This window comes from Acipenser ruthenus, chromosome 16 (assembly GCF_902713425.1).
Source record: "Acipenser ruthenus chromosome 16, fAciRut3.2 maternal haplotype, whole genome shotgun sequence".
In the NCBI taxonomy this organism is placed as follows: Eukaryota; Metazoa; Chordata; class Actinopteri; order Acipenseriformes; family Acipenseridae; genus Acipenser; species Acipenser ruthenus.
In genome coordinates this window covers 31288493-31424795 of record NC_081204.1, presented here as the reverse complement: position 1 = coordinate 31424795, position 136303 = coordinate 31288493, and the positions used below count along the sequence as shown (strand labels likewise).

The 136303-nt window shown below is 41.9% G+C and overlaps 9 protein-coding genes and 3 non-coding genes across 15 annotated transcripts in view; 6 read left to right on the top strand and 6 right to left on the bottom strand.

The window, feature by feature from the left end:
- Nucleotides 1–4105, top strand: part of LOC131697841 (adhesion G-protein coupled receptor G2-like) — a 15507-nt gene extending 11402 nt beyond the window's left edge. Inside the window, exons 22-29 of the mRNA XM_058989429.1 lie at nt 1–86; nt 317–438; nt 730–998; nt 1334–1442; nt 1648–1928; nt 2146–2247; nt 2545–2706; nt 3215–4105. The exon at nt 1–86 is cut by the window's left edge and continues 18 nt beyond it. Coding sequence (XP_058845412.1) covers nt 1–86; nt 317–438; nt 730–998; nt 1334–1442; nt 1648–1928; nt 2146–2247; nt 2545–2706; nt 3215–3339 — 1256 coding nt within the window. The 3' untranslated portion in view covers nt 3340–4105. The remainder of the gene's footprint in view (nt 87–316; nt 439–729; nt 999–1333; nt 1443–1647; nt 1929–2145; nt 2248–2544; nt 2707–3214) is intronic.
- Nucleotides 4106–6460: 2355 nt separating this feature from the next.
- LOC117963354 (phe13-bombesin receptor-like) lies at nt 6461–9769 on the top strand. The gene is made up of 3 exons (XM_034903220.2): nt 6461–7030; nt 8511–8862; nt 9390–9769. The coding sequence occupies exons 1-3, from the start codon at nt 6609–6611 to the stop codon at nt 9762–9764; spliced, it is 1149 nt and encodes a 382-aa protein (XP_034759111.2). The 5' UTR covers nt 6461–6608; the 3' UTR covers nt 9765–9769.
- Nucleotides 9770–14997: 5228 nt separating this feature from the next.
- LOC117411817 (HIV Tat-specific factor 1 homolog) lies at nt 14998–24054 on the top strand. 2 transcript variants are annotated; one of them, XM_034019590.3, is made up of 10 exons: nt 14998–15080; nt 15798–15968; nt 16501–16699; nt 16918–16965; nt 17412–17566; nt 18124–18287; nt 18629–18728; nt 21632–21721; nt 22117–22254; nt 22664–24054. In XM_034019590.3, exons 2-10 carry the CDS (start codon nt 15798–15800, stop codon nt 22973–22975), a joined length of 1377 nt encoding a protein of 458 aa, XP_033875481.1. In that variant the 5' UTR covers nt 14998–15080; the 3' UTR covers nt 22976–24054. The 2 variants fall into 2 exon arrangements, with proteins under 2 accessions (XP_033875481.1, XP_033875482.1); XM_034019591.3 differs by having other exon boundaries at nt 15067–15111.
- Nucleotides 24055–25480: 1426 nt separating this feature from the next.
- Nucleotides 25481–29259, top strand: LOC117963313 (transcription cofactor vestigial-like protein 1). The gene is made up of 4 exons (XM_058989428.1): nt 25481–25666; nt 26731–26975; nt 27799–28179; nt 28413–29259. The coding sequence occupies exons 2-4, from the start codon at nt 26750–26752 to the stop codon at nt 28454–28456; spliced, it is 651 nt and encodes a 216-aa protein (XP_058845411.1). The 5' UTR covers nt 25481–25666; nt 26731–26749; the 3' UTR covers nt 28457–29259.
- An 8697-nt stretch (nt 29260–37956) lies between these two features.
- LOC117430543 (CD40 ligand-like) lies at nt 37957–44289 on the top strand. Its single transcript, XM_034902826.2, has 5 exons — nt 37957–38178; nt 40894–41034; nt 41127–41172; nt 41445–41540; nt 42083–44289. The coding sequence occupies exons 1-5, from the start codon at nt 38011–38013 to the stop codon at nt 42469–42471; spliced, it is 840 nt and encodes a 279-aa protein (XP_034758717.2). The 5' UTR covers nt 37957–38010; the 3' UTR covers nt 42472–44289.
- Nucleotides 44290–51778: 7489 nt separating this feature from the next.
- Nucleotides 51779–77094, bottom strand: LOC117963543 (rho guanine nucleotide exchange factor 6-like). Of its 2 annotated transcripts, XM_058989426.1 has the most exons (22): nt 76779–77094; nt 74131–74214; nt 72537–72621; nt 69232–69353; nt 68620–68824; nt 68117–68187; nt 66862–66956; nt 66209–66304; nt 65626–65748; nt 62411–62549; nt 60727–60786; nt 59393–59539; nt 58287–58373; nt 57510–57591; nt 57259–57374; nt 56709–56888; nt 55845–55865; nt 54437–54533; nt 53820–53909; nt 53009–53108; nt 52496–52550; nt 51779–52256 (listed from the first exon to the last, which is right to left on the bottom strand). In XM_058989426.1, the coding sequence occupies exons 1-22, from the start codon at nt 76941–76943 to the stop codon at nt 52134–52136; spliced, it is 2343 nt and encodes a 780-aa protein (XP_058845409.1). In that variant the 5' UTR covers nt 76944–77094; the 3' UTR covers nt 51779–52133. The 2 variants fall into 2 exon arrangements, with proteins under 2 accessions (XP_058845409.1, XP_058845410.1); XM_058989427.1 differs by lacking the exon at nt 55845–55865 and having other exon boundaries at nt 76779–77093.
- Nucleotides 77095–78017: 923 nt separating this feature from the next.
- On the bottom strand, nt 78018–85265 carry LOC117412463 (RNA-binding motif protein, X chromosome-like). 2 transcript variants are annotated; one of them, XM_034020915.3, is made up of 10 exons: nt 85177–85265; nt 84187–84322; nt 82971–83077; nt 82732–82879; nt 82342–82443; nt 81813–81930; nt 81542–81676; nt 81335–81426; nt 78508–80561; nt 78018–78179 (listed from the first exon to the last, which is right to left on the bottom strand). In XM_034020915.3, the coding sequence occupies exons 2-9, from the start codon at nt 84293–84295 to the stop codon at nt 80245–80247; spliced, it is 1128 nt and encodes a 375-aa protein (XP_033876806.1). In that variant the 5' UTR covers nt 84296–84322; nt 85177–85265; the 3' UTR covers nt 78018–78179; nt 78508–80244. The 2 variants fall into 2 exon arrangements, with proteins under 2 accessions (XP_033876806.1, XP_033876808.1); XM_034020917.3 differs by having other exon boundaries at nt 78508–78610.
- On the bottom strand, nt 82028–82104 carry LOC117430962 (small nucleolar RNA SNORD61). The gene has a single exon (XR_004548612.2). It is a non-coding gene; the product is annotated as a small nucleolar RNA SNORD61 (small nucleolar RNA).
- On the bottom strand, nt 82543–82621 carry LOC117430963 (small nucleolar RNA SNORD61). The gene has a single exon (XR_004548613.2). It is a non-coding gene; the product is annotated as a small nucleolar RNA SNORD61 (small nucleolar RNA).
- Nucleotides 83152–83228, bottom strand: LOC117430961 (small nucleolar RNA SNORD61). The gene has a single exon (XR_004548611.2). It is a non-coding gene; the product is annotated as a small nucleolar RNA SNORD61 (small nucleolar RNA).
- A 1899-nt stretch (nt 85266–87164) lies between the features above and the next one.
- LOC117411833 (transmembrane 9 superfamily member 2-like) lies at nt 87165–104480 on the top strand. The gene is made up of 17 exons (XM_034019625.3): nt 87165–87546; nt 90322–90389; nt 90586–90679; nt 91024–91151; nt 91482–91611; nt 91970–92097; nt 92717–92831; nt 92933–93012; nt 93557–93662; nt 94259–94391; nt 94804–94923; nt 95097–95154; nt 95611–95770; nt 96112–96263; nt 96388–96499; nt 96957–97128; nt 103616–104480. Exons 1-17 carry the CDS (start codon nt 87406–87408, stop codon nt 103681–103683), a joined length of 1965 nt encoding a protein of 654 aa, XP_033875516.1. The 5' UTR covers nt 87165–87405; the 3' UTR covers nt 103684–104480.
- An 804-nt stretch (nt 104481–105284) lies between these two features.
- On the bottom strand, nt 105285–109376 carry LOC117412154 (probable G-protein coupled receptor 101). Its single transcript, XM_034020166.3, has 2 exons — nt 108766–109376; nt 105285–108067 (listed from the first exon to the last, which is right to left on the bottom strand). Exon 2 carries the CDS (start codon nt 107918–107920, stop codon nt 106625–106627), a length of 1296 nt encoding a protein of 431 aa, XP_033876057.3. The 5' UTR covers nt 107921–108067; nt 108766–109376; the 3' UTR covers nt 105285–106624.
- Nucleotides 109377–136303: the final 26927 nt, after the last annotated feature.

Below are 136303 nucleotides of genomic sequence, written 5' to 3'. Positions count from 1 at the left end.
GCTCCGAGGGCTGTCGAATGAACAGCACCAGTCTGAACCACACCACCTGTCTGTGTGACCATCTCACCCACTTCGGAGTGCTGATGGTAAGTCACCCTCACCACCCCTCCACCCCTCTCTCTTCTTGTCCTCTCTTTACAAATAATATTTGTATTTAACAATACAAAGCGTACTTTTCAAACGAAGTTGAATGTTGGGCAATGCATTACGTACGGCATTGAATAAGGGAAAGCTTTGTAGAGTGCAAAAAAAACCAAAAACCTTCTAAACGTTACTTAGAAATAAGACCCTCCCCTCCTCTGTCCTGTCTGTGCAGGACCCGTCCAGGACCCCAGTCAGTGCCCTGGATGATCGTATCATGACCATGATCACGTACATTGGCTGTGGTCTGTCCTCCATCTTCCTGACCGTCACCTTGCTGTCCTACATAGCCTTCGAGTGAGTATCTCCACTCAGTGTGGCACACATAGAGCTCTCCTTTTGTCTTACCCATCTCTGTCCCTGCACTTATCCTTATACTTATACTTATCTCTCTCTCCCTGCACTTATCCACATTCCCTCCCTCTCCTCACTCCATCCTCTAGAACGGTCAGACATCAAGTAATGTAGTCCCAAGGTTAGTGGCAATCAGACCGTCAGACCGTCTCATTCACAGACCTCAGTCCAAGATTAGTGGCAATCGGGGGAACTAGCTGCCCATGTCCCTGCCCTCTCATTGTCTCGTGCCAGTAAGCTGCGTCGGGACTACCCCTCGAAGATCCTGATGAACCTGTCCGCCGCCCTGCTACTGCTGAACCTGCTGTTCCTGATCAACACCTGGCTGGCCTCCTTCGGTAACCACGGCCTGTGCATCTGCCTGGCTGTCACCCTGCACTACTCCCTGCTGGCCTCCTTCACCTGGATGCTGCTGGCAGCTGTGCACATGTACTTCGCACTTGTCAAGGTCTTCAACATCTACGTGCACTCCTACATCCTCAAGCTCTGCTCCATTGGCTGGGGTGAGTGCTGTGTACCTGGCCTCAGCTTGTCTGAGGGGCTATGGTTAGGGTTAGTCTTGGTTAGGGTTACCATATGACTGTTCACTGGGACAGTTCAGGCTTTTTAAGTCACACCCCAATGCATTCTGGTAAGTGTAGTCCTGCTTGTCTTAAAGAAAAGAAACAACAGACAGGTTAAATGTACCAGAATGCATTGCGATCTAAGTTGAAAAGCCTGAAGTGTCTGATTAATAAAGAGGCTGATGTGTCATGTGTTGGAGGATGTACCTCCTCCCAAACTACATTCAAATTCAAAAGGTTACTCTCTCTCTCTCTCGCTCTCTTTCTCTGTACAGGGGTTCCACTGGTAGTTGTCAGCATTGTACTGGCGATCAACAAAAACTTTTATGGAAGTGGAGTGTCTGCTGAATCTGTCAGCCCAGCCAAGACTCCAGAGGATGTGTTGTGAGTAGCGCCTCTTGTTTCTGTTTTTATATGAAGTGACAAACAAATGCAATTAAGGGAGAGAATGTGGAACAATGTATTTCTGAACTCCATTGTCAGTGAAAGCAAACTTGCTGTGGCTGATTTAATGATGTTGCACCACCCCTGGAGTGTGTGGATTGAACCCGGGTGATTGATTGCTCTTCTCTGCATGGGTCTCCTGCAGCTGCTGGGTCCAGGACAACGTGGCCTTCTACGTGTCGGTGGTGGCCTACTTCCTGCTGATCCTGGTGTGCAACCTGGCTGTGTTCATTGTGGTGCTGGTCCAGATCCACAGCGTGAAGGCCAGGAATCCGGCGGGCAGCCAGAGCAGGCATCTGTCCAACCTGAAGAGCGTGGTCAGCCTGACCTTCCTGCTGGGGCTCACCTGGAGCTTTGGCTGCTTTGCCTGGGGCCCTGCCAAGGTGCCATTCCTCTACCTTTTCTCCATCTGCAACTCCCTGCAAGGTAAGAGCAAATGCAAACTCTGAAGACAGTTCCCCTGTCTGAATTCAGATGAGGGCAATGAAGCGCTGTACATTACCTCGTCAAATTTGGCCATTTCTGCCAATGCATTAGCATGCTTTCACTAGGCTTTACCGCACTGTGCTGTGCTGTCACCTTGGGGTATCTGGCTATGCTGTTAATGCAATATAGGGCTGCATTGTCGTCACCCCTCTCCCAGGGTTCTTCATCTTCGTGTTTCACTGCCTGCTGAAAGAGAACGTCCGTAAGCAGTGGAGGATCCACCTGTGCTGTGGCAGATTCAGGCTTAACGAATACTCAGGTATGTTACTATTTAAAAGAATCCCTCTGGCTCTACAGGGGTGGAGGCTCAGGAACTCGCTTCTCTTTCCCTGTGTATTCTTATATTTTATAGATATAACTAGTGGTGGCATGGCAAGCAATGTGCACTGTGTTGATGTTACTAAATTGCTTTGCCCTTCTAATGATAGTCTAAGGTCTTAAAAGTTGTGCATAGTGTTAGGAGTTGAAAAAGCATCTAACATAAACACGGTCTCAAAGTCTGATGCAGCTGCTGCTAATACAAATATTAAGAAGAAAGACGACTTTTCTTTTCCAGACTGGAGCAGGTCTGGTACAAACGGCCGGTCCAGAGCGAATCAAGCGGCGCGCAGCCCCTCAGTGAAATCGGTCAAGTCTCACAAGTCCAACTCCACCAGCAGCACCTCCAATGGGTCTGACTCCGGGAGGAAGCTCATCTCTACCGTGGGATCCCACCTGGGTAAGAAACACAGCCAGACCTCGCTGGGAGGAGGCTACCGCGTGAAGAGTCAGCAAATAGCACAACAGCCAGCTTCAAAACACCATCCAGGCAGTATCCAAGCAGCTCTGGCCCTGCTGGGGTTTCTTATCAGGTTGGGGTGGGGTTAGAGCATGGATTTTATAATGTGTTAAAAGACGAACAATTAAATAAATAAATATATTTCCTATTGCAGTTAGTTTACATGTTGGTTTTATATCATACTGTCTTGTATCCTGTATTTTGATGGACTGAACCTACCAAAGGGGAATAAGAAAACTGCAGTGGCATTTTCCGGGGGGGAAAAACAACAGAAATGTAGAGGAAGATTGAAATTCTTTATATTGAAAAAATAATACATTGAAACAAAGGGGGATTGGTGCAGACAGACGGGCCACACTGTATACCTGGTGCAGACAGACGGGCCACACACACAAACAGACAGACACACACACACAGATCTCTCTGTCTGATCTTTATTTCCCTTCAGATCTGGTCTATGAAAACCCTTTGGCAGCCTCTTCCACGAGCAGCAGCCCCTCATTCCCCAGCGTGTTCAGAGTTCAGACGAATGGGTTGGAAGTGCACTACCAGCAGCCCTCCTGGAAGAAGTGACCCCTCTCTCACCCTCTCCCTGTCAGGAACACTGGACCCAGGACCGCAGCGCCAGCCTTAAACTGTCCTTCAGTCTTAACATTTCCACCACTGTACCACAAGAGGGTGCTGTCTGGACGTACAGCAGTGAGAAGAACCATAGTTAGAATATATATAATTACTGTATGTATTGGTAGATATACACCATTCAGTCTCTTGGGGGTACACTCGCCCTGTTTAAGTGAATGGCTCATATTCAGGTTGCCTAATCTTCACAAAGCCAGCCTTGCAGAACCTGCCCTTTGTGGGTGCCAGTTTTATTTTTTTATTGGCACTAATTATTATTATTCCTGTTATTGTTTAGTTAAATTGTTTTTTATCATTTGCTCTTAATTTCTGTTACCGTTTTAAAAGAAAACGATTGTTGATTGTGTACATATGCACAATCAACTATGTAATGTTCTAATGTCATTCTTGAAATCATGAAAGATTGTACACATAAATCCACATATAAACCCAGGCAGAGTAATAGACACATCCTTGTCATATTTGTATACATTGTATTTTGCTGTAATAGAAACATTATTATATATTTTATTGCTACATTAGATGCACACACTGTGTATGATAATCACAGGGTAAAGTGCAGTGCATGCTTGTTTTGTGAAGCTGCTGTATCAGATAAACTTATACTGCAATTACAGCATTTGCACACCTGTTGGCACTGTGTGTTCGTTGAAAAAAAACCATAAACCACTTAATAAAAAGAGGTATAGCAATACTAAAAGTAGATTTTTTGACTGATGTTTTGACTAGTAGTCTGCATCGACATATTCTAAAATCTTAAGAATGAATATTAAACTAAAATAAACGGGTCGGTATTGCATAAGCAGCCTGGGCTTCCAGGATACACCTTTGGGAGGGGGTCGCTATGCAGTTAGATCTTTCCAGCTACTTCAAAGGTGTTTTAGTAATCTCAAACAGGGGGCTGAAATGATGCATCCCGGGTGATCAAAATTGCGGCAGGTATGTTAAAGGAAATTCGTGATTGTTGCTTTCTTTAGTCAGTAATGGAGTTTGAGGAGAGATCAGAGTACCGCAGCAGCCGCCCTTGGCCCTGTTTTGATCTCTCCTTTACGCTCGGTGAGACACACACACACACGGTGTCGGATGTGTCTGCTACCTGAAGTTGTTTTCGTTGTACACCGAGGAAACCCAGAGGAAGATTGCAGAGATATCTGACCTTTCCAGTTCCCCACACCACCGGCGTTGCTTATTCAGTCCGCGTATCAGCCTTCAGATACCGTTTATCATACACAGTCTTGAAAGGAACAAAGCGTCTGAGAGGTCCACAAAGAAACACGCTTGGGGCATCTAGGTCAAGAGGAAAACAAACGATGTGACAACAAGGACTGCGCTTCCTAAAAGCTTCCACGTCAGCTCAGCCGCGTGTTGTGTGGTCCCTGCTTGCGATAACACAGCAGACCTTTCTGTTGTTGTTGACAGCTGAACATAACAGCAGGCTTTAAAGAAAATCAGATAAAAAAAATAGATAACAAAGGAAAAATATTCAATGCAAGTGTGTGACAAGGAGAGTTTTTGTTTGAATCCGACTTTTGAGGTCTCCAGGTAAAAGCCATTCAGAAGGAAGGCCGGTGCTCGGAATGCACAACGTGCTTGATACAGAAAGACTGACAAAAAAATAAGCATTTCATGCGTAACGATAAAACATTCAGTAAATGCCTTCAAATTGAGCAGGCCCACCGAGGGAGCAGGGAAATTCCCCTGGGGCCCACAGCCACAAAATGGGCCCCGGAAAAAAATTCTAGTCACAATACCCGATGTGCTTCTGTGGTAGTCTAATGCATGAGGCAGTGTAGGCGCTCTCAGAATACTATTCATTGAAGTGAAATGCAATATTTGAAATATACAGTCCAGTGTGAACAGCCGGACGTGTGTCTACCACTTGCAACTGCCAGTACGCGCCTCGAGCTTGCTCTATGAAAGCATTTTACAGTAGTCTTTATTTACAAGTGTTGATTTTTTGAATAAGTTGCTCTGTCAGTTTAAATGACAGTTCTGTACTGTAGTGAAGCTTGGACCCTGGAAAGGACGGTGAGTGGTGTGTATTATTTTGACTTATTTGGGTTGAATTGAACCAACTAATTTAGTCACCGAAGGGCATATTTTTACTTAAAGGGTATTCCAGCTACAGCAGCGCCGCTTACAAAGTCTTGAAGGAAGTACATTAAAGTGACTGTAACTGACTTCCACAGACCCGTCTTTGACTGGAATGCCTACTGTGTTTGCATTTTGCTAAACGCATCCTTGCGCGCGTTTATTTTATGTATGTGTTGCTGAGCTCACCTGGGCAACGGTACTGAAAAAAACATGCAGATCAATTTAACGGTTAAAACAAAGTCTTAATACATGTATAAAAGCCTGACTTGTTTACAACACTGTGTGTCTTGGACTGGGGATGGTTGTTTGTGTATAAAATATTCATGAATAGGGTTAAATGCATCTGGTGCTTATTATAGTAAATTTGATTCGCGTCGTTCTCTTACCAGATATAATAACATTATTACCTCTGCAGCTGGAATTGCGCTGCTAGATCATTGGCATTTAGCTCCAGACTGTAGCACCGGCCAATTATCTTCCAGATAATGGCTGCGTCACGTGTTACTGACCGCTCATCTGTTAAATCGGAGAGGTAAAAGCAGCAATTAACCCACACCAGTTAAAAGCGCTGCTGTGCGTCTGAGCGCGAAGAACACCTTTATTGATTTGGCAATGGAAAGGTTTCGTGTTACACAAATATGGTTCTGCACATTGACTTTTGATGTATACTTATAACACAAAACAGCACAGAGCAAATAGTTATAGAATAGTAGGCTATACAATTCAATTATGTTTTGTGAATTCAAGGATGAAGTTTTGTTTTGCAAAAAAACTACAGTACAGAAACGCCCCATGCTTGATGGGAAATGCAACGTGCACTGCAACTAAACCAGTACAATGTGCCCCACTGACCACTGCATGTGCGTCTGTCACCAATCAGCAGATGCTCCTCCCACTTTGTACCCGTTCTTACTTTAGACCACGAGACAAGAAGTCTGCTTAACTACACGCTGGGATGGCTTGCAGATCTGAAGTAAGCATTAACCCACACAGAACCTTTTTTTAAAGTATGTGTAGCAGTTCAATTGTGTTAAAAAACAGTCTGTGGTAAAAGACATTTTTAATTGAGATTCACGATATTATTTTGAAGATTGTGACTAACTTTCACCATGGGCTCTTCCAACGAGACTTCGACAACATTCAGCAGCGCCGAGCTCGGTGATTCAAGCAGCGCTCAGAATTTCAGTACCTTGGACAGCGAGCCAGCTCAAGAAGCGCCCGTTGCACAGGCCGTTCTCTGCACGGTCCTGTCTGTCTACGGCACCATCATCGCTGTGGGTCTCCTAGGAAACGTCATCCTGATTAAAGTGTTTTTCACGGTCAAGTCCATGCAGACAGCCCCTAACATCTTTATTGCCAGCCTGGCTGTGGGAGACCTGCTGCTTTTGCTGACCTGCGTGCCGGTGGACGCCAGTCGCTACTTCGCGGATACTTGGCTCTTTGGCAGAGCTGGCTGCAAGATCATCTCTTTCATCCAGCTGGCCTCAGTCGGCGTGTCCGTGTTTACCTTGACCGTCCTCAGTGCTGACAGGTAATGGGTATGTTGCGGTGAGCGGTCCCAGTGACGGATTCACTTTCTCTGTTTAGCTTCTGTTGTCATCACCCTAGTCCTCGGAACTCATAACAACACAGGTACCGCTATGGTCTGTTTTTTTTCAAACAGTAACTTATTTGTTTTTGATCTGCATTTAACGAGATTTATCATTTTTAAAGCTGGGATTGTGATCAGGATGGATGATTAGTAAATTATTATTTTTCTTTAATTAGCTTTTCTTCTCCGCGTCAATGAACGGTTCATTCAATCCATAAAAACACAGAAGAGCAGTAATTACTGTCTTTTTTTCTAGGAAATGTCTCTTTCCAACAGGGGCACACCCCCGAACCGCGGGAAAAGCGTGGGGACATTGCAAAATGACTTTTGCAAGCGTAGTGCCTCTATAAATTTTGAATGAATTCTGACACAGAAAGGGCAAACGAAGCTGAAGAATGCTTCATTTGTATTCAAGCTCCTCTAGTTTTTGCTCGGGTTGACCTCTTCGGAATGTATCATTCAGTCAATGTTAAAGAAGAAATGAACATGCAGTTATATTAGCTGAAAACATCCAGTTTGGGAGTGTAGGTACAATTTCATCATAATGTCATGCGTCACCCTTTTGTTTTGTAAAATAAAAATGGTCATCAGTCGCTGGGGGTTGGGGGCACTGTTTCCTTAGCAATAATATACCGAGCATCAAAAGAGACTTAGCACTATTATAACACATTTATTTTCGAAATAAGGTATATAAAGGATGGTCATTGACGAAATGTTTTTTGGTTTCTTTTTCATCACCTTTTTAATCATTCATCCTTGACCATGACACGTTTGAGTGACTATGACTGAAGCATATGCACTTAATCACCTAATTAGTGAGACAGTTGATTGGAACTGGATATGGAGTGAATTCAGCTGTTGAATTGCAAGCAATAAAGAAAATCACAGAAAAAAAACAATATGTCATGTCTGTCAAGAAAGCAGCGCCTTCGTGCAATCGGCATGTTGGAGGCTGGACTAGGGCAGCATACTTTGGCTCGCTATCTTGGGTGCTCACAGCCAGCAATTTCAAACCCGGCGAGACAGCATAACCAGACACACTCTGTCAATGACAGGCCATGAACTGGGAGACCAAGAGTCACAACACCTGCCCAAGATCGTCACATCATTTTGCAGCATCTTCATGAGGTCAATTGTTAATCAGCACAATAAAAAGCCACTGCACCTGCTCTAAAACAGAGTTTGTCATTTTTCAATCACATCTAGTGAATTTTATCCAAATATAAGTGATAAGTTTCTTTTGATGCTCAGTATACACAGGAAAATAAAACCCTGCAAGTACAACATTTGGTCGTGAGTGTCGCTGTGTGCTATGCAAAATATGAACAAAACAGATCCCATCCAAGACTGTGAGGTGTGTTTCCTTGCTAGTCTGCGATTCCAGCTGCCTGCAGTGAGCCGGATGGCTGTCTCATTTCAGGTACAGAGCGATCGTCAGGCCGATGGACCTGCAGGGCTCGGACGCAGTGCTGTGGACCATCTGCAAGGTGGGGTGTATCTGGATGCTGTCCATGCTGTTCGCGGTCCCGGAGGCTGTCTTCTCAGACCTGTATTCGTTCAACGTCATGGGAATCAACAGCACCTTCGAGACGTGTGCGCCCTACCCGGTCTCAGAGAGAGCCCTGCAGGAGATGCACTCGCTGCTCTGCTTCCTCACCTTCTACCTCGTCCCTCTTGCCATCATCTCTGTCTACTACATCCTGATCGCCAGGACGCTGGTCAGGAGTGCCTGCAACATGCCCGGGGAGGAACACCCGCACATCCGGAAACAGGTGCTTCCGGGAAACCCACTTTACACTGGCCCCTGGTCTCTGTGCAATCACTGGCCTCCCTCAACATGCAAGAGGGTTCATTCAGGTCTCAGTGTGTTCTTAACATTATTAATGCAGGCTGATGGGGGTCAGCGAGTCTTAATTAACAGCCTGGCCTAGTCATAACTTATTAAATATTGATGTTTCTATTTGAAATGTTTTGCCAAGAGTTTATATTTTGATATTGAGTGTTGATTACTACCTGTCTGGTATTGGATTAGGAAATAGGTTTCTGATTGCATCTGCTATGAATAGATATCTGTGCAGACAGGGAGAATTTCCCAAACACATCTCTAAACAGAGCAGATGGTGACTGAACAATTCACATTCTCACAAGTTAGGAAACATCCATCAAGATTGAATCGAAAGATTTGTCTTGAAGTTGAAGGTACTTTGCTTGTTATAGAACGTGTTAAAAAAAGAAAGAAAGAAAGCCAGCCTCGATGAAGTGAATGTATAAGCGCATGTTTCTGTTGGTCCTTTTGCAGATGGAGTCTCGTAAGCGTCTTGCGAAGACGGTGCTGGTGTTTGTCTTCCTGTTCGCTCTGTGCTGGCTGCCCAATCACGCGCTGTACCTGTACCGCTCCTTCACCTACAGCTCCTCCGTCGACTCCTCCACCAGCCACCTGCTGGCCTCCTTCCTGTCTCGCGCCCTGGCCTTCAGCAGCTCCGTGGTGAACCCCTTCGCCCTCTACTGGCTCAGCAAGACCTTCCGCCAGCACTTCAAAGCCCAGCTCTGCTTCGCGTGCCACCGCCGGCACCTGGACACCCGCCGAAACAGCCTGGCACACAGCCAGACCGGCATCACCATGGCTACGGTGAGACTCTCTGAGGGCAGCAGCAGCCTGATGAACAAGAAATAGGAGCCGGGGAGTAGGGGGGGAGGGGTGTGGGGAGGGGTGTGGGGGGGGGGGGGGGGGGGGGGAGTAGCTCTCTCTTCCACTCTGGTGGCTGGTTGATACAAAGCAAGACAGACAGCCCCTAGTGGTGACATGCAACATAGCTCTTCACGGTGATTTGGTCTCTTCCATTAACATTGTTCGGCTTCAGATGCTGCTTGGAAGTCACCCACAAAGACTACTAGTTAAGGCTACGAGTAAGCACTGGGCAGAGTCCGGATGATTATGGGATCCCTGTGAGCCAGGAGTCTGAAGAGCTGTGTGTTCTGTCTGTCTGTCTATTCGGTTTGTCTGCAGGTATCTATCTATCCATTTAGCCTAGGCATGGCCGTGCATCTGTCTGCTTGTTAATACAAATTTACCAACAATGGCCACCAAGGGCTCTATTAAAAAATAAAATATATATATATGTTTTTCAAATTCTGTTGAATGAAATAAAGTCTGATACCCGTGACACTTCCATAGGCTGCTGTGAAAGAAGCTGGGAGCAATCTGGAGCAGTTCCTCAGATATCAAACTGTATTAAAAACAGTTAAAGACTATCTCGTTCACAAAAAATGATAATGTATATTAAAAAAAATAGGGGACACAATGGTAACAAATGAGGGACCAACTAATGCTGAGCATCCTGCACCCTGGATGAAGCTGTGGGTTTGAGCGCTTACAGTGATTGAGCAAAAAGGCAGTAATTATCGAGTGCTTGCTGTGCGGATGACATTACTTACAGTGCAGTATTGATTACCTGCAGTTTGTCACAGTCACCCTCAACACTTTCAACGTTAATAATTAACTGCAGACAAATCTTCCTGGTTTAGTTGCTGTCTGTCTGTCTCTGTTTCTGTTCTGTATATGTTCTGTATAGATAGATATGTATGCCTGTAATGTGCGTTACATTCACTGAAATACTTTCTATCTTCAGATGTATGGACTGATGCACAGAAGGAGCTGTGCAACTGAAATCAAATGTTGCTAAACAGGCCCTGATGTATACACATGTATTGCCTTGCATATGACATGATTTCCATTCGCATCTGCAGCACTAGTGTTTGTGCCCGCTCTCCGTTTCCCTTCTGCGAGGCTTGTAACTGTTTGTCATGGTAGATCATACACAGACTCACTGGGATATTTAACTTGTTATCTATTTGAACACTGTAAGTGACGGGGCTGGGGTGCTGATGTTGCTGTTTAATGCTCTATCCTGGGTGTTGTGTGTGATTCCCTCGTGCTGTTTAATGCTGTATCCTGGGTGTTGTGTGTGATTCCCTCGTGCTGTTTAATGCTGTATCCTGGGTGTTGTGTGTGATTCCCTCGTGCTGTTTAATGCTCTATCCTGGGTGTTGTGTGTGATTCCCTCGTGCTGTTTAATGCTCTATCCTGGGTGTTGTGTGTGATTCCCTCGTGCTGTTTAATGCTCTATCCTGGGTGTTGTGTGTGATTCCCTCGTGCTGTTTAATGCTCTATCCTGGGTGTTGTGTGTGATTCCCTCGTGCTGTTTAATGCTGTATCCTGGGTGTTGTGTGTGATTCCCTTGTGCTGTTTAATTCTCTATCCTGGGTGTTGTGTGTGATTCCCTCGTGCTGTTTAATGCTGTATCCTGGGTGTTGTGTGTGATTCCCTTGTGCTGTTTAATTCTCTATCCTGGCTGTTGTGTGTGATTCCCTCGTGCTGTTTAATGCTGTATCCTGGGTGTTGTGTGTGATTCCCTTGTGCTGTTTAATTCTCTATCCTGGGTGTTGTGTGTGATTCCCTTGTGCTGTTTAATGCTGTATCCTGGGTGTTGTGTGTGATTCCCTCGTGCTGTTTAATTCTCTATCCTGGCTGTTGTGTATGATTCCCTCGTGCTGTTTAATGCTGTATCCTGGGTGTTGTGTGTGATTCCCTTGTGCTGTTTAATTCTCTATCCTGGGTGTTGTGTGTGATTCCCTCGTGCTGTTTAATGCTCTATCCTGGGTGTTGTGTGTGATTCCCTCGTGCTGTTTTTGCTTGAATCTTTCTTGCTATGCTTCCCCACCTTCCACTGAGCTGACACACAGCACTGGATTTGCCTTGTGAATAAAGAGAGCAGTATTTGTACAGAATTAACCCTTTGTGCAGGCTTGTTTCTGTGGACTGCTGGCCCGTCACTTGTGCATGCACACTGGGCTTCAGTTCAACAAACACACCCAATAGAAAAAGCTGGGGCAAATCATGACAGTATTGTGAGTACTGTAGTACCATATAATAATCTTCAATGGCACAGCTGAGGCAACACAATGATTCTGTACCAGGGCTTCTGGCATCCCTTTAAATTATCCTGCCACTAGAAGGTGCTGTAAGAGCTTTGCAGTTCAAAATAGAAGTGAGCAGTGAAAGTGGTGACCTGAAGAGCAATGCTGGTATTATTTTCTGAGAGGTCTGCTTTACCCTGTCTATCACGAACCCCTGGTGTTTGCTGGCTCTGGTCTGATTGGAGAGCAGAGCAGGGGGGTGGAGCGGAGTCTCCCCTGTGCAGTGCAGGGAGCAGCATCACCCTGAGCAGTGCTGAGCGACTGGGCCAGAGAGTCACAGCACCCCACCTCATGCCCAGAGTCAGTGCCTGCTTCTTCTGGGGAAAAAAGATTATCAAGTTAGGCTGTCAATCTTACTGTGTAGTGCAGTCTTAGTACTTTCCTCTCCCAGTTAGATCTTGAAGGACTTCAGTACAAGTAATGGACAAGCCTTCACACACACACACACACACACACACAATTAAACCCAATGGGTCAATTGACTGAAAATGGATTATCTCTTGCGACCACACAAAGCACAGTGATTATTCCTCCTAATTGAAGGCAGTTCCCCATGATAAAGTGCATTCAGTCCTGGATTAGACTGCTTCTGCTGCAGTGGCACGATGTTTAACTGAGTGGTACAGAGCGAGATACAGAGATGAAGGAGTGAAATCACCGCAGTGCGAAATCCGAGAAACAAGAAATGTCTTGTTAGGGTTTGATGTGCTTGTAAACCCCCCCCCCCCCCCCCCCCCCCAGCAGTATTCCAGCTCTGAAAGATGCCCTGCTTAAATTATGGAGCAACCAAACCCAAGGAGAGAACTGGCTCTCTTTCATTCTCAAACCTGCTTTATACTATGTTGTGCTTTACATTTTTTAACTAGAATAAGTGATTTTTTTTCATACAAAATGCTGTTCTTTTCCCATTCTAAGTTGCTGGTATTTTTGCAGTTGTTTTTTTTTGTCTGCATTGGAAATACATTAATACAGGTACTGTAATAAAAGCAAATCAGAAAATAAGAGAGCGTTTATTTTTTTCTGTTTAACACTGCCGATAGTGTACATATCTATACAATATAATATATTGCTGTAGGATAGAATTCTCATCACAGTTTAATTAAGTATGCAGAGACATTTCTAAGTTTAGGCTAAGACTTGCCTTTTTGACGAGGCTTTTGGTTAGTTTTGTAGAATCGATTTTGTAAAGCGTCCTGGGATGCATGAACGACGCTGTATGAAATTAGTACGGTGTGACAGAAAATGCGCACTTTTTTTTTCTTTTAGCGTTTTCTTTTTTTTATGAATTAGGTCAACAGCAGCTGCAGTGGGATCCCAATGAGATAACTAGAGTCCGACACATACATATTCATGAATGGATAGGACATCCATGGCTACACCCCACTGCATCGTACACAGAGAAAAGCCATACAGTAAAATATACCTGTCTCTGTCATAGCTCTGTCCAGATGGATTAGACTGGATTGAACAGTCAATACTGTTTGCGCACGGCTGAGTTTAATGAAGCAATGTGCAGTTGTGTACTCTTCTCCTCACGAGTGCTTGCCTTCCTTCTCTGACTTAACCCATTCAAAGCACACCCGTTAAAATATAACCAACTGTTTGACCACGTTCGTATACCTCTAAATAACAGCAGAAATGACTCCCCATCTAGCCTTAACTAACAACACAAAACAAAAAAGTTAAATCACAAGTCTGCATTGCAATAGGCTGTGTCGCAGGCAGCTTTCTTGGCCCTTCCAATTCATTCCATCGCAGGACTTTATTGCAACCAGACCCTTCACTATTGAATTGACCTCCGTCGCTACCCCTGGTTTAAGAGATGCAGGCTGGTAGCGATGCCGTCCTTCTTAATTGGATCCACTCCTTGTAACTCAATCCAATAATCGGATGAGCATCTGTAAGCATGCAGCTTGTTGCTATGCTGCTGGGTTTCATCGACAGGCTCGTTTATATGGAACATTTATCTTTCAATTTATCTCAATCGCTTTTGGGGGAACATTTTTTTAAAATAAATTACAAATAAAAAAAGACTTGATTGCCCCGAGGCAAATGGAACCCGGTAATGTTCTGCTCGTGCAAATTCATATTAAAGGTCGCATTAACTTTGATTGGAGAATTCCGGCTTGCAGAATTGCTGAAGCTCACGAGCCAGTGTACTGCGGCACTGGCTCGTGAGCTTCAGTTATAGTCCCTTCATATCGATAACTCAAAGGCAGTGAGTCATTGAAAATCAATCCAGTCATTTACTGGACAGAAAGTGCTATCCTATTTCACAACAATGCATGAGCATCCACTCTGAAAAGCATGTGCATTTATTATAAACAGAGTGCGTAAATAATATAACAATTCCGCAATGCTCTTTCAACCCCTCCAGAGTTTACTGCTACATTTATCAGTGATTTATACACATAGCAGGCGTGCAGTTTTGCGTTGGTTGAGTTGAGTTTCAATTAACAGCACAGACACATAAACACCTAAATTAGTTTTCAGTGTCAATGTGAAAACAAGATTGGGTATTTGGTTATGTATTCTCCTTGTACTGATGCATTTATTACGGGCTCACAGAGAATGGCCTGATCCATATGTAGCACACACTTCTGTTAGTTCAATCCGCACGTAGGGAACGTTATTTTAGGTGTACAATAGAGTCACTTTGAGTGCCTATTTACCAAAAGGACTGTGCTGCCACCGTGTGGAGCATCTGATCTACTACAGACCCTTGAAGATATGCTAATCACATGAGTTCTTTCATTTTTATGAAACTAATTTAGGGTTTCTCAAAAGTGCCTCCTCCCAATGTAAAACTGTCTTGGATAAACAAGAAAATTAAATAAAAAACAGCTTCTAGCAATTGCCACTCTGACCCGTTTCCGTTATTTACCACATAATCCTTGTCATTCAGCTAGCTAGCCAGCCTCTGTAACCATGTGGTGTCTACAGACTACAGTACAGGAAGTTCCTCCCTACGACCTCGGAAGTATTTCCGCGTGTTCCTTGCTCGTCAGTGAATGTAAGTCCAAGTTTTTCTTTCAAACTCTGAGGTAATTAAGACACTAATAGTAGTAAATAGTTGACTGTGCAAGATGGGAACATTGTCAGTATAATCCGTTTGCGACAGTGTGTTGTAAATCACAATGTTGTGTGTATTTGTACGGTGTTATTTACTTTGTATACAACGGTTTTGTGCATTTTACTGTCAGGTTTTGACACTAGTTTTCCCCTCATATTAATCGAGTTGTGTTTATTGCAAATGTTTTGTATTGTCTGTTGGTTAATATTAACGAGTATATCGAGGTAGTTAAACAAATAGCTGTCATATATTCATTAAGTAAGTTACAGTTTACGGTACGTGTATCTTCGCTGCCCATTTCGGATCATCGTATTTTCAATGTTGAATATATGGTTGTCAGTAAAGACTGTGCAAGGTGTTAGGTAGTTATACGTGCATTTAAAGTTGTTGTACCCCGCAACAATTTAAAACGCATCCCCCAAATACTGCAGATATAACTAGCGATTAAAAAAGGCGTACATGCGAGGTGTGATCGTCCTCTTCGTCAGGAGAACCAGGTGTTAATAATAATGCAAAACAAAGACGATTTCAAGACCCCTTAAGCTTTTTGGACAGTGTAGACGAGCAGCTAGCAAGGGGAACGGCCGTCCCTGTTGCATCAGTTAAATAAACACGCCTCCTCCCCCCCCCCATGTGTGTTGTTTGGTCCACGGATAGATGAGCGGCAAATCTGATGGAAACAACGAATTCCACGAGCAGCTGCGATTGCAGCAGCTGTACGGGGGGAGCCGGGAGGAGGGGGGCGGAGAGGACCCCAACACCTACGTGGATCCTGAAGACGGGACGGTGTATGACTGGGACCACGAAAAGAGGGCATGGTTCCCGAAGGTGTGTATATGACCAGAGCTCTTGGACATGTCTCAGTATCCAGCGCATGCATCCAGTTCATATAAACCACCATAGAGAATGCGGGAAAAAAACAATCATGGAAGATAATGCGGGATTGAAAGGGGTGCTCTGAGTGATTTTTATAATAGTTGAAAGGTGTTTCTGCAGCTATCTGGCCCCTAATGTCAGTAGCTTTACTGTGTCTCATTTTATTGGTCCTGTTTAAGGGATCATACTGAACTATCCACCATAGGGCTTCACAGTCGTCCCTTGCACATTTTTACTTGACTCAGGGATGGCAATAAGACTCCTATTGCGTAGCAGTTTCACCAATTCCAGGTTTTAATATGTGCTTGATTACCCACAGTGCATCAGTAGCAAGCTGGGGGTCTTATTAAACACATAGTAAAACCAGGAATGGATCAAACTGCTGTGCAGTGGGAGTCTTATTTCCATCCCTGTTGACTATAACGTGAGTGAACATTATGGTGCTTCAGGCTTTTGCAGTCTTGCTTCAAATCTCACCCTGCAGTTAACAGAAGACTTTCTGGCAGCTTATCATGCCAACTATGGCTTCAATACGGAGGAGTCTGAGAGCACGCCTGCCTCGGCTGATCAGCCGGGCCCTGCTACCCAGGGTGGGGATGCCAAGAAACCACCAGCAGATGGCGCTGAGGCTTCACAGGCTAAAGAGGGCAAACAGAAAGGAGAGAAGCGGAAATGCGATCCTGGTGAGGAGCTCTGCTTTCCTTTTAATCTTTACAGTAAAGTCAGGCACCTCTCGTCACTCGCCACAGTCCAGTGCTGGATATGCAGCAAAGAGTATGGAGCTGCAGTTATCCTGAGTGTGGATACTCGGCTGAAATCTTTAGTGACAACAAGAATGCTGCTTTTTAATTACTTATTATTTTTACTGTGTATGATTATTAAAAGCTGCTTTGTTTTGCAGGTTGGTTTGATGTGGACGAAGGGAAAAACACAAATGTCTACGTGTCGGGTAAGCGAGATCACTGGCCTCGCTGCCAGTAATACCAAGTCAGATCTGTGATGAGCCTAGACAGCTAGACACATACAACTGGGCACCACAGGGAGTCACGGGCCTAGACAGCAGAGAAATTCAAAGTCTGGCTGGTAAAATCAGATGACCGCTTAATTCAGGTAGCTTTAATAACAGCTATTACTGTATATAGTGCCACATAAAGTCTTATCTGTATTGCAGTATGTGACTGTTACACAATACAGTAGACTCGCTAAGACTAGTGATTTATTTTTTTTTTTTCTGTAGAAACAACCTTATGAATGTATCTGAATGGCAGGTTTGACACCTCTGTCTTTGTGTTTTGGTCTGCTGTTCTTTCTAAGTGATTCTGTTTGCCTGCCTGTCTCTCTGTCCTTCATCTCTCTCTCTCTCTTTCTCGTTCTGACTGGCTGTTTCTCTGTCAGGCTTACCGCTGGATATCACCCCTGATGAGTTTGTGGAGGTCATGTCCAAGTGTGGGATTATCATGCGAGACCCCATCACAGAGGAGTATAAAGTGAAGCTCTACAGGGATAACCAAGGGAACCAGAAGGGAGACGGGCTGTGTTGTTATCTCAAGGTCAGTAACCGGCTTGATCTTGTGTGCTGGCACAGTCAGTTACACAGTTATTGAAAGACTGAAGTTCCAGATCCCATCAGAGCTAAAGCCCATGCTGTCTTTAGCTCCCCAGCTGTCATAGAAGGGAGCCCTGGGATGTTGAATTTCAGTGGATCCAGAGTTTTGGTGTCCTGACGTGTGGCAACGATTGAAGTCACTGTTAGTCAGATACACTGGCTTCAAATGAAACGGTTGAACAATCACAACAATTATACTAAAATATCAATTCCTGCAAAGGAATTGGAATTGGGAAATCATTTTAAAAAAGGAATTGAAAAGAGGAAAAAATGGCATTGCTTATTCAGGGATGGGAAATAAGACTCCCATTACATAGCAGTGTCACCCATTCCAGGTTTTAATATGAGCTTGATTACCCACCCAAGCTGGGGGGTCTTATTAAACACACAGCAAAACCAGGAATGGATCATAGTGCTGTGCAATGGGAGTCTTATTTCCAGCCCCGCTGTTACCCCTGCAAACCCTCTGATTGCTGGCTCCGTGCCCTGGTTGTTCTGTAGAAGGAGTCGGTGGAGCTGGCGGAGAAGCTGATCGATGAGTCTGAGATCCGGGGGTACAGGCTGCACGTGGAGGCAGCGCATTTCGAGCTCAAGGGCCAGTACGACTCCAGCAAGAAGAAGAAGAAGAACAAAGACTACCGCAAGAGGCTCCTGAGGCAACAGAAGTATGCTTTTAAAACTGCAGCTGTTGAGTTTGAGTAGGTGGGGTGGGTGGACGTCCTTCACTCTCTGGGTTGGGTTTTCTCAGCCCAGTTCTTGGTGGTCCACATCACAACTGGTATTGAAATATAATGCGGTGCAGGGATGGCCTTTCATACAGTTCCACCATTACAAAGCAGTTTTACTGGGAGAGACTGGAAGCAACCGCAAAGGGCAAGTGGGTCTTGAAAAAACGAGAGCGGGTGCCGCACAAGGGGAGGCCAGTTTCATCTCCTCTCCTGTCTCAGTAACGCGGCAGGCTTGTGTTGCGTATGTCAGTATATTTAACATTTCTCCCCACTCCCAGGCAGCTGGACTGGAAGCCAGAGAAGAAGCCAGGCGAGGCTCGACTGAGGCACGAGCGGGTTCTTATCATCAGGAACATGTTCCATCCCAAGGACTTTGAGGTAGGCTCAGTATCGCCACCGTTCCAGACAGGACTACCGGGCGCAGCTGTGCGCTTATTAAATACGTCATGATCTTTGGCGATGGGATCCTATGTGACGTGTAGGGTACAGTCATGCAAACAGAAATCACAGGTTCAAATCGTGGTTGTGCGAGGCAGCCGGTCTTCTCTGGGGACTGCAGGGGGGCGCCGCATTGGCGTTGGCGAGGTGGGATTCTGTTTAGACTCTTTCTCCTCACTGCTCTGCGGCGACCCCTACAGGCCAGGCACAGAGTGAGCATGGGGGCGGAGATTTGCTGGGCTGGTCCTTGGCCTCCAGAGGCCGGTAGCCTGCGGACGTCCGCTCTCGAGTTCCTGGCTGTAAAAAGACTCTGATTGGCTCGTGGGATCGGAGGACACCCACTGAGCCTCGGGTCCCTGAGCTGTGTGGGGAGTCGCCGCGGTGAAGGAGGAAAATAATAACAATTGGGCATTCCAAAGTGGGAGAAAAATGAAAAAAAAGAGAAATAATTGTCTTAAAATATGTTTGCTCATAATTATTTATTTACAAAACTAGTATTTAAAAGTTTTATCAAACAGATTAAAAGTTATGTAGATATCTTAAACCACCTCACGTTGTTTATTTATCAGTTTTGTACATTTCTTGTGAATTTTTTTATCTTTCAAAAAAAATAAGGAGTTAATAAATGACTGAAGTACAGATACCACCCTGTATATTAAAACACGCAGTGCCTAAACTAGAATCCTTAACTGTGTAAAATAAATGTCTGCTTTATACAAAGTAACGATTGCCTGGTTGTGTAACGCATGGTGTGAATGAGTGAAGTCTGCTGCTTCTCTGTCACCCACATTGCTTGGAAGATCTGCTGTCTCAAGGCACTTGCTCTGTTTCACTTTCTACATTTAGTACTCATGCCCTTGAAAACAGGGCTCTGTGCATCCCCACTCCCTCCTCCACTTCATGGTGCTGTCATTTATTAACTGTCTGCCTGAAACCACATTCGTACCGCACTTATGAGTCACTTAAATCAACACCTTTGCTTTCTTTTTTTTTTTTTTTAATCACTTGAGTAAAATCCAGCAGAACTGGCTGGCCTCGTGTGCGGTATGACTGTGGAATTTGAGGTGTGTCAGAATTTATACAGACACTGCGTTTCGTTCTTTAGTTCAGGGGAACTTTACCCAGCAGACGAGTTCAATTACAGCATTTTAATTTGAATTACAGTTTCGAGGCCTGCAGTTGTGTGTTTTTAATGAAGTATAAAATCACTTTGTAGTTGTACCGGTGTTTTAAGCTCTTAATGATTGTTGATCAACGAGACCAGTTTTGAGGAGTTTATACTGACAGTTAAATGAAGGTGTATTTAATTTCAAACTGGAAGGGAGATCGTGTCAGTTTCAAGGACTCTGGTACATGCAGTGCGTTCTACTAAAATAGCTGGACTGAAATTTGAGCTGCATTCCTATGTTAAATTGAAATTGCTATGAATAGTTTGTATTGGAAAAAATTATAACAGCAGAATGAATCTTCCCTGCTCGATTTGACCATAATCAAAAATATTTGTGTTCGCCTGAGTGTCTCGTTTATACAGCAGTGTATCGTTCTAATCGAATGGTGTATAATAGAAATCATTTTAATATAAATCCAATCGTTTTTATTGTATAGTTGTTCAACTATGATGTTGCTGTCATTCATAAACTACAGGTTGTGTTGAAATGAATCGCTTCTTGTGATGGGTTTGCATGTTTTAGAAATGAATCAGAATTCATCGTCCCCCAGTTTGTAATACTGCATTGCTTTTCAAGCCCATCTTACAGTATCTCATGTTGATGCATTATGTTATTAGTAGCTGGCCCCTGCATGAACTGTGTGCGGATGCTGTATGTTATTCTTTCTCTGTTCCCATCATGTTTGTCCGTTTCAAGCAGGTTCTCTTAGAACAAACACTTGATCAAGCCCGCTTGTATTTTGAGGTCCGCTCTGCAGATAATGGAACTAAAGCACCTGTGTGCAATTAGTTTATCTAAGAGCAGTGCTCAGTAACATCAAGGACTTTAAAATATGGTACTTGAATACAAGGGCTTTCAGATGTTTAGATCTGCACCTGAGTCAGATGCCTGCCAGTCCAAACAAGTTACAGCTAGGTCTAAGACCCCAGTGTTGCACAATTTCTACCTTCCTTGTTTGAGCTCTTCTAACCACGCAATCTAAATATTGCACAATCAACGCAACTTGAACCCATGTGATTGCTATTCGCTTCATTGACAGTTTCAATACGTGATGGTGATACATTCTATACGGTAGGAAATGTCACTAGAGTATTAACTGCATCAGCCTGGGACGGGCCCCAGGTGGTCTTCAGTGGACACAGGATCAGTTTCTGAGTGATCTCCTGCAGTCCTGTTCTGCAGGGAATGTGTTAGTGTCTCGTGACTTGCTCTCTCATGTAAAGAAGTATCCAGTTTTACGATGCAGTAGCACGTTTTTTCTATGGCAGTTACAGTAAAAACCCAACCATTTATTATGTGTTCTATATGTTATGGAGGAAGAACAAAATGTGGGCAATACATACCAATAAAATAAAATCCCCGACTTTGTGGGTGGTGTTGGAGGGTGTTTACTACATTTATTGTTTCCTGCTGAAATGCCAGCAGCTCATTTGTAAAACTCCTCCTCAATAGACTGTGTTGCTGTTTTCACACATGGCACTGCTCTCTTAAACCCTTTATCCCACGGATTCCAGACCAGTGGAAATGGTCCTGTTAGGTTTAGTTGAACTCGGGGTCCACTTGTCTGTCACTGTCAGTGTTTTTTTGGGTCGTGCTCCCAGCGGGGCAGGCTTGGTTCATTGAGGGGGTGAGGCAGACGGATGATCAGAGTCCGAATGCTTGTGTGTTTCACAGGAGGATCCGCTGGTGCTGAATGAGATCGGAGAGGACCTGAGGACAGAGTGCGAGAAGTTTGGCCAAGTCAAGAAAGTCCTCATTTTCGATGTGAGTATGGAGGCTGATTGGGTCTGATTTTCCATTGTGGGCAGTATTATATTACAGGGATGGTAATAAGACTCCTATTGCATAGCAGCTTCCCCTATTCCAGGTTTTAAAACTGATTAGCCACAGTGCACAGGTAACAAGCTCAGGTGTGTCTTATTAAATTCTCAGTAACTCCAGGAATAAATAAAAATGCTGTGCAACAAGAGTCTTATTTCTATCCCTGTCCTATATTTTATTTTCTATTCTGTACCTGCATCCCCAGAGCCACATTCATATGTATATCTGTCTGACCCATTTCCCAGCCCAATAACAGTGGTTTTAGTTTTGTGTAGCCCCTTAACTCCCGCCCCTGACCCCTGCGCTACTTTAACACCCCCCCTGGTTTGTGGTCTCAGAGGCACCCGGACGGAGTGGCTTCAGTAGCTTTCAAAGAGCCTGAGGAGGCGGATGTCTGCCAGCTGGCTCTAAATGGTCGCTGGTTCGGGGGACGAAAGCTGTCTGCAGAATTGTGGGATGGGAAGACGGATTACCAGGTAAAGTAGGAGTCGTGTTCCTCTCCTGTTAATGTTTTCATGCACTTTTAAAGTTCCCTGTCTCTTACGTCACTCTCCTTCATGTGCTGTAAGCTTGCATTCACACAGAGCAAACATTTCGGCTTTCCAATACAGAACAGAACCGCTCAACAAAAACACTTCCAGTGATGAGCTATAAACCTGTTTGAAATATTGTGAAATGTACAGATCCGTGTAAAATAATACTCGAATACATTTAAAAATGTTTTTTCAGTTGCTGTTTTTTATGTTTTAACTGTAAGCTGAGGGTCTGAGTGTGCCCAGACATGTACAGCTTTGTACCTGTTGAGACACGCCTACATGCAGAGAGAGAGGAAATGCAGGACTCTCATAGTAGTTTGGCATGATCTCTTATGTCCTCTCTGCGCAGATTGAGGAGACGTCGAGGGAGCGGGACGAGAGACTGAAAGGATGGTCCTCGTTCCTGGGGGACAACTCGGCTGTGTCTGTGGAGAAAGAGGCCCCCAAAGGGGAGGGGCCCCCCAAGGAAGATGGGCCCCAGCCCCCAACAGAGAACACGGAAGAGTCCCCAGCAAGGAGCCCTGAGCCTGGGGGGCCTGTGGAGGAAGAGGAGGTGGCCCAGGGGAACGGGAGCAGCGTTTCGGAGGATCCTGGAGTCGAGTCGACAGACAGCAGCCTGGCAGACAGCGAGGATGAGAAGGAGGATGTGGATGAAGCTTAAACAGACGAGAGGACGTATAAGCCACTGGAACAGCTGGGTGGTCCGTGCTGAGTGGGGTAATGCAACCATCAGCGATTCCTGATCCGAGACCCTGTTTGTACAAGGAAGGGACTGAAAACAAAGTGCTGTACCAGTAGCCCCTGATGTAAAAGGAAAAAAAATGCTGTTGTTTTGCAGTCCCTGGTCTTTCTTCTTGTTGCTTTTCATTTTAATCCGAGATTTTCTGCATTTTATTTTTATTTTTTTTACCAATACATAATAAACAGATGTTGATTGTCAGTTGTAATACGCTTTTCTGTGTGCAGCAGGGGGGGGGGGGGCGGATCAATTGATCTGGTAGATACTGTTGGTGTTTAAGTCATTAGGTCGAGCCCTCTGTGGCATTTTGCATACTTTTAAAAACGCAAATTCCCATTCACATCCACTGTTATAGACGCAGTTTATTGTAACCTTGGTACACAAAGGGGAAGATTTTAGTAAATGCACAGGCAGTGGCACTGAGATCTGCCGCTGTGTCCATGCAATAGACATTGTGTCGTGTGCCTGGGCCTGTGAGCGTTGGGGTCTTGCTGCTTGGTTTGGTAACTTCGCCAGAGCTGACTAGCCAGCACATAACCATACAGTCTGTGCAGTAGACTTTTTACAGTCTTTTTACAGTTTCTGGAATGCATTTGCAAAGTAATTGACTAAAAGATAACCCATTATACCTGCTGTACCATGCCTAAAACAGGACACTTTCGAAGCTTGTGTATGAAGTATGTGACTGTCTTTTTTACATTTTTTTTTCACGATTGTAAGATAAAGTAAGTATGTCCTGAAGATGAATTTTTCACTGAGTCGCTGGCCTTTTGATCTCTAATTGTTGTGTAACACACACACACACAAACACACACACACGCACAGACAGAGCGGTGTAGACGTTGCGATGGATTTGACATTCAGAGATCGCTGGCTTTCCTGTAGACTCGGTTGAGGAGGCGCTGCAGCTTGGGGTCTGCTTTCCATTGATTTTTGTATTTCTGTTTTTGTTGCAATGTGTACAGCAGCAGCTGTTTTAATAAAATCAGATCTAAACAGAGTACCCGACCTGGTTGTCTGGTGATTTGCATTGCATGTAATTGTTACTTTCATTCCATACAGATAATGTGCTTGGTTTGTCTCCAGGACAGAGCCCCATCCATCTTCCTTGTAGAGAAGCCCCAGGCATAGCGTAGAGGTTGCTTTACCGTACATGTGTACCGACGAGCATTTTAACATCTAACAACCTTCAGGCAAAATATATGAAAATTGTGTATAGATTTGTACCTTTTCACATCTCTGAACCAATGCAGCTATTTTAAAAAAAAAACATTCATTACAGAAATTACTCTGAAAAGGCAGAGCTGCAGTACCCAGTTACCCAATTTATGGTTGGCTGACAAAAAAAAAAAAAAGAAGCTTTATAACGAGTGAATTTAAGAATCTCTAATGAGGCATCGATTGACATGCTCTCTGGGGTGCGATGGTTCCATGTAAGTAATTGGTCTCTTGTGAGCTCGAACCTTTTACGTTCATTTATTAGACGCTGGGGTTATTTTCCCATTAATTTCAACGTTGTTTGAATATGCCACTTCGCATACTGTAAGCAACAGACCATTTTCTTCAATTACTGGTGTCCCTGCAATTTCTATTAATGCACTTAAAATTGCTTGTCCTGCAGTACAGTTGGTTTTATCTGTAAGGAAGTTATAAAAAAATTACCACAGGCTTCTTAAGTAAAATAACGACCCTTCACATTCTCCTATCTATCTATCGATCGATCTATCTCTCTCTCTATCTATCTGTGTCTATCTCTATATATCTATATCTATCTATAAAATACACATATTAAATAAATGAAGCACGTTACGAAAACGTACGCTTATCATGCGCGTATTAAACACATCGATATGGATATACTGTAACCCTATCTAGTACCTCGGGGTACAGGCAGGTATAGTATATTTAGTATGGGGGCGCCTTTCTCTACACTCCAGTTTGAGCACATTTCTGCGGAGCACGAGCAGGAGTTATAGTTGCGTATTGTAAATATGAAAGTTATATAAAAACTAAATTGGAAAGAGCGTCGTTAAGATGAGGTAAACAATGCACAACCCTTCAGGTGTAAGTGGAGATTTCTTTTAAAAAAGAACACTATTTACTGTTTTTTCTTTTATAACAGCTTTAGTAGTGAATTGTAGAAGTGGTTGGCTTTACATGCACATTCTGACTGCTGAAGCAATAATAACAGCAGGATATGTGTGTGTGTGCGTGGCTCTGGATGAAGCTTTATTCATGTTATTAACAATGACCCCCTGCAGCCAGACAACCAGGCTAACCTGACGGGGCGCATTCTGTTCATACCTGACGGAAGCAACACCTGTATCTCCACGCGAACCTCAGCGGGGAAGCCTATTGGCTGCAAGAGCAAGGGGACGCAGCCTCAGTGCTCTTATCAAATTAGCAATCGCTCTTCTCAGTGACGTCACAGCACCTGAAGAACTCGAAATTCTACAGGTGAGGAGGCGCGCACGAGAAGGAGCTGCTCACGTCTATACCCTTGTTTTTCCACTGCTGAAGAAACGGGGATCGGGGGATTAGTATGCGTTACAATATTGCCGAAGATCACACAGTTTAAGAATACTGTCACAGCAAAGAAGAAAACTCACACAGGCAAGTAATTAAAAACAGCATGTCATTTGTTAATAGCCTTCTATATGTACGAGTGCACCTGTTTTTCATGGCTGGCTTATCTTGAAATGATCTTGCATTCAGGAATGTATACTTGCTAGCTGTATTTTAGGGGAGTCATTTACACAAGGAGAATACAGAATCGATAAGATGTGTATAGGGTGTATAGGGTTAGCTTTACCATAGCACTCATACTCCTAAAGCAACTCAATCTTATCTATAATGTATAATGTGTATTATCTATAATGTATAATGTGATATCTTGTAACAATTGTAAGTCGCCCTGGATAAGGGCGTCTGCTAAGAAATAAATAATAATAATAATAATTATAAAAGATATTGCAGTACGTTTCCCTCAGTCGCATTATATATATTTTTCTTCTAAATGAATAGTATCTAATGTTTAGTCTCTCCATATTGATGGAAGGTCGTTGTGATTTGCCATTATTGACTGTTTGTTTTTAAAGTGGTCCAGACCTGGTTTAAGTAGATGAAGTGTGAAACGGGTTAAGGAAATAGAAGCAAAGTAACCCTCCGGTCAATGCAGCGCGGGAGCAGCTGGGCTCTGTCTATCTGCACAGACAACGTGCACAGCGATAGGAATGAACGTGCTTTAACTGCTGGGATAGAGTAACTGCCGTGGGAATACACGAGACCGGGGAAACACTGACTCCTTCTATATCTGTCTTCAGAATGCATACAAAAAACAGAATTATTCATACTTTTATACCTGTACTAATACAATATTTAATACAAAAAAGAACACATCTAAACTGTCATTTGTGAGTTCATATTTCGAGAATCCCTGCTCTCCATCAATGTATTTCCTTAATCTAGGAGCCACCTGAGAGCAGGATCTGTAACTATTTAAACCAGAGGTGAGAAAAGCTGCCCCTTATAGTCTTTCCTAATGCTTTAGATTAGTGTTGAAGCGATGGAGGGAGTTTTTAATTCTTCCTGTTAACCCTAGTGGAGTGACTCTCCAGCAGGACCCTTGCTACACAGTTGGTTTCCTCCAGGGTTAATGATGGTTTGATGGTTGGCAGGAGTGAAGAAGCCGCTGTGATGGAGGGGAAGCGTGGAAGCCCCCCGATGAGGATAGAGCAGCCTGCAGACAGCGAGGGCCAGTCCAACTGTGTCCTCTTCACCTACTTTCAGGGGGACATCAACAGTGTGGTGGACGAGCACTTCTCCAGAGCCCTCAACAAAACCAAAAAACCCAGGGACCTGAGCACCAGGAACAAGGGATGGAGAGCCGTCTCCTCCACTGCCAGCGCTGCCAACACACATGGTAACTGTGTGCTGCATTGACATCACAATAAAAGCAATTAGCAACAAATCTCAATAATGAACAAGAGGCTGAAATGAGGGTCACCACTCAGCTGGTGTTGGATAGTGTAGATCCACAGGTGTAGATCTTCAAGCTCAACATATATATATATATATATATAAAGGGTAGTCCTTCACTAACTTCTCATCAAATCCATTCAGCCATTCGTTTTGAAGCAGGAAACCCATGGCCCGCCTGGGTGTCTGTTTCATCTGCACTCGCTATTTCTCTCCTCTGTGTTGTTGTGTGTCTCATCTGCACTCGCTCTCTCTCTCCTCTGTGTTGTTGTGTGTCTCATCTGCACTCGCTCTCTCCTTCCTTCACTGTGTTGTTATGTGTCTCATCTGCACTCGCTCTCTCTCTCTCCTCTGTGTTGTTGTGTGTCTCATCTGCACTCGCTCTCTCTCTCTCCTCTGTGTTGTTGTGTGTCTCATCTGCACTCGCTCTCTCTCCTCTGTGTTGTTGTGTGTCTCATCTGCACTCGCTCTCTCTCTCCTCTGTGTTGTTGTGTGTCTCATCTGCACTCGCTCTCTCTCTCTCCTCTGTGTTGTTGTGTGTCTCATCTGCACTCGCTCTCTCTCTCCTCTGTGTTGTTGTGTGTCTCATCTGCACTCGCTCTCTCTCTCCTCTGTGTTGTTGTGTGTCTCATCTGCACTCGCTCTCTCCTTCCTTCACTGTGTTGTTGTGTGTCTCATCTGCACTCGCTCTCTCTCTCCTCTGTGTTGTTGTGTGTCTCATCTGCACTCGCTCTCTCTTTCCTTCACTGTGTTGTTGTGTGTTTCAGGTGAGCCCTCGCCACCTGTGCTGTGGGATTTGCCAGGTGCCTCCTGGGCTGGCAGTCAGTACCCTGCACCCACCTCCTCCCGAATTCACTTCAGCACCTCCTCGGGGGTGTTACACAGCTCCCCCAGCCAGCCTCCTGGCCCCTGGCCTTTCCCTGTGCGGGACAGCGGCAGCTTCGGGCCCCCACTGGGTGTGTACCCCCACCCCGTGGGCCAGGAGCTCCCTGGAACGAGCTCCTTCCTCAACCTGCTGCACAGCGAGAGGGGAACCGCCAGCACTAGCCTGGGCACGGCCTCCGAACCAGAGCAGCCCCCCTCCTGGGCAGGGCACCCCCCAGCACGCTTCAGGGAGGCAGCAGGGACAGGACTGAGCCTAAACTCAGGTATTGGAACCCTTTTAAATGGAATTTAAGGAAGTGGGCCCAGGGAACACTTTCAAGGAGACTATACAGTACTAGACTGCACAGGCGGTTTCTTTTTGGCGAGGTTCCATTGCCATTGCTGGTGATGCTGTGATGTAAAAGCTTTGGTTGCTATTTCTTTAGGGTAATAATACTGCTTGTCGATGAATTCAGCTCAGGTAGATGGCATATTCATATTCATATTTCTTTTTCAGTGATCCAAGCACCAGAAAAGAAGAAGGATCTCTACTGGTATTAGAACATGCATAAACCAGTCTGGCATCTGAGCTTTATACAGGTGTGTGAAAATCACAAAGTATTTTAAAGCACAACTCCATGGAGCACAATCGAAGAACAATTGCTTTTCACAAGCTGGCACTGTGAGCCAGGATAGAACTGAGAGACAGCGTCACAAAAGCTGGAATACTCAATGCTGCAGCCAGCTATTCTTGCCAAAATACTGATAGAAAAAACAAACGAAAAAAACAAACCAAAATAACAGCTCAAATTCTCCGGAGCGTTTATCCCGGTTTCAGAGATTTATCAGTGATACTCTACCCAGAAGAACACAAAATCACAGTATTGCAAACTCATTTTGAAGTGCCATTCAAAAGAAAACCATTGTTTTCAATGGAGAAATGAAGAAATCATAAATACAAATAAAAATCAGGTGGAGAACGAATATCCACAGATATATGGACACGTTGCAAGGAAGGAATGTTGCTTTAAATGAACAAATAGCTAACGTTGGTGTAACAACAGGAACTGAATGACTATTGAATGACGACTGTACTTTCTAAGGTGTATTTAATCCTTGTTTTCTTAAGCTAATAACATCTCTGGTTATATTTTCCTGCACACCAGTGGAAATACAGTAGTTTTAATTGTCTTTGGGAAAGAGGGCTTCTGTTCTTAACAGGTGTGCTCGATTTGTCTGTATATGGAAGCAGTTCTTTTGTATTCACAAATGACCAGCTGGTTCTGGGTCAGTTTAATAACTGGGGCTATTTTCAAATTATTTTGTCTTTATTCATCACCAAAAAAAAAAAAAAAAAGGTTTTATACATACATCTATAACTCACTAAATCTATAAATCGAATTTATGAAGCGTGTTTTTACCAGACTACTAATCTACTAATCTGCACACTCATAGATCAAGCCAGTACTGCACATTCAATTGCGTGTGACTCAGTAAAGTAACTATATTATTGTCATATAAAGAGGTATTGCTCAAATGTATATAACAGTGTATGGGTTATAAAGGGGTGGTATCACACTGTTCCTGAGGGTATAGGGGAGATCAATATCATTATTTACATTTTAATAAGATGAGCACCGCCTCTTGCAGCAGCAGGAGGTTATGCATGTATTATTCAAGTTCAGCTATAGCCCAGTAAGACAAAACAAAACTTGCAGGTCTACTATTGTTTGTCTGGGCACATAAGGGAACAGCATTCTGAATAATGAAAATAAATATAAAAATGATTGGCTGCTTCACATTTGACCCTTTGTGGTATGCTATGTCATTGCCAGGCAACTAGCAGTACAATTGTGTCTTACTTGCTGTACCCCACATGTACTGTATGTTTAAACATTCGATATGCCACAGAGGGAGAATGTACTGGTTCACTCTCTGGATAATAGTGACTTGCATCTGGACATGAAGAGCTGCTTACTGTCCTTAGTATTGTGTGGCTGCTGATGTGAACACGTGAAGGAAACGATGCATATGGCTGTGGCATTCTGAAGTAATATATTTGTTATTTGTGTGTTTAAATATGTGTCTCATTGGCTTACAATAATTAAAATATATCTCTTAAGCTGAATAGTGTGTAGCCTTTAAATGTGGACTTCAAAGGTGTTGTCTTTTAAGGATATTTACTGCTATTAACAATTCAGAGATGTAAGCATGTGTATATGATGTCCATGAGGATCCTTCACTATGTTGACATATGGAGGGAGGGTGGGCAATGGAACTTTGTTATTTCCTTTTCCTAACGACCGTTTTGCTATAACATGAATTGCTTTGAGCATATATAATTGTAGACTGAAGCCACACTGCTGTACAGTCTCTGCCACTCAGAGATGTACAGACATGATTGCTGTACCTGATTTTCAGGTTACCAGCAGCATAATAAACTCAGCTGAAGATCAGATGACAAGCTACAGGTGAGTTTCAGTGAAACGCACGGCACTCCTTATTTATTATGGTATGGTATGGGGTGTGATTTCAGAACCACATTCAAATCATTCACTGGAGATGTGACTGCCGGTTTCACAGACCCCCATTTGCACTAATCTTGAACTACATCAGGGATGGAAATAAGACTCCTATTGCATAGCAGTTTCATCCATTCCAGGTTTTAATATGTGCTTGATTAGCCAAAGTGTGCAGGTTAGCAAGCTCAGGTGTGTCTTACTAAACTAGTAAAACCAGGAATGGATCAAACTGCTGTGCAATGGGAGTCTTACCTAAAGTAACAGTGGATAGTCCAGGATTAGTGCTAAATGGGGTCTGTGAACCCAGCTATTTGTGTTGAATAATTAAACATTCACCTCATGGAACAGATTGTAAACACGCTGTAGTATTTCTATACTTTACAGCAGGGGTCTCCAGCCCTGGTCCTGGAGAGTCCTGCAGCTTTTCTAGGTGTCTTTACATCATCAATGGCTACAGATCTGGAACACCTTTTAATCTGGACTAATTAAACCAATGATTGGTTCAGTTCAGTAACTGAGAGCTCGGCTGAATGAGCACCAGAAGACCCTGCAGCTCTCCAGGACCTGGGTTCGAGACCCCTGCCTTACACTAACATGCTTACAATCGGCTTGGTTTCACAGTGTCGCGTTTCCTTTAGCATCTTGTGTTTATTGACTCAATCCAAGGTAAGGCTAGCCCTAATGAGGGCTTGCTCAGGGCTTGGATTGAACTGTATAATGAAGGTACTGGGATTGAAATCTGATTTCTGGCAAGTCAGACGTTTCATGTGCTTTCTTGAGCAATGCTAGCAGCTAAGCAGAATGGCTCCTATAATAAAGACCCCTGGGGGCCAGTTCCATCACAGCCAAAATAAAGTGAAGCAATTACAGTCTGGCAAAGCACAGCAGCATCGGTGGCTTCCAATTCAAATGCTTTTGTAATTATAAGGACTATAGCCAACAACCTGCACATCCAGCACAGCAGAAGGTGTCGAGTGTATGCACAGCTTCTCCAGCAGACCCTACATCTGCTTTGTGAGAGCTTGTCCATCTCATTTTCAAGAGGATTAGAGTTTTTCCACCTCAGTCCTTCATGTTTTGTGAATATAAGCCTGTGTGAATGTTTCAGGTAGTTTTATTCTCTTATATTGCTAGGGTATCTCGGAGCAGTCTCTCAGGTGCCTCACAGTAAACAGACGGCTGGCACTTTGTAATTTACCTTCTGCTGTATATTTACATGGATCCAGCTTCATCTGCTGTGGCTCTTTGGCATCTGCTGACACCTTGTGGTCTGTTTTTGTAATTGCCACCAGCTCCCTGTGTGAAAAGGAAAAATAAATGGAGCTTTGGAACACAGTGTTGCACATAAGCAAGATTTCCAATAAGTGAACAATGAGCTTCGAATGTCATTGAATTTATTTGATTTGATTATTCCGTCACTACTGTATGGTGTTTCTAATCATTCTGGTTATGTTATTAAATCATATGTTTTCTCAAAATGTGCCTTTACCTGCTTTTGAGCTACTTTGAGCTCATCTCGAGAATCCTGAACACTGAACAGCCTGCCTTGTTCAATTCAAATCATGTGACAGTGTGACCTTTCAACTTTGCCTATGTGCTGTAAATGTAAAATAGGTGGGGCTGGCAGAGTTGAAAGGTCACATTTTCACATGATTCATTGGAACGAGGAAGGTTGTTCACTTACTGTAGGATCTCTAGCTAAGCTCAAAGTCAGGAAAAGGATGATTTAGATAATAATGAAAACTCCCCGTTGGAGCACAGCGCACTGCATGGTCCCATGCCACTGTCCCCCCACCCCCCCTCCCCTGGAACCTCAGGATAAAGCCTGCTATCAGCTTTCCACCCAGAACACGGAGATGAGTTGGATCCTTTGACCTGTTGCATGCAATTGGCTCAGTCCAGCTCCAAATCCTGGGGACATATATTTGCTTCCTCTGTTTGTGGTTCATGATAATGAAACAATAATGAATTGAATGACCCCTGGAGGGAGATCAGATCATGTGTAGACCGGATACTGAATTTGATTAAATTACCAGGTATCAGTTTTAAAAATGGAACCACATGTTTCTTATATTATGTGCTTCTTTCAAAACTGCCCACTTCACAAGATCCACATCGAATGGCAGTGCACCCCAGCTCGATGAGGGTAGACTGAACCAATAAATGTCTTCTATTGCATACTGGGGTCTATTGATCTAAATAGAGGAAAACTGTAATATTCATTCATTAATATGTTGATTTCAAAACAAGAAAAGCTGTCCTTCCCTCACCTTTACAACTGAGTACCAATCAATTGCAATTCACTTCTGCAGTGAGTGTTTTAAAAGCCGATTGGAAGTGAATTTTCCTTCTCATCCGGGGCGCTGACGCTTGACTGGCATTCTGTAAATGCTTCTTAAAGGCAAGTATCCACAGATGAATCACAGGAACATTTCAAGAGAGCACAGTGATGAGAAATGAGTTCCCGTTGAGGGAAGCTCTTCTTTCCGTGTAAAGTGATTCAGCTGCAAGGCTACTTTAAAGTGTGAAAACAAGAAACGAGTGTGACCAGCAAACTGGACACCTGCTGCAGACGCATACGCTGAGCCAGCGTCTGAACACAGTGCACTGGGGAAGCCCCAAGCCTGGGAGAAACAGCTCAGAAAAATCACAGGAAACAAACGCTGTGAAGTGCAGATGACACCTCTTTTCTCTCTCTCTCACGATTTATTTAGTAATGCCTACATTTTTTTTTTAATGAATCTCCATTAATGCTCTACCTTGACCCTGTTTTCTTTGAAAATGGAAAACAAAACAAAAAAAACTAAAAGCAACTCATATACAATGTTATGAAAGGCCCTGATTTGAATCTGCAGTAAGATGGATCTTAATAGTCTTGTTATGAGAATAGCAGTGTATTGTTAAGCGTAGGCTGATTTTGCTGTCTGCAATGCAAAAGATAAGAAAAGCTGCAAGGTTCAGCATGCCTTGTTACTGTAATAGCATTGTGTTACTGTATTAGCATTGTGTTACTGTATTAGCACTCTAACCACTGAGAATCAGAAGCCCTCCAACACCTTTAACTGTAGCCCCCCCCCCACCCCCACCCCTCAAACCCACAAGCCTCTGAGCAGCAATCCTCTTTATCTCGAAGGGTGAAGAAGAAATGACTGCAACTGTCAACATGCGCTGGGCTGCTGCCTGCACAGCTGTGGAGGTGTTTGAATACTCAGAGCAGCGCAATCATTTGTTTCACGCTGCCATTTCTATAATGTGAGCAAGCATTCTCTAAGATCTCAATTCTTCACTGGCTGTCTTCTTGTCTGCAGGCCGTGAGGGTTACCTGCAGTCGCCTGGAAGGTGACCTTTCAACTCTGAAGCAGTCTCAGAGCTGAGTTGCCCTGAATAAAATGTTCTATAGTAAGAGCATTGCAATATGTGTGATAGTACAATGGGTTTCAATGAACTATTGCCAGTGATACTGCTGCTTTTCATAGTCTGCAGCCCACAACTTCACATGGCAGTTTTTTTGTGAATGGGATCCTGTATTTCTCCGAAGAGAAAACAAAGCAGTTAGAATAAATCTGTTTTTACCGAAGAACGAAAAAAAAAGAAGCGATAGAGAAAACTATTTTCATCTTGAAGTGAATTAATATTGAAACTACCTGTAAGGAAATGCCAAGTGAATCATGGCTTGCCTTTAGTCCTGTTGTGTCATACTGTGGTACAGTTACACACCAGTCTTTCAGCATCTGAGGTTTCAATCCCTTGCTATAAGAAACCTCTGGCTCTTTATATTTTCCACTTGCCTGATGTCTAGTGTGAGCTCAGTTTTCCCCCATGCCCAGCTTGGTTTGGTGGCATTGACGGTTATACTCTGCCTGCTCAGTGCAATGAGATGATGAGTTCGACCTTGCAGTGAAGGAAGGGAGTAGACGTCAACTGCTTTCCTATCAGATGTCGGGCAGTTTAAACTCTAGAGAGATTGCAAGATAAGGTGGGGTGCTGTCAGCATGCAACAAGGAAAATATGCTAAATTAAAACATTAAGATTTGACAAAATACAAGCACATATCGTGTATAGATGTCTTATCATGCATAGAACACAAGTCTAAAGTTCAATGGAAATGTTTAATAGTTGTTCACGAGTATAATCTTTGTTGCATGAACGGCCCAAACTGCACATTATTAAACCCTGAAGGCTCTTCTGTAGGGTGTAAAGTTCATGCACAGATTGGTCACATTTCTTCCTCAGAGTTTGTCAGACTGGACCTGACATCATTGTCTCTCATGATCAGTACCGTGCTGCTGTAGCAGTATTTGAAAAGTGGGTCTGTGTCGTTGTCGATGAGTCGATTATAGAGACAGATATGACTTGCACACCCTGGGAATTGAGGTTGCAATACTTTCTGCTGTCTTGGCGGATATCAAACTGATGTGAGATCTGAGAGGAGATAGCACCCCCCCCAATAAAAAGAAAACCACAGGTAACAGGAGACCCTGAGAGAGACACAGTCATTCAGAACCGCACGTTACAGCAAGTTTTGTGGGTAATTGGAGTGTAATAACTTGAATTGATTTGTTTAATGAAAAAACAGTCCCATTATTCATCACTGACTGTGTGTAAAACTTCGAAATGTTTCACGACCCCATTAACTGGGCAGCACTAACAATCCCGATATTCATCTGGTTTCCATGTGTATGGCCAAAAGTGTTTTGGAACTAAACTATATATTTTGTAGATGCAATGCACCTGATTTAATTTTTGTTTAAAGTTTTCTGTACAAACTAGGTATATGAGGAAAGGCATGCATATTTCAAATGAATATTGAGAATTACAGTGAAACTATCAAAGGTCACCCAAGGGACTTGGGACATCTGCGGCAGCTTAAAGCTAAATAAAACCCAGATCATATAGAACCCTATTTCATATCAGAAGAAACAAAATAAAACTGTCTGCTGCGGAATCCACCCTCGTAAATGAAAAGTCAGCAATGTGTCGGTCTCTGCCTTTTGATCATCTCAGTTTTGTTCGTGTCACGTGGTATACTTTGAAATAGTTTCAGAAGATTCCAGCTTTAACCAGTTTTATTAATAATAATAATAATAATAATAATAATAATAATAATAATAATAATAATAATAAAAAAAAAATATACTTGCCTTGGTTGAACCAAACGTTTGTACAGTTTAGGAAGGAGCAGGGGCCTAGTAAGTGCTCTAACCATACATGCAGTCAACGGCAGCTCTGTTCAGAATCCTCTTCCGATTCTGCTGTCTTTCAATGTGATTCTGCTGTCTTTCAGTATGATTCTGCTGTCTTTCCTCTCAGTGTGAGTTGTCGGCAGAGTTTCTAATGTTTTGTTTATGTTGCGTATCAGTTACCCTAGACACGAGCGTACAGACAGACACGGAGAAGCGCAGTGGCCTGCACCCTGAGAAAACAGTCATTACGAGAAAGCTTGTAACCAGATCTACAAGAGTGGAACAATAAGATCTTTTAACTGATACCGATGACTGTAAAATCAAGAGAGCAGTGAGCTCTGTGCTGGTATCGTAGTGGAGTTTGAACTGGGCTCTGATAAGGCTGAATTGCAGGTCAGGATGGATTGGTGTGATTGCTGGCAGAGCTGTGAGGGGAAGCTCTCATGGAGCGTGTTGGCATTGTGTCTTACTGCAGACAGTGCCACTGACCTAACATAGGAAGTAAACTCACAAGCACATAATGGCTGCTGTCTCATTCTACTGCAGACTCTGCATAAAAAGAGTTAAAATGATTTAGAAATGTCAGATTATTTAGTTAGATTTGCTTTCATTCGAGATAAAAGAAAAAGCAAAACATGCCTCTTTTCCTGAGAAAAGACTTATCAAGATTTCAAGGCTTGGTCACTGCTGTAGAAAACCACATCCTACAGCAAAAGCATTCTCACTCTGCTCTTGTGTAGAGACTAGATTGAGCAAGCCTTGACTTGATAGTTTTTCAAGCAGTGTTGAGAACACTAGACTTCAGCAGTAAGGCTGAGGGTTTGAGTTTGGTCACCCCTCATACAGTGGTAAAAGTAAAAGGCAGGAGATAATGGATTTGAATCTAAGATCAAACACAGGGGGGTTCTTATCCAGGTAGAGTGCAGCTTCAAGTTTCTATGTAGCAATGTCAGTCTCGTCTGGGCACGGAGTCTCATCTCTCAGAACAGGTAGTTGTGCAAGGCTGTACGCTGCCCAGACGTCAGTCATGCTTACCTGTGGTTTAGGATCTTCTCAGATGGAGAGCCAGACGTCGGACCAGACAAGGTTACAAAGCAGTGATACTGAATATCGCTGCAGCAGTCGCCTCTGTCAGGGACAGGTCTGCCTCGATCGCAAGTCAATTCAGAGACCCATTTGAATTCCCCATTACAGGGCTAACATGAGAACCCTCTGCAGGCTGGGTAATTATTGTATCTTTGCAATCAGCTCATTTGTATGTGCGCTTAAGAGCAGAGCACATGCTGTTTACGCCACATCCCCGTTTTATTAATGCAGTCTCCCATTAGTTATTTTTAAAAGCAAAACCATTGCTATTTACAGGAAGCTGTTTTATTTCTGAGCTCAGATGATCAAGTCACACATCAGCGCTCTTCAAATGCTGCATTCTAAGGTACTGCATTTTTTATTTTTAATCATCTCACTGCTGTTTTGTTTAAGTTACCTTCCTGCAGATGCTGCTTTGTATTTAGTAACCTCTACTGAGTTTTTTTTTCTTTTCAATTTACATTTCATGGTAAGCAATTAAATGTGCTTTACACGCAATTGGATAGGGTCTGTAAAACATCCAAGTTTTTACTTCAGCCAGGATGAGGTGAACACTGTTAAGGGCACAAGCCAAAATGTTTAGTCTGCTTGGAAAAGAAAACAACAAGGGGTTAAAATCATTATTCTGTACCTGGCGAGAATAAAAGTTTCATTTAGAGACTCCTAGTTATGCCACTTAAACAATTGAATTTGTCTTTCACAAGAATACAAATTGCAATTTAGTGTAATGATCTTGATAAATCTGGCTTGCTTTGTGTTTGTTTGTGAATGCTTGAGGATAATGAGAATGTTACCATACCGGCTTAATAATGAGCTGTTACCATACCAGCTTAACACTGGATACCTTGTAATGAGGGAGCACTGTACTAGATTCGGTAGGACAACAAAATTGTCATTTTGATTAGACAAGCAGAGAATTCTACAGTTGGTAAGTACACCAGCTAAATCTCGTTTTCCATCCAATGACTAGCACTGGAAAGGTGGAACAACCAACAACCCAGCAAGAGAAGACTGCGAGCTGCGGCCAAGTGTGTAACCACAGAATTCAAGGTAGAGCTTTGAAGTACCTGATGACGATCAATCATCCAGCAGAACGGGAAAATGTGTGGAAATGCACGCGGAAAGAAAGTGTGAAGTGTGATAACAGGCAGTGTGCATTCAGCAGGTTCAAAAGTGACAGAAGAAAGCAGAGACGCTGCAAGGCAAAGCATCCAGGAAGTGGCATTTAACAGTGAGGCTCAGCAAGAAGTGTCTCAGTACAGCACGGAGCTCTGAAGCACACACTTCTCCATTCATCTCCTCTGCACCTGCTCCAGGCAACAGCATGATAAACACCTACACCACCACCCTGCCTCCACCGCCACCAGCACCCAGCTCCAAAGCTCCACTACCGACCATGAGATCCTTCATGGGCTTCTTGGGCTTCTTGATTTTGGCTCAGATGGTCGGATCAGCCTTCCTCTTCATGTATATATTTAAAAGAATTGACGAGGTAAGACTGCTGTCGGTATCTTACATTATAAGAGTGAAGGCTTACGATCTCCTCGCAGACATTCAAAAGTAAAAGTGTATTGATAGTAGAGGCTTGTCTTTTCTGTCTAGGTGTGTGTGCATCAGGATTCTCGGTGGACTCTTCTCTGTTGTAGCACAATGTCCTTCTGGGTTCAGAGATGGTAGATGTAAAGGGCTTTCAAGCAGGTCACGCTGGTTCAAGAGATTTAGAAATACCGTAATAAAAGAAACTTAGTGAATTTAATGACAAACATTTCAACTAAAAGTCTGTCTGAATGGCTTTAATGGTTCAAGAGATTGTAATGGTGGTCAGAAAATAAAAGTAAACGTTTTTTCAGCAGTCACGTTTCCTCTGTAGTGAAACTTACAGAAACCAGAAAACCAGGGGGTTTCAGTTCCCAGATTTTGCTGTTCACTTCATGGGCAAACCACAAGGTTTGGGGATTTCCAGCAGGGATGGGATGGGCTTGGCTGGGGTATGAGCAGCTTGACCTCAAAGGACCCAGGATGAGAACCGAATAGGGAAGTAATGTTACAGGGTGGTTAGTCTGGCATAACCTGGAACTCTGATCAAATGATCATGAAAAACCTCCCGGTTCTGTGGAAGAACCAGACACTATTTGTCAGAAATGGTGAGTTTTGCTAGTGACTGTTGAGTTTGAATCAAAAACCCAGAAACTAGTCTGGTAGAGCATTACTGGAGCCCTGATTGCTATGGATTGCTGAATTATTCTCACTTCTTATTAATGGCTAGTAAGAGAAGCCATGATGCTAGTCCTTGTACAATCTAAAGATATGTTACTGCTTCTAGAAGACAGATTGTAATTTATCTAGGTGTCTGGCTGGCAAGTCAAAATGACTTCCCAACTGGTAAGCAGTTGACTGGCTAGTCCTAGAGGTGACGCTGTATTTCACATTTATAAAGAGAATGTTTTTATTATTATTATTATTATTATTATTATTATTATTATTATTATTATTATTATTATTATTATTATTATTAATAGTATTATTATTATTATTATTCATCATGAACTGGATGGCTTGATTAGTCACCATTCAATTTTTTTATATTTAAAAGAAAGCTATGATCATAGTTGGTTCTGTCCCAGTGCATGTTGTCTGGGCTATCCAGTGTGCTACCAGTTTATTTTGTATTGTTAATATGAACTCATGAATCAGTCTGGTGTTAGTCTCCATGTGTTGTCATGTCTGACTCAGGACTTGTTCTCAGCTTGGCAGTAAGGTGATTACAATGATTAACAGAAGCACAAAGTCACAAAACCACAAGTGAACGCCGTTTTTGCACAACTTGTTTTCTGTGTAAACGGCCCAACAGTGCAAATCATTGTCTTTGACAGCAGTTGCATAACCTGGCTAATTATCGGGCCGTCCTTCTTAATGTCTGGAAATGTATTTGGTAACAATGTGATGAGTAGTTAGACTTGTTTTTAACAATCGGCTAACATCATTCTCATAGATATAATATATAATTTGTATTAAAAAAAGTGGTGAAAATGTGTTGAAAGCATGATAATATGCGATAAGGCTAAAAATCCCAGACTTTTTCAAATGGTTTTGCTGAAGCAGTCTGTAGAAATAGAAGAACGGCACACTGTGAATTGCATTACGCAGTTTGGGGGAGAAGTGGTTTTTCAAACCAGCATTGCTGTTAAACAACAATTGAAAACACGGGTAGAGGAAGTGTGAAACCACTTTGATAATGAGCACAATTTGAGCTTATTCAAAGTAAAGGGGCTGGGGGCAGGTGTGGGGGCGGGGAGCGCTAAACTGATCACAACGTTTGGCACTGAGCCCAAAAGAGAAAAGAGAAGCCTTGTGTCTAAATAGCATTTATTACATTGCAATTACACATGTAGTTACAATGCAGTCCATTATTTTTGTCGCGTTGAAGAATAAGCTCCTTTATACATGAGAACAGGATTTTCTTTACATATACTTATACGCTAGCTCAGAACCTAGGAGTCCTGCGAGGTTCCCATGTGATTTGCCACGGCATGTGTTAGGGTGACATGCAGCCATTACAACTAGAAATAACATTTCTTCCATCACCATTACAAGTAGCTATTTGGTACTTTTGGTCACGTACGACCTCAATAAAGATATGATATATCCCCACTATTAAATTCAAATGGAAATGTTGTGTAAGACTTTAAACAGAGATACTATTTGGGGGTCATTGATTATAATGTAAAATGCACGTGGTTACAGTGTAAGTACTGTTTAACTACAAGGTTAATTACAAATTGAATGCTGGTGTAGTTGATCAACACCTAACTAAACTTTGATTGTTCCCATGTAGTTACAATGCAGTGCAATGCAGGCCTGGTTACATTGTAATTATCAGCTCATCCAGTTCTTTGGACTAGTTCCTCTTGTGTAATTGTATATTTGTGGTACACTGTGTGTGTAATAATAAATAATTTATTTCTTAGCCGACGCCCTTATCCAGGGCGACTTACAAGATATCACATTATTTTTACATAGAATTACCCATTTATACAGTTGGGTTTTTACTGGAGCAATCTAGGTAAAGTACCTTGCTCAAGGGTACAGCAGCAGTGTCCCCACTGGGGATTGAACCCATGACCCTCCGGTCAAGAGTCCAGAGCCCTAACCACTACTCCACACTGCTGCCCACAAGACTAAGTGTGTGTGCTGTTGTGTGTTACAGGTCCAGACTCTGATGAGCTACCATGAAGATATGGTGGTGCTAAAAAGAATAAAGCAATGTGAAAACCCAAGAAGCGACATCAAAAATACACACCTGGACTGTGGGAAGGTCATAACGGATTTTCAGAAGCTGCTTCCAGGGGTAAATGATATTTTTAAAAACAGCATTTCTATGAGCATACATACTCTGATAAAGTGGATTACTAACCTGCTTTCCTCTTTTCACATGTCAAGATTATTTCAAGACTGAAGGATACTGAGAAAGCTGAAATGATGAAAGGTGTGTTATTGTCTATTTAGTTATTATCTACAATTGAACTGTTATTTAAAGACGTTTGGGTAATTACTAAGTAGCTGCTATGTAAATACACAGTAATTAGGAGACACAATGCAAAGTGTTACCAGCGTTTTTTAAAGCCTGGTTTAGTAACATTAACAATTTGTTGCTTAACCCCGCACACTTCCTTTTTATTTTTTGGTACCCATTGAAGCATTGTCTCGCAATAAAGGGCATGATGTACTGTTGTTTAACTTTCTGATTTCTTGTTTCAGGTCAACTCACTTCAGATCAGAATCAGGACAGCCAAGAACCAAAAATAGTTGCCCAGCTGACCGTTCGATCTCCCTCCCCGTTAACCAGCCTATCAGGTAAGGAGAGAGCTGTTTTAATTCCACCTTATGGTGTGTGTGTGTGCAGTGGTCAGTTGTTTGGCATTGCAATGTAACCCTGTTCAACGTCCTGTAGCAGTTATCTTCAACCAGAATGTAAGGATAATGATCTCTAATGATGCTGTTTCTCATCTGGATCACTTACAATTGTACTGTCGCACCAACAACATTAATTGTCAGTTTACAACCTCAGAACGGCAGTAGAACATATCAGCGCCCCAGTTGAGAGGAAAATTCGCTTCCAATCGGATTTTAAAACACTCACTGTGGAATTGTGAATTGTCACTGCTCGGTACTCAGTTGTAAAGGTGAAGGAGGGACAGTTTTTCTTGTTTCGAAATCGACACATTAATGAATGGATTTATTTAATACCTGCTGATAAATACTTCTTAAAGGCAATTACGAGTACGACTATCTGCACTCCACTTATAATAATAATAATAATAATAATAATAATAATAATAATAATAATAATAATAATAATAATAATAATAACCTTTTTTTTTTTTTTTTTTTTTCAGGAAACACCATTAAACTCTGGTCTAAAGACCACATGCTGTTGACCACCAGATCCGTGATCTACGAAGAAAGCACTGGCTCCTTACGGATCAAGAGACCTGGAAATTACTATATCTATTCTCAAACCACCTTCGTAAAAAAGCCGCGAACCAGCCCTTTCAGCCAATGCATTGTGCAGAAAGATATTTCTGGAAAGGAGACCCCGCTGTTGAGGTCGTATAGCACCCCGGGCCGCGACGTAGCTGCAAATCCATACCCTGAGCTGCACACGCTGTATCAGGGAGCGGTGTTCACACTGAAGGAGGATGACCGAGTGTACGTGAACGTGTCTGATTTATCAATCTTGCATTGGAACGGCACGGCAACACTGTTTGGATTAGTTCTGCAATAGACTTGTGAAAGAAAAAAACACTGTTTGGCTTACTATGGAAAACAATAAAGAAGCAAAAAAAAAAATTAGAAAAATAGAAAAAGAACCAGCAGCCTGTGGCTATGGCTTCAATTTGGACGACATGTGTACAAGTCAAACACCAGACAACAGGAACAATATAGGGTACGCGTGAGATGTTTCTACTGGATATTTCAAAAACAAATTCTATCTTGTATACAGGAAGTAGGAGTATTCTTGATTTAGTTCTATTGAAACACACCCTTCGTGATGCATTCATAGACGGTGAAATCATGAGTACTAGAACTATGAATAGCGCTAATTCGAATAAGTGTTCCATGTAATTGATGTTTGACATGATAATAATTTATTATGAATCTGTAGGAAAGAAAGGGGCATATTTTCAATAGGTTTGCCCCAGTGTTTAATTCCAACCCCACTTTTTTAAAGGAGAAAATTCAAGCTGAAAAAAACACACACCTAGTTGTTTTTGTCAATTCTATCTAGGTACCTGGTTCTAGTTTAGTAAATTCAACTGGTGTTAAAAAAAGACGGGAGGCAATACTTTGGAAAGATGTGTCTTGTATAAACCATGCCAAGCACAGCTTAAAGTCTTAAAAAGAACCTGTACAATAATCCTGTGCTTTAAACAGTAGCACTACAGCTTAGCTATGATGCAAGTCCATGTGTATTTATGTTCATTCCATGGTAAAATAACCAATCAAAAATGTAAAAAAATATATCATTATTTATTTATTTTTCTACTAAAGAAAAAAAGAATATATTTTTCCAATTCTATTTTTGCATAGTGCATAGAATGTATATAGTCCCCTGAAGTCTCCCCTGACAGATACAGAACGAGAAACGGTTCACCTTGTAAAAATGCCAGCATAGACACAGATTGTTAAATACATGCACAGCACAGTGGGTTCATAAAACGCCACTGAGACGTGAACGCTTTACGCATTTGCAATCCGGATATTTCACAATGGAAACATTCAAAACATTCAACTGTCGTTTTCTAAAGAAGGATGGGCTTCCCGGCTCCAGCTAGAATGGAATCAAATTTAAAAACATACCTTCTAATCAAAGCAGCGTGGCCAGCGAGCATGAATCTGCCTTGATTCTTATCGCCTGGTAGCATGCAGCCATACCACGTGCCTACAGAGACCATCAAGGGCAGAAAGTTATCTGGAGGGCCACATTTTGCCTGCAGAGGATTTCACCCAGACCCTGCTTGTTTGGACTACTATTGCACATGCTGTGAAGCTGGCATTCCTGATCAGGTTCATTCAGGTGCATTGGGGGGTCATGATTGAAATGCTGCACAGTCTCCTCTGGAGCCCGACCAGGCATTTACAGGATAACCTAGCTGTGATCCAATACCCATTGGGAGTCATGCCTGATTTTTCACCTGTGTTTTGTAAGGATCACTGTTCTGTTTTTTTGTGTATGCTCTCAGCACTGATTCTGTCAAATTTCAAACAAACCAAACTGCTCATTCCAAGCGACGTGCTTCTGAGACCTGAGCATACCGCGTGGTGCCATGTGCTCTTTGTGAATGAATAGGGATTTTTTTTTCTCTGACTCACTCACAACATTTTTGTAAAACCACTGAACTGTACATGTTAGTGTTTTTGTATCTTCGATTAGTAAAAAGTAAAGTAATTTATTATTCAGTTTTTTTTTTCACATCAATGGTGTGAAAGCTAAATGAAGAGCTCAAATGTATTTATGGTAACGGCAAATGTGTTGCTAAAATTGTTCTATGTATCATTCTGCAAGTCAATATGTTTCTTTTATATTGTCATGAGTATTTCATTTTTTGAAAATGTATTTATATAAACAAGAACATTGTGTTTAATTCTGCGTCATGTTTTACATTTTTTCTGTAGTTCCTGCTTTCTTTTAATCCAAAAAAATGTAGCATCATTTTGTGAGCTGCAGTTTTCCCTTGTTCTAAATCATATTTTTAAGGGACGATAAACAGCTCTAATGTATCGTAGACCCTTATATTGATGTAATACAGCCACCTGCAATGCCTTATATCAGATGTTATGGTACGATCAGCCGTACAGTATAGGGAGCTGTAAGATAAAATCAGGCTCTAATCCCACTCAACCCTGAGCTCTTGCAGAGTGGATATCAACTTGTACCATACAGCACTCCATTCGATATTCTATAGGCATTCACTGTAGGGCTTAGGCATGGTCTCCTTTATAGTGTTCTTGCTATAGCAGGGGTATATCGGGGGAGCTGTATAAGAAGATTATTATTTTAAGCGTCCTGCGTCGCGTGCATCGTGGTTTGACCAATCTCAGCACTAGAAGGTCTTTGTGGGACCAGTCATTGCTTTTCATAGCGAGTAGATATGTTTTTCCACATGTGTTATTTATAATCGAGGTGGGCTGTGTGAGTAATGCTGTGTGTTTAGTTGACATGGAAGATCCGCTGTTTCTGAGGCCATGTCATCAGTCAGACTGGTTCAGATGCAGAGGCTGCCCCTCCCACTTCCCTTTCCAGTGCGTCTCCAGCTGGGCTGGACGGGCCTTGGCAAGGCTTTCTGTTGATCAGACTTGTTGGCTGGTGATCCATTGGCGAGTGGTTTACTCTTGATCAAAGACGAGAATTCTCTCTTGCTGAAGCCGGTAGGTCTTCTGAATAAGGTTTTCGACGTAAGGCAGTCATTGATTTTACAGTCTACCACCAGAGGACCGAGTAGAAGGAGCTCTTCTGATTATGGTAAGAGACTCAATGGTGATCTGGTCTACATGGTGGAATCTGTCTCGCTCTTCTCTCTCTGCCGCCACTGGCAGAGCTGTAATCACCATGCGATAATGTTCTTTTGTATAAAGTGATGCAACAGAATCGTGCCGGCACGTGATTACAGGCCACCTCTCTCTGCCCTCCAGGTATGACACTGTTGTTTATGTGCATAATTAAAATAATAATAATGCTGTCAGTCAATGCAATGTGGTCATTGTGGTGCAGCTCAGATCAGGTTTATGAAACTGGGTCACGATGGTATTTACCACACCAAAGCAACATCGCTGCCACAAACAAACAAACAACATGAGATGAGGGGTCTTAGTTTTTTTAATGGCTTCCATTTCTTAGAAATCAGCTGTGTGTTTTAGTGACCCTTAACCAGGGTCATGGAAACGCTCTTTTGGTACACAGAGCTGTAACAGGATGTGCTTTTGTGCGGGTCTTTGAGAGAAACTGAAAATCTGATTGACATAAAGCAGAACTCATAGTGTGCGCAGTGACATAGACAGGACCTGAAGGGTAGGGAGGGATCTATGAAACTCTTAGTAAGAAGGTACATAGCTATGCACAGTATTGAAGGGAAACAGCAGCCCTGGGAAATGCTTCGCTTGACAAGAATTACAAATAGGTGGTCTATTACTACTTGCAGCTAACTTGTTATGCAATACAGAGTGGATGTAAAGCAGCCTGGTTGTTGGCCTATGATCACATTTGTATATTGGATACATTTTAGATAGACACACAATCTCTCTTTGGCCTACTAAAATGGGTATATATCAAACAGACAGATATACTTATTTATACACAATAGGTCCTGTTCCAAAAGCTCACACATGAGTCACTGCTATTGGGCCTAGCACCTAGCAATACGTAACCCCCCCCACCCCCAAAATACTGTGGAGGGCACCCCTGATAGTCCACAGGGCACGACAAGCTTCACACTGCTGTACACCGCCTGGATCAAAACCCAGCCATGGATCTTACTGACAGAACAAATGTGTCACACATCTCTCTCTCTCTGCCTCTACACTTCATGAATTTCCAGATAATTACATGTAGAGGCAGCTAAACACCCCTTCATCCCACACTCATCATGCGCTCAGCTCAGCTCTTCTCAGCTCCCCTGCACTTTTGCGCTTGTGGTCGCTGACTTTTCAAAGCTGTTATATTTAGCAGGAGAGTGCATACCGCTACAAAAGACAGATGAAGATCTTGACAGCTTTTTTTTTTTTTTAACCTTTTAAGTCATGTCTCTGCATATGTTTTTACAAATAAATATCTGTTATTATTGTTTAATTAAGTGACAAACTCAGTATAAAAATATGATTATATTGCTGGTTTTACAGACCCTCTTTGGTAAAATTAGGGAGTCCAAGATTAAAGCTACCTGGGATCTTAAAGGACAGGAGCTTGAATTCAAGGTGAAAAACAAAAGCAGAAAGCTTTTTTTAAAGTAACTTTTACTGAAAATCAATTTACTAAGTTTGGAAAATAAGCCCCTTGATTCTGACCATAGTAGTTGTGTTTTTACTCAGTCTGACTGTAAATGATTTATGTATATAGGTCACGATTCTATTTCATGATTGATTCCAGCTTTTAGACATGAATCTGTAGGAGGCCGGGCATTTTGTCACACATCACCTCAAGTTGTGTGATAAGCATGTAATGTGATTCATCCACACTGCTATCTGCATGCAAAGTCCCTTTAGCTACATGATGTGGTTCCTTGATTATCTCACTGATGCAGTACACAGGTCACAATAAATATGGTAGATACAAAGTAACTAGGAAACATTCTAGGAATCTTTCTCCCCATCTCTCTCTCTCTCTCTCTCTCTCTATATATATATATTCACTACAAAATTTCAGCTTGTATGACCTTCCAAAGGAAAAAGCCCTTGACTGTGATAATAGAACTGGTCTGTTTTATTGCTCTTCTTTCGGTTTCCCCAAAAGCAAAAAGTTCATCAACACAACACATTAACGGTTTACAGACCACCCTCTACTGTTCAAGCCCTTAAGGTGTTAACACAATTACAGTACAGCTCACCTAGGTCGACTGCAGATGAGACTGGCGCGTTTTGTCCGAGAACTGCCCCCCCTGCAGCAGCAGCGTCACCTTTCTCGTAAGAGCGCCAGAATACCCCTCTGTGCTCAAAATAGACCAAAGTAATAACAGTACAGGGTCAGAAGCTATCACTGACAGAGCCTGCGCCTCTAACAACCTCCACACGCCAACATGCATCCTGCACATGACTGTCCATTAACACAGACTGATCGATGTCATTTTTAGTTATTTATTTATTAGTTGGGAATAACACAATGTATTTCTATTTTGCCTATTGCTCCAGAACTCTGTGCATTTCTCTGTGGTTTTGGTCTTTTTTTTTGGGGGGGGGGGGGGTATCAAAAGACTAATCCAAGACCCCTGAAACAAGGCAATGGGCACAGCAGCACATTGTGATACAAGCAGGCCCTTTTTCTGTGGCTAAGGCAAATACATTATTTTTTTTCAGATTCAATACAAAAGTAAAGGACTGCCGAGAAAGCCATCACCAGTCTCAGATATTTTTTTCAAAAGGTTGCATTTTCGTGAAAAGGTGAACTTATGTTTCCTAAGTGGCATGCTGCGAGTTATTTAAAGAAAATCATTGAGACAGTCGCTTATTCTATAGGCAAGCTTTTCCAGGCAGTGTAAATGTAGTGCAGACTCATTCCCTCCGCTTCATGGAAACTGTGACACTCAGCTCCCCCCCTGCTTGGGCCAGCCCAATTCAACACTTCTGACAGGATATGTTTGTCAGTCTTTCCTGTCATAACATTTTACTCTACACCTCTCAGGAAGAAGCGCATTCTTTAGTTACATAAAGAGATTACCGCGAGTGAGACCATTTCTTTTCTTTTTTATTTATTTTATTAAATAACCGGTCCATTGTGGTTTAAATTTGGCACAGGCTTACTTAACTGAAAATGAACACTGAAATGAACAAGAAATTGACCCCCAGTACTGGACTGTTGACCACTTCCATCAAGTCAGTACTGCAAGCAACTGTTTAGCACAGGAAATGCCAAACACCTACAGTATGAGTTCCTTTTTATCACACATCAATTCTTGGTATTAAATATTTGCTATAGTATGCCTTTTTTAGTGCAAGCTCTTTTGGTGTTTCATCTGCAATATCAGAGCGCTGTTCAGAGAACAAGTAGCCTGGAGCTGCGTCATAGACAAGTGCAATTTTCCTGAAGGTTTAACACACATTACTGCAAGTCAACTAAAACTGTGTTCAAAACAACTTGACCTTTGAATGAACCTTGAATGTATGTGATCTGCTGAGAATATCCAGCCAAGGTAGGTGGAAAAGGGTTCTACTAGCCCTGGTGTTTAGAAGAACTCTAGGGACGTGTTAGTGAAAGTAATCAAGCAACGAAGCACCTGCTAATGCCGATCTGAAAACGTGTCACACGAGTCTGCAGGTCTTCAACCAAATACTTATCCAAAACAAGACCTAGGTAACGATGGAGGGATTTAGCGTGGGCCCAATTCCTGGCACCTGATCATTTTCATTACACATCTAAACACCATCGAAAGAACAGGACAGAAGAATCCATACACTGTTTTTTTTTTTTTTTTTTTTTTAATGACATTTACATTTCTGTGACTCGTGGGTTTCCTGTATTTGTCTCTCTCACTTCATCTTGTCTACTCTGCAAAATACAACTCAAAACACCATTTTATCAACCCCTGCCACCTCTGATATTGCTTATCTTGCCGTTTCACTGTCAGTAGCATGTAGGTTTTAACAGATTTTTCCTGCCAAGATTATAAATAGACTCTACTGTACTGCATTTTAGTGCAACTTTGCCTGCCGCAGATCACTTGGAAATATTGTAAAGTGAATAAAAACATTAGAAGGATGGTGGTGGGTGTGATGATGATGCACAAGGCAATAAAAACACCACACATTTCTTTATAGTTTTTTTTTTATTAAAAGAAATGCCTTACTCAAATCATAACAATTAAGAGCGGTCAGAAAATAATATTTATAATAATATTGCATAGCATACATCTGCAAACAGTAAACTTGTAAATAAAAAAAGCTGCAGATTAGAGTGAATTCCCACTAAACCCATCCAGCACTGGAGGGTTATAAACCCAAACACGCACATTCATTTACATCCTGATTTAAACAGATATAAGACTGCATGGCTACAACGGAGTAGTCTGTAAAGATGTTCCATTTTATTTATTTACTGCAGAACCGTACGTGCCCTCCAGCAATGCAAGGGTCGCCCTGCTAAAAAACAAAAATAGCCCAGCAGTTCATCAAGTACCCAACGGTCGGACGCTTGTGCGTATCGGGGAATGACATTTCTGTTTGCTTGTTTAGACTGTGGTTTGTTTACAGTGTGGGGACGGATGCAGTGCAGTGGTTTCATGGCTGAAGTGCAGGGTGGAAGGCAGTGGGGTCGAGCCCTGCAGGCTTATGCATGGTGTGCATTCACCAGACACCTGACCACAGCTGTGGGAGAACACCAGCATGTAGAAATAAGGAGGGGGGGGGGGGGGGGGGGGGGGAGTAGGGGGCTGGGACAGACACACACCATTGCACAGGGATCTGAGACAGTCCCTACACCACCCCACTTAGCGTACCAAGGCCACAGGGACAGGATTGCTAAACAGCGAGCAGGGAAACTGACAGCCTTCAGGTATCTGACAAGGTAAGCCTGTAGTGCAGGGATAGAAGTAAGATTCCCATTGCATAGCAGTTCAAGTCATTGCACATTTTACTATTAAGTCTTACTCAAATGCGATCTTTAAAAGGATTTTAAAGATCAGACACCAGTAAATCCTGGGAGAGACAGACAGCCGGCCAGTGTGAAAAATAACAGACTCCTATTGCTAGCATCTCCAGGTTTTACTATGACTAGTGTATTAAAACCTGGAGTGACTCAAGGACATGAGCCTTTAGTTGCAAGTATCTTCTAAACTCATTGCAAAACCTGGATTTGCTCAATCTACTGTCATGGATTAGAGCTAGAGAAATAACAAAATTAAAAAAAAGACGTCTCTAGGGATAGCTCATTCGAATGTAAAAAAGTAGACTTCTGTACATTGCAAGATAGCAGCACAATTTGGAGGAAACTGAAATATTTAATCAAAATCTAATTTACACTTGCATCAGTCTGAAAGCTCTCCTCCCTGTACTACACAACAAGAGTCTTGTTAACCAGAGATACATGCTGCCCCTGCATACCCAGGCTGTACAGCTCAGAGGAGATGCTGGTCTAAAGAGGAGAATCAGCATCTGTAAGGCAGTCGCCACAGCGAGCAAGAAAACCCAAATCGCTACCCCAATACCAGCGCAATTCACGGGAGTACCAAGAATATTTTAAAAATGGTATAATATTAATGAAAAATAAATAGGACAAGTTTTATTTATTTCTGGATTATCTTCAAATAAAGAATAGCAGGAAAGAGCTTTTTTTTGGTATATAAAAAGAATGTACATATTTGTTTGCCCGTTTCTATAGTTTTTATTCTATACATTTATATTAGATTAATAGATATCCCTGACAGCTTTGTGGATTCAACAAAAGGACTGCAAAACATAAATTATGTTCATCACTACCCACCATATACTGTACAAATACACACACACGCAGGATTGAGCAATATAGATACATTTAAAAAATAACACCATCAAAGCACATGGTAAAATGAACCGCATTTAACAAAGCCTTTGGAGTACAGTTTGGAGCAGAAGGTGTTTCGGATCAGTGGGATAGTTTTTTGAACATTAAGCAAGCTGGGTGAGCTTCAAGAGAACAACAGTTATATAATATTATATATATATATATATATATATATATATATATATATATATATATATATATATATATATATATATATATATAAAGAAAACATAATCAGAAGCCAGTTCAAACAGTTGCTTGCAGGATTTTAAAAACCGTCAAGTCCGGTGGACTCCCAACAGCCTAATGCAGGACCTCGACTGGATCCTGGAAGGGCTCAAACTTCTACTTTGTACCTCCTATTTAAAAAGCTGTGCATGCATTTGCGTATTTCCCCAGGAGCACTGCTGGCACTTTGCATCATTCGATGCATTGACATTTAGATGGCTTTTACAACACAAGTCTTCAAAGGCACCCAATAGCTCTCCGGCCCCTGGTTTCACAGATTATTCAGAAAGTGAGAATGACAGAAGGCAGTGGTTACACTCTCTATTTTTCTTCAGTAGTGGACCATGCAGACAGCTTCTTCTGAGCACCCAGAAGGGCGAATGGAAGAGTTGCAAGGCAGGAATTCCAATGTAATTTACTGCAAAGTTCAAGTCAGAGACTGAAGCGAATGAGGTATTTCATTCAATATGACGAGAGAGAGAGAGAGAGAGAGAGAGAGATGAGAGAGAGAGAGGGAGAGAGAGAGAGAGAGAGAGAGAGAGAGAGAGAGAGAGAGAGAGAGAGAGAGAGAGAGAGAGAGATGAGAGAGAGAGAGAGGAGAGAGAGAGAGAGAGAGAGAGAGAGAGAGAGAGAGAGAGAGAGAGAGAGAGAGAGAGAGAGACCACATTGCAACCTTGCAAAATATTTTGTTTGTCTGTAATAACACTTGTTTTTTTTTTTTCTCATTTCAAACCGAATCTATACCCCCCCCGTCCCCAACTGAAAAAAAAAGGTAAAAACAAAAAACTCAATTTCCAATGCAGAGCACAGGGAATGTCAGAAAGTGGCACTTCCATCCAGTTTCACTTCCCAGTAATTCCCCTTTTGAAAACGTTAATCCGCTGAAACTGCCAGCAGCTTTCAAAGGAATCGAGCAGACCCAGACAGACACAAACACACCCACACACAGACACACCACCGCGGGGACAGCGGAGTTAATGGCTGGTGTCCTCCCAGGTGCAGTCATTCTTCTGCTTCACCATTTTCCTCACAACTTTCTCCAACTCCTTACGAGACCTCTGCTCTTCCTCCAAGCACTGCTTCATTCTTTTATTTTCCTAAAGAAAAAAAAAGATTTAAAAAAATGCAACAGAAGTAATTCATTAAAATCGCGAGAGGGAATATTCACAGCGCTGAGCATTAGGCTCCACATGCCTGCCTTCAAAATACCATGTACAGATCTCTTTCCATTGCTGGGGATCAAAGAACAATAGAAACCTTAAAAGACTACAGTTACAATTTTCTTTTTTCATTTGGGGTGCAGGGGTGAAATAAACACTTCTACAGGGTCCGTTACCTTCTTTAGTTCATGTACCTCGTCCTTTAAAGCATAAACAGCATCAACAAGACTCCTGGAGAGGAAGCAGGACAAGAAAGATACAGGTAAGGTGTTATATTGCACTGCTACGATACAGGAAAGAGATTAGGAGGATCCGTTTGCATGGCAGAATTTACTGCCATTTTATTTCTATTCCTAGATGGAATGTATCCAAGCACAGTATTGGAACACACACAAACCTGACATGAACTCAAGTGCAGTATGTCAAGCTCAAGAGAGTCCTGTAAATCAAGCCTCAACAGAAACGGAAACAGAACAAGTTTTACTATACGTTGTGCTGAAACAGTCACTGTGGACTCATAACAAACTCATGTGGGACCAATTAGGTGTACTGGGAAACCTGGAACGGCACAGGAAGTCAGCGAAACGTTCCGGAGTATTTCTGCAGATTAGCCCTGGGAGATGCAACTCGTTTTCAGTAGTGCTACTGTCTGCCTGAATATACTGTGGCCGGTCGAATGTTCTCCTTACTTTTCCTCTATGACAGTCTGACCATTGCTCTTGGTTTCCTCAACAATTATTTTTTCCTCTTCAGGCAGTAGCACCTGTGGAACAGGCTCTTTTCGAGAAGCTGTGAATAAAGAAGAGTTGAGTGTGGGTGTGAATTATGTTTTGCGACACGTTAAACGTTAAACATATTGTTAACAGTAAATGACAGCATAAAAAATCATTCCAGTTGCAAAGACCATTTTTCATGAATCCCTCTCCCCACAAAGAACACCCAATACCCAAGCAAGCGCAGCAGTTTGTGCTGTGCTTGAGAGCGTCCTGTTCAGCAAACAAAAACAAGCCAGCGTTTCCTTTTCTTTGTTCCTCATGAAGATCAAAACCAACCCTTATCAAATTAGAGTAATTCATTTTCTTTTTTTTCTGTGGTGAAAATGACACTGTGGTAAATACTGATATAATAATTGCAATCAGGACCTCCCATCTTAAAGATTCTGGCACATGCCCCAGTCTACAAGCTGCATCTCATTGTAAGTCTGTTTAAATATCCTGTACAGATACACACGAGAGTACCGAGAAGTTAAAGGTGCTGTTTCTGAGAACCAGCACTGACAAAAAACTGCAAATGGACTGCATTCATTAAAAGGGTATGAAGGGGCAAAAGGGTACTGTAACTGCAACACAGTTTCATAGTTAATACTGGGAGTGACGTCAAAAGCTACCCAACTGATTTTTTATGATTTTTCACCTTTGGTAAAAGTATAATGCATTACACACACACAGACCCACATTACACAAAACAGGACACAGTGGAGTCCCAGTGCAGTTCCCTTACTGGAGCTGATGGTGTGATGAAAGCTGGCTCCAGTGCAGTAGGCTTCGATGACCTTCAGAATCTGGGCATCTTCCTCAAGAGCTGCGGTGCCTGTGAAAAAAGAGAGAGGCTAAGAAACTCAGGCAAAGAGGAAATTAAAAGGCAGACAGACCAAAAGGCAAAGAAACAAAAGTAAGTTTAATGCATGGGGCTGTGATGCATTGTTCATAAGAGCCTTGCAATGTGGGCCCAAGAGAGTAACTAAAAGGGTATTCCATTGCCTCCCCTGGCTGAGCTCTGTTGCTTCTCGGAGAGGCATGTGAAAGATACCCTTGAGAGAGGAGGGGGGGGGGGCAGCAGTCTGGCAAGGGCCCTCATGGGTTGAAGATGCCGATCAGGGCAGGAAATCGGCTTACACAGACGGCACTGTGCCAGGCCCATCGAGGGAGTTTTTGCATGAACTTTTAAACAGTTTCCTGCAGGTAAAAATATTCCTGATGCTTAACACTGCATGCATCCATTGTATATATACAGTACACATACTAACAAAAGGAGGCACAGAGATATGAAATATATATATATATATATATATATATTTTTTTTTAATAGAAAAAAACACAAAAAAAAAATCAACTTACTTTTCCTGAGCAGAAATTCATCATCAGATGATGTCTTTCTTTCTGTTTTTCTCTTGGGAAGAAACGTTTTCATTGTTCGGGGGCTTTTACCGGAGTCCTACGACAGAACAGTGGTTTGTGAGAATGAGAGCAACGTGGGTTTTGAAGTGCACAGAAACTAATTCTACTGCAGAAAGTTCTGCAATACACCGACAAATTACTCTGCCAAAAAAATGACTACAGCACAGGCTAGCAACGGTACTTTCATAAAATGACAACTGTAAAGAGGCTGTTGACTGACCTGATGCATTACAGGCACACCTGTAGGTTAATGTGTTTCCCTGTTGCTGGGTGTATGTACCGAGTGAGGACAATTAAGGGTGGTTGAGTGATTGAAACAATTAACCTGGACTGTTGGAGGGTACTTGAGGACTACACCTGACAAAGAGTTTGTATGTTGAAACGGTGTCATCTTTTACTTGTGATTGTGCAACACAACCAGCATGCCTTGGGTGCTAAGTGAGCTATGGAAATCTGGCTTGGCAGAACACAAGCAATACTCCGAATATTTGATTATATAACGGGATGTCGAGGATTACTGTACATGTGGAATCCAAACTGGTAACCCCCCAAAAATAACCATAACCGAGATAAGCTGTAACTTCAGTGAAATGTGCGGCAATATGCAGCCCTTGGGGAATAAGGTTAAAAGTGCCTTAGCTCCTAAGTCAAGAGAGCTACACTGTTTTTCTGGATAAACTCAATTAAAACCTTTCTGAAACTTCAGTACAGTAATTTAGAACCAGTGAACATATCGATCCCCATGTACTGTATTGAAATGACCTTTATAACGCTTATTTAAAAATATATATAAAAAAAAACCCACAAAAACAAAGAAATGAGTTGCAGTAGGGGAAAACTCCAGCAAGATATGACAGGGCTCCAGACAGTCTCGCTTTTGAAAGTAAAGTATAAATTGAGACTAGAAATCCCCCTGCCTGGTGAGATATCCAGAAATCCCCCCGCCTGGTGAGATCTGAAGTTGCTAGGATACCTGGTCCCTCCAGAGCCTTCATTTTCAATCTTTTTTTTACCGCATATAGATTTCTAACTCTCCAACTTATTCTGCAGCCTGATTTTATAACTTGGTATCGACGTCAGGATGCAGGAACGAAAGCCAACAGTTCTACCACCGGTCTTTTAAAGAAAGAAGCATCAAAAAAAGACACCCAAGTTAAGAAATCAAGTTGCTAAAATATTTAGGTTTAGTTGCCACCTGGAGCCCTGTGATAAGGCAGCAATACATACATACATACATACATACATAAATAAATAAATAAATACATAAATAAATAAATAAAACACCAACGCAGCAGCCAGCACAACAAATGGCAGCACGAGACACTCACAAACAGCGATCTAGCCTTACCTTCAGGATATAAGACATCCTCTACAGTAGTGAATATGGAAAGAAAGAGAAGATGTGCATGAGAAAAGGCTGGTGAATAAAACAGTCCGATCATTTCACACACCCCTATCCCGCCCGCCGCAACCCCAAAACAGATCAGTCCCACCCTAGTTGGTGTTAGTGCTGGAAGCAGTATCTCTTCAGAGGCAGTAGTTCCGTGCTAAATCTGGAGGGGAAACCAAACAAATCTTCTCATGCAGTTCCCAAAGAAACTCAAAGCCATGCAACCTCGTTGATAGAAATCAGTGTGTACTTGATTTACAAAACCAGACAGAAATAGATCAGACTGCATGGAAAAAAGGGAAGAGATGCATAGGGAGTTAGATATATGTGGTTCAGACTCTAATTGGACTGTCTGAAAGAGTAAAATGTTGACCTTGAGTTTTAATGGAACATGTCAACTCTCAATTCAGAAATGATGTACCAGCAAGGAGCAAAAGATTATAGTCAGTTGAAAAAACAGTGCTTTGAAATTGATAGTTTGCAGATTTTCATCTCTTTGGTATCCATCTATATGGCGGAAGAGGAAGAGGTCATGTAGAACTTTCTTTCTTTTTTTTGGACGGTATTAAAACTTGCAGAAGAAAAAAATGTAGGGGGTGGGGGTAGATCTATGAACAATTACATACACAGAAGTTGAGTCTCTTATTTGTACTTTTGCTGCAAACTTCTTGTTTGCTGTGGTTTCAAAACCTCGGTTGTAGAAATAGCAACTCACGTCTCAGACTGACCAGAAGCACTGCTTTTAAAACCGTGTCAAAAGACCATTTAAAAAATAAATAAATAACAAAACACAAACAAAAGCGATCAGGAAGAAGTCCTTACCTCCTTGTATCCCAGCGCGGCGGAGGGCTTGAGCGGGGGTGCCGGTCGCAGGCAGCTCAGGGACCAGGGCTTGGCGATCTTCGGGGGCTCCAGGGGCCCTCGGCTGGAGGCGCTGAACACCTGAGAGAAGGTCTGGTGGGAGGGAGTACTGACAGCAGAGCTCGACCTCCCTTCCACATTCTGCAAATGGGTTCAGAGCAAGTAATGAATCGCCATGCAATACAGCACAATAAAACACAACATGACATCTGGATTTGTATAGCGCAGCTCAGCAAGGACCAGCTAGGCAACTGCCTGTCCGATGCTTTTACAAAACCACAGGAACGGATAATATTAAAAGTTAATGACACAAACTTCTTATACTTACTGATGTTTAATGCATGTGAAGCTTACTTGATTACAAAGTGTGAGCTGCCCTGGCACTGACTGCACAGGACTGGCCATGGATGGTCACTTAGCTTCACAAACCCCCCCCCCCAATAAAGGCGGGCACCACAGAAAGGCTTGAACTCTATAATTATGCAGAGCAACTCAAATGGGTGTCTGGTACCTTTACTATTGTTCCTCCTGGACTGCCCCCTCTGGTGAGAGTGTGCAAGTGCTCCACCCACTCCTGCAGCTCCTGTTGGTTACAGCAGCACACTGTGATGCGCTCAATCATGTTCCCTGCATGGGGGGAAAAATTGATTTAGTGTTTTTTGTGAACAATGTATCTAAACAGGAATGTGTTCTACCACATGTTCTGAGACTTTGCAAGGAGTGCTCTCAGCTGATGAGGCTTCATAAGGGAGAGGCACTAACCTGTGATTTCAAAGGCATATTGATTTGTCTCGCTGTCGTCAGTCTGTTTGGTCACAGTCATCCCCGTTAATGGCAATTTTCCCTGACAAAGAGATTAGAAGGCTGTCTTGTTTTTACAGTGCAGATTAATGAAGTTAAATTGAACTGCATTATAATCACCACCAGCCAATGAAAATGTTAAACAAAAAAAATCCTTAGTGCAGCAAACCGGTTTTTATTATTACACCCGCTTTACATAAGGGTATCCTTTAAAAGAAAAAAAACGAGTAAACACTTAAACTATGTATTAATGCTGCGTCCATATAGCTCCTTACAGGTCATTAGTGTAATTTAATTAAGAGGAGAATGGGAAATGTATTTCCTTAGCATTGGCCGTGAACATTTTACTGGGAAACAAAACCGGAACAAAGACAGCCGCAGTATTCTACCTTCCGTAGATGTATAAAAAGAGATTTTGATTTCATTTTCAAAACGTGAACGACAAAGACCTGGACTGAATTCCCCTTTCGCCAGCACTACTGTAAATGAAACATTTCAACACAGCAGCCCTTGGGTGGTTTATTTATTTATAGACCCTTCTAGCTTCACACGTGAAACCGGATCGCTGCAGGTCCGGTCCGGTCCCACACCATGTAAACGGGGAGGAACAAAAAAAAAAAAAAGAAAAAAAGAAGACAAAACAAGAACATTTACTGAACCAGGAGCTGAAGCTAAAGCTATCCCTCTAAAGGACTGCCTCGTTGAGGGTCTGTTCTGTTCTACAAGCTTCCCACCTACCTGGTATATGAACCCACTCATGCGCGGGCTGGTGGAGAGCATCAGAAGAACAGAGGGAAACAGCATGAAGTATCGCTCCTCTTTATCCTGCGTTACAAAGACAAACACAGGCTCAGTTTTGCATTTGTCTACGTGTGACCTTTGTGAAGTTTTATTGCAAATATGAAAACACAACCCTACAACTTATTTATTAATTTATTTAGTGTTTTTTTTTTTTAAACAAACGTAAATATCAAATATTTGCCCCTCAAGGATAGGACTTGAATCCGTGCAGTCCCCTTTAGTCATGGTGTTTTTTTTTTTTTTTTTTAGTTACCTTGACTCACCATATAAAATGTAACTTTCCAATAAGGGAGCTGTAAACTTGTTTTTCTTGGTTAATGTTCTTAGTCTTCACCAGCGTTTCTGGATAATCCTGATAAGACTCGGGTCTTCATTGAGAGCACTACATTTCCTTTTAATATGTCAACAATATTGGTGACTGTATGCGCTCTCTCACTATAAACATGTTTTCCTTTTCTTTTTCCAGTGAATTTATTGCAGGTTTAAGACTGTGGAATGAGACAGGGGGGTTGTTTTCCACTATGATAATTTAAATTAATATAACCGTGGGAAGCTATTTTCTTGCTCTATTTAAATGCAAACGTGTGTGAAACTAGGAAATTAAACAATGGATGGTTTGGGTTTTTTTTCCACTGTGGTAATTTTCATAGATATTTAGATAATAGTGGCCTATGCAAATCTGATCTGATGATCTAGTTTTATTTCTCAGTTCCGATACCAAGGAGCCCTGCAAGCTGGTATACCGGAAGCTTCAACAATATTCATTAAAACAAATCAAATCAATTCTTCACCTCCAGCTGTTCCAAAGCAAATTCCTTTTCAATAAAAAATGAATGGAGCACAAAACAATTCCACCGGGCACATCTAGACAAAACCAGTTTGTTTCAGTTTTTTTTTATTTACTTATTTATTTATGCATTATTTTTTAATACATGTTGTTTTTCAAGTAAACAGAATATATTTCGGTTGTATATGTGTGCAACAATTTCTTTTTTTGCAGTACCGAGTTAGTGTTTCTATATTGTCTAGTTCCGAGTCCTTACCTCGCTCGCCCCGCTCTGCACCATGACCTGTGACATGTACAGGACGGTGCCCAAGGACCTCATGTTCTCCCCTTCCCAGCCTTGGATCGGCTCCGATAGGATCTGGAGCTCCAGGTTTTTTCGTTTGCGGAGATCCTGGCATTGCGTCTGCGGTGCGAGAGAGGAGGAAGAAGGAGATTTTATCAAGCATGTTTTATTTTTTGTTTTAATTTGCTTTGCTCTCTCTGTGCACATAAACAATGGCAAGTAGTAACAGAAATAAACAAACATGCAAAGATGGAACAGAACTGCAGATTTAAAATGCCATTTAAAATGTATTCATATGTGTGGTATGGAATTATTTATTTATTTTTATGCCAGAAACCAAAAATATATCTAACTCTCTACTACTCTCAACCCACCTTTGGGTAAGGTTAAATTGGTACTGATTTTGTGTTCTGCAAAAAAAAAAAAGGGAGTCCCCCTTTTTAATCCTCTTAACATTTCAACTGTTGTGACAAAGCAGCCTACTAACATTCTACCAAAAGACTGCAACCAAGCATGCAAATCCAGTGGAATCACCAACCCCAATGTAACCTTTGATAATGAACACCCCCTCATCAGAAAGACACAATGCGGGCCACTACCGGAAAACATCTGACTCACGCCTTCCCTGTGCATGTATACTATCTGATGCATACACGCAAAGCATACAGTTTAGGTCTTCAGAAACAGCTGCATGTGAATTGCATTCTCTTTCTGAGATCAACTCGTTTACTTTTTCCACATGGGATTGCTTTTCAAGGCATGTGCTGTCTGATTACAATTTTTGTTACATATACCCAGAGAGAGGAATGATTTCCTGCAAACTACGTTTCTATTTAAAAACTGAAACGGTAACAAAACAGGTAACGAAACAACTCTGAAGGTTATTTGAAGGCTCTGAAGTCCAGCCCCTGAAGATGTTTATTACTAGTTTTGTTAAGACACTGCCGTGTTTTCAAATTGCCCACTCAGTAAAACAACTCTGATAGGCAGGGCACAATCAACGGAATACAAGAAGTACAAAATGTGTAGCTTCCTCGAACAGTACAAGGACAGAACCAAACTTATTAAAGCAGCTTAGCCAAGATGCTATTGTAAGTTACCAAATTTGAATGGAGCCAAATGATCATTTTTGAGTAAAACTACCTTGCAAACCGTATAGAAGACAACAATAGCAGTTCTGATATTGTAATTTGGCAGCTTTTATTTCACTGCATGTGACCCGTGTTATTGGATGCTCCCCACGATGGAGATGGTTTAATGCACACCACACTGTTACCGGTACCTCAAACAACAGGAAATCATCTTACCACAAGATTTTTGAACGCTGCTATTGCTTTCAGGATATCACTGTAGTCAGGATGGGCCTCCTATTGAAAAACAAATGAAATTAAAATGCAAATTAATTAAAAAAATAAATAAATACAACTTGCCGTTTATGCTGCATTAGCACAGGTTTGTTTTCTTGCAAAACACATTCAAGACGTACTCTCTTAGCAATATCTTAAAGGCCTGTATGTACAGAAATACTTTTGCCAAGCTGGTAACAGCAGGCCTAGTATTATTATTTAACCTACAAACACATTTTTTTTATATTTAACAGATATGCAATTGCATATTCAATTAATGTTAAATTAATATTTAATAAATAGGCAATTGACATTAAATTCATGTTCAATTATTCCTTGTTACTTTCCATTAACATTTAAGTCAGATTAACTGTATTTTCAATTGAAAACATATATTTGAAATTATATATTTTCAAGGGTAACAAAACGTAATATAAATGGACTTGATATGCAATTACATTTTCAACCGACATTTGGTTAACATTCAGCAAGAAACCAGTTACTGCCTATTTATTAAATATTAACTTGAATATGCAATTGCATATCTATTTAATACCAATTGATGTCACACAGTATAAAGCATTACCGAACAAGGTAATGTAGGTACACAAAAAATGTGAATAATTGATTAAAAAAAAAAAAAAAAAAATTATATCAAGATGCTTCGGACTACAAGTCCTTATTCCCCCTCATTTTACCAGACTGCAACTGGTAGATGACACTACAAATGAATGAAATGATATTTCACCTAAAACACAAATGCAAACTGAAATTTCAATGCAAAGGAAGAAAGACAAAGAAGAAAATAATACTACATCCTCCCCAACTGTTTGCCTGTACAGCTAACCCCCAATATTGTGGCAAGAATCCTTACTTCATCTTTGCACATCCGAGCAGTGACAACAGGCTTCAGCTTCCTTTTTGAACAGAAAAGAACTGATCCGAGAAGCTGATAATGGGGCTATTTTCACACTTCAATCATTACATGGAAGGAGCTGGTATTATACAAGTGTTGCATTGTGTTTAAAATGTATTTGGAATTAGTCTTGGGGTGGTCTAGGTGTCACAGTGTTTGGTATAAAGTGAATGAAGTAAGAATCTGGCTTTAACCACAAATCCTAAATAGACAACACATATATACTAAACAGGTTTTCAGACAGGCTGCAGCGTGAACAACAAGGCGCTGTTACATAACGTTGATGCCTCCTGTGTTATTACTTATGCAACATATTGGGACAAACTGTAGCTGATATTTTTACTGAACACAGGATCAGCCTGAGATTTTTAATTTTTTATCCTAATTATGCACCCTGCTACAACAATGGTGAAGACACGTTTCTCACTGGCTAGAAACCGTCACCAGAATTGGCGCTTTTATTTGGTTACTAACAGCTGAAGCCGTGATGCTACCAAGAGGTTTTCACAGGCTGATCAGACATCCTGAAAAAAAGAAAATCTGTAGTTTTGGACAGAAATATATTTTGAATTGAACTTGGCAACCTCGCATGAGGACATTATGCATTTGCGTCTTCCAGGTCCCTATATAAAGAACAGTGTTTTTTTTTTTTTTTTTTAATCCATCCCCATATGAGGTGGCCGTGTACGAAAGAGTTAATGTTAACAAAACAGCCAGAGCCCGGCTTACCTCAACGTGTCTCTCCAGCTCCTGCAGCAGGGTGGGGTACCTGTCCAGCCTCATGAAAGGCTTGCTCAGACTGGTGGTCAGGGTGAGAATCCCAGGGCTGCTGGCACCCTGGCTCTCCATAAACTTATCCAACTCATCGCTGGAAAGACAGAGCAAGAACAGTCTCCATTACCTTCAAAATACTGCCTTGAATACTGTGCTTCAATAAGGTACGGTACTAGGATAAGTACCACAAAGTTACAGTGCTGCAAGGAGAAAACCACAGGTGGAAAAGAAAGAAAAAGGCAACAGGATTCTGCGATTCTCATAAATCTGTCCACTTTTTTTTTTTTTTTAATTCCTCCTTCTTTTCTTGTTTATTCTACGCCACATGGACACGGCAGTATTTAAATTTGATTTTAAACCTAATTTCACCAACTTTAAGTCATCAACACAAGGAGGCTGCCTGTACATAGAAACCCACAAAACGGTGAAAAAACCTAGAGTTTGAAAACAAGATAACCTACTTAAAGGGTGCTTTTCCCAGTGTGGTGAGGACTCAATGTCTAGTTTCCCATGCCTTAAGATAATAACATTCGTCTTTAACCTGCAATCTAGCATCTGAAAGCATTTTTTGATTGCATGACAAACTATTTGGGGGATTTTATGTTCCGTTTTACTAATAAGTGAAAAACATTTCAATTCCACAAGATCATTTTTTGCATGACCCCCCACCCATGATCAACACTGACTAATAATGGAATTCATGTGTGTAACCAGTATCTCACAGGTCTTGATCTCCTGTAAACCAAGAAATATATTTGACATGACCCCTATATAGCGTCCGTCTTAGGTCAAAGTGAAAGGGGCCGTTAGATTTTGCCCAAGGCGTATCTAGAACACTGAACATACGAAGTTGCCAGCTTAAATGGTTTGTGAGATATTACCAGGGGTAGGTGCGATTGCGGGTTCATAAACTCATACAAGCTCTCCTCATGGGGGTACTAAATTACAGGTTAATTCACCCAATACAAAACAAGGTCTACAAATAAACAGTTTTAAATAAATTTCAAATAAATACGTCTGAAGTAAATTCTGTGGAAACACCGTTGTTTTTCCTGACCGTGTCAAATTCTTCTAAATATAACGGAAAGGTTAACATTTCCGTCTACCTCACCGAAACCTGACAGCAACCAAATGTGTTGCATCCCGAGAAAACCTGCTAGCCACAGATTACCAGCCCTTACACAACTCCCTTCGCTTTCCCCAACGCACAGACAACCATTACGCACACAAGTTACCATAAGCTTGTGATTCTTAAACATCACAACTTTTGCACTGCCCCCGGTGGCATTAGTCTCAAAACATAGTAAACGCTATTTTCCAATTTCTAAACTGAAAACTTATCACTTAACTTTCAAATGACCTAGCAGTTTTATCACTTAAAATGCAGAGGATCTGTATAAAAACCTACACATTTTGCTGTAAACACTGTTGCTAGCTATGCAACACTTTATCTAGTGGTAACTGAAGTGTCACGTACTACAAATCACACACACCGCGATGGTGGCTGTTAATTGAAACCAGAATCTTTAACTTGCATACAAGTATACGTTTACATCATCATTTTTATTAAAATGTATTATAAAGCAATTATCCATTTATTCTATTTTTTATTTTTATAAGGGATATTTCAAATATATATCAAACAAATAAATACATTTGAAATACATTTCTACAGTTTTCATCATTAGAAGCTGCGGTGTCCCTCGTTCGTGTTCTGTTTTATACTAAAATAAGATTCCTGGGAGAACCTTTCCACAGTTTTCCCGTCTATGGTTACACAGTTAGTTTTCATACTATAAAGGGCTTTTTAAGTTGCAGAGCCCCTCATTGACATGCTACTGCACCTAGGGGAAAGTAAAAAAGAAAAAAAGGGGACCTCCATATTTTTTTTTTTTTTGTACAGAATTGCGTTTTTTGTTAAGCCAATACCATTTTCTAAGAAGTACCTACAGATCTGTAACATGGGGTTAAAAAAGGATTCAACCTTCTTAAAGATTAGGTACTTTTTGCTCTTCAAAAGAACGTATATATTACCTGTTCAGTTCAACCACTGCAATACTATTGCATGAGATAAAGAGACACTGTTCCTGTCTTTGATCTCTCAACAGCACTCTCAATAAAAGATAAAAGGCCACAACGTTGTAACACAACTTCTATTGATTGACGATTGATAATGAAAAAGTGACATTTGAAAAAGCCCAACAGGATGCAACAATAAGTTATTTTACCGTTACCAGGAAAGTTACTTTCACGCACAGGTTGCGATGTCAATGTAGATCAAAGGGATGCTGATATTTGATCTTCTTAACTTCTTTAGAATGGTGGGAGTTTTCATATACGTACAAGCGAGTGTGATGCACAGATACACTGATGCGTCCCTAATAATTGTTTTAACCCTGTCCATAGCCTGGACTACCTCGAGTTCTGAATCCAATCGAGCATTGCAGGATCGAGTTCAATAGGCTGGGGAAGAAAAAGACTTCAAGTACAGAGCAGTCGATAGTCCTCTGTTATGAAAAATGGCAAGAAATATCCCCCAGACTTGTGCAAAAGCTTGTACAATGCGATGTATACAAAAATCTAGAGGATGTGCAACTGAATGCTAATGAATAATACTGAAAGGGTGTCAGTACTTACCAACACCTAAACGTATTACTGTATCGTTCACTACATTTTCTCATCGAATGTTAAATTAATATTGAATTAACTTGTCACTAATACATTCAGACAGTTTTTTACTAAATGTATTCATTTACAGCTAAATGACAGTTACATTTATAATTTAAAAATGACAGGGTGTCGATACTTGACTCAACCTGCAGGCACCGTACTATGTAAAGAAAAGAACGTTTGAATGTACAGAGTGCCACCCAGTGGGGGTTTAGAAAAGGAAGTGACATGCAGTCTGGAGGAAGCGTGCTTATCACAATAGACTTTTAGAAAAAATGAAATCTAATAAATCACGCTTAAAACACGGTGATTATATTATATATTTTTGTCCATAAACATAGAGGCGCGTTCTGATCGACTGCACTGATTGTGAACACACACACTATTAAAGTATGACCATATTGTAAAGTATTATATTAATAATATTTTAAGGTTTAAAAGTCTCCCGGCTCGTGTCACGGACCCCAGCTACCATACCTAACGTAGTTGCCCTGGCTTACCTGTGATCAGTGAGCACACAGACTGCAGAGGGGTGGTTCGAGCAGTATGCCAGGTACAGGCTCTTTATCTGAGGCATCAGGTTCAGCAAACAGCCACCTAACCTCTGCTGAGCTTCCGGGAGCCTGAAACACAGGTTAGAAGTTTCCTCGAAGCCTAGAAAGCTGCCTGCATCAATCAAGTTTGTGCATTCAGTGTGAAAACGCTCGACATATATTGAAGAAATATTTTGTGCAACGACTGTCAATTCTTTTTTTTAAAAAAAGAAAGAAATGTAAACTATTCATTCCAAATATATGAGCCTGTTTTACAAAACTTTCGCTCCAAAGGCTGCAACCTTGTACTCCAAAATATAAAAAAAAACAAATACAAATTCTGTGCTGCTTTTTTTTTTTTCACACATGGACATTTATAGCTTTAGAAAATTAAACCACTACATACACTGCATTTATGTGCTTCACCCAAATACACCGGTTGAAGGTCCTTTTACAAATTACTCCCCACCCCCTCAGATATCAACAATACACTCCAAACAAACAAACAAACAAAGAGTTTGAAAAAAATTATTTGCTTCACAGCACCTACTTTGTACATTCTTCCAATGTTTGACAAATACTCTGCTGAAAAGTGAAAATGTCTTCCAAGTTCCCCATTAAACAAATGCCATCTGCTGTAGCCAACCTTCAAAAGAAAATGTAAACATTGAGCTTGATAAGTCAATCAGCAAACAGTTCAGGATCAAAACGAAGATCGCGGAGGCTGTGTGGTCCAGTGGTTAAAGAAAAGGGCTTGTAACTAGGAGGTCCCACAATCATTGTGTGATCCTGAGCAAGTCACTTAACCTCCTTGTGCTCCGTCTTTCGAGTGAGACGTAATTGTAAGTGACTCTGCAGCTGATGCATAGTTCACACACCCTAGTCTCTGCAAGTCGCCTTGGATAAAGGCGTCTGCTAAATAAACAAATAATAATAATAATAATAATAATTACATAATAACTGTGGGCTGGGATCAGGGCTGGGGTCAACTCCCTTTTAATCAATTCCAATTACTTTCTAAAATCAATTCCAATTCCAAATCCTTCAAGCTTGGAATTGATTTTAAAAAGGAATTGGAACTGGAATTTGAGTTGAGAAAAGGGAGCTGACCCCCAGCCCTGGCTGTGATAAAAACGCCAGTGTGGCAGGTTTCATAGAACTCAACACCCTCATGCGCCTCACACAACACCCACTCTGACTCACTTCTCACTGGACTGCAGGGGCCTCAGGTAGCTGGTGAGCAGAGTCTGAAGCTCTTTTGAATACTCGCGTTCATTTTCAAGGATATCCTGCACTACCTGAAAGAAAATAAAAAAAAGACCTTAATTATTTTCTGCAGCTCTTATACAGACCACAGAAGATATCAATGCTTGGGTCGAACACTATTCAGACTTAAGACAAACAGTAATTATATATATTTTAAAAAGGATCACACAGTTTTGGACTAGTTTGGAAAAATCACAGCATGTTCTACCAGGATGGCAAGTCCCATTATCTCCCAGTTCTGCACTACAACCATCACAAGGCCTACAACGTTATTAGAACCCATGTGCCATGGCTTGGAGGCAGCTGCAATCCTGGGAAAAAGGCTGGCCTACAATACCACCACAATGTGGGCATTAACCCTTTGCGGTCCATTGTCGGACCTGGTCCGACATTGCAATTATTCCTATCCGGTCCATTGCTGGGAAGACAGCAATGCTGTGCCGCAAAAACGGGTTTCTAGTCGTTTTTTTCTCCAGGGAGCGACAGGAGCCGAGACAAGCCGATAAAAAAAAAAAAAAAAAAAAAAAAAAAAGTAAGGCATATCTATCTCATGCATAGTCATACTTGCCATTGGCATCCCATATGGGCGGTCATAAGGAAACAAGCTGGATGTTACTGTATCAGCGCACAGAGACTATCACGGACATTTGCAGAGCTTTTTTGAGATGTAATAAAATAATGACTTGGATTGCATTATTGAGGAGTTTGGTGATAAAACGAGTGATCAGGAGATGATTGATAGGTATGTATGAGCTATTATTATTATTTATTTCTTAGCATATGTGAAAGCGATAGCGAACGAAAGGGTGGGGCGGGGCTGGAGATGCCTAGTGAGTGCTTTGTTGATATGCAGGGCCTTTTAACCTTTTACACACTGCAATACAGGCACTGCCAGGCCTTCTAGGAAAACAGCAAACAATCAATTATAATGCATTTCATACAATAATGACTTACAACTCAATTGATTTATATACAGACTCATATTCTACTTGTTCTTTGAAGATTATGTTGCTATCGTGAGATAGTGCTTTGTTCTGCTCTGGAATGAGGAACTCAGAGGGGACGGACAGTGTCAGGTGCATACTGGTACACACCACTTTACTGGGGGCCCACCTCCTTCTCAGATTAATAAGCATGAGATTAATCACAACTCAAATGTAATTTGTTTTGTGCAAGGTTCAAAGAGCCATACCACATTGTAATAATTCTTTGTAAGCTGAGGTGTGTCGAATCCCTTCAGAGCCTTGGGAGATACAGGTTTATCTGCAGAAAATTACAGAGAAATAAAAAGATGATTATTACAGCAGTAAAGATGACGGCACAGAAATTGGTGAAATGTACTTTACTGTAAAATAGTCCACAACTAAACGTAAGAGCATTTAAATGGGTGCCAGATCACAAACAACACTGATAATGTGGCATGACAAAAATGAATAGTATATTAGACAAATAATACATAGCAGACCATTATATTCATGTGAGGCCGACACCTAAAATTTATTTATAATATATAGTTACCCTTATGTTATCCTTATTTAAAAAAAAAAAAAATTGTGGGTCAGCTCACAGGGGCCAGCTGTGACTGTGGTGATGCAGGACCACCAAGAGCCTGGCCAAGACCACACATAGATTAATGTGGAAGTATCCTGGAGTACACAACTCCAGTCAGAGAGACCCGGTACTGGGGAAGATTACCTGAAGATTTGATCTCTCTGACGTAGTTACTGGGGAACCAGCCCGTTTTCCCGTTCAGGTTGCCCTCCCACCAGCCGCCATCCTCCATGCGCGTCACGCAGATCACATCGCCCTTGGAGAAGGAAAGCTCGTCCTCGTTATTCTGCTTGAAGTTAAACCGGGCCTTCACCACTGCCTGCTGCTGACCCCCGTTCTCCGTCATTTCCTTAAAGAAGAAAACAAAAACAGTGCGACAAATGCAAAAACTGGTAAAAATGAGCACTTCCAGTTGGGGGGTCCTGCTTGGCATGGGACTAAAGCCCAGAACAAAAGACGCACCCCTAATGACTCACAGGGTCACACACATTGTGGCAGTGGCAGCGACAGCTGAGGACAAGTGGGCATTCAACCTCAGGACCTCGGAGCTTAGTCCCAGGTTTGAACCACCAGCTACTTTCATCTTCGCAACCAGCTTCAGCGTGCGGTACCTACTAGATCCAGCACAAAATATTCTAAAACTCCCCCAACGTATTCTTAGCTTCAAAAGGGCTTAAATCGCAGCTAGCTTCACATCTCATGTCTCTTTGGTCCAGCTGTGATGGGCATCTGGGATAATTCATTTTTGTTCTTTACCCCGTTTTTTGATTGTCTGCGCAAAGACTTGGTGGTTCTGGAAGACAATGCACTCTGGGAGCTGGCAGTCTGGCTATGACTTTGCGAGTTGGAGCGTTGACATGATCTTTCTACTATTCGATCTGTTGAAAAAAGAAACATAATAAATTTAAAAAATAAATAAGAAATAAGAAAAACAGCTGGGAGGCTCAACAAATTGAGAAGGACAATACCAATGTATGTAGAGTTCAATGTTTTGATTAGTGAACAGCAAGCTTTAAAAAAAGACACATTGACTCATAACTTCAGTAACAAAAGTGAGGGTAAACTTCTGAGCACTGATGAATAACACTTTTCAAAACTTAATGGTTAAAAGATATATACATCAAATTACTGCTGTAGGCCCACGTACGAATCTGGTGGGTCTCAGCTCTTCAGACAGGTGTCCACGTCACAAACCAGGCTCTCGACAGACAGCTGGTGCCTTGAATTAACACATGGTCTTGTTCTTAGTTTTCTATTTCATTCTACAAGTCTTCCCAATGCTGGTATCAGATTTCCAGCTTTGACTTTCAGTTTCTGATTCCTGTACTCTTATCCAGTTTTACAGCAGCAGTTGTGTATTTCAGATCTTTAAAAACAGCAACATAACATTGTGTCTTCTTTACTACCGTAAGCAGGTTATTTCGCCAACTAAAACAATGAGAGATAGAAAAAAAACCAAAAAAAAACCACACACTACAGGATTCTATCTGCTTTCAGCAACCAAACAAATTACTTACATAATTAAATGTTACTGGTATACAGCCAGGGCAGAATTATGATCCTAATTCAATTCTGTATACTTTGTTTTATTCTTTTGTAACACAGCTGTAATAAAACTCCCACACAAACAAGCACTTTATTGTGAGAGCAATAACAATAGTAAAATAAATCTATTGCAGCCTAAACATCGGGGAAAGACCTAAAGAAAACTCTCGATTAGCAAATAAAGAGTCTTAAATAACTGGGTATACGGCAGACAGGGTCTGAGTTCTGCAGGGCAGGGCAGGGCAGGACTGACCTGCAGCAATTACCTGTGTGAGCAGTCAGTTAGTCTGTCAATTGTGCAATGTCTTCAAAACAGAGAAGACCACTGCTCAGAGAACAGATCTTACCTGTAGATATAGTTATAGCTATGCGCCCTGGTTTTTGCACGAATTGGTATTCTACATATTCAGTTAAAACAGTTAAAATCTGTCATGTCCTATGCTTTAAAAGACACAAACTCTTGGAGTAGACACTGCTATACCATTAGACAGCTTGTACTGGGACATCTGTTGAGTTCTGAACCTGTGTACAGAGAAACATCCTACAGAGCAGCTGTTGTACCTGGGAGGTCTCCAGCTGAAGCACTGACCTTGCCTGACAATGCTTAGCCTCTGCGATCTGACACAATCAAATATACAAATACATAACAGAAGTGAGAAAAAGGAAGCATGTGGCGTCTTCTCTCTCACATGCTGCAAGGAGAGCAAGCAGCCCGAAACAACATGACGCACCCCAGGAGCACATTACACACAGGCCTGCATGACTCTCCTTCGGCGCTTAAGTGATCGATTTTGCACAAGAAAAACCTTTTGAACCCAAACACAAATCTCTAAAGCAACCCTGACCGCAATCTCCTTTGAGGAAACCCATGTAATTAACTCAGCACAGCTCAACTTCACACGAGACTCCCAACGACCTTTGTGTCACTTCTCATCTGATGGACAGACACAGTGTCATGTTCCTCATCTGGTATCTAGCCTACTACTCTACTGGATTTGCAAAAAGCGAAAGCAGAAAGAACAGGTGTATTTAACACGAAACTTGATGACAAGTTCAAACAGTTTTGATTTATCCTTATAGAGTTAGAGCACATCACTGATGGTTATATTATTGTAAATAATGTTTTCTTTATTGCAACAGCAGTACAAGATTTTTTTTTCAGAACTTTTTTTAATTCAAAACTTCTATAGCCAGCAATAAAACACATTAACTGTCATATAGGTTTCGATAAAGATGATGTCTGTTCATCTGGATTACCTTGATATTCTATTAAGCAATATGAGCCATCTATTGTGGCACTCTTGAAAAAGGACAGGGAATGAAGCAGATTGTTGGCAAGGCAAACCCAACTGAGAATAGCCAGCACGCTCCCGATCGGGCTGGGACGACACTGCGGCTCACAAACAGTGTTGCTGGGGAAGCGAGATAAAGTCCAGTGTCTCACGACAGGTCCCACAAGTTCAAGCCAGTCTATAAGAAAATGTTATCCAGGCAGGCAGGGCGGCAGCTTGCTTGAAGTAGAGCTATCCATGTGGGTTTCTTCAAGAAGAAACTTTACTATTGTTATATAGATTTGCTAGGTAGTTCCACAGACGAGAAACCGTACTGGGTAGAAATGTACAGCAAGTCTGTGTCAATTAAGTCACATTACAGTTAGCAATGCATGCAGCTTGCTGTGCAGTGAGTAAGGCAAGCATTTGGCTGAGATTCAGAGATCCATCCAGGTTTAATTACCAAGATGTACAGTGGCCCTTTTCAGACAATATTCACAGAGGTGCTACACTGGCTTTTCCACAGCACAAAACAGATTTGGCAGAGTTGTTGCCAAAGCACATTCTATTATTAGAGCATTGTACAGCACTGAGGAATCACCCTGGATTGCATCAATCAACTACTCGTTGTTAAACCAGGGATGAAATAATAAATGGAAAGTTTACAGAATAAACTGGGCACCCCTTTTAGAAGACCTGCATGTTTTATACTGGTTGTTCATTGCAACATAGAAGTACTCTATAGATTATATATACTGTGGTGTTTTTGTTAAGAGTGTAACTCAAGACAGTTCAGTTACACAATGGGGTGCCAATATATTACAATAAAGCTGTGTCTGCTATAAATAAAATAATTTTAATAATGAAGCATACAGAGCTGTCAGCGGAGAAGAGGCTATCACTGAGTCCATAAAGGGCACCTTTGTGTTCTCCGAAAGCCCTGGACGGGGTCCAGCAGCAGTCACTTTGCATAAGAGTCGATCCAGACACTATGCTGCAGTTATTTTAATAGCAATGAGGTTGAATGGCTGATGCGCTGCTTGCTAAAATCATGCTGTACAAAATGTCACTATGAAGAAAACACGCCAATAAAAAAGTCAGTGCTTCATTTATACTGCTCCTGGGAACAGACTGTAAGGCATGTTGACCGTCAGGACTAGAAATGAAAGGCTGGCAGTCAAAAAGGTCCTTTTATCAAAGCAGGACAAATGTTACAAAAAAAAACACGCTCTGCTATTATCTTACCCTGTGTGGCAATGTTGACAGCCAGAAGTGTATTGAGCACCTTGCCGAAGTTCTCCCCTGCATACAGGTTTTCTGCTTCAAACCCCTGCCAGAACAGACAAGGAATCCGTTAGCAAAAATACCATCCAAAGAGAACATTTTCAAATGACAGATGATTCCTTTAAAAACTTTTTGCCCAATATATACTGTACTAGACTAGACAAAGATTGCACCACCAGTAACCACACAACTGCAGATTTGTCTACTAGTACTGAAGTGCATTACATTAAAAAAGTGAGGGGTACGGGGAGAAATATGACTCCCATTGTACTTTAAGCAATACCACATTTTCCTGTGAGTGTTAGGGGTGAGTCACTTATAAAACTAAGGTGTGTCAAATTAAACTCACACTGGAGTGGCTCAAACTGCTAAGCAATGGCTGTCCCTGCAGTACGTCCAGCAAGTTCAAAATACATACAAGTAAGGGCGTCTCAACTACATCGCTGTCACCAAGGGATACAAATCCTTACAGGGTACAAGAATTACAGCAGTACCTCAGATAAAACAAACAAAAAGACCTGCTGATTCAAACTGTTAGCTGGAAACTTTGCAAACAGGCCTGTGGGGTCTGTCGCTTCCTCTTTATCAACTTCAGAGCAGAAGTGAAAGCTGAGAAAAGAAACGCATTGTCTGCATTTTTTAAAAAAAATACCTTATATTTATACCTAGCACTTTTTTTTTTTTTTTTGTTGTTCAATGATGACGGAACAAGGTGTTGGGAGGATAAGTGTGTTGGCCACCACACCCTCCGACCCATGACTCCTTGCACACTGGCTGTGCTTATTTAATTTCAGTTCCAGTTATTGTAATAGTTTATACTGGGGACCCAGGGACACAGTACCCTGACAATCCTGGAACATGGTTCAAAAGGTTCAGCTGCGGTCAGTAAGCAGCATTCGGAATCGGAAGAGGTTTGTATTTGATTTTTTTGGTCAGATTACACAAACAGGAGTATGTTGTAATGAATAAGTGGGCTTGTCCCACTTCGCTGATTTGTCAGGTTGCTTGGCAGGGAATATCTGTGCATGTGCAGCACCCTCCTGAAACCAGCCAGCAATCCACACCACCCCCTGTTAGGGTGCCACTGGTTTAAATCTTAACATATTAAGCCCTACAACAAATAGGGGCTTATGACATACATGTACAGCAGTATGGGAAAGACTGAAGTAATCTTAAAAACAATGCACTCACAAACACGTACACACATTGAATACAAACAGCGCCACATTGGCTCTGCGAAGTGTAGGTTACTGGTAGTGTAACATGTCCTGCAGTACAGTATGGAAGTCATACATGTGGCTCACGACTGCCCAATGCTTTCAAAAAGTCATTTCAGTCCGGCAACACATCTCACCCTCGCGTTATTAAGTTACGATGTTAATACAAACTACAGAACATTTAATAACACTAAAAAAAATGTCACCGAAAACTGTCCTCGCTGACTCGTTGTGCATGGTTTAAAACACCTTCAAAGTAAACAGTACAAATATGAGAAATTAGAAATACAATAAAACCACAAGTCGTGTTGACGGACAACACCTGAATTTAAACTCACCTCGATTTTTAACGCTGAACAGCCTTTCAGAAACTCTCGTATGTTGGTCAGGCAGTCTGCCTCGCTTTTCGGTTCCTGACAGAACTAGAAAAAAAAAAAAAATAACACTAAACAGAATACAAAAAAATATATATTAAAAAAAAGTAAGAGCTTCTATTTTCACTCCATCATAACTGATATCTTAAACACACGGACACTGACAAAATATTTGGTATCGCTTCTGCCACAGGCGTGTTTTGTTTTTATTCAGTTAGAAAAGTAACCGAGAAATCCCCACTCCCCCCCTCCAGTTCACACACTACAGAGCTGTCACACCAGGAAGCTGTCGGGAGGATGTGACGTTCCGTGCCGGCTGACACGTGTTGCGTGTCCTCAAGCAGCCGAGTGGAAGAGTGGGTCACTTCCCTAAATTACTAACAAAACCGTGTGTCGTTTACTACAGTCGCAGGAACATTGCACAAGACTGATTACTTACCTTGTATCCAGACCTAATCTAGGTTGGGTACGGCACAAGATACCAATTGTACTGTTCCTGCAGGCAGTACCGTGTCATGAGCATCATTCGGTCTATGGAGCTGATACTGTCAGTTTGTATAAGGTAGTAGAAATATCTAATACTGCTTACTTTGACAGTGCGCAGTAATAGGAGTAGCGTGAGTTCTTGCCGGTTTGTTAAAGGGCCGAGACTCTCTTGTCCTTGCGGGTGCTGATTGAAAAGTCCAAGGCACTGTACTGTTCCGGCGGAATATGCTGGCTAAGAAATGATTAAACATGTTGTATCTGTGTAAACAACGCGGTTTGCACTTTCTCTTGCTCCAAAACTCCAGTCATGATGCTAATAAGTGAAACAAAACATCATCCTCTTAACCCAAGAGGGCACGGAAATGATCCCAAACTTTACTTTTGAAAACAATGACAATTGTCAATTGGGTGATTGCATCCTGTGGTTTTGCGAAATCTCCATGAACACAGTATCGACATTTGAATCGGTCGAGACTTAGTGAGAACAGTTGCTTCAATTAGAACAAACGTTAAATTAACTGTAACCCAAAATAATGAAAAAGAAAACCCTGAAAACGGGCAATGTAACTAAGCACCAAATTAATATTATACTAGCTATTGTAATGTAGTAATATCTTTCTACCCGCAAGCACATTATTGCAAATCTATACCAAGACCACGCATGTGCGTATATCTATCTATCTATCTATCTATCTATCTATCTATCTATCTAAGATACACACACACTGTTTTGGAAAGCCATGCTTTTTAGTAGACATTGCTTGGTAAGAATCAACTGGTACACATATGCGCATGTGGAATGTGCTCGTATGTGTGTTCGGAAAAGCTGGCATAGTGTTAGTGTCCCTCACACATGCCAACAGTCCCTATATAGTCGGGACAGTTCCGATTTCCAACAAATGTCCCGCATTCGATTTTTACCAATTGAAAATAATAATAATAATAATAATTTATTCTGCACAGTAGAGTTAGTGAAAACCACACGCTGTGCTCTTCGTGCGGCTGACACACAGGCTGATCACTAACTTATACAAAGGGAAGAACTGTATTTGCCTCTCTGCTTACAAAAACTCACTGCGTCATCTGTGTTCTTTTTACCGTTTACTTTCAAAACCGCATTCTAAAATAATAATATCATTAGCTATAAACAAAACTACCACTTGAGGGCGCATTGCATAGAAAATGAGCACATACCAATCCATAAACAGTAATAATATCAAAATAAAATAAAATAAAATAAAATAAAAAAATACATTATTTTTTATAATCAAAATACAAAATTGCAATTCGGCTTCTACAATTATTTTAAGGTAGTACTGCTGGTTACCAATAGCTAATACTGAATGCAGTCAGTAATGAACTGTATTATACTGGTAGACTACATTTTATTTGCATTACTGTATTTCCCAGAAGCTGCCTGCAGCATGTCTTTGTAAGGACATGTAGCTGTCAACAGCTCACATTCTTACGACACTTTCATGCTTCAACTTGACTGCTTCACGCACTGCCATCATGCTACATGCTAAAACTTCTGTAAGGAAGTAACACACCCTTTGTATTGAAAACAACTGATAACATTCCAAGCATCATATCAGGGTACTGTAAAAAAGTTTTGTTTCTGAGGTTTTTTAAAATGTAAGTTTAAATGTGAATTTAATATATATTCTTATGAGTGCTTATGCGTCATTTGAAATGCATTAAACCTGTCTGGTAATTTACAGGAAGTAAAAAAAACACTGAAGATTCAGACATGATGGCAGCATTTTTTTAAAATTATTTTTTCATGGCTTACAATTTGTAACAGTAATTACAAGCAGTAATAGCAGTGCCTGAGTGCCCCTTGCATGTGCTTTCATTTTCAGAGCTCTGAACGACTTCTGAAGCGCACTTGTTTGCTTTACTGTGAAACCAGCGCGTGCTTCCTTACTTCATTTATTTACTCCAGCGCCTTTGTTTTAAACATTAAGCCCATTATAACTTTGAAACCCTGCAGCCGGAACACATGCTTGAATTACAGTGAAAATAATGTATTTAATAATACAATATTTCCGCGCACTAATTTAATCATTCTACCCAGAGTTAAAAAAAAAGAATGACGCTTCCATATTTGGCAGGTTTCAGTTTACCTTTTGTACAGACTCCGGCACAAGCCGCTCCATGAGTTTGCAGAGCACCACGCCATCTTTCAAGCACGATTTTAAGAAATCCTCTGGGTCCGCAATGATTTTTTTTGGTGAATTCAAAACCCCCAAGGATATGAGCCAGGTGACCGTCTGCTCCTCTGGGTTCATTGCTGCTGCAGGCCAGGCTGGTGACACCCCGCTAAGCAAGATCAGTTAGTTAAAATATCTAACCCACATCCGCGATGATATCGGCACTTCTGCTTTTTTTTTTTTCTGTACAACCACGTTTAACAAGTTTAGCAGAATGCAGCGGCTCCTGCGCCCCTCATAACCAGCGTTTGTGATATTTCTTCGTTCAGTATATTATTATTGGTATCAACACTAGTTGCTGATTGGATGTGGGGTTTAGAGACAGAGTGGGCAAGCCACGATCTTGTTTAGCAGGAAAAAACATACTTCCCTTCTCGCTTCCCGAAAAGCCATTTAAATTTAAGCAGAAACAGACACGTGCATTTAAACACAGCTATTATTCCAAGTTTAACGGGGTCTCAGCGACTTCTTTTGTTTTGCGATTGTGCATTGGCCAATGGATGTAGCATATATTGGTTCATGAAGTTTATATAACATTAAAAATATATATAAAATAAAAATACAACCGTGGATACCGATTCTGCCAGTTCAATGGTAGCATTATTAGAATATCCTTTGGAAACTCAGAATAATACAAACGTCACAACACATACAGGATCACCTAGATTTTACATGCCAATTCATGCATGTGTCCTGGATATTCCAAACTGGCCTGTCATTTCTGCACTTCCAGATAGGTACATTCAATAGTACAATATCTCAAACTTCACTGCCTACACTAGTTAATAGTTTACAGGATAGTCTCTCCACCCCCACCTCCACTCCTCAAAATGACAAGCTGTGTCTGAATGCACATGCTCTTATTTCACTTCAGTTACTTGTCAACCACTGTTGAATGTACAAGACAACATGTCTAACAGTGCAAGCTTACATATTAAGTATTTTTCTGCTACAATAGTTTTATTTTTTATTTTGTATTAATTTAAATGGCAGGGATATTAACATCCATCACTTTAAATCAATTTAACAGACCCCCACCCCCGTCTCAAGTATTATTTCCCCTGACGCTAACCAGGTATGTCTGCAAAAATGCGTGTGTGCATGCACAACCTTTCAGTGGTGCTGCAGCTGTATTAAAAGAGCAGAACAGTATTGAAAATTCACAAAGAATCTTTATTTTTTTATTGAAAAAGGTTTTAATAACTTCAAAATGATCACTTTCAATGATAGCTTCCACTGCTTCAAGGACTCTGCTGGTCTTTAGAGAACCATGTAGCAACAGCACGCTCCTGTACAATCTCCCTACTGGTTCACCTGTGCAAAACAAAACGTTACAACATTTAGTCAATCCAGTTAAAACATTCCATTCAAAGATGGTCTGGTCACAACATCCATATACTATTTCATGAAGGAGCTTAACAGCTATAAATACAGAACAGTTTTCCTTTAGATTTCAAAGCAATTAAGCGTGTGTCCCGTCCTCCCCCCCCCTATTAAATTGTTAACAGGGTTTAAGATTAACAAACATTAGAAGTACCTGCCTAGCATTATACATTTACTTATGAAAAAATGAAACGAGAAAGTAAAGTAAATTCTTTAAAAAGACCAACTTAATGCCAATATTTATATGAAACAAGCTTACCATGTAGTTCTCTTATGGTAATGGTTTACTCGGCCAAACCTCACAGACTGAATTTGCAGAATAAATTGCTATTTAGCAAACTGATCCGCTACAGCACGTCATCCTGCAATAAACAAGCGAACATTAGACCACCAATAACTATTTAAAAAGAAAAAGAAAATGAAATACTACTTACGTTAAACCCAGGATCACATTTAAAAAACACACATATGCGCTTGTCCCAAGTCAAAGTAAATATTACTTTTCTTCAGAAGATTAAAACCAAGATTTAAGTTGCTTTTGGTCCTTTTTACTTTTCCAGATTAGTTTGACTTCCAAGCCATTGCCATCATTGAGTCCACTTATTTGCATGTTTTTTTTTTTTCCTTTAAAATATAGCACTTCCCTGTAGCCTTTACTCCCTGTTTAAAAGGCATGAAGTCGTGCCGCACAATATTTTTGAACAGCTTGCACCTACTGCATTATCCAAGAACCGTTCTTAAAATCCCAGTGTTGAACTTGGAGCCCTAACATTCAAATCCACAATCATTAAATAGAGTTCATTTTACGGTTTGAGTTAAATGCATATAAAAAAAAAAAAAACAACATTTAGGATGAATATGAACAGCCTTCCATTTAAGCACTTCATCAGGCGCTTTACTTCTGCACATTTGGAGCTCTGCATTTAAGATTGTCAATAGAAAAGTATACCACAAAGCCATATCGAGATCAAATCTCTATTTGCAAAATGCAGAATCTGGGAGGCTCGCGCTGCTCTGCAGCATTGCTTTTTCATTGTGAAGGATTGATGTCAGCCCTCTGAGGTAATAGTTTCAAAACTGATGTAGCACAGTGTACGTGTAATTGTACCAACCACTGTGGAGAAGGCTATTCACGTCATATTGCACTTAGACGGAAAAAAAAAAAAGTTTGCTTTGCTTACCATCTGCTGTTTCACGGGCAACTTGTTTAAACCTTCTGAATGCTGAAATGACTCACTTGTGTTTTGGCTGTAGTTTTCTTTGGCTAGGTCGCTGTAAGCCCTCATAGCTTATTCTTTATGCATGACGAAGATCCTTTTGAACGGAGACACTATACACTGTTGTAAAGAGTTTGGGTGAGAAACATTTGCCCATGTTCCTTACAGGGAAACCATTGGCCCAATACAAGTGGCAAGTTAAATATGGGTAAAGTTAACTTTGCATTTATAAAATGTGACTTATGTAATTTGATCTATAGTTAAAGATTCCAGTTACTTTCTTGAGGCAGTATGGGGGAAGAGAGGATGGGGTTATGGGGCTCAGTTGAACTTCAGGAAGAGGCAGTAGAAGCTTTAGGCAAATGCAGCTTTTTGCATAAAAGGTACTGAAATTTAGTTCTCTCCAACCATTTTTCATTTTGATAAAAACTTTATTTGTAAATGAAGGCATGTTACTCCAGGGAAAGAATACTTTGTTTAACAGCACTAGTGTACAAAAATGTTTTTAAACAAGCACACAAATCACTGTTTAAAAAACTTACTGTAGTACGAACAAATAAAAATGCAATTATTAACACTCAATTTAACGCTTCTCAAATGAAACAGGTGTTAGGGGTAGGGCATGGGAAAAGCTCAACAATAAATAAAAAAAAAAACTTAAGCCTTGTTTTTTTTTGTCCAGTCCTCAAAAGTTCAGTCTCCATTTGTTTTTCACTTTTTGTTTGTTTTGGAGCTAAAAACACATTTTGTATGATTCAGGCTTTTTTTTGTGGTCCATTTTAGTATCTGCTTCTGCCAATGCCCCTATCGGATCTACTTCCTCCTCGGGCACCCCTAGGTGCGCCACGGCTGGAGCTGCTGTAAGAATCTCGAGGAGGGTAGCCTCTCTCGAGTGGTGGGGCTGGCCCCCTCTCCTGCCTGCCAATACGCTCGCCACGGCTGGCTGAGTAAGGGTCGCTTCTGCTGCTGGGGTAACTGTCGCGACTTCCATATCCATCTCGGGAACTGCTGCCATAATCGTCATAGCGACTGCTTCCGCCACTTCCACCGTAGGATGGTGGAGGGCCCCTTGAAGGTGGGGCGCTGCGCGAGTTACCTGCAGGGTCAATGGGTCAGGTAATGGCATGTTTATATCAAGAGTTAAACATTTCTGTATTTTTTTTTTTTTTTTTTTTTTTTTTTTTTTAAACTGCTGTTGCATGTGGTAGCTCCCATTAGCCATTACAGGACATTTGAATTTACTGGTTAAGTGCAGGTAGGATTTGAGTGACTATTTTGTATGGTTTTGTGATTGTTTCTTTTAGATCCCCCCCCCCCCCCCACCCCCTCACCCAAAAATGATGAATTTAAAAATAGCCCTTCAAACCGGTGGACAAGTTTACACTCAATCCCTCCCCACCACCATGAAAAAAATTTATAAGGGATTGTAGACTAAATTTAGCACCCCCTTAAACTATCCACCTGCATCAATTTACAGGAGGGTGGCAACTGCATTTACTGCCTCGAGGATAAAGACACACCCAACATGCCACTGAGCAGGTTTCCTTTAGAAGCGGCTTGGCGTTCCTTTTTCTCATTCCTTTTGAAATTCCAGGTGGTATTGCAGAACACCAGATTGGCATTTTTCTCTTGCCATTTGAGCTGGGAACGTGGCAACGGATTTCCGCAAAGGTCAAGTGCAAGCTTCCTTGTAGAAATTGACATTTTGTTGAACTGCGTTCTGCACAGCAAGTTACCATGCACGGTTTTCCAGGGAAAAAAATTGCTTGAAATTCAGAGGCATTATTTCCATGTTCACAAAGTCTTACATTCTGGAACGTACTTCTACACAAGCTTTAGTGCAGATGCACTACAAATAGCTAATCTTACCGTAGCTGTCATATGGGTCCCTATAGGAAGCGGCACTGGGACGTTCCAGGTAGCCCCGAGACTCTCTGCCACCCCCATATCCATCACGGTCACTAAAGAAAAAAGCCAGGCAAACATCTTTGAGGGCGAGAAAAGTGCAGTCCGTTCGAATTAAACAGGAGAGTATAATTTAAGTACTATTGTATATTCATAAAGATGACTGAATACCTGTATGCCCGTGACATTGATCCTCCATATTCTTCACGGGAACTGGAATGTGGGTATTCACGATAAGCATAGTCCCTTGGTGGTGGAGCATAGTCTCTTGAATCTCTGGAGCTGATGTAATCCCGGCTTGAGTAACTGGAGAAAAAAGGGCCACATGTTATAAATAACTAACAGGCTATAAAATAAACAAAACTAAAAGCTTACTTTGACATTGTAGCCCGAATGGTCATAAAGCCATACAATTGTAAGGATGTTGAAATACTAAACATACCTGTCTTTGGTACTATAATGGTCATCTCGTGGAGATGGATAATCGTCTCTTCTGGACATCATTGCGTCTCTTCGTGGAGGAGGTGGACCATAAGGATCCCTTTCCCTGGACATGGGAGCTAAAGTGAAGGAGGATTAGTTTCCTTTATCTAGTTTAAAAAATATATCCTGTTATAGTGCATCTACAAATCTAGGAGTGAATTAATTTCATGATGCAAGCTCAGAACTTCTTAGAGGACAACATGGGCAATATCATTTTACAATTGATCAATGCCACATTTTTTCATCACAGCTCACACTAGTACAAAGACAAGCACTGACAGCACAGCATTTTCACAATGCTCCACTACACTAAGTGCATAGCGTCTATTGTTTCAAGTTGCCAAAATGAATTTTAAAATACCCATATAGACCAGTACTAGGATGTACACAAATCTCAATGGTTAAGCCTAGACACATTGATGTACAGTTTGTTATATAGTCCAACAGCAGCTGCTAGCACATCTCCTTTTAATAGCCAAGACACTTACCCCGTCCCATTGGTCCTGAAGGAGCAGATCTCTTGGGTGGAGGGCCACCATTACGAATGGGAGGCCCTCTCTTCATTGGTGGTGGACCTCTAGATGACATGCCTTGGGGGAGAAAGACAAAAAACATACAATATATTAAACCCTACAAGTACCATTCTGTAGACAGAATATATATCTGTGGAAAACGTTTTCACATGATGCAAGCTCAGAACTTCTTAGAGGAGACAGGATGGGCTATTTCAGTTTGTAATTGATCAAAGCCACATTTTTCAATCACAGCCAACATGTGTGCCAAAGGTTTGGGGTCACTTAATGTTGCAATCTTTGAGAAAAGTCTTTTGAAAATGTTAATTGTTGGAAATAGTGCACATTTTTGCCTACAGCAATTACCTCTTGTGGGTCCTCCTCGAGCGCCTCTAGGTCCTCTCGGCGGTCCGCGGCTCCTTGGATGAAGGGATGGAGGCCCTCGTCGACCAAGGGCAGTTTCAAATGATGGCTTTGTTGCTTGTTCTACTTTGATTGGTTTGCCCTCAAGGGTCTAGAATAATAAAGAAGTTTAACAGTGACACAGGTAGGGGTGGCGTGCAGCGGTGATGCCATTACAATCTAGAATTCCCTGCTGACAATACCTTTCCATTCATTTCCCTTGCAGCATCCTTTGCATCAGCTGGGTTCTCAAAGGTCACGAAAGCAAAGCCTCTTGATTTGTTTGTTTCACGGTCTTTCATCAACAGCACTTAAAGCAAAGAGAAAAGGTAGAATTTAGTCTGATGTGCAGAATAGCTTATCACGGTAATGTATCAAGCATGCAAGCTCAGAACTTCTTAGAGGACAAAGGCGGCATCATCAGTTCATAATTGATCAAAGCCACATTTTTTCATCATAGCTTGTACAGATAAGGGTTTGTCTTCAGGAGGACTATTGTTTCTCTAGGTTTGCCACAATTCAAACCGTTTCACTTAATTACAAGTGCTTAAACTACAAGTTTCTCCCATTTGCTAAAATCACACACGTTGATAAGCATTTCCGACCAAATATTGCAGTTACTGTAAATTTGCTTGCGGCGAAAATGCACCCAGAAATACTGCAACACGTGCATTCCTAGTTGATGCTTGTACTAGCCTACAGATGCCTTGACCAGACTGCACCCAGCTACCTCCAGACCCTCATCTCTTCCTACACCCCCACTCGACCTCTCCGCTCCCGCCTGCACTAGAACACTAGCTCTACCTCCGGTACGCTCCCCTGCCTCCAGAGCCCGCTCCTTCTCCACCCTTGCTCCGCAGTGGTGGAATGACCTTCCTACAGATGTCAGGACTGCCCAGTCCCTGACCACATTCCGGCGCCTCCTTAAGACTCACCTCTTCAAACAGCACCTGTAGAACTCCTCTGTTTGTATCCTGGGACACTATCACCCTTCATTTAAATGTGCTTTATTTTGCTCATACCTGCCCCCTATTTTACTGCATTTAATCCTGTACTTCAGAATACTGTAATCTGCCAAGTGTTTAACCTGTAGTACTTTGTATTTAATCACATCCTGATGTAACTATCACTATTTAATCATATCCTGATGTCACTATCACTATTATCTGCTGTATTATTGAATTGTGGTTTGTCACACTTGTACTTTGCTTTAACAAAAGTTATTGTATTTCTTGCTCTTATTGTATTACTTGTATTGTAACACTTGAAATGTATTTGCTTACGATTGTAAGTCGCCCTGGATAAGGGCGTCTGCTAAGAAATAAATAATAATAATAATGATGCACGTTAGTTTACAAACTGTGGCAGACTACAGTGCTACACTGACCCCTGGTTAACTTCAATACGTTCCAGGCCTACCTTCCACTACTCTGCCGTATTTGGTGAAATATTGTTCAAGGGCCTTCTCGTTTGTCTCGGTGTTCAAGCCGCCAACGAAGAGTTTCCCTGGTCGGTCAGCCTCAGCCATGATTGCGGCTTTTTTGTTTGTTATAATCTAAAAGAGAAAGAGTATAGAAACGCGTGTTGCTGTACTGATTAGGATGTATAGGGCTCTGCTCTACAGCACACTGGACTTTACATGTAATGCGTTAATGCAAAGTTTAGAATACTAGCTTATATTTGAGTCGAAACTAGCACGGGCCAACTGAACACGCCCGCATGAGTTATTTTGTTTAAAAATAAGTAGTTTGATTGAATTATTTTCATGAATCAGCGCATCTTAAATACATGCAGATACATTTGGATACGTTAAGTACAGATTCATGTTTTAGAACATGGCAAGTCCTTCCAACAACGCCTTGACCACAGTAGTTTAAAACAATCAAGGTGTACGAGTATGTAACAGATTTGGTTTTTGTATGTGAAGCAATTACTGCTTCACATACATTCTTATTTCAACAGGGACCTGCAGCCTGGTGCGACAGTTACTGACTGTACAGGCCGCGAAACGTGCTGGTCCACCAAACAAAATGGCGGATTACAAAGACTCAAGCTCTCAGCAAGCTGGCTTTACTTTCCGAAGCTGAGAACACAAACCGAATTAAACAAATTACTTTTAACGATACAAACCGAAAGCCCAGCCAAAAAAACACACACACGTCATCAACAACGCAATACATAATTTGATAAGTATAAGTTTTTCTAAAATGGCGTCTATTCACAGGGCCAGTTGGCGCTGCTCTAAACTACCGTTTAGAAATGAGTTACAAATAAATTAAAAAAAACGATTCTTAAATATGAGAAATGTTTCGAAGCGCATGCATTTTCGATATACGCAGATTCACATATGTATTTTACAACACCCAGTAGTACTACGACCACTTGTAATTAATAACAAACCCCTCTTACCTCTCCTGTGAAAATGAAAGTACGCAAAGAGAAGCAAACAAAGGCGGCTGGCGTTTTATAGTGGTCACGTGCAAGGCTTCAGAGCGAGGCTGCGCGCGGCGCCCCGGATTCGATTTGTAAGATATTTACATACACGGGCATGCTGGGCTCTCGTTCGGAAGATTGCTGCAGATCTAAATGAAAGTAAACTGAGTTAAGCCGGTGTATCTTCAAATATAGTGTCCAAAATCAATAACATTAGTTCTGAAACACCGATACCGTATAAGAAACTCTTAAAAAATATGATTTTAAAAAGCACTAATATTCTGTAGAAACATACATAAAAGGAAAAGGCAGTTTGTATTGATACGGTGTTGTTTATAATTAAGATATACGGTAAATACTGTACATTTTAATGTATGTATACCGTTATGTAATAATAGCAGTTAACGTGTAGAAAACTAGATAACCACAATACTAGCTCTCAGTTCAGTAACATCGGATAATTGATTTATGGTGCACATTCAACAGACTCTTGTTGTTTTTTATTACCTCAATAACAAAACAATTAGAAATGTCTATAAGGATTATATTTAGTTTCTATAGAAACACAGAGGTTGGGGGTGGTGTCGGGTGTCAGCCGTGGGTCGATTATTTATTTATTTATTTATTTATTTATTTATTTTAATTGTTTATTCAGGAAAGCTATATGAGCTACACTTAGCTCGTTTACAGCAGCGTTTTGATGAGAACAGCTCCAGGTTACAGTTCTCAAGAGAAAAAAAAACGATGGGACTAGCACTGATACCACAGCGTTTAGATGGACATATTATTGTATTAGCAAGTATGCTGTCGCTTGGCCTCCATAAATGAATACAGATAAACCACACACACCAGTAAAATATATAAAATTAAAGATGCTGGGCTACATTTGGGGAAATAATATATTTTTTTTTTTAGCACACAAAACGTCATTTGTCAAAGCGTTCAGACAGCAGCCCTTTGTAATCTGAATGTGAGACGATTCGACAGCAGTTAACAGCATTATCAGAACACAATAGAGAAAACAATGAAACCCATTATCTACCCCCACACGTTTAAAACAAGTAATCAATCAAAAGCAATGGCCAGGTTACTTCACATAATCTCGACAAACCCCTCCGACAGATAACTCATTATTTTAACCCATAAAATAACAAATAGGGGTTTCTTTGAAAAAAAAATACTCCACAAAATGACAAAGTAGCCTGTCCTCAAATGAGGACAATGGCACATCATGGGTTAATAATTAACTAAGATCAATGCATAGATCACTAGAGTGCCTAGTATCTGATTCATATTGTTTTAAGCAATGTTCATATTTACTACATATTTAAACTCTTAAGGATTGGTTTAAGAACAAAAAATGTTAAGGACTTTTGAAGCCCAATTGTATTAATTAATTGCATCTTAACTGTGTCAGATAGGGTTTGATGTTTATTCTCAATGTTTTAACCCAAGACTAAAACATTGCTTAAATCAGTGCTTAAATGTGAGATTCTGCATCTGTGTAAGCAGATTCTAAACACAGGGTTAATGTCATATTATTATTAGGCATTTGTAACGTACTGAATACTGCGGAGCTCATAATCGGCTTGGTAAAGGAGGCTGTGTGGTCCAGTGGTTAAAGAAAAGGGCTTATAATCAGGAGGTCCCCGGTTCAAATCCCACCTAAGCCACTAACTCATTGTGTGACCCTGAGCAAGTCACTTAACCTCCTTGTGCTCCGTCTTTCGGGTGAGAGGTTGTTGTAAGTGTCTCTGCAGCTGATGCATAGTTCACACACCCTAGTCTCTGTAAGTCGCCTTGGATAAAGGCGTCTGCTAAATAAACAAATAAAAAAAGACTGGAAGGCAGACGAAAAGCACAGTGAGACTGTGGTTAGTAGTACGCCGATCCAGCAGGTGGTAGTGACACAATGAAACGAAACCCTCGAATCATAAAGAGAGAGAGGCATTGTTCTGTCACTTTCTTCACGACGTACGACAACGTGCCGCTCCAGAATTTTTTGCGTTCTCTGTATTACTTTTACCCAGCAGCCTGCGAGGGAGTGACAGCCATTCCTCTAGTAACGTCAGCTTTACAAAACGGGTTGTGCAAACTGGAACCCAGTGCAACCTGCTCAACCGTACCAGTCGCCGCCTGGGCTCCCTGTAGCAGCGGAACGCGTGAATATAAAGACAGCAGTGTGTTCTGTAGACCTGTAGCAGGATGAAGCACTGTCCCCAATCTCTTTTGTTATTTGTCTGCACGATATTATTATCAGCAGCGACTTGCAGCCACAGTTTCTATCTTCCGGGGTTGGCTCCTGTAAGTTTCTGCGAGGAAGGTAAAGGGAGCCCAAACTGCAAGGTAAGCAAGAGTTTATTTTCTAATACCATACCGTATGTGTTTAATTTTAATTTAGTTACAATTAGGGTGCAGTTGTGTTTATATAATGAGTTAAAATGCTTTCAGTTTAACGTTATGAGGCGGTTTTGTTGTAGTGACGGGCCCTTAGTTAGTACCTGCAGGCTGTGCTGTCGGATTGGTAAGTTATATTTTACATTGAAGTGTCTTGACTAAACTATCTTGAGCGATATAAGATCTTTCCTATGCCTTCATGCCTACCTGTCTTGTTTGAAGTATTAGTTTATTTGCAACCTTGGGCACTACTTGGAATGTACTTTTTGGTAATATTTGTAAGTGGATGTTTTTCACTGGCTCAACTATCACGCTTTCTCTAGGGTACTGTATATATTATTATACGTTTTCCGGGCTTACTAGCAGTCAGTCAATTCTGTTTTATAATATCCAATAAATAAAAGTGAAATACATAAATGATTTATTTGGGTACTGTATCTGTAGTGTACCGCGTCTGCGGTTTATTACAAATTTTACAGAAAAATTACACGATTTTTTTTTTAACTGGACGCCGGTTTTTACTGAGTTATACCCGATTTGTCTATTAAATATTTTCCGGGTACTATTTTCTAGGAAATACACAATATTTTTTTAAATTAAAATGCTGTTTAATTTTGACTGACATTGTAATAAGCAGCCCTACCCTGTATCCAAGGATACAGAATACGTTTAGACGTCAGAGGATCGAATAACGTTTAAACGTGGCTCTCTGTCACGTCACAAACAGATCACCTGATTATGTTGGCCAATCAAATTCAGATTATTGTAGCAATTGCTGGGCATAGTAACTACTACCTTGATCAAAAACTAAATTGAAATACTTGCACAACAATATAATATTTTTAGTGTATAAGGAATGGGGAGAAAACATAAATCAGTTTATGAATATTCAAAAGAAAATGAATGTTTCGAACTATACAAAAATAGTAGAAGTGGGTCAGATGAGGTACGTGTCCGCACTGACAATAAAATAACATACTGAAAAATAAGTGACACATTAAACTAAAACACACGCCTTTACACACGCTTTAATGAAAAGACAGCGCAGAATGACTGTGTGAATGAGTTTGTCAGAGCGCTGTGCTTTGCTGGACAGACACTGTTTGTTGCAGAGAGGTGTGTAGTGGTGACTTTGTGCAACAGTACTGTCTGTTCATCAGCTAAAACACTGCCTAACGCCGACAATCTTAATCCTAATTATTTGACAAAAAATGGTGATGCTTTAGTTGGTAAACATGTATGGAATGCATTGATGGAAATGTCCAGTGTTGTTTCTGATGCGTCTCCCGATGGCTTGCACTACCCAGTTCTGTCAATTTTCTTTTATTTTTATGATTTCAAGGTGAATAAACCTGGCTTGTTTTGTGCTGATGTTATGTTCATACCTTCTGCAGATACTATTTCAGTCAGCACAGCGATTGACAAACGTTCGCAAAGTACCAGCTAACTTGGGAAAATGTGGCTTCGACTTGCACAGATTCTGCTCATCATACCTGCCAGGGACATTAATCAGAAACCAGAACTCCTACGCACCGTATTCCACATGTGAAGTGTGTATACTGAGATTTTGAAACTTAAGTATCCCTTATGGAGAGTAATTTACAAAAATGTGCGGTGCACATCAGATGCCAGAACAAAACTCTAAGTGCTCTCGGTCATTTACATAGAAGCCCATTCACTCATGTTAGTGGTGTGATTAGGCTCAGGGGTGGAACCTCCCCATGGGGCTCTGTATTAGAGGGTGAGATCGTCCCCTTCCCCTATTGACTGACTTCAGTCACTAACATGCTGTGACCCTGAAGACACTCCCGGGGTAAAATGAAGAAGGAAGTAAAGCAGTAACAGACATCCTGCAAGGCAAGGCAAGCAAACAAAATAAAACAAACAAAAGCATGTCCTTTCACAAGACTGCAGATCACATTACACGCAAGGTCCCGCCTTAGTACCGTATGTTAACACGTGCCGTCGTAAATCATGGTGGAACCTCATGGGACTCAAGTCTGAGGCATTGTAGAAATGTATGAAATATATATATCTTTTATTGTCCTGTTCTCATGTGTGTTTCATAAAAAACACTGTCCCTGACCACATTCCGGCGCCTCCTTAAGACTCACCTCTTCAAAGAGCACCTGTAGAACTCCTCTGTTGTATCCTGGGACACTATCACCCTTCATTTTAAATATGCTTTATTTTGCTCTTATCTGCCCCCTATTTTACTGCATTTAATCCTGTACCTCAGAATATTGTAATCTGCCAAGTGTTTAATCTGTAGTATTTTGTACTTAATCATATCCTGATGTAACTATCACTATTTAATCATATCCTGATGTAACTTTCACTATTATCTGCTGTATTATTGAATTGTGGTTTGTCACACTTGAGAATTATTGTATTTCTTGTTCTTATTGTATGACTTATATTGTAACACTTGAATGTATTTGTATTTGCTTGCGATTGTAAGTCGCCCTGGATAAGGGCGTCTGCTAAGAAATAAATAATAATAATAATAATAAAGGAGTTCCTGTTCTTCAGCTCAACAAAAATAATTCAGGGCTGAAAGGGTTCAATCTGATTTTCTACAAGTTGGAAGTGGTATTATTTTGACACATTAAGTTAAGCGTGCCTCCGCTTTACCCCGACAAGCCTAGCTCTTTGTGTTGTAGTATCTGGATTTGGTAGCTTCAGCTTTTATTGATGGTTTTCCTTTTTTTTTTCTAATTTCAGTCTGTCTTTGAACTCTTTGTGAACAGACTGGACTCTGTAGAATCGGTGTTGCCTTATGAATATGATGCGTAAGTATAAGACTTCAGGATTGATGTTGGGATTATTAAATCTACAGATGCTGTCACGGTGGACTTCAGAGTAATTGCACTGTAGACAATGCTGTTCAGTGTTTTTCACTTGCTATCGTCACAGGCTTTATTAGACCTGGTAAAAGTGAAGCTTGTGAAGTGTTCAAGCAGTTCCTTTTTATTTGTATTTTTAAAGTTTCGACTTCTGTCAAGAAGCATCTGAGAGGAGGCCCTCCGAAAACCTGGGCCAGGTGCTGTTTGGGGAGAGAATTGAGTCTTCACCTTACAAGGTATCTGATGCAACATGAAATAAGTGATTGTTTATTTCAAGATATTGGGTCATGTCTGCAGAACATTTACCACAGTGCACGTGTGCAGTTCCAGAGATTAAGAGCTACTACATCCACCTTGTCTGTTATGTTCAAATACATGCAAAACTGCATAATCTCTGGTGTGTGTGTGTGTGTGTGTGTATATATGTATATATATATATATATATATATATATATATATATATATATATATATATATATATATATATATATATATATATATATATATAATGCAATTGAGTCTGCATGCACTTACTGATACACACAATGTGAATATCTAATGTTTTTCCCCACAATTGCAGTTTAATTTTATGAAGGAAGAAAAATGCAAGCTGGTTTGCAAAAAAACGTATGATCCCAGCAATGCAGATGACAAGGTTAAGATGGCTTTTCTCAAGAAGGGGATGGAACTCAATTATCAACACCACTGGTGAGTAAAGCTGTGGATTATTACAATGATGTGCAGTCTGTTGTTGGGGGGGCCTTTGTGTGTTCTGTGCGCTTGGCAAATTGTTTCGGTTATTTGTTTAATGCAAGCTTTCAGGATACTTTTTACTTTCTTGTTCCTTGGAATCCATGTTGAAGGAATAGGAACAGTGAGGCTGTAAAAAAACCCACCTGCTAATTTCACAGTGAGCCCAGTTTAAAGCAAATTCTGATTTCCTAGATGTAAAACACTTCAAATAATTTTATGTAGTAAACAAAATGGAGAACGCGTTTAAATAACATTAAATAAGCTGTTCTTCTTGTTTTTAATTAGGATCATTGATAACATGCCGGTCACTTGGTGTTACGATGTTGAAGACGGGCAAAAGTATTGCAATCCCGGGTTCCCCATTGGGTGCTACGTGACTCGGGATGGGCGACCCCAAGATGCCTGCGTTATTAACGTGAGTCTTTTTGCTCAGCTTGCTATCTTGATCTTGTGGTCAAAACTATGCATAATAAGTCTATACATAAATATAGGTTTGCTAACACATTCCACATAGACAAAAAACAGTTTAAGTTGTCAGACCAGTTAGCAGCAGCACCACCAATTAAAGGGTGAACAAAACTAAAGTAAGCAGTAGCGACTACTGGTCACACCCAAAGTGTTAGAGACATACCATTGTGAGTTTTGTAGATGTTTTATAAAGCCTTGGTCTCTGCACATTGTGCTTTACAGTTGGAGCAGTCGTGCTTTTCTGGGCAGGTGTTGTTGCAAAAAAAAAAAAAAAAAAGCCAGAGTTTTGTCTTGTTTGTTTGCAGTCCGAGTTCAATAAGAAGAACACCTTCTACCTCTTCAATCACGTGGACATCACCATTACGTACCACAGCGGGGAGGGGGAGGGCTGGGAAGGAGCACGGCTGGTGGCTGCGAAGCTGGAACCAAAGAGGTAATTTAATGGGGAAGGCTGAGCAGGCATGTCAGTTGAAAACCATGCATTATTGCTTATTGCCAGGCAGGGGAAATATCACATGATTGTAGTGCATTGTATTAACCCATTAAGTGCCATTGTCCTCATTAGAAGACAGGCTACTATGTAATTTTTTTTGGAGCATTCTTTTAACTGTGATAACTTACTCTAATTTTGTTAACCGCAAAAGTTACGTCTAAATGAAATCGATCAGGTTACGTAAGTACAGCTTGTGTTCTTCTCGCAATGCATCAGCTGTAATAGAGTAATTAAGGGCAGCTTGGCTTTTATGTTTTAATTTTACACCGATGAAGACGTACAAGCTTAATAATTAAAAATGTAGAAGTATACTTTATTTATTTATATATGTGTTCATGTATTTATTAAGGGCATGTTAGACAGAGTATAAATTCTGTTATGATTTACATGCAACAAAGACTAAAAGGGGTTTGATGTGTGCTGTTAATGAATAACAACCTCACATTGAAGCAACCAATAATAATAATAAAAACAAACTCTCCTCAGTTCTGCTTGAATATATAATGTGTGTGTGTGTGCCATGCACTGACAGTACATCCTTTTCCCCCTTCATCTCTAGTTACAAGAACACTGATGAAAAGAATCTGAATTGTGAATCTAGTCCTGCAATGGAGGTTTCTAGTGACTTTAATGGCAAATTGGATTTCGTCTACACCTACTCTGTTCACTATGTTGTAAGTGTGCCACCATGTTTTAAAATGTGTTGTTATTAAACCTGGACACTTTGCTCAATCTCAGCATTCCTGAAAGCAGCTGATGTTTCTCTCATTTATAGAAAGACAATCATATCAAGTGGGCCTCCCGGTGGGACTACATTCTTGAATCCATGCCACACACCAATATTCAGTGGTTTAGGTACGAACTTCGCAATTATTACTGAAAGTAACATGGGCATTTCTTTCTCTTTTCTTATCCCGTTTCCCCTTGTATGCGGGCATGGCTTGTGTTTTCACTCGTGGGTTTTCTACGCATGCAGAAATAAAAACAGCAGGACTGAAGGGAATGCATTATTGATGCAGAGATATAGTGAGCGTCTACATTTGCACTGTGTATGGGTGTGCTCACGTTTTCAGCTGATTATTGAGGGCTGTTACGGCTCGTCCACATTTTTTGTTTAACTTTTTGTATTTTTAGAAGCTCACTCTAGTCCTTCATTAAGTCCCCTGAAGGAAGTATACTATTGAAATGATCAGGAGATGGGAGTTAGAGCAATCAGGCCCCTGTTAGGGGATTTATTACTCAAACCCAGTGGTGGGTGCAGGGCTAGTTTCTAAACCTACTTTGCATGGACGAATAGATCTGCCTGCTGTGTCTCGGTACTTTTATTATGTAATATATTCTATATGTGTGTGTGTGTGTGCTCCCTGTTCATTTTTTGCATTCTCATACTTCTTCACAGTATAATGAACTCCTTGGTTATTGTGCTGTTCCTGTCTGGCATGGTGGCAATGATCATGCTGCGAACTCTGCATAAGGACATCGCCAGGTACAACCAGGTTGATCAGGTACTGTAGTCTTGCAGCAGCATGTGCACGCAGGGTGGAAGATCACTGCTCGCCAGACACGCGCGCATGATTGTGTTTTTGCTAACCTGTCGAAGTTCATAGGACCAACAAATACCTTTCCAGGCTGATTTTCCAGGCTCGTCAAAGTGAAGTTTGCTAACCCTTCAATACCAAGTCTAGCTGGCAGAAGTAACTGAAGTTGTGCACGTTCACTATAGTGGGCCTGATCTTGAGCTTATTAGAGACAGCCGGCTTCGGTCTGTTGGAAAACAGCAAGCGGAGCGTTGTGCTTCCCTGAGACAACCCATGGGGCTGTGCCTTCAATGACTATTTCAATGGGCTTGCACAAACATTGGTGTGCTGTAAATATTTAAATGCAACACATTTGCATCCACAGAACACAACAGTCAAATGGTGGCAGCGCATGTGCTAGACTGTGCGTCAGCTTTGTATACTGGAGTGCAGTGTTTATTCTTCGTGGTTATCCTGTAATGTACCAAACCAGACCTTCATTGTAAGGAGCTCAATCTCTGTCGGGTCTTGTTGTGTGGGTACTCCCTAACAGAGCTGAGTGTTGCTGTTCTTGCTCCCTACAGGAGGAGGCTCAGGAGGAGTCTGGGTGGAAGCAGGTGCACGGAGACATCTTCAGGCCCCCCAGAAAGGGCATGCTGCTGTCTGTCTTCCTCGGCCAAGGCACCCAGATCTTCATAATGACCTTCATTACACTGTGTGAGTGCACTGCAAAGACACACTGCCTTTAAAGCCGTTGTACCTTCCACTGCGCACGTCCACTCGTTATATCGGTGTAAAATGGGCAGTTTTTGAAAGGTACAAATATCCTGGTGTTAGGTAAGGTTAAAGAGATCCCTGTTTGCAAGCCCTTCTTTTAAGGTAGTCTTGCATTTTTTTGGGGTCATTTCACCTGGAGAGTGAAATTGTCCCCTCACCCCGTCAATAACTTCATTAACTTCAGTTATCCTGAATGTTATTAATATCTCCATTGTCTCTTGATAAACACTGAGCCCGGTATTACTATCTCTTGTTTAAATAATACAATATAATTAATATAATCTATAATTCTGCTTGTAAAATAATAATACATTTGAACTGAAATATATATTGTTTTTTCATTTCCACCCAGTCTTGGCCTGTCTTGGTTTCCTGTCTCCTGCAAACCGGGGTGCTCTGATGACGTGTTCAGTGGTGCTGTGGGTTTTACTGGGGACGCCAGCAGGATACGTGTCCGCTCGCATGTATAAAAGTAAGTGCGTTAAACAGAGCTGAAGCTTACGACAGACTATACCGTGAGGGGGATTTAAGGCTTGTCTGATCAGACATTTAAAAATGGCTTAGTCTTGCAAGCAGATGCATACTTGTCATGCATGGTGGATGATCACCAATGTGATCATTTGTTTTTCTTCTTATTTTCCTCAGCGTTTGGAGGTGAAAAATGGAAGACCAATGTTCTGCTGACAGCGCTCTTGTGTCCTGGGTGAGTAACTGTGGCACATTGTCAGTCCCCCTTCTCTGCTCAGTGTCGGGGGGGGTGGGGGAGGGTGTCAGACTTCCTCATCTGCCGTTCCTGTATAGGTCTTTATTGACAGGAAGGTGCACTGAATGATTACTGTCCTGCAGACTGAACTCTCTGACTTGAATGTTTTGGGAATCTTTGAATCTTGTTATTGGGGGTGCTACTTAAGATGCACATCTAGGGCCGATTGGAAAAACAGAATCAATTGGAATAGTCTACCGTAACCCGAGTTTGACACCTGTGTGTAATTGCTTGCATTTTGAAGAACTTTCATTTGTTCAGTAGTCTTGCCTTGATTTTAATAATGCAGAAATTCCAAGTCCTCCAATGCTGAGCTATCTAATGAATTGGAAGTTCTCTGCAGTCTGTTCTCCTTGTAACAGAAGTGACGCTCCTTTCCTTTTGATGCACTGGCAGGGTTGTGTTTTCTGATTTCTTCATCATGAACCTGATTCTCTGGGTGAAAGGCTCTTCGGCCGCCATCCCCTTCGGCACGCTGGTGGCGGTTCTGGCCATGTGGTTTGGCATCTCGGTGCCACTCACCTTTTTGGGGGCTTACTTTGGATTTAAAAAAAGAGTAAGTACTGCGAAGCTTAAATCACGTGTGTTGTCTACACACTTGTTTAAAACCTTCATTTTATGAAACAGACTAAGATATTTGAACAATTTATTTGTGTTTTTTTCTGACGAGGAAAACACGGTGATTCCTCCGTAGGTTTAACAGGTACAGTTAAGTACTTTAGGGACTTGAAGGAGTAATTTTTTCAAATTATCAAATGTGATGATTTAGAACTGGATTGGATCAAAGACAAGGACTGCCAACTTTGGCCGCCCCTGCTCTTGCTTAATATCACAGTGTAATACGTGTATGTAAACCTGCTTTTTTAAAAATGTGTATGTATGTATTTATTTACTTAGTCCATTGAACACCCAGTGCGGACAAACCAGATTCCTCGTCAGATTCCAGAGCAGTCGTTTTTCACCAAGCCGCTGCCTGGCATCGTAATGGGTGGCATACTACCCTTCGGGTGCATTTTTATTCAGCTGTTCTTCATTCTGAACAGCATCTGGTAAGTATTGTTTTGTTATTAGTATTTATCATCATCATCATCAATATGATAATTGACATAACTACAGGGGCTGAATTGTGGGTGACTGGCTAAATGGCGTTTTTATTTTCTTTCTTTCTTGCAGGTCCCACCAAATGTACTACATGTTTGGATTCCTCTTTCTGGTATTTCTAATTCTCCTCATCACCTGCTCGGAGGCTACTATCCTGTTGTGCTACTTCCACCTCTGTGCAGAGGTAATTTTAAAACTGACGATTCATTTATACATTTTACCAAGAAGAAAACCTTCAGAGTCACCCCCTCCCTCAACCCACAAAATGCTGATTGCAGCAATAATGAAGTAGCACTCAACGCGTGTGTATCCCATTTAGCAATGGGGAGGGGGGAGGGGGAGGGGGGAGGGGGGAGGGGGGGGGGAGGAAAGCACTGCTCGGCGAGTCGGTGCCTATTTCAAACTGCTTACAGGAAACATACGGACGTTCTTGCTTGCGAATGACAGCTTTGCATGCATGACTTAACTTTTACATCGCAGTAAAATCGGTTCACCTTGACTGTGCATGTTGACTTTAAACGGGGAAACCGGGCAGGGGTACGTGTGAATAGTATAGTACGTCTTTAGATATGTATGTCTAATGTGCACGTAGCTAGTTTTATCTGCTAATAAAACTGCCCTTTTTTGTTTTTCATTTTCAGGACTATCACTGGTGGTGGAGGTCATTCCTAACCAGCGGCTTCACAGCTGTTTACCTCTTTGTTTATGCAGTCCATTACTTCTTCTCCAAGCTACAGATCACAGGGGCGGCCAGCACTATCTTATACTTCGGATACACCATGATCATGGTCCTTATATTCTTCCTCTTTACAGGTAAGATCCTTCAATAGTCTGCAAAGAGCAGTAACATACTGGTCCTCTTTAGATTATAGACACAAAGAAGGATGTACCAGTAATGCTGCTGATCAACACGCATACGGTTTACTAGGATTTTACTGGCTTTCGGGAACACTGTGATCTCCTCTCCGTGTGGGTTTAGTTAAATAAACGTAACTGGTTTGGCAGTTTCAGAGATGTTGTTGCTGGCATATTTCTGGGGTGTGATTTATTTTTATTATTATTATTATTATTATTATTATTATTATTATTATTATTATTATTTTTATTATTATTTATCTCTTAGCTGACGCCCTTATCCAGGGCGACTTAGAATTGTTACAAGATATCACATTATTTTTACATACAATTACCCATTTATACAGCTGGGTTTTTTACTGGAGCAATCTAGGTAAAGTACCTTGCTCAAGGGTACAGCAGCAGTGTCCCCCACCGGGGATTGAACCCACGAACAACAGAAGAACGCGGACAGGTTTAACTGTTTAAAAAGGTACACCTGATGGGCAACAGGAGATCCTTGGTTCAAAATATCGATTTGTCTTTTAATTTTATTATTTTACATTTTTTTTGTAGTTGGGTTTTATTTTGTTAACAATCACAATACTCGCCTGTTTTTAAAGAACAAATGATATATGGAAAAGTGAATCAACAGTTATAAATACCAGGTTACCCACCAGCCAGTAAAGAAACTGATGGTTACACGTTCTCAAACGTTGAAACCAGTAAAAGCCCCATGATTTTCTACTACTGTACGAGTTCATTGTACTTGAGGTGCGTCTTTCATAAATAATAATGCACGTTCTCTTGGGTGTTTCTGCCATAACGTTACTCAACTCCCTTTGCAACCGATAGCATTATAACCACTATGGATTAGGGTTCACGTGCTGGATCACTTCTTACCCATCACACAGATAGGGTTTTAGGAATAGTACATTTCTATACAATTCTCAGCAAGAAACCAGGACGGTTCCTTTTCTGATATTTTCCCCATGTCTGATACAGACTGAAATACCCCTTTTATTAATAGAAAATGATGCCTGTGAGCCTGACTCCGGCTCCTGCTCTCAAGAACTTCCTGTGAAGTGGATCAAAACTAGATCATGCTGTGTAGTCTGCTGTCAAGACAAGGATCTTGGTTTGATGTCAAGTTCAATGGGTTATGTCCTGTTTTATGGTGAACCCCCTTGTGTAGCACAGGGAGAGGAGATGTGCTTGGTTTTGCGATTTCAGGATTAAGACATCTGTTTGACTGGATCTCCGCTACTGCTGCTGTTAAGATATTGTCAGTGTTGATTTTTCAGCCCTGCCTCCCTGGGCACGCTGTTGAGTGGCAGCTCCCCCTGGTGGGTGACTGCGGTCTTGAACAGCTGTAACACCTGGGATGCTGAACGGCTTTCTCTGGGAGTTAAGGGACCTCCCTCTCCAGCAGAGCGGACGACCAGGCAGCTCAGACTGCAGGCTCCTTCGCTCTTCGGATCTGTCGACCTGAAAACACTCATCCGCGCTTTGTCTTGTGGGCAAATATATTTGGCGTTTCTCCAGAGCTGCGGACTGTGAGACAGACAGGATATTCTGGGCTCATTTCTGATCGCAGGCAGACCCTGTGCTTGAGTATTTATGTGTAACGTTTCTTGTTGCACCGTTTCCTTCCGTGTTGTGTCAGACAAATGCAGAATATAAAGTCAAATGAACAAGAATAAAAACGCAGGTTTGCCGGCACATACTCATACAGAATCGCAATGGAAATGTTGACACATTTTAGTCTGAAGGCTGTATATGTGATTCTAGAGAAGGTGTGATTTGTGGTTAACCCAGTTAATTCAATTTCCTCATTGCTATTTTTTTTTTTTTTTATTGCAAGGTGCCATGCACATGAGAACCATGCCAATATTGACAGAGCTGATAAACTAATGAGCCGTGGGTTTACAAGCAGAGAGGCTGTCAGCATCCTAACGAGTGGTAATGAAATGGAAAGCCAGCGTCCTTTTGGGTGGGAGAAACCCCAGAGTCTTCTCATTATTGTTAGAGCTTCAAAGGCAAATACTTCCTCAGTATTAGCAAGTACACATATATAAGTAAACAGAATCTACACTAGCTTTTTTTTTAGGCGAGGAATATATAAATAATCACTTTAGTGTATGTGTGTTGAAATGTAAATTAGAATCCCTTTCCAAGGAGGCCATTTTAATTTCAGGAGCGATGGGGGGGGGGGGGAGGGAGGGGGGTGTATAGAGGGGGATCGCAGCCCCTGACTACGCTCTGTGATTGAAATTAGGATTACCTGCAGAGCTCAAGCAAGGTACATGATGTCGCATTTTAACACAAAGAACGCCTCTGCTCCCCTTATCAGTGCCGTGCCTGGAGTAGTTTTTTTAGTCTATTTTTAGGAGTTGCGTAGCTGAGTGTGTTGCTGTAAAACCTTCTCTTGGTAGACAGAAGGGAAACCACATTTTTAGGAATAATAATAATAATAATGCCATGAAAATAGTGCCCAGTGCTTTCTGTCTGAATAACGTTTTATATGGCAAAAGCACTGCTGCAGTCTGGCTACAGGTATACTCTCTGTCTGTCTGTCTGTCTGTCTGTCTGTCTGTGTCTCTCTGTATCTCTCTCTGTGCATGTGTGTCTCTGTGGGTGTGGGTCTGTGTGTCTCTCTCTCGCTCTCTCTCTCTGTGTGTGTGTCTGTGTCTCTGTGTGTGTGTGTGTGTGTGTGTGTGTGTGTCTCTCTCTCTCTGTGGGTGTGGGTCTGTCTCTCTCTCTCTGTGTGTGTGTGGGTGTGTGTCTGTGTCTCGCTCTCTGTGTGTGTGTGTGTGTGTGGGTGTGTGTCTGTGTCTCTTTCTCGCTGTGGGTGTGTGTGTCTCTCTCTCTCGCTCTCTGTGTGTGTGTATGTGTGTCTGTGTGTCTCCTCTCTCGCTCTCTGTGTGTGTGTGTGTGTGTGTGTGTGTCTCTCTCTCGCTCTCTGTGTGTGTGTGTGTGTGTCTCTCTCTCGCTCTCTGTGTGTGTGTGTGTGTGTGTGTGTGTGTGGGTTTGTGTCTGTGTGTCTCTCTCTCTCTCTTGCTCTCTCTGTGTGGGTGTGTGTCTGTGTGTGTCTCTCTCTCGCTGTCTCTCTGTGTGTGTGTGTGAAGTCCAGTATGTTCAATAACTGACTTGCTCATAAAGCATGCCCAGTATTCCATCCTGCCCTACAGTACCCACACTAAGTGCGTCTGTGGTGTCCCGTTCCACCTGATGGCTATAAGGTAAATCCAAGAAAAAAAAAAGGTTTTATTCAACAGATAAATCACGGTATACTTCATGGTATTAAAGTATTAAAGAAATCCACAATGTTTTAATGGAATGTGATCCCGTCAGGTGTTTTATACACGCCTGCAGATTTCCAGCCGTTCCTGTCCTGCTGCTTGTCACTGTTTGCCAGGTTTGCCTTCTCTTGTGTGCTCAGCTGAAAATACCAGCATATTTTCAAATGTGGTGAACATGGAAACCGGTTTACTCGGAGCTCAATGAAAACTGATTGTATACAAGTATGTATTTTTAGTAACTGCAGAATGTGTTTGTAGCAGCTGAGTCACCACAGCTGTGGAGGTTTTTTTTTTTTTTTTTTTCTTCTTAGACAATAAGCTCTGTGTTCCTCTGAATCCATCTCGGCTGTACAGTGTGCAAAACAGCCTTATCTGGAGGTACCAGAGCTTTAAAAGAGCAGGAATCGTCCGCAGTCGAATTTAAATTATTCCCTTTACCACCGCTGTAAAAATATTATCTGCACCACGTTATCTGCATGATTCAATGAGCCCTTAATGATGCCTATTTTAATGTATGGATTTATTTGCAAGTACGCAAAAGCACATCAAAGCAATATAAAAGGCTTGTTGAATATCTAAAAAAAAATACCTTTCCACTGCATTAAATGCATATAAAGAACACAGTGAATTGTATTTTTATAGAGAACGATACCAAGAGATGATCTATATATTCTGTGTGCGGACAGCATTTTAAAGTAAATGCGTAAGAAAAACAAGAACAAAATATAAAAAGATCTTCAAATAGCCCTTTTTGAGGGAATCAATGCTGCTTTCCCCGTTTACCTAGTATAACCAGGCTATTTTTTTACTCTCTTGATTACTGAAAAAACATGGTCTTCAATCTTCTCACATTAGAATAATTTAATAAAAAGGAATGATTGAAGATCATTTTGAGGGAGAAAGAGGTTAGGCAGGATTGGCAGTGGGGGATCTCAGAAAAGCCTCCGTGTAATCGTGTACAACCTTAATGATACCATTAAAAGAAGACGACTTGAAAGGGTCTCATTCGAAGCAGTTCCCTCCCATGCTTCAAAAACATTTCAACAACAGGCATTTTTTGTTGCCATGAATTATAATAGATTCATCAGGAGCCCCTATTACTGCTGTTATGGCAACGTCTCCAGGCTAGCACTTGAAACACGAAGATGGATAACAACCAGGGATGTGGGATGTGTGCGTTACAGAGACGTTTGCAGCGTTCACTGAAAAACCTTCCCCTGTGCACCGAGTCCAGACGAAGGCTTTCCAGCTGGGGGTCTGGTTTTTTCTGACATAAGCCATTTTTATTTAGAAGACAACCATGGCAGAGGCTCTTGGCTGCTTTGATGGTAGTTTCTCCATAGCTTCACTCGGGAACCCAAGACGAGTGTTTAGATTGACGGGTTACGAGACGCATTTCTTAATTGAAAGATGCGATAGTTTTAGTTGTGCTGAGACGATTGTTCTTTTTAAAGAACTTTCTAAACGTATAAACAGGCTGACTGCATGTTGCTTGTGCTTTTAATCCGCCCTCATGACGACCTGCAGGAGTTACAACCGTGCACACGAAACGACAAAAGAAACTGCAAAACATATTTAAACAAAAGGAGGGACATTGAAAGTCTTGCTTTTGATTAATTGCAGAAAAATACAACTCCCTGAAGTAATGTAATATTGGAAAGTACCATACAAATATATAAATACATGCATCCTCAATACATCTACAATATAAATACATACCTACTCAATTATCTACAATATAAATACATATCTCCTCAATACATCTACAATATAAATACATACACCCTCGGTACATCTACAATATAAATACATACACCCTCAATACATCTACAATATAAATACCGTGCATCCTCAATACATCTACAATATAAATACCGTGCATCCTCAATACATCTACAATATAAATACCGTGCATCCTCAATACATCTACAATATAAATACCGTGCATCCTCAATACATCTACAATATAAATACCGTGCATCCTCAATACATCTACAATATAAATACCGTGCATCCTCAATACATCTACATATCGGCTTTGTTTTTACCATTTACTTTGTAGACAGACATGTATATTTTACAGAATTAAACAAAGTGCATATTAGTGTTTTCTGAGTCAGTATGGTAGCATGTGAAGTGTGTTCTCTGGGCATACACTTACCTGGCAGTTAGTACAGAGAATACCTACTCGTGCTCTTCTTTGTTTTCCAGCGCAAGGCCTCCTGGCTCAGCACTGAAGTACCGGAAAATTAATTAATTCGAGGACTTTCTGAGCAGCCATTCATTTTGTTTTAAGGGACATATTTCTTTGTGGTTTGAATGGGTTCTGTTCCGGTTCCAAGTAGGATGATCTTGATGTTCAGATATGTTTAGGACCTCTCCCCGGTTCCTGAGACCTCTCGCCATTTCTCTCCAGTAATCAGTTTTCTGGCTAACAAGCTGCGAGCAATCTGAGCCTTTTATTACTGCCTGAGGTTTAAAGATATCTTTCAGCTTGAATAGCCGCACGTTTTGGATGGGAGAATTGGCATTTTAACCCCCCCCTTTTTTTTTTCTCCCAGTAGAATCATTTGTAACCCCGATCAGCTGCTGAGGTTTCTTCTTTTTCTGTACTTTACTGCCAGTTGCCCGTTACCCGAGTTGTTCGTGGTATTGTAATGATGCGCTGTGTTTCTACACTGTTGTGTGCCTGTAAAGTGTGATGTAAACAAAGGGCTAATACCTTTTTATCATTCGTTTAACTTTCGATGTTAATGGAATCGTGTTCTCCTTCCAGTTTTTCCCAGTCGGAGAAGCCTTCATCCGCCTGTATAAATGTGTGCATAGCGAGTTTATTCAGGAGACTTGCCTGTAGTTCTTAACCTTGATGCTGGCATGATAAAACATTTGGCCGGTAGTGCTTTTTGTTTCTTTTATGAATTTACTGTATTCACAATTTTTGACCACATGAAGAGTATTGCATTTTAGAACCTCTATAGATAAATCTACAGGCATTTCTGTAAGAGCTTATTCCACGTATGGAGCGATTGCTAATATGTTGGCTGGCACTAATCTTGTACTACCTTATCAAACCTAGCTTTATTTAGATTAGGGTTGTGTTGCTTCCCTACAGACCTCACATGTGTAATTGTTTTGTATTCTCTCTCTTGTTTTTTTATTTTCAGGCACGATTGGGTTTTTCGCATGCTTCTGGTTTGTAAACAAGATCTACAGTGTGGTCAAGGTGGACTGAAACTGCATTGTCCCGGACAGCCTTGCATTGGTCCTGGGTTTACTTTGCAGGGGGTAAATCCAATGCACACTTTTGTTTTTCAGTAACTGGTATAAATAGCAGAAGTTTGTAAGACTGTATGAAAACATGACATATTTAAGATTTAAAGATATACTTTTGTCACTTGTTTGTTTGGCGAAAGTCTAAAACGATATTCTGTTGTTTTTATTACTATTGTTTTGTGTGTGTTTTTGGGGTTTTTTCTGAAGCATTGTGTCGGCTGATTGTATTTTACTCCAAAGATTCCATGTTTGGGGAGGGGGGTAAATGTATCCATTTTAAATTGAAGCAGCTTTTTTAAATCATTGAGACATAGATCTTTCTTTTCTTCTTGCAGAATAACTGAAAAGCTTGTCACAACTACAGCCTTTACTTGGTTATCTGTCAGACTCAGTTGCAACAGATGTTTTAATGAGTACCAGGTATCTAAATGCATGCACTGTACACTCTATTGGTGTCTGACCCTAGCCATTATGAAGTTTATCTGCGCGTGGTGGGCAATTGAGAATCGGACTTTAGTCTACTTTGGCCTTTTTATTAAATATCTCCCTTTATTCCAAGGAAAATTATGTCAACTGCTCTGTGAATGACTTGATTTTAGTTTTTTTTTTTTTTTTCCTTTGCTGTGTGTTCTTTTTATATATACATTTTTTTTTTGTCTATCCAATAAGCAATTGATAAATACGTGTACATAATACCCTGTATACTTTAATAACCTTTTTTTATTTCTTTAAAATGCCAGTGCCCTTTTACCAAAATTGTTGTGCTTTTTTTATTTTAAAAAAAATTGTTACAAACTTGAACACAAAGCTGTGTGTTTTCATGGATGCTGCTTGCAGAAATCCTGAACAGCCACACCACTTTATTAGTTCCATTACTCCTGCCCCACTGGGACACGCACCTTCCCCCCCCCCCCCCACTCGATCTCCCCTGCATTTCAAACGAAAGCATCTTTTCAAAGTGCATCCCTTCTCCCACCGCGGAGCAGATGAGCAGCCCCTCTCTGACATGGATGGTGAAAATACTGCCTCCGCTTGTCCCTGTGATTGACAGGTACATCAGTGTGTCTCTGCTTGAGCTTTTCCTCTCTAGACTCCAATCAGTGCTGAAAGCAAATCTCTGCAGTGTACCAGGATGACACAAATTGAGCCTACTACAAGGACACTGGTTTGTAATAGCATTCTGTAGACTGCTAGCTTTGTAGAAGGAGTATGGAAAGATTTGATTAGCTTCTGTACTCTCTCAAATTTGCATTAACGTTCTGTTATTTATTGTTTTATTATAGAACAGATGCTTCTGTTATGGGATACACAGCGCTCTGTTTAATCCCACTCTGCAGACCCGCTTGCTGCTCTTTAAAGTCTTCTCAACGGTAGCAGTAACATGGTAATCCAGGCTGTTTTGAAAGCTGATAAGCCTTAATTGTTTTAAAAGACCTGCCAATACACCGTTCAACACAACCAATAATGGCTGTGTGCTTATGAACCACAAAGGAAGTCAACATGTTTTTGAAAGAAGGAAATTCTCAGAAAAAAAACATACAAGAGTTTTACTTCATCATTTAAACAGTTTGAGCCATAAGTTGTAAACTATAAAAAAAAAATTAAATACTTCTCTATAAAAGCTAATATTTACCAATATTCACTTTCTTTGATTTTAAATAGATTATATACATATGAAATATTTAACAGCACAATACAAAACGCATTAGCTAATACATTTCCTCTTGGATTTCCATCGATAGGTAGTGCGATTGTCTAAACTTCCAGATATTGCATTAGAAACTTTTTTTTTGAGTAAATGAAATAGTGTGTGTATGAGTGCAGATTCCTCGGCACTTGAATGCCGTAAGGTTTTCATAATGTCACCAGAGCATTCCTGCCAAAACACTTTCACAATGGTAAATACTGTAGAAAAACTCCAGTTCTTTCTAATTACAAATCGTTCTTATTTAGAAAACATGATATAATATAGTTGTTTGACATATGACTTCTTTCTGAGAAATTACTAAGGTATAGACATCAGATAGAGACCGATACATACACACAAATATATAATTTTTTACATTTTTTTTTTTTTTGTCTCTTCTAATTGCAGCTTCTGCGCAGACCTTGCTTGCAGTTACAAAGTATTATGTGTGGCAGTTAACTGGAAACATCCCTATAAAAACAGGGCTCCCAGCGACAGCTGTGTGGGAGGCAATGGTAGAAATTTGGAAACCGAACCAGTCAAGGGGTACAGAAGCTACTGTACGGTCCTCGGTTTTGAATTCGGGGGTTATTGAGTTTGTCAAAGGGGGCCGCTGTGTTAAAACCAGTTGAATCAAAACAGTATACACTGAAGAACAGATGAGTTAATGGTGAAAGTCACTAATGCGTACCAACGAGATTTTCAAACACTATTAATAATGTGAACCCTATCAGGTTTTTCAGGTGATGTACACCAGTATACTTGAGCTGTACAATACATGCATGATGCATGCAAGCTTGGATGTAATTAGTATACATCTAGACCTGAGGTGCCCAAATTCAGGTTCTGGACAGTCATCGCAGTCCAAGTTTCGTAGGTGAAATTAAGTAGTTAACTAGATTAGGGTGAAAGTGGAGGTTGAGTTGTTTGCTGAAACAACCAAACCAATTTAGTACCTAAAGCACCTAATCCTTTAATATTATCTTCTTATACCGCTCATGGCCCTCTCGGATCCCCTGGTTTTATGAGATCCGCTGCCTACAACACTGCACAGTGCACACACTGCTCTCTCTGAGACTGTGAGATTTACTCAGGGTGCCTCCGAACATCTTGTAGACTCCGTGCCCGGCCATGTACAAGATGTTATAGCTGCAAGAGGCTTGCAAAAGCGTACAAGTGATGATACAGCCTGTGACATCGTATGCGGTTCTTATCACTTCGGCAGGACGTTCAGTTCTTTTTCTGAGCTGAAGCTGATCGAGGTCGTGTCCTTCCTGCTGTCCTTGGACATGCCCTCGGTGGGGGAGGACGACGTGGTGCCTTCCTCCCAGGTCCTCAGGGGGCAGATCCTGGCAGCCGCGCCGGGGAAGTGGGCGTGCGTTGGCCGGCCGGCCGTCACCGTGAAGCAGCTGTCCGCTCCGGAGCCACGCGGCGGTCGCACCTGCTTGCAGAAGGAGCCGCAGAGCAGGGCCAGGAACTCCCTGCGGACACTGCGGTGCATGTAGCCGTAGATGTAGGGGTGGATGCAGCACTGGAAAAAGAACAAGACGAGGGCCAGGGAGACGATCCATGGCGGGACGGGGGCGCTAGAGCTGATGGAGAGTGTGCCGAGGACGCTGTAAGGGCCCATGCTGAAGATGTAAGAAGACATGATGACAAAGACCACTTTGGCCGCTTTGCAGTGGTAGTGGAAGCGTCTGTGGCGCACCCTGATGGGGTAGACGGAGCCCTCCGGGGGCGGCGGCTGCTGCTGCTGCTGCTGCTCCTCTTGGCACTGGTGGTTATCTGCAGTGCTGTGGTTGTGCTTGGCAGCTTGCACCGGGTGAACTAGGTTGTTCTGCCTCCTGGCAGCCCTGAACACCATCCAGTAGCAGCCCAGCATGATGCAGACGGGCACCCAGAAGGAGAACACGGCCACCAGGGCGGAGTAGGAGTAGCTGGAGGACCAGATGAGCGTGCAGGAGTGGTGGCGCCTGTCGAAGTCGATGACCCCCCAGCCGTAGAGCGGCGGGGTGCTCTGCAGGACGCTCAGGACCCAGGTGCAGGCGATCAGGTTGGTCCCCCGGCGAGGGGTCATCCTGGCCGGGTAGGAGAGCGGGTGGATGATGGCCAGGTACCTGTCGACAGACACCACGATGATGGTGTTGACCCCAGCGAAAGCGAACAAGTGCATGAGGACCACCAGGGCCTGGCACAGCCGGCGGTCCAGGGGCCACACGTCGGGCACGGTGGCGACGATCGCAAAGGGCATCACCAGGACGGTCTGGAAGAGGTCCGCAGTCAGCAGGTTGAGCACGAAGCGGTTGGCCACGTGCAGGAGCTGGGGCTTGCGCTGGAACACCAGAAGCACCACCACGTTCCCGAAGAGGGAGGTGCAGACGATGAGGGAGAGCAGGGCCATCTTCACCACGCTGTTCACCAAGGAGGAGGACAGAGAGGCCGCGCCGCCCGCATCCCAGCGGCTCGGAGTGGAATTGTAACCACGGGGGGAATCGAAAAAGCTGGGCATTGTATAGTTGAACGAATAAATAAATACAACGCATAGAATTACAAAATAAAGAAAAGAAGCTAAATTATACAAATAAATATAACTGAAGTAAATCCCACATTCATCATTCGTAATGTGTGTTTTCTTTTTAAATCTTCATCCAGCAACCTGTCACAAAAGAAAGAAAAAAACGTAGGTTTGTACACATGTGCAGACAATGTACACATGTGCAGACAATGTATGCAGTTGAAAGAATATAAATAATACACTCAATCGATACATGTACTTTTAACTATACCCTCACTGTTACAGGACTATAGGCGATAGTATAACGTGAAACTGCAATACGGAATTCGGCAGTACATACATTCATTATTAAGGATAGGTGTTCAGAAAGCATGCACATCTGGATGTGCCGATCTAGTCAACGCTGTGCGCCATCCCTGAAACGAGCTCTCTTGTTATTGTCAGTCAGAGTGTGGGCTTTGATTTGGAACCTGTGTACAAGCCTCTGATGTGTGTGTGTGTGTGTGTGTGTGTGCTGACAGTAAAGAATACACCATGCATATCATTTTTTAAATGTAGACATACTGTCAATATACATGGCTTTACTCTGGATGCCATGCCGGACAACGCTGAATCACACACCCTTGTTTTATTAGCTGTATCGTTTTTATATAAACTCTACTATTATCGATTAACAGCACGGTGTTCCACATTTAGGACTGCAATAAGAAAATTACATTTTAATCCACGGGGGTTTAAAAAGGATTCATTATTCAATTTCCCAAATGGGATTAAATCAGCCGCACATATATAACAAACACATATATGCATGTTTGTAACTGATAATAATGTAATCTTACCTCCTGCCGGTGGATTTGTTTTTATGGGTGGCATCCTGCTTTGTTGTGAGTTTGATGCTGATGGTGCCGTGATCGAATCTCTTCACTCCGCCAAACCTCTGCACTCTCCCGCTGGCGGCGCGCTGCTGTGGTTAGAGCACAGGGCTCCCATTTTAGTCGCCGGCGCTGGAGTGCTGCTCGTCAACATCAATCCCGATTCCTGTCAGCATATTTACTGTCATTCAAAATATGTTACTTCTTTTTATTAGACAACCTCAGGATGCAGCACACAGGTGCGTGCGTTTGGGCTATCTCGTCTGAAAACGGCACGGTCTCTTCTCTGGGTACAATCCCCCCTTCCAAGTGGCTTCGGTTATCTCTGGAGAACAGCAGCATCTGTGTCTTTAAACAACGGGAGCGTACCATCGGAGACCCAGAGGTTTATATGGGCTTGTTCCGGAGGATGCTATTTTAAGACACAGCACTCAAAAAGAGCTATCTTTAAACAGAGGAATCCTGAATTCGTAACCCGTGTTTTCAATTTGCACCAATAACATGGAAACGACAAATGTAATAAAATTAGATTGAGACTGTCGTGCACGCACCCCGTTATACATTACATCATGCTTAATTAGCCCTAATTATTGCTCACACTTGGCTATACACAGCATCGTAGACGTATTGTGCGTAGTGGATATAGCCTTGTGATTTTTGTGGAGTTTGCTAACACCTGCGTTTTTAATCTTCTTGCGTAACAGCTGAGTTACTCGTGTCTGATTCGTGTGAACCGGCTGCTAATGTCCAGGCTCAGCTGTACGCAACATATTCCGCTTAGCGATAAGGGATATACAATACACACAAAGCTATAAGAAAAACTATACACAGACCGCACACACGCTGTCCAGGGTGCTTGTAGGAATACACACACTGACTGTATTGGCCGGGCTCCTGTAGACCAACTGTCCCAAAATAGACTACTCTAAACTGGGCACTGGCTGGTCCAGACCTGGTCTTTGTTCTTGCTAGTTAATAATTGCATTGCCCCGATATAAACCTGGTCCAGGATGATACATCCCCACTCTACAGATTCCTAATTAGTTACCATAGTTTTATTTGTGATTTTTCTGTAAAGATTGTGATCCACTGTACATATTCCTACATGCATTTGTACAGCTGGATCTGTAAATGCAGTGCTATAGAGGGGGTTTGCTTTCAGATTGACTGGCCTCTTCAGTTTATAATGCATTGATTCGTCATCATGTTCCTCACTTTGTTTCTGTGATGTACTTACAGCAGCAGCAGCAGCTGTGTGTTCTGAACTACACTGGAAACATGACCAGAGGCCAGGCTGAGCATAATCCTGGTCTGGAGGGTCCGGAGCGCTCCGTATCCTTGTTCCTTCTCTGCCCTGAATTACTTTATTCTGTTCAGGTCTTTTTCATTCAATTATTTAATGATAGCTATAAAACCCGGAGGATTACGGTCTCGTGGATCGGATTTGTGCACTCGTGTCCTATAGGAATGGGGGCCAAATTTGCTTCATCCAGTCCTGATCTTTGTTCCAACCCTGTTCTAAATTGTTTAATTGGTAAGCAGTTTGAGGCTAGTCACCTTTGTCTGGTATTTTTATTTTCCCTGCTAGAAAAGAATCACTCAGTACCATCGTAGCTGTTAAGAAGTGCTCATGCTGTCTTTTATTGAATATGTACAGGACTAATTAACTGAAGCTTCTGGTGGCGTGTTTGTTTAGTGTGTGATGCAATAGGACCCGAGTACCCCCTGCTCAATGTTTAAGTCGAGAATTAAAACCAGATTAAACACGTTTTATAAAATAAAAAAAAATGAACTCATGAAAACACTAAAGAAATAAAACGAGACAATCCGAACCCTTTCCGATCATCAGGGATAAATCACGTGATCACTCGTTAGGCGAAGCAAACAGATTTTGATCTCTGCAGTGACCAAACTTGAACACAAGAGGGAGACATAGCTCTTTGTAGTTTCTGGTCTTTTTTTCCTAACCCACCAGAAGTGTCAGGGGGGTCGAAATCAAGACGACACACGACATGGCCGTGAGATAAGCGTCGCGCGTTTTGTCCGAGCTGTGCTTCGACTTTTGGTTGAACAACATTACATTTGGTGCAACACTACACTCTCCATTTGAGGGGACTTGTTTCAGTGTTGCACAGGGCTGAGAGATCTGTTGAAGACAGAGGTGGCCAGAATTGGTCCTTTTATTATTATTTATTTCTTAGCAGACGCCCTTATCCAGGGCGACTTACAATTGTTACAACATATCACATTATTTTTACATACAATTACCCATTTATACAGCTGGAGCAATCTAGGTAAAGTACCTTGCTCAAGGGTACAGCAGCAGTGTTCCCTACCAGGGATTGAACCCACAACCCTCCTGTCAAGAGTCCAGAGCCCTAACCACTACTCCACACTGCTGCCCTGTAGTGGTTCTTCCACTCCTGGTCTTTGTTCCAACCCTGTTCTAACTTGTTTAATTGAACCCTGAAGTACTTCATTATAGCACTGTACCTGGTAAACCTGGAGTGGAATAGCCCTCCAGGACCGGGATTGAAGCCCCCAGGTTTAAGAGGACAGATCTCTTCCCTGCCCTAATAAACTGACGGGTGGGATGAGGAGCCCCTGTATTCTGGGTGGCGTGACTCAGTGGATCTCTCCTACAGAAGCTGCTCCGATGAAGAGACACAGGGAGAAGCGTGCCCCGGGCGCTGCCATGACCTGCAGCTGTGACTCTTAATTAATCACGGCGAGACGCACACCTGAATCACAGGGCTGCTTATTTTCATTAGAGAACAGCATACTGTCCTGGCAGGGTACAAGTGAACACCCCAGAATAGCTCAAGAACTGAGGGGGGTGCTGACAATGCCAAACACAGTAAAGTGTCTGGACCCTGATGGGACGCAGATGTTTATTCCTTCTTGGAAAGGGTAACTCTTCATAAGAAAGGCACCAGCTCTACAGACAGAGCTGGCATTAACACGTTTATATTGGTTAGTTTACTGTGGCACCATTGCACAGTAAAGCATAAAGCACAGTGAAGTTACGTGAGCATGGTAGGATCATTCTTTTAATTACACCTGTAAATTATGTCCACTTTTGCACATCTCCGTTATTATCGCATGGTATATTATGATGTTTAAACGATATCCCAGTTCGGGCCCTGGGTGCACAAATAGGGTCATAAGAGGATGAGTTGAATATATAAAGTGACTATATAAAGTTGAAAAGTATTTTACAATAATGTGCTTCTTTAGACTATATAGTATTTGCATCCAGAATTAAAATCTGATTAAACACCTTCTTTTATTTGAAATTGAACCCAAAAGCGCTAAAGAAATGCAACAAAACAGGCAGAAGCTTTATAAATGAGCCCTCCTTTATAAAAAATAAATTGAAATGTTATTTGGGAGTGAATTGGTTTTCTAAGAAGTGAGTGTGGGAGGCGAGGCCTCTCAAATCTCCTGCTATACGATGTAATGCGGATTAGCAGGGCACTCAAGCTTGTGATGACAGCAAGGAAATCTCCAAAAGGAGATAGTCACGTTTGCGTGGCTTGCTTACACCTTGTCTTGCTGCACGAGAAACACATTTTTGTTTTCCTTGACACTAATGAGAGGAACAAACTGCAATTAGCACAGCCTGTTTAAGGGAAGACAGCCCCTAATTAGCCCTCATCATCAGATTGAGATTGTGGGGGCCGAGACAAGCGATACGGCACTGCTCGGGTGAGGGAGCCATGGTGGTGCTCCGGAAAAACACAGCTTTTCAAAGAGGGCGTGCTGCTGCTGCCACGCTCAGTGGCAGGACACTCACTTGACCTCGAAGGGCAAACGGGAGCTCCTTTTACTTTGTCACCTCTTAATTGCTTCCCTTATTATACTTTTCAACCAGTTAATTGCTGCACTGGATAAAGAGAGCGCTTTTTAGGGGGAAAGGAATTGTCGCATCGTGAGAGGAGAGAGCCAGGGAGGAAGAGAAAGATGTGGATAGTTAATGTGTGTTTGTGTGAGAGAGAGACACTGTGTGTGTGTGTGTGTGTGTGAGAGAGAGACACTGTGTGTGTGTGTGTGTGTGAGAGAGAGACACTGTGTGTGTGTGTGTGTGTGAGAGAGAGAGACACTGTGTGTGTGTGTGTGTGTGTGAGAGACACTGTATGTGTGTGTGTGTGTGTGTGAGAGAGACACTGTGTGTGTGTGTGAGAGAGAGACACTGTGTGTGTGTGTGTGTGTGTGAGAGACACTGTGTGTGTGTGTGAGAGAGAGACACTGTGTGTGTGTGTGTGTGTGTGTGTGTGTGTGAGAGAGAGAGACACTGTGTGTGTGTGAGTGTGTGTGTGTTTGTGAGGGGGTGCATAGGAGCGCATAGATGTGCATGCTTGTACTTCACCATCCGACAGAAAAGCTGAAAACCCATACCATGTGGTTGTCATGATATTACCAGTGGAAAACCATGAACAGACCACAGCATTGCCAAAGATGTTTTGTGTACTGACCTGGTACAATAATACTGCAATGAATTATAACTGTGCCACTGTATTACCACTGTGGTGCCACTCCTTGTGCCATTGCATTGCCCCTGTAGTGCCACTGTCTGTGTGCATTGCCACTGAAGACAATTCTATAGGGCCACTATAATTGTGATTGAATCCAGGCCTGGGTTTCAGCAGAGAGAACACTACAGTATGGGTGTCCGAATGCAAGACATGAAGACATGTTAGATTATTTTGGTGTAACGTGTGTAAGAAACAATTGAGTTGAATTTCATCCCCTTTTTTCATTCATTGGGGCACAATCAGCATTTTGCACACTGATAACAGAGAGCTGTATTCATAAAGCATTATCCGGCCTGTAAATGCACAAAGGAATTGCACTGGAGTTCATTCTGCTTGGGCCAGCTCCTTGATGAGGGTCCCCTGATCTGTGCTGCAGCCAGACTGCAGTCTTCCTCAGGAGGGCTGTGGGACTGTGTGGGATTGAGCAGCCCTTTGGAGAAGCAGCCAGCCCTCACTGGTTAAGCAGGGCAGGGATCAAACCCTTGACCTGACCAGATACCATAATGCCTGAGCATCAGCACTCCTTTAAACTATCCCAGGAAACAGCATGCAGATAGCACCAACTGAGCTTCACCATCAGAGTCCAGCCTGTTGACAAGTGTTGTTGTTACAGGAGCAAAGTTTGGAGTTTGAAAGAGTGGATCTATTTTCTTTTTTTTTTTTCCTTTTTCTTTCTTTTTGTTTTTAACACACCGATGCTTGTCTTGAAAAGGGCACTTCTCCTGCTTGTACAATAGCGTTGGTTTCAGATCCCCAAACAGTTTTTAAGTAATTACTTCTGTTTTTCCTTTGGCTGCTGTGGTGGTTATTTCTGCTACACTTGGCACCCATTGTCACTGTCCGTGCTTAACATTCATAGAAGTGGTCTGGGCTGACAAAGGAGAGAAGTGCCCGATTGATGATCACACTCAATCAGGAACAGAGAATTTCAAAGTGCTTGTATAGCCCCTTTCAGGAGATTAACTTGGTGTAAGGACTACCTGCCACAGACACATTCGGCGCATTCATGGATGCCGCACAAAGACTTTTTAGTTGAAGTACAGCTGCATGAAAGCCAGAGCTGAATAGGATAATGGACACAAAAGACAACAAACTTCAAGTGTAGAAAAATAAAGTGTCTTCTTAGATGTAAGCCCCATTCAGGGGAGGCTGATTCCCCCCATCGACCTCTCACTGAGGATCCTCAGAGCAGCCACTGAGCACCGGCGCCTCATTCATGCAAGACAGGCAGAGAGCAAGACAGGCAGCACAGAGCAGGCACCAGAATAGAACAAAGTGCACTTTAATTAAATCTTTCTAGCTGACAAACTTCCCTGAAAATACACATCATAAGACCAATCAGCAGCCGCCTCTGGCATGCTAGGTGGCCTCACTTGATTGCAAAACATGCTTTGGGCTTCTTGTTGTGACTGGTGCAGGAACAGCAAACAGGAGCTGAGACTATCAGACACGCAAACCTTTCAAAATGTTCCGTCTGCCATTCACAGGGCCCTCAGCGGGGGTCTGCAGACTCACCTACCCACCTTGCACACAGCAGCGGGCATGGTGCCAGTGTGTTAACTGGTTGGACCCTACCACAGGCAAGCTGTGAGCAAACGCCATTGTCAATCTGCATTAAATCAAGGAGCAAAAGCATGACAAACACCATAATCATTAACCGCAAAAACAAGGGCCACAAAGAATCTAATTTTAAAAAAGATGTTTTCTAATGCTAGAAGTTGTCTGTCATAAACCAGAGATGCGGACAGACATTTGTAATGACCATGGCAATAGGTGGAGATCCAGCCAGAGAGATTCTTCTCTCAAACCATTACAACCAAGCTACGCAGCCCCTCAGCTTAAACCGCTAGGCCACACTAACTCCCAGTCCAGTCCATGCCACACTGCCTCCCTACCAGCCCCTCTGCTTTAACCATTAGGCCACACTTCCTCCAAGGCGCAGCCCTGCAACCACAAGACCAGAGTGTCTACCAAGATTTAAAAAATAATAATTAAAACACAAAGAAAGCCCAGTTGAATTGCAGAGCCCCATTAGACACACTCACAGAGAGGGGAGGGGCTGCCGGACCCCCTTTAATTCCCATCAAAGGCTGACAGCCCATCACTCCCAATGAACTTGTCTCTCTTGTCCCGAGCTCGCAAACTGTTGCTGCACTTGAACTTGGGTGCAAACCAGATAAAGGAGAGGGGTCAGCCATTAAGCAGGTGGCCACACGCTACCCTGAGCACGAGCAAAGAAGGGAGCGGGGCAATTTCCTGTGAGCCCCAGCCTCTTCTCCAGGCTTCCTGAGCTCAGCGTGAGCGGTTAGTGGCACAGGAAGAGGGGATGCTGGCTCTCAATGGGATCCCTATTGCTGCAGCCGCCCCCTATTTATCTCCTCCTTTGTGTTCACGGCACACACCTGCCTTTTAGTCTTTAGGAAGATTAGTTATCTGCACAGCCCAGCTGAGGTGTCACATGCTGCTTTGTGTGTGTATGTGTGTGCGTGTATTTCACTGTATCTGTGTGTGTGCATGTCTGCATTGCTGCATGTCTGCATGTTTAGACATACAGAGACATATTTTCATATTAACTCCTATTTTTTGAAAATACAAAATCCCGTGCTAGTGGTACTTAAATTCCAAATCAAAACACAACAACAAGAAGAACATGAGATTGCGGAAGATGCCTTCAATTGCACGACAGATTTGTTTGGTTCTAGTGTTGTTAATGTTAAAGTGAACAGGTCTCCTTTCAGAAAACAGGAGCTCACTAAAGACCTCGGTATACAGAGAATTCAAAACCGCAAACAGCTCTATACCCAGGGAGAATCACTGCTCAGAGGCCTCCCATCAGGAGCACTCAGCTGACCCAGTCTAGCCTGTTCATCTGATCAGATCGGACCGGATCCGGTCAGAGCGGAGGACTGCAGCACCCCGGGATGCGAGTTCAAGAGCCAGCACACTTAGTATCCGGTCAAGATGAGTAACTGGGGAAGCAAACCTCTTCAAATGGAAAGGACCGCTGTCAGCTGAGAGAAATGATAGCCTGAGTGATATTTTGATTGCAAACAGCAAACGTTTTTGCACATAATGAAAGTATTGTAAAGCACAGGGGGGAATCAAGGCAAAGCATAGGAAAAACAAGCTAAAGCAAACGTTAAGTTCCTCCTGCAAGACAGACAAGTGACTGATACCTCAGGAAGCATTACAATTTGCAGGAACAGCTGTAACACGTTTTTGTTTTTTTTGGTGTATTGTTAAATTGAGGTGGCCAAACAATCAATGAACTCATACTGTGCCTGCTTTTCCAATAAGAGTTATTAACAAGTAACGTTTCGGAGGAAATGTACGAGTTTATGTCATTCTTTAGGGCTTTGTGTTGAGAAAAAAAACAAAAAAACAACGTGTTGCAGTTCTTGTAGCTGCCAGCAGATGTCAGACTGCGCTGTCTTTTTGCAGTCTGGAGCCTGTGCTGCCCAGGGAGCTGCACTCCTCTGAAACGGAGTGACAGCTTCCCCAGGAAGCTTGGGTGACATTTGCTTCACTTAATGACACTCACTAATGAATCATTAGCGATCCCAGAGGTATGCCTGTTAGAGAAGCTTTGCTGTGCCTTTTCTCAGCAGGGGCGCTCAGCCATGGCACGGTTATGTACACACATTTCAGGCTGTCTAATATCAGGCTGACATGTCTTAATGTGCTCAGGGTTTTTTTTTTTTCCTCTTAACCCTCCTCAATAAACCAAGTTGCGTCGTCAACTCTAAGCAACTTAGAGTTTGTCACAACAACTTAAAATGTTACCAAATAGGAAGCATGAAGCAGAAGAGGGATCCAGGGAATGGTGAGTATTTACACTGCAGGATTCAAATAGGAAGCATGAAGCAGAAGAAGGATGCGGATCCAGGGAATGGTGAGTATTTACACTGCAGGATTCAAATAGGAAGCATGAAGCAGAAGAAGGATGCGGATCCAGGGAATGGTGAGTATTTACACTGCAGGATTCTTTTCCTTCTTCTTTAGAGAAAGATGTTCTGGCTGACAGGCTTTCTGAAGGGAACATCTGGCCGTGGGGCGCGAATGTTAGCTGGAAATGAGTTATATTCGTATTGTCCTGCCAAAACTTAGAGAGTGTCGGAGTAGAGAGAAGGAATATCACAATCAATCATAAAGAGAAGGAATATCACAATCAATCATAACCTGCCTCAGACACGGACTAACAGCCTGCTTAAATCCAGGCTGAACACCTGTCCAGTGTCCATAATGAACTCTGAATTCTTTCAAATCAATTCCCAATTCCAATTCCTAGTCCTTTTTAAATTCAGTTCCTAATGGAATGAACCCTGAGCACTGTATCGCGGAGAGAGGGGAGTACTGGAGAGGGACAGAGCATACCACGGCACTGTAGATCAGGAGTGGTATAAATAGAGGAGAATTATTATTATTATTATTATTATTATTATTATTATTATTATTTATTTCTTAGCAGACGCCCTTATCCAGGGCGACTTACAGTCGTCAACAATTATCCACAGGGGGTGTGTGTGTGTGTGGGGGAACGGAGTTTAAGAAGCATACCCCACCAGTGCAGGGTGACCCCATGTCCTCTCAGCATGCCCAGGTTGACCTCCGTGGGTCAGATACTTTTCATAATCCACCGCACCCTATGGTTCCTGCTGTTTTGTGCTCTCGAGCCCCTTCATGTTGTTCACTCTTGGCAGCTCTGCAGAGTGCCCCTCTACTGCCATCCGGTGCTTCAGTGGGAGAACGACAGCAGTCCGTTTGTTTGATTATTAGGGCAAGCGCTCCATCAAGCCAATTTCACTGGTCCCTTTGGTTTGCAGGGACTCCAATATACCAGAATACAAAGGAACACAAAATACCTGTTAGATTGTTTTCCCCAGAAATGCATGATGTGTGCTTATATGTCATATATAATGTAGCCGATGCAGAGTGCACTGTTTCAATGCGTGTGTAACACACAGAATAGTGCCGCCTTGTTTGTGGAGTAGTTTTAGTTAGACACTCATTTAAACGAGATAAATTAAATCTGACGGTTCTGCAGGTGTAACATTAAAATGCAACAGCAGCTGTGGACAGTGTTGAAGTAAGAGAGCAATGCTGCCTTGCACACAATCAAGGAGCTGCTTCAAACACTCTCCTGGCAATGCTGCCTTGCACACAATCCAGGAGCTGCTTCAAACACTCTCCTGGCAATGCTGCCTTGCACACAATCCAGGAGCTGCTTCAAACACTCTCCTGTGTCTCCCGCTAAAGAGATGACGCTCGGAGACAAGTGGACTCGACATAGAACGATCAAAAATTCTGTTTTAAGGATCCGGTTTGATTTGTATGCACGAGATGGAGAAGCACAACTTCATCTCTGTGTTTCTCATCCCCAAACCTGCTCACTTCTTCTGCCCACAGCCGTTTAATACTTCAAACAACAGCTGCACGGAAAAGGATTCATCTGCAAAAGGAACCATCCTTTTCCCTTAAAGCAAATGAAATTAAAAGTTCACCTCTAGTCTGATGCAATTTGCAAACCTCTCAAGAAGGTGTAAATACTGACCAGTATTTTACACAGTCCCTGGTTTTCCTTGGCATTCACCCTTTCCAGAACTGGCAAGGATCAACCATGCTTAGCTTCCAAGAGCTGGTCAGAGTCCCAGGTCCCTGGACTTTAGATCCCCCACACTGGTGTGGGGTCATTATTATAAATCCCTAACTAAACTTTCCTTAAAACAGTCCTTAAAGTTTGCGAAAAGGGCACAGTAATTCAAATGTAATGCTGTACAAACACAATGCCCTCCTATTAAATTCAAAGAAAATATACAGAATCTCGTGACATATTTTCAACCTATTTTGTATTCATCATGAACAAGCCTATTAAAAATGACCCCTGAGCTCAGTAAAGACCTTGATTTGTTTTCCACGACAATGACATCAGCCCAACCCCTCTCTCTCTCTCCACTGTCTCTCCTCTCTCTGTACCCAGCCAGGTGGGCACGGCTTTTGAAAAGAAAAAAAGCTGACCTTTCACAGACTGGTAGCTGAGACTTCCCCCCTTCTTCCCTGTCGAAACAGATGGCGTTTTATGCTGAACACAATCAGTACTATTCACTGTCAGTGCCGACTAACCTTTCCCACCTGCGTAAAACCTAATCAGAGTCTAATGAACACGTTGGGAGCTGTCTGGACCAGATTTTATCCCAGTAGGAGCTGCCCCACAGGTACCCAGCGACAGCAAGCCTTTCCACTCCTGCTTAATTAAATCAAGATTTCTCCCTGTCTCAGTCAGCATTCTTCCAGAAAGGAAAAGTTCCAACAGCAGGTCTCTATGTTACATGATGCTTCGACAGGCTACTCGCAGAGTTTTGTTTTGGCTTCCATTTATTTTGTACACAACATATATTAAAAAAACAAACTTCTGAAAACATTTTCAATATAGTGGCCAACATTTCAAATGAAATACTGGGCTCTATTCGCAAAACTGTTTTAAATAATGTATTTTTCAACTGCTTTATGGAGGGTTTGTTCGTTTATTCTCATCACTTAAGATTCCCTGTGTTGTGTCCAAGGGGAGGAGTCCTTCTTTTCCTACAGTTCCGGGGATAAAAGGAGGTGAAGGGGCCCTGCTCCCAGTAAAAGCACGCCACGGCCCAACAAGACAAGCTGGATTTATGGACGGCATCAATCAAGCGGTGTTGAGTATCCCTGTGAAAATGTTTCCGTCATACCAAGAATGGAGGCCCCCTGAAACAAACGGTGTGGCTATACTGAGAAGGTAATGCAATGACACTTCCAGACTCTCAGCTCCCCTACAACCCCACCTCTCACAGCCTGGAGCCTCTACCTGCTGCTTTTTATTGAGCTGTGGACATGTATTTCCACAGAGTCACTTTACAGCCACTGAACACATTACCCGGACACAAGCGCGTGTCTGTTTATGAGTTGCGCAAGTGAGGACTGTCTCTGACACATGCATCCGTGCTGCAGCATGTCTGATTACACTGCCAAAGAAGGAACTTAAATGACATGCAGTCACACTGCAGTTACCATCCACTGTGCTGCACACACACAGAACAGTTCTGTTGTAAGTGCATCTAATGAGTAATGTGACAAAAGTGTGTAGCTCTATCTTCCCTCTTGAACTCCTCTCCCCCTCCAGCCCCCTCTCTCTACAGCGTGGCTCTGAAGGGTCATTACATAGCCCTCTTATTGAGATAGTGCAGACAGCATAATACAATGCTAACTAATTCAGTAACGCTATGTTACAATATAGAGGAGTAGAGAAGCATTTCTGATGCTCACACAAATGCAGAGGGCTTGCTTTTCAAGCAAATGCAAAGACATTTGTTTTTTTCAGATTGAAACTGCAATATAGTGAACGGCAAATGTAAAAAAAGCTAGTTGCTAGTTTAGTACTGTGTGCTGATCCTTTTAATCCTCTCTGAAAATGTGTTTCAAAACAGCCCCCCCCCTCCCCCACAAAAAAAGGCAATTAAAATTGAAATGGTTTGCAACAGCTGGAGAACAAGAGTTTACCTGCTGAGCTCACAGCCCTTCTCCGCCCCCCCACAGGCAACTGGCTCAATCAATCAGTCAGTCAGCAGCTAAGACAAACCCCATCATCATCCGTCATTACTTGACAAGAGAGGAGCCCCGGTCCGATCTCCAGTTCAATCTGCAGTAGATATGTTTTCCCTGAGCGGTGGGCAGCGCCCGGACCCCCACGCCTGTGAAATCCAGAAGCACACAGGAAGTGCAAATACCCTCTGATGGCCTTGATCTAGATTGATGCAGAAAGAAACAAAAGAGCATTGCCATGCCGGGGGCCTGTGGAAGAGCTGGGGCTGGCAAGCAGCACTATGCATGCAAATAGAAAGGATTCATATGTTAACAGAGGACCGAGAAAGGATTGTGATGGATAAGTTCAATTTCAAGCTAAACTATTAGCATGGGGGGGGGAGGGGGTGCTGGAAAACAGGCGCAAGTTTACCACAGTAAATTTGCATGGTCATTTTGCCCATATGGCAGCATTGATAAGGGGTTAGCTGAGGAGCTGAGGAGCTGAGAAAGGTTACATAACTAACCCTGCAATGGTGCTCATGTCAGATGGATAAACTCTATGATCAGGGCACAGAGCCCTCTTGTGTGTATCTTATATGTATTAACACGCTAGGTGGTCTGCCAGTACAGATAAAACACATTCGACTTACACCTCTAGAGGACTGAGGTTAAACCTGACTTGAGCAACATACTTACTAATATATATCACTCTTACACTCTAAAATAAATGCCATCGAAGAACTCCTGACCATTACGACTTTTCAACAGCACCTAAATAGAAAAGCAGGCGCTAGTTCATTTGTAATAACATCTTAATTAATGATACTTACCAAGAGTGCCATGGAGGAAGAGTGACAGGAAGATCAAGGTGAAATAAGACATCTGAATTAAAAAGGCATGGATTTACCAGTCAGTGGGAGTTAAGTGCTTGGTTCTACCCACCTCGAATACAAATTAAAAAAAATATATATCATTTAAATAACGAATACTGTAATTAACTCCAGATTAGCTTTAAAACCATTTTGGTTTGGGGGCTTAATTGCAGATCAAGAGACATCTCTTTTTTTCACAACAAGGGTCAAGCATATGAAAACAAGCCCTGCTGTGCTACACTTAGTGCTGCAGTATCTGGTGGCCACTTCTTAAGGCAACGATACAAGATGAAATGACTAAGCCTCGAGGGGGAATCTGGGATCAGCAGCTGATCTGAAAAACAGGATCTTCCAGATCCCGCTTCCCATCCACAAGGCTTCTGGGGTGGAGATGGCTGTGACGTTGCCCCTCCCCCCCCCCAGCACCATGCTGGCACCAGCTCCTTCACGATGCCTCTATCCTGATGCCACAATGGTGTCTCTTTCATACCCTCAAACCGCACTGTAGCCCTCGCCCTTCTTTCAGCTGCTCTGCACCGATGGGGCTGTGGATCTCACAGATCATCTGTGCCGTTCAGAAATCTAGAGGGCAGATTCAATTTATTGGACATGCTGTTTGTTTCCTTTGGAGGGGGGGGGGGGGGGGGGGGGGGTGGTGCAGTGGATTCTCGTGCAGGAAACCGATAACTCTCAAAGGTTATTTATGAATCTGTAACTAAAGGCTGTGTTCTGTTTGACCCTGCATGCGTGTGGCTGTTTCAAAGCCAATTCATTTCCCTTAAATCGCTGACCAGCTCTTGGGAAGGAAAAATAATCACAGCCACCGTCTCAGCTTCAGCATCTTCAGTGACATTGAAAGGGGATTTCTTGCTCGATCTGAGTATCTAGACTTGAATGCTGTTCAGGGTCGGCCCTGGCTATTGCTGCGGAACTGTCACAGATCACTGTCCGTCAAACACAATTTTACATTCAAATTAAACTGCAAAAACAACAGAGGCTGCACCAGCAATTAAAACATTTATTATAAACAAAATAAATAAATACACAATGCTTTTTAGGTTGTTTTAAGCAGGATTTCTGTCTAAATAGAAGAAAAAACACACTAATTACAATTATACTGACCAGCCCCTAAATGAAATGTCGGAGTCGTTTATTTCTGATTTGGTGACTGTATTGGGTGTGCTTTCCTTTCTTGAAGGTGCTATTGGAGCACAGTGTAAAAGCTATGAGAAGCTAGCCCACAGTATTCTTTACTATCTACACACGAGACGAGACACTTTGCTTCTGAATATCCGGCACAGTGGCTGTAACCTTCAGCTCCAGGTCCAGAGCCTGTGTGCGTTCCCATTGCAGTGCTGCTAGGAGGTCTGATGGTCTCAGCTCTGCCTGCCAGTACTTGCTACTGTATTTGTGGAGCTTTAATCTCCATTGAAAGCAGCTACAGGCCCAGTTGGAGATACACGACCACATCAAGTTTTATGTTTCCTTTTAAATGTTGCCAGCGTGCAGCGCAGACACCACAGAGGAGGACAATAAATGAGAAAGCGCCACACTGGCAGTTTTAAGGCATGCCCCTGGCATTAACAGCACCTTAACAAAGGTGGGCACACATATAATTAAGCTTATGTGATACTGTTAAAAAAAATAGAACAGCGGAAAATTCATTCTGGCTACCCTGCTGTTGTCTTTTTTTTTTTTTTTTTTGACCTGATTCCAAATTTTATGGGTTTTCCACTTCAGATTAATTTTGAAAATATATATTGGAAAGATATATATCTAAATGTTCATTAATGATCAACAAAATGAGAATACGTTAAAAAAAAAAAAAGATGTAAATCTGGTACATTCGTATCTCAGAGAAACTGGAGAAACGGATAACGACACAGAACGTCTGTACAGCACTGAAACACTACGTTTAAGAAAACTGCTCTCGTAATTTATGACGTCACAGAAACCCTAGATGAAATTATTTTCCTGTAACTCACTGAAGCCCCTCTATTATTCTCTCTCTCTCTCTCTCTATATATATATATATATACATTGTGTACATATACTCACATGCTGTTATACATTAACAATGATCTCTGTATCTGTCTGCTTATATCCACATTGTATTGCATCATCACACTATTAAACTTTACAAGGTCACACTATTCTAATGAGGAAGGCCTTTGATCAAAAACGAGCTCATTAAAAAACAGACAGGCGATTAGCCTTCCAGGGTGTCTACGAGCATCAAGGACTGATGTACTGGCAAGCTGATCCTTCTAAAAGCTGGCTGGCTGGCTGGCGGTTGCCACGTCATCAAACTTCAGCTGATGTAGCGTTTCCTTAAAAAAAAGTCTGTCCCAATAAAAACTGTAAAAACTCAACTCAATATAATAGCTTAATTAGAAACAAAATCACCAAACTCCTTTCCATACCCCAAGGCTCACATTTTTATTACAGTATTTTCCTCCTTAATCCAGTCCTTCGAGCTCCCCCCACCCCCCTGTAGTCTTCATATTCCGTGGTATCCAAGCGACAGCAGCATATAACCCCAGCTTTAGGGTGTAGAAATCTCTGGCTGCCCTGCAACTCCCCCCCCCCCCCCCAGCCCCCTTCCAACGAGTCTGGAATTCTCTCATAATCTGAGCTGGGATCGACCGGAGCAGATCCAGAGAAGCCTGTATGAAATTTTCAGCTGAGCGCTTCTAGTCAGTTCCTGCTGCTGGCCCATTAATTGCAGCTGGGCTTTGGAGCATTTAAGCCCATTTGTTGTGAGTGACGTGGCTAGCAGAGGGGATCTTAGACGTACACATTTCTTTTTTTTTTCCATTTAGCGCATCTGATGTGCAGTATTCAGTTTCCAGTGAGCATGTGTTCTGCTTCTGAACGCTTGACTGCAACCCACACGTTGCCATGCTCATGAACCCCGTTTTTAGTGGAAACCATTGAGTTTCCAGTTGAAACCAAAGAGACTCCATAACATTATAGATTACACATTGAATCGATGTAGAACAGTACCTGCCATAGACTGGGTTTTTGTATGGGAATACCAGCCTGTGGGTCTCAATTCATGCTATTTCTGGTACATTGACCCGTGGTGTGCAGAATAAGCAGATAGGAGAAGATGGAAAGAAAGAAAGAAAGAAAGAAAGAAAGAAAGAAAGAAAGAAAGAAAGAAAGAAAGAAAGAAAGGATTTTTTTTTAGAAAACTTCTTAGTCAAGTTGAGAACTGAAAATATATGCAGGCAGACTACAATACCTGCACTTGCGATATCATTTATCTCTGCATCCATCCATCTATCTATCATTTCCCTGCCCACACTAAAGAAAGACTGAATCAGTGTGCTACAGAAGCATGGCGTTTGCCCTGTTTGTGGTTAGCTGGCAACCTCTCAAGCTGCCCCTGGAATGCGCTCAGTGAAGTGTTCAGGTTTTGGTTCAAGTCAACCAATGACAGCCTCACAGAGCAGTGGGCACCATACTGTGCCTATGAACTCCAGTCAACCTCTGAAATACCTCAACCCAGGCAGGAAATTGAAATATTGTGCCGCACTGGCAAGTCAATGGCCATTTATCATCCACACTATGTGTGCAGGTTGTGTAAGTGGAGTCTGTGAAGCTCACAGATGGACTGTAGTGCCCAGTTCAAAAGTAAAGAAGAATGTGTACGGGCAGGAAACGGGACAAGCCTCCTCACAGGGGTCCTGTCTGAGGACCACATGACTGCCAACTGTTTACCTGGCTGACAGGAAATATCAGGTTTGCCATTGATGATTATCCCCTGGTGGTTCTGAAGCAGGGTGACTACCGTACCGGCTCCTGCAATGGTAAAACATCTAGTGTCAGTTTTCTTTACTGAACCATCTCAGTCTCGTACCTCATACATCAAAAAGACATTTTCATAAAGCCTGCGCTCCTGAATAAGCGCTATATCAACACATCGTTAACGGAAACCACACCCTGAGCCAACAACAAATGCATTTCAGAAAGTGCGGAAACAAAATATATTGCAAATATCTTTTTCAGTATATTGCAATATATTTAAGGTTTGTTTGAGAGCATTTGAATTAAATGCCCTTCTTTTTCATTTTTCCTCTGATTGTGCTTTTCATTGTCAGTTTAAAATATTAAATAACTTAATCTTCCAATCGGCTTTTAAAACACTCAATGCGGAAGTGAATTGCCATTGATTGACGCTCAATTGTAAATGTGAGGGGAACAGCTTTTCTTGTTTTGAAATCAACATGGTAGTGAATGGATTCGTGGAATACCTGCCTATAAATACTTCTTGAAGACAATTTTGGCACAGCCCTAGTAAAAATGTAAGCAGTGAGAACGATTTCCCAGCTAGGAGGGTGCTTGTGCAAATCCTTTAAAATGATGAGCCCGTTATCTCTCTCATGCACTTTCAGAAATGCTCTTGTTTTTGGATTCCCTGGGGCCGCGCTGTCAGAATTTGCACCATTGCCTGTGTGCTGGCTTCCTAACACACTTGACACAACTGTATTCACCATCACCGTGTGGGCTAAGCGAAGCAGAATCTCTTCACAACTTATCAAAGAGCAAGCTGCACAAAAATGACACAAGGGCTTTTATAATCATTACGTTTCCTGGACTGAAGGGTTCCTTTATGCACTGCAAAGCAGTCTTCCCCAGGGTAAATGCAGAAGCTGCATTGTGCCTTGTGAAACAGCAAAGTAGAGTTGCGGTCTGAAAGGCGTGCATTATGAATACCACATGACAAGGACTGAGGACACACAATCAGTGAAACTTATAAGAGACACTATTAAAAACACAGAAAGTTAGTGGAGATACCTTGCTCTTTAGCAGTAAACTGATCCAAACTCTGCTGATCCAAGTGTCATTACAACCTGCAATAGAATGGTGTGTTTAAGTGAAATGATTCAGCGTGTTTGGAGTCATGGCATGCTATGTGTTCTGCATGGTATTGTATTAGGATATAATGTGTATGTGAAGGTGTGTGCAGACGAGAAAGCGCTGGAAATCTGTGCAACAGCATTGTTATCCTTAATTACATCTTACTTGCCTTGCAGAGCTTTTCATTTGAGTTCACAAGTTATTTCAAGACATAATTGGTATTCATTACAGCCTCCCTTGAGCTCCAACCCTTATTCCTTAAAGGGTCTCAACATGCATCCTCAATAAAACACAACACAGAAGATTAAAGAACAAGATTGCAGTACCAACAGTTTAGAATTACATTTTTTTCCATCATCACCAATATATAATACAGAACCCAGTAAAAGTTTTTAGGTAGGTAACCATTTACTGTTGCAAAGAATACTTTTTGTTATAATTTTTTCCAGTACCTCTTTATTTTGCGTGGCACAGATAAGTATTTCATGAATATGCAATGAACCATTTGCTGAAGTTTAGTTCCATGTTAATAAGCAGTCAATAGATATGCCATGCATGAGTGTGTCTATCCTTAGACTGCCATTGGAGCTCGCATTTCATATGCATGTTAAAGATGTTGTTTTTAGACTTGGTAATTTCCTGCTCCAGTAAAAAGAAAGACATCCAAAGACTGGGAGGCCTGTGCAGAGTTAGAGATATTATTCTATAAGCTATCCATACTACCTGAATAATGTTACACAGGCTGCCTGTTAGACACAATGTGGTTAATTGCATATTAATACAATACTTATGTCTGCCACTCAAAATAAAGCGTTATCATTTTTGTTTTTCAATATGCATGTCTGGGTAGCACCTTCATCTGCATGACACATTTCCTTTGCAAGCTCAGGAAGATGAATTATAGAAGCTAATACAATGCAAGCTACACCTAACAAATGATCTCTGAAAGCAGAGTTAATAAAGATTGGAGCAAACCCTTTGAAAATATGGCTAGTTGTTTTCTTGTTATTATCATGCATTATCATGGCTTTTTTTTCCAGGCTGCAAATACACTTTTCTAAGTACTTACTATAAAATACTTCCTTTAAGAACATTTGTTTTCAGGATAATTTCTGATTTAGATCACAACAATGTAGAAATAGAAAAGCACCCAAAATTCAGAGGTATAACCGAAGAAAACGCACAATGAATACAGAAATCTATACAGGGTAATACACTGCAGATCGCATTCCATGAGCTGTATCTGTTTCATATAGAGGTGATAAATGGGGCTGCCTGTTGCATAAAGCGCAATTTAATCGTCTCTTTGCCGGCGGGGACTGTGTGTGACCAAACTGTCATTATTATAGCCCCCAGTGACCGGTTAATGGAAATTATTATTTGAGTCGCAATTGAGTTATTAACCTTTCAGGTATTTACGGGATATGTTATTGCAACACCATAAAACATTACATTCAAATCAATTCATATGAACGACAAGGGCAGGATGATAACTTGTTGTAATAAAAAACCCTAAAGGCGCCCCAGTCTGGTACAGCGCAGGTGTTAACATGTGTTTAAAGAACAACTAACAAAATTCAAAATAACACAGTGTGAAGAAAAAAAAACAAAAAAACGTGGGTCGATTTTTATTTTTAATTTTTAAAAGTTTTATTATATTGCAGGTCATTCAGGAAGTGACATCAGCGGGTCAAAACTAAAACTATAGGTCGGGATGTTGGGAGTCAGAATTGTGCTGGACACCCCATCCATCATTAAACATGATGCTGGCTGGTTCTCTTTTACCATGACGTCAGAAGCAGCGGTGCGCGGCGCTGTTACTTCTACTGTAAGTTCAGAAACGCATTTTTGCAGGCGTTCTTAAAATAAACGCCACTTTACACGCATGCTAACTGTGTATATTAACACTATCACCTCGCGATGTGCACTTTGTATGGTAGGCTATGGAGGATAAACTTGAACAGTTCCTTTGTGTGTGGCCTATCTCGTAACGCAGGACAGGTGCTGCTGGCAAACAACTTACTTCTATTTGAATAAATAGTGGTCTTTCACTGCTGTGCTAGTGAAAATTGTTGCAGCTTTGTTTGTTTGTTTGTTTGTTTGTTTGTGTGGTTGTTGTTGGCCTCCTGTTTAAATGCAGATGACGCTGTTTTCGGAAGCAGAGTTGTTTATGTTTGTGTCAGGTGACAGCTGTGAAAACGCAGACGGATGAAGATGACAGTTTAACCTAGCTTCAGATCCTGCATGCTGGTGTGATCAGAACACGCACGGAGGGATCTGCGTTAAACCCGGCACACAGGTCTTAGTTAGACCAGTTGAAGCTGCTCCTCGCCAGCACCAAGTCTGCAGAACCGGCTGAAAACCAGCAAACGGCCAGCGCTGACCAACAGACACCAGTGCTGTTCACTGCAGGGGATTCACGCAGGGTAGACAACCTAGTTTTGTTTTTTAATCAATGCCAAATAACGATTTCTTGTCCTATTTTGAAATTTAATTTATAAATGGCCCGGAACACAGATAGTAGCATATCAGGCATGGCATGTGCTAATGAAGGTTTTGCATCTTCAGAACTACTGTCCCATTTGTATGGTGGTGAGCAATCTTTCACTGTACTGTGGAGGGCTGTACCACCTGTATATACTGTACTGTGAGGGCTGTACCGCCTGTATATACTGTACTGTGGAGGGCTGTACCGCCTTGGTGAATTCACTCGTGTGTGTGTGCGTGTGTGTGTGCGTGCTTGTGTGTGTGGGTGGGTGTGGGTGTGTCTTTTTTTTTATATGTTGCATTTTTTATTAGGAGGCTGTGTGGTCCAGTGGTTAAAGAAAAGGGCTTGTAACCAGGAGGTCCCCGGTTCAAATCCCACCTCAGCCACTGACTCATTGTGTGACCCTGAGCAAGTCACTTAACCTCCTTGTGCTCCGTCTTTCGGGTGAGACGTAATTGTAAGTGACTCTGCAGTTGATGCATAGTTCACACACCCTAGTCTCTGTAAGTCGCCTTGGATAAAGGCGTCTGCTAAATAAACAAATAATAATAATATTATAAAATCTAAATATGCTGCTTGAACCGTAATATTTTGTTAATTATATATATATATATACACACACACACACACTCTAGTTAAGAAAAACAAGTCATTCCAAGTAATAAGTAATGAGACTATTGAATTAATAACAGAACAGACTGTGCAGTCAGTAAACAGAATGACTCGGTGATGTGGTAAAGTGTGCTGCTGCTTTGTGGTCCTGCAGTGATGAGTTAAGCAGGGTATTCAGCATCACCGTACACTCTGGCTGCTGAAAGATGCCAGGGGGAGGTCTATTGATGGCTGACAGGTGCAGCAGTGGAAGGCGTCGGGCGAGAGCGAGCCGAAACCCAAGACAGACGACAGGCCCTGTCCCGGGGGGGGTCAAACACCAATACAAGGTCAAGACCCAGCCCCCCATAACCGGGGGGGGGGGGGGGGGAGGGGGGGTGCATCAGGGTAAAGGGAAACAAATCCACTTTCTGTTGTCGCTGCAAGAGTTAACCGGCTAGTTTACATTGGTCTGACAGGGCTCTGCAAACTGCTTGATCAGCAGCACCAGTTTGTAAGGACTATTAATGAGGCATACATGCAGACCTAACCCTTAGGCAGCGTTTGTGTTCGCTGGTATATTTGTAGCTTCACATTCAAAATGGTAAAACATGGATGTCTGCTATGTGTGTGGTTACGTATTCGCTGCTTCATACTGTTGTTGCTCGGCATGTTTTTATTTGATTAACCTGGTTAAACAACGGTAAATGTTCAAGGATCTGATGATTGTATTTCTCTTTCCAATTGTAGCCACCAGCGATTAGGGTTGACTGTTGAGATTTGTGAATATATATGGGTGTTTTAATATTTTTTTGTCATAACTTTAAAACACATTTTGTGACCTTGGATAAAATAAGATTTGAATGAAAATAACCTGCATGCATGGCTATAGCCCCAATATATTAATATATTACATGAATATATATACAGAAGCTCTTAATTTCTAATATGATGTTTGTACCTCCCCAAGTGCATTCAAAAAAAAAATAAGCATATAAATATATCTTCTGTTGTCGGTCCGCAATCCAAGTTTAGGGGCAGGCAAGAGCTGCTGGAAATTCCAGCCCTGTAATTATCCAGCTTAGTGTCTGAGCAGAGCTCTCCTCAAATCAAGGGGCTCCTTTCTGTTTACACCGTCACGCTGGACTGGCTTGTATCTCCCAGCTGTCAGATGGCAGGCCTAAGAAGTGTGAAAGTCTAGATATAGCACAAAACCTGCAAAAGGATGAAGCTGCTGAAATGAGCTGGTCTGCCAGGGACCTGAGCAGAGCCACAGATACGCACAGCCTCCCTGCCACTTACTGTAATCCGGGATTTGGCGTTTCTCAGAAATACTGTTAATAGTAGCAGGCTAGGCCACTGTACACCGCCACCCCAAGCAGACCGCATGGAATCTGAAAACAAGGGCAGTTTGTCTCTTTGAAATCTTTTAGTTGTGCATCAGCGTTTTATTATTGAGCATTTAAAGGAAGGCTGTAAGTCTATGGCTGATGGATGAACCTGCTGTGTAACCAGCCGTTTACCATTTTAAACCATCATACACATTCATTTAAAGTTCTGGATTAACCTCGCTATCTCACCCAGCACAAAGTAATTATTGCAATGCCGGTGTGATTAAATGTCTTTATTCCTTGCTTTATTTTCAATGCCACACTCTGGGTGTATTCACATTTTGCCATATTGATGCTGTTTCAGTATGTGAAATGGCTTCTTTTGTGTTGCAGATAGCTTGTATTAATTAGGCTTTGACCTTTCCTGTAAAAATCCCATTTGGACAGACAAGGTCCCCAGAACAGATTTAAACTTGCTTCCAGAGGACTCTGCCGCCCTGCAGTCTGACCTGTGGATAAATAGGGAGCTCCTGTTTCCAGTACATGTAATTCATCATCTTCCACCAGGGGAAAACATGACTGAAGGAATAATTAGATAGGGCTGATTCTTGTGGAAAAACTCCCCCTCATGATTCTTAATAAACTTGCATTGAGCAGCTTAATGTCTCTATTTAAAAAGCAGCTACGTGTGAAGTAGCTCACATTACATACTCGGGATAGTAAGCAGGAGTTCCCTGGCTTGGAAGTAAATAAAACCGAGTTGATGGAATTGGTGACACATGCTGTCAATTTGCAGTTGATGCAATCATTCATTTGCAGTAATATTTGCGAAGTCTAAATGCATACTGCATGTTTATCTCCTCCGCGACACCCCCCACGGGGGAAAAACTGCCTATTATCTCCTTGGAAGAATCTGGGATCTCTGTGTTAAATTCTCTTTGACCTCTGGGAAAAGGTCAAAAGACACCACTCTCTCCAGGAAGCCTCCTTGCACTGTGCCATCAGCAGTTAGAATGCTGAGATGCTACTGGAAAGCCGTCCAGGATGCAATTAAAAAAAAAAACAGGTTCCCAGGTCAAACAGGATTATCCATGGGTTTTTACAATGCAAATGGACTTTTCTTAATTTGATTTGCTGATACTGTGCTGGCCCCCCACCTTTCAGACAGAAAGGAGCCAGCTACTGTATCGAGTTTAGGGATCGCATGCATTTATTTATTAGATTATAACAAGGATATTCGGTTCATATTATTTGTCATACTTTTTTATATGCCTTAAAAGGCTAATTTTAAATGTGTTAATACATTCATCATTTATATTATTCACGACCTTCAGGCATTTGGTGCTCTAGAGTAGTACAGAAATACAAAATAAAGCCTTATTTTCTTTTTATACATTTGTAATTTGTTTAATGTATTCTGTTACCGCTTATGCATTTCTCAGTGTGCTAATGCTTTATGGTTCGGGTCCTCAAGGAATTCTCCTGGAAAAGTGCTACAGATTCCTGCCCCTGTTTGTAACTCTGTGAAGCTCAGGATCTGTAAAAATGAAAATGGAATCCTGGCTAGCTTTTAACTATTTTAGTGCACAGTTCGATCAAAACACTGTGCTACTAAGGGCTGTGTTTTGCTCAGTTATACTGTTGAGGTAAATATGGAAAAGTATAATTTGCCTGTTTTTAGTTTTTTGTAAATTGGGGCCCTAGGTGTGAAAATCTGGTAGTAATTTACTGCACCGAATCCAACTCGTCCAGCCCAAAAAAATGACATTGACCTTTGAGGCGCCAAAAGGTCGGACAGATGTGTTTGTTTGTTCTTATTCTAGATGATTGGCGTGCATTTTGAACTGATTCACTAAAACGGTTTGTGTCTTTCAGCGCAGATTCCTAATGCATGAGTAGTCTCCACTTACATGGTTTAGCGTAATTTGAATACCTTCAGAAAGCTGACATCATTCACAGATCTGGGCCGTGATGTAAGTTACTCGATTGCGTACGGTGATATGAAACCAGCCCCTGTATTAATCACCATCAGCGAATGTTTTGAATACTTGTGTAGAGTGGGCAGTGCTATTGCGAGGCAGGAAGGCTTCGTAGACACATCTTGGACGTCCACTTGCATGAAAGCAATCACTCAGAAATGCTTTGAACTATCCCAGTCAAAGTCTTCATCCAGAAAAAAAAAACACACAAAGAGGGTAAAGGTAGCAGGTTTAGTTTGGAGAAACATCAAAGCCGGTCGGTGGAACGTGGAGAGCCGGGGAACTCTTGCTTGCGTCCCCCGCTGCTTCTGTGAAATCTCTCCGGAGAACAACCACTGTGGATGGGTCAGCCTTGAAGACGCAACATCAATTAAATGATCAGAACCATCGCCCTAAAAATAAAACAATGATAGCGATAATAAAGGAGGAAGGGAGTTCAAAGAGAAACTCTCTCTGCACTTCTAATAATGTCTCACCCCCACTCTCAGGTTTCTCCAAGCTACAGTAGAGGGTGATAGTGTTAAGAGAAGAGTGTGCCCCCTTCATAGGAGAAACAAAAGCAGCAGCAGTGATTTCAGTGACGTTGAACTGGAATGTAGATGCGTGCATTCACGCTGCACTGTGACGAGACCCTCGAAATGCGCAGATTAGAAAACGTCATGCATTGTGAGAAAAGGGGATCCTACAGAGGGGGTTGCTCGATCTAATCTGAGGGGGACATGGCCCCCTAAGGACCCCCCTTGCTGCCGGCCCCGAGTCTAACACTATCGTTGCATTTGCACTAATTCTGCACCGCTTTCCAGCGCAAAGCCCGTACTCAGAACAAGTAATGGATAGCTTTGTTTAGGTAGTCTGATGATTATTCTGTGCATAGCAGTCCGCAATACCAGATTTACGTTTAATTAACTGAAGGGGTTGATTTGATCATCCTATACCCACTGGGGAAAGCCACAGCTGAGTGTTTTACAGCACTGGGGAATCACACTGGATTCAATCAACCACCTATCCATGGTTATCCTGGGTTTACCTCTAAATAAGTGGTCTGGTGCTGTAAAATGCTCTAAAAAATCCAGCTGTGGCAAGGATTGATCCAATCAATCCCTTCATTTCTTTAACAGTTACTCATGATGAGGTTGGTTGGGTGTTTAAAGTCCTTGAGGAAAGTCTCATGAACACTGCACCACACCCTGGTGAACTTCATTGAAACCTTATTGAAACCTTTTTACCAACCCTAAACTGCTCACCCATCCCTATTAATTTGTAATAAACCGTACGCTAATTAAATCCGCTCCAAAAGCAGTCACCCCAGAACAGGATGCCTCGATATTCTGTGATAAACCGAAGTACCCCTAGAGTTTTATCGGATCATTGCGTCACATTCAATTAGCGACAGATGACAACGGGCACCGATGCGGTCTCCAGATCTCATCACAGGCTTTTCTCTCGCTTTTTATTTATTAATTAATTGTCCACGGAATCATTATTTTGAACTTCAGGGTTAGGCCCTCCGGAGCATTGTTCTGTGGGCAGTCCTTATTCATCGTCGTGGAAACTGGAGACCCAGCCAGGCCCTTCTCAGTGGGATGGAACTGTAATTGCTCATGACAGTGTGTACTACTGAGGATTTCTGTTACATGAAAGAAAGTGCAGCTTCTTTAATTGAGGTGTCATTGGAGAGGTCAGACCTTTAGTCTCAGATATACAGGGCTCCCCCGTACCGGACCTAGAGACAAGCAAGAACGTTGTGAGCGGCAAGTCAAACCTATGTGTCCCTGACCATTTTGAGATTTTTACCAGCGTTAGACTGCTTTTCAATATTCCCACATCATGTTTGTTTTCCCTTGCGTGCTACGTGGAATGTGACAAAAATATTGTTTTGACGCACTGTACAGATGTGGCAGGGTAATTAGCAGAAACGGTGACAGCACAGCAGGGCAGGTTTATTAAGGTCTTCACTCCAAAGTGCATTTCCTTTGAGAAAGGAAAACTGTACTGTTAATGCTGCGAACTAGGAAGCAAGCTGCTGTAAGAAGTAAATTAAGTTTTGTAAGCTACAGCGCTGTAAAGATCACGAGTCTCTTGTGAAATCTCTCGTGCTGATGTTCTGTTCTCTGGGGACCTGTCAGTAATCGTTCATGGGCACGAAACCCAATGAGGTGCGGAAACCAGTATCTGAAATTTGCAAGACCTGCCCAGTACAGCGGCACTCTCTCTCTCTCTCTCTCTCTCTCTCTCTCTCTCTGCACTCCGATGGCTGGTACAAATGAAATGACACAAACGTCTACCCAACTCTATGCGTCTTTATTGGGAGGGGGGAAGGGGGGAGGGGGGGGGGGTAGAAAAAATAAGTAAAAAAACCGATTTGGGCTTCATTATTTCAGATCTCTAATAACTCCTCTCCCAGCCTGGTAAGGTTAAATTTGGGTGGCCTTGTTGCGCCGTGGTGGTACCATGGTGAAATGCCTCCCGGTCCCAAGGACACTCTTCCCAGGGATGGAGCGTTCTCACACATTCCTCGACTGCCACAAACTGCACTGCTAACTGAGAACAAAAGACGAGCCCCGGCTCCTTGCTTTTGTATCAGAGAGAATAGAGACTGTGGGATATCAAAACGGAAGAAGACGTCTGGATTTTCAATAATTACATACTCTCTCTGCTTTCAGACCAGCCCTGTTTTCTTTTGTTGGGAGCGGGCTTGTCTCATAATGAGAGCTGTAGTAAGAGCTGGTTTAAATAGAGGAGACATTATCCTGTGCGATGCAGTGTGTTATATGGGTAGGAAAGTGGGCTTTAACTTGTAAATTAAAAAGTGTACTCAAAGCTAGTGCCAGCGCACATGCACGGTACATGCCTAGTTTAGTCAAACAGCTGGTCAGGATCATGTAAGGATCAGGTACGATGTTAATGGAGCTAGTGGCAGTATGTGTGTTGATTCTGTTGCGCTGTGTTGAACGTGCGTGAGAGAGTACACACATCTTAAAATATACCAAGAGGCTACTTCCTTTGAAAATGCAACATCTTCAGAATTAGGGCAATTTAGATAATGTAACACACAATGTTATCACTTTTACTTTCACAGCTGTTAGTTTTGTTTGTTAATGATATATTTCTGCTGTAAATTAATATTCCTTTAAATGCAAAAGACTCTCATAATTCAAAGACTTTTTAACTTAAATACAAACAACGTCATATTTCTCACTTAACTGAATGTAACACATGTAACGCAACATTAAGGACTCTGGAAATGTCAAAATCATGCCTTATGAGTTTCTTTTTAAGTATTAATCAAGAA

Excerpts from the sequence above, each read along its gene's own strand:
- LOC117430543 (XM_034902826.2), top strand. The coding sequence starts at position 38,011 with ATGATAAACACCTACACCACCACCCTGCCTCCACCGCCACCAGCACCC. Across the intron at positions 38,179-40,893 it reads TATTTAAAAGAATTGACGAG|GTCCAGACTCTGATGAGCTA; the intron begins GTAAGACTGCTG and ends TGTGTGTTACAG. Across the intron at positions 41,173-41,444 it reads GAAAGCTGAAATGATGAAAG|GTCAACTCACTTCAGATCAG; the intron begins GTGTGTTATTGT and ends TTCTTGTTTCAG.
- LOC117412463 (XM_034020915.3), bottom strand. The coding sequence starts at position 84,295 with ATGGCTGAGGCTGACCGACCAGGGAAACTCTTCGTTGGCGGCTTGAAC. Across the intron at positions 83,078-84,186 it reads ATACGGCAGAGTAGTGGAAG|TGCTGTTGATGAAAGACCGT; the intron begins GTAGGCCTGGAA and ends CTTTGCTTTAAG. Across the intron at positions 80,562-81,334 it reads GGACCCATATGACAGCTACG|GTAACTCGCGCAGCGCCCCA; the intron begins GTAAGATTAGCT and ends TTGACCCTGCAG.
- LOC117963313 (XM_058989428.1), top strand. The coding sequence starts at position 26,750 with ATGGAGGGGAAGCGTGGAAGCCCCCCGATGAGGATAGAGCAGCCTGCA. Across the intron at positions 26,976-27,798 it reads CAGCGCTGCCAACACACATG|GTGAGCCCTCGCCACCTGTG; the intron begins GTAACTGTGTGC and ends TGTGTGTTTCAG. Across the intron at positions 28,180-28,412 it reads AGGACTGAGCCTAAACTCAG|TGATCCAAGCACCAGAAAAG; the intron begins GTATTGGAACCC and ends TTTCTTTTTCAG.
- LOC117412154 (XM_034020166.3), bottom strand. The coding sequence starts at position 107,920 with ATGCCCAGCTTTTTCGATTCCCCCCGTGGTTACAATTCCACTCCGAGC.
- LOC117963354 (XM_034903220.2), top strand. The coding sequence starts at position 6,609 with ATGGGCTCTTCCAACGAGACTTCGACAACATTCAGCAGCGCCGAGCTC. Across the intron at positions 7,031-8,510 it reads ACCGTCCTCAGTGCTGACAG|GTACAGAGCGATCGTCAGGC; the intron begins GTAATGGGTATG and ends GTCTCATTTCAG. Across the intron at positions 8,863-9,389 it reads ACCCGCACATCCGGAAACAG|ATGGAGTCTCGTAAGCGTCT; the intron begins GTGCTTCCGGGA and ends GTCCTTTTGCAG.
- LOC117411833 (XM_034019625.3), top strand. The coding sequence starts at position 87,406 with ATGAAGCACTGTCCCCAATCTCTTTTGTTATTTGTCTGCACGATATTA. Across the intron at positions 94,924-95,096 it reads GTCCGCTCGCATGTATAAAA|CGTTTGGAGGTGAAAAATGG; the intron begins GTAAGTGCGTTA and ends TATTTTCCTCAG. Across the intron at positions 96,264-96,387 it reads TTCATTCTGAACAGCATCTG|GTCCCACCAAATGTACTACA; the intron begins GTAAGTATTGTT and ends TCTTTCTTGCAG.
- LOC117411817 (XM_034019590.3), top strand. The coding sequence starts at position 15,798 with ATGAGCGGCAAATCTGATGGAAACAACGAATTCCACGAGCAGCTGCGA. Across the intron at positions 17,567-18,123 it reads GGCTGTGTTGTTATCTCAAG|AAGGAGTCGGTGGAGCTGGC; the intron begins GTCAGTAACCGG and ends GTTGTTCTGTAG. Across the intron at positions 21,722-22,116 it reads AGAAAGTCCTCATTTTCGAT|AGGCACCCGGACGGAGTGGC; the intron begins GTGAGTATGGAG and ends TTGTGGTCTCAG.
- LOC117963543 (XM_058989426.1), bottom strand. The coding sequence starts at position 76,943 with ATGAACCCAGAGGAGCAGACGGTCACCTGGCTCATATCCTTGGGGGTT. Across the intron at positions 59,540-60,726 it reads CAGCGTTCAAAAATCTTGTG|ACGCAATGCCAGGATCTCCG; the intron begins GTAAGATGATTT and ends CTCGCACCGCAG. Across the intron at positions 52,551-53,008 it reads CAGACTGTCATAGAGGAAAA|GAGTCTTGTTGATGCTGTTT; the intron begins GTAAGGAGAACA and ends CTTCCTCTCCAG.